At 41.5% G+C, this 121,896-nt stretch overlaps 1 protein-coding gene across 4 annotated transcripts; it reads left to right on the top strand.

The window, feature by feature from the left end:
* Positions 1-11,659: 11,659 nt before the first annotated feature.
* On the top strand, positions 11,660-73,389 carry ELAVL4 (ELAV like RNA binding protein 4). 4 transcript variants are annotated; one of them, XM_063407110.1, is made up of 7 exons: positions 11,660-12,135; positions 30,864-31,104; positions 53,485-53,588; positions 63,551-63,704; positions 64,085-64,310; positions 65,687-65,725; positions 69,938-73,389. In XM_063407110.1, the coding sequence occupies exons 1-7, from the start codon at positions 12,127-12,129 to the stop codon at positions 70,263-70,265; spliced, it is 1,101 nt and encodes a 366-aa protein (XP_063263180.1). In that variant the 5' UTR covers positions 11,660-12,126; the 3' UTR covers positions 70,266-73,389. The 4 variants fall into 4 exon arrangements, with proteins under 4 accessions (XP_063263180.1, XP_063263179.1, XP_063263181.1 ...); XM_063407109.1 differs by lacking the exon at positions 11,660-12,135 and adding an exon at positions 12,616-12,924; XM_063407111.1 differs by lacking the exon at positions 11,660-12,135 and adding an exon at positions 12,616-13,312.
* The last annotated feature ends 48,507 nt before the right edge of the window (positions 73,390-121,896 follow it).

Genomic DNA, 121,896 nt, shown 5'->3' with positions numbered 1-121,896 from the left:
CTACTGGAAACCTGTTTGAAATTATGCCAGGTTATGTTGCTTTTTGTAGTGTTGAACAACACATTTGGGATCTTCTTGCAGTATGGGAATGTCATTGGCTGATGTGCTTTTTTTCCCTCTGTCCTGTTCACCTGTCAGCTCTGATGCTCAGCAGTTGCCCTTTCACAGAATGGTGTGGCTGAGTTTGTGGGCAGGATAGGAAAATGCTGAGGAGCAAATTTGGTACACTGGAGCATCTGGCCTGTTCATCTTAATCTGAATCTTACAAGCAGTCTCTTGTGTAGAAATTGTGAGAATTTTTTTTCTGGATTCTTAAATAGATGAATCAAGTAAAGCTTCCATTAGGCTTGATTGCAGTGTTTTTAAAATCATTTCTATCTGGGTCTCGTGGAAGCATTTGGAGCAAGTTTTTACTGTATACACTTACATGTTGTTTTTTTCCCAACATTCATTTTTAGTATCTGGTCTTATTTTGGTTCGCATAGTTGATGTGACTGTATCTGTGAGATGTTTTTTTCCTTCATTCATTACTTAAAAGCTTATGAAATGTGCAATAGCATCTAGTTTTGACAGATTCTTTTAATAAATTACTGTTATGATCCTAATGATACAGAAGGAGAGGTTGGCTCTGCTTTCCACATGGAACAGCAAGTGATGAAATTTGAGGAGTTCATTACTGAAGGAAATTCTGCATCTGTCAGCAGCATGTGCAGAGCTGCAGTCCTTATCATGGAAGTGTTCATGCCTGGAGCTGTGGGCACAGGGCCTTTGCTTGGAAGGCTCTCTTATGGTGTGGTGTTGAACCTACTAAGGCCTGACTGATGCCAGTGGAAAGAGAAAAGAAAACCTTTGTGTGTGTCAAGTAATTCAGGTTGCTGAGGACAGCTATGTGCTAGTAGGAGCTTCCTAAGCATCAGTCTTTGTGCCCATGTGGCAGCTGAGAAGTGACAGTGGCACGAGGATAAAGCCCTGTCGTCATCCTCCAGCCTGGGATAGTCTCCCAACCAGCTGAATAGGGTGGCTTCCTGAACAGATGACAGCTCCTAAATAATTGGCCTCATTTTCTGTGTTGACAGTCTTCCAGTTAACACTGAGGTCAGTGGGAGTAATTGGTTAATAGCTTCATTGTGTCTTAAATGTAAGCAGCACCATTAACCTCAAAGGTCACGAGCTGAAATTTCCACTACCAAACCACAGAATTTTAGGGTGTGCACCTATACTGCCCTGCTACTTTGGCAGAAAGCACAAAATTATGGAAGTATTCTGGAAAAAGACACAACACGGATGTACTGGAGGGATTTTGCCATTTGTTGCCAGCAGGTGAAATTCTTTGTCAGATGTTCCACAGCATCACTGATATCTGGCTTTCCTTAACCCACAGAAGCAGGACCCTCTACCAGTTCAGAATAAAATCTTATCCTTTATTTGACACCTTTTAAAAAAGTAAATATGTTTTTTTTGCATGCTAGGTCTATGTTGGTTATCTTGAAACTTTAAGAGAATTTTTTTAGGCACTGGGGCTATGGAAAATGTTAAAATAGAGGACTGTTTTGTTTATTATGTGAGTTTAAAGTTCCTTCATTGTACGATGTCAGAAGAACAATTAAGTTTTATCTGAGCAGAGCAGGGTGTCCCTAGGTGCAGGTTACAATGCATCCAGTGATACTATTAAAAGAAAGATCATTTGTTGTTGCATTGGGGAATCCTTATAAAACATCAGGAAAACTGCCTGGAAGAATATAAATGTGTTCAGGCAATGGAGTGAAATATTCTTAAACTGCAGGGTGATGGCCTGTAGCTGGATAGGTTTTCAGAGCAGCTGTTTTGATGCGATTGTTGCTTTTCCCAACAGTCATAAATTGGACTAGAACACTTTTTTTTTTTTCTTGAGGCTTTGCTGTTTGGAGGTCCAGAATCAAAGCTTCTGTTGTGAAAGCAAGATTATGTAGCCTAGAGTTCATGAAACAAACCTAGCTTTTTTTTTCCTTTTGATAAGTTGTTTACATGCTTCCAAAGATGTTAGGCTTTTTCCATATACAGACTGATGTAGTCTTGCAGGATTTGCTTTGTGTAGGTGTTAAAGGTGCATTGAGTGTTGGCCTTGGGTGTGGGTCTGTGGTCTGGGTCTGTGCTAAACTTGCCTTGCTGGAATCACTACTCACTGAAGCAGTTATTTGTTCTTCTGAACAGCTGGGCTGAGTTGTAGCAAGGTTTGGACAGTGGTGTTAGAAACCCCGGTGTGGCCAGAGCTCATTTAGGTGAGGGTGAGCTGGAGCCCACCTGCCTTGGTCACCTGGTAGACCCAGGTGGGATTGGTCTGACCAAAGGTGGACTTTCTGCTGGAGCAAGGCCCCCTGATGAACACTGGAGACCTCCCTAGTGTGCAGCCAGTGAAGAAGAGCATGATTTATCTTCCTCTCAGAGGTTTGTGGAGCAGGACACATGAACTGTGCCTTGGAAGTGCCTATTTCTTAGAGCTTCTGTACAAAGGGCTGGAGACAGTCACTGCCCAGCAGCTCTCAGGGGAACTTTGGGTGAGGTAAATTCATCCACACTGTTCTCCAGGACTGGTAAAGCCCATCCTCTCACATACAGCTTTTCTCCACAGATGGGAGCAACCACAAGCAGCCTGGCTGCTGCCTCACCTTTTACCTGCCTGTTTAATGAAAAAATAAATCAGCTGTGGCTGTGGGAGAGGCAGTTCAGCACAGAAGTGAGCTCACTCTTGGGTGCCAACCTGCCAGCTTCTCCAGCTGGGCTGCACAAATTCCTTGAAGCCCAAGCACCAAATATCTATTGCTAGGTAATGGTAAAACAAAGTTATTTATTAGTAAGTTTAGCCTGCAGAACAACTTCTATACCTACTAGCATATTTATAATTTTTTTAAGGGCAGTATTAAAAATACCCATTGTTCATCTGCCCTACTTAAAAAGAAGCTAAAAATCATCAGCTAAGGTATGTCACACTTTGTAAAGAGAAGTTTAAAGAAAAACCTAGATCTGCATGAAATTCCGAGAACTGGGTAGGAAAACCGGAGTCATCCTGATCCCAAGGGATGAGCTCCAGGAACTCTAGAGAGCAAGAAGAGGAGCTGCAGATTATTTCTTACAGTTGTTTCTTTAGCTTCTCCCTGCTTTTGTGTCAGTATGGAAAGTTCAGTGTTGGCATTGCTCTTCTCTTAAATACTGCATCAGTTCTTAGTTTTTTATACCCACTACCTTCTCTGTATTTTCCCTTGTTTTCCTTATTATAGAATTGTCATTTTGTCACCTAAATTATACACTAAAGGCTTGTGTGAGCCATATTCATGAGGGAGATGTTTCTCCCTGAAATTTGGGTACCTTATTTAGGCAGCTTACTTAACCTTTATTTCTTAAGGGGTAAAATAAAACAGATGTACACAGGAAGCGTCTTGCAAGTCCTGGACTTGACCATACAGGTGTAAGCTTTGGAGCTTGAGGTAAGCTTGGTTTCTGTAGTAAAGCCATTTTAAGCTTTTTCTCCTTTCCAGCATCCTTGGTTTGGGGATAGGTTACATGAAAGGGTTTACCCGGAAATTACTGAGGATTTGTGGTTTTTTTAATGTATGAAATTGTAATGCTTATTTACCTTCTACCTGCTACTAGTAAAATACTCTATGTAAGTGCCAGCTGCTCTAAAGAGAAGTAATTTGGACAATTAATAGCTCTTGATGCTTTTTATTGTCTTCATTCTCTTTTGTACCTTCCCTGGTTCTGCATCCTTCCTGTGTAATTGCGAGTTGCAGGAGATCTAACCCTTCTGCATGCTGCTCACAGGTCTCCTTTGATTCCTCCTGTACCTCTGTTCTGATGCAGCCACCTCGCACTCTTCCCCAGATCTTTCTGATCACTGTCTCAAAGCTTGGAAACATCAGCACATTAATCCCCTTTCAGGTTTTTATCTTTGTTCTTGTTATTGATATTATTTGGCCTGTGTGCAAGGTGTATAGCACACTGTATTACAGATGGACTTAAAGCAAATCCATCAGCTGTTCTAAAATTAGGCAATCCTGGTTGAAAGACCCTGTTCACATTTTTTATGAAGGTTTTTGTGCTTATACATAGGCACATTAAAAATGGCTGAACTCATGTAAATCTCCCTGGTAAGTCTGGAGTTCTTCAGTGTCTAGGTCCTTTCATTATTTACAAGTAAATACATTTTAAAAATGCAGTCATAAATCTTTGAAAACATCTTCATTTGTGCTCAGCTGAAACTTTGCTAACCGTATTATACAAAATTGACAGCAATGTAGAAATGTTTTAACTCTCCCTGTAGGTAGGATTGAGTCCTGCTTGTAGTGATAGGAAAGCAAGCTGTAGGATTTAGGATGTCTGTCGCAGACAACTTTGAGTATCTCTGAATTTAAAAGGAGGAGAACAAAATCAGGGGACCGAAGGCATTAAAATCTCTATTCCTGAGCCAAAAGTAAAAGAATTGGAAAGGGGAGAAATAATTACTGGTACCTCACTGCTGTGTTAACATGTTTACCTGCAGTGGATGCTGCCTTTTGCTTTAAAATGTATTGAAAATTGGCCTGGCAGGACACACTGGGAGCAAGTGGATGCTCTGTGTTGCAGAGCAGCAGTTCAGAGCTGGGAGGAGAGTGTGGAGCCAAGGACATTGCTGGCCTTCAGACGTGCTGGGAAGGTGCTGAATCATCTTCTCCAAACCCATCCTGCACTGTGGCAGAGCTGCTGGCCCCCTTCCCTGGCTGGCCTGTGCCCTGACAGTCACAGGAATCCCTTGCTGAGGTTATTCACTGGCACACACGCACGCCTAAACCCGTGTGGCTGCCCAGCTTCCAGTTGTGGAATTGAGGATGATGTTCCTATCACTGCTAAGGCTTCTCTCACCATCAGAGCTATTTACATCTATTCATTTTGTTACCTCTGTGCTCTGCCGTGCCCTGGAGAGTTTTGTTCCAGTCTCCCAGTGTTCAAACATAAGTATCCACAGTGGGGTTTGCAAATACACACATCTTAGGAAAATTGGCATGTGATACTTAGAGCAGCTAGGCAGCATCCAAATTACACATCTCATAAGGCATGAAAAAGAAAGTGGGCAAGCAACATTAAATAGCATATTTGTGCAAAAGCAGCTGAAGTGTGATTTTTGTGGGAACTGTGACTACTTGCCTAAGCTTTGTGCATCTAAATTCCTCATTTAGGATTGTAAGTATTTAGGAAGGCTTTCTGTCTTGTTTTGCATCTAGTGTCTAGCTCTTTAAGGAGCTAGATCTGACTACTCCTGATTTTTCTTTGGGTTTTTTTTTTTCCTTCTCTTTTCTGGGTTCCAGTCCAAAAGGTGATAGTTTTTCCAGGTAGCTGTGTTGTATTTCATCTCCTCGGCATCAGGAGGAATTTCATTGCACCACTCAGAACATTGCATCAGCAGCAGAGCTTGCACAGCCTGTCGGTGGGTTCAACAGCAGGGGCAGGACAGGAGGCAGGGACAGGTTCCTGTGTTTGAGTGGATCATCAAATAAAAAAAACCTAAGAAAAACTCAAGACTAAGTCAGGCATCTTTTTCACCTACTGTTTTCTCAGAAATTGTATGGTGTTTCTTTTTTATATGGCTAGTGTTCAGTTATCACGACTTACATATTGTACAGTGAAACCTTAAAATTTCACTTTGTTTCATCAAATACATTGACTAACCTTTAAGAGCCTGAAAAACATTTTCAATGTTGTGCAAGGTTACTTTTAATCACCCACTCCTGCTTGATTTCCACAAGGCAGTTGGTAAGGTGTTTTATTTTGCTAGTTCTCTTTTAAATTACTTGATAGCTAAACAAATTAAGTTATTAATCTATACACTTAATTGTAAGCTATTCAAGTAACAGTGGAAAAAAACCCCTTTGTATAAGTAAATAACCTGTTGAGCCATTGTTTTTCCCTCTATACCCCAGTCCCTGCCAGCTCCTGCACTCTTGTACAGCAAAGGATAGTCAGCTTAATTGGGCTAATTTCCTTTTTTTTTTTCTGTTCTCTTTGCTGAAATCTGGATTTGGGTTAGATGCCATGAACAATTCAGCTCTAGCTTTCTCATCTGAGTTTGTGACTGTCAGCATCACATAAATTACATGTTTAGCTTTTCAGTTTCTTGTAATTTCATGGATGGATTTAAATTAGTTAATTTCTTCTCTCTGTGTGTATTTATAAGGGGTTTGCACACCTTCATGTTCCCGTTTTCTCCTAGTGCTCTTTTTTAGTTAGTCATGCAGTGCATTTGCATGGGGTTATAGGTGGTGGAGGATATTTTAAATTATTATGAGATCTTCTGATGAAAAGACTGCATGAGCTCAGTGTTGCTGAAGACAGTGTTGATGTGGTATCTTGAACTGGAGGCTGTTTCCGCAGAGGTTCTTGAATTACTGCCTAGGACAAACCTGGGTGCTTGCATTGTGTAATGTCCTTTCCCTGCCCGTTATCTTTATTAAATCATTTTGTACATGAAATCCATCTCTTGCTCACACGTGCTTCTCCTTGGTTCCTCATCCACCTGCACCCTCCCATCTGTCAAACAACAAAATAACTCTTTGATAAGAATCAAAAATTAATTGTATGAGAGGAATGTCTTGGAAAAGAGTGAAACTGTTCCAGAGATAAATGTTTAGCTCTCCAGAAGAGTAGAAAATGAGGTGATGGAAAATGCCAGGTTGTAGTTCACAGGCAGCAGCATTTAAATGGTTTGCTATAATCATATTAGGATAGAATTAAATTGAGTTCTTTATTTTGTGCTGCAGTGAAATAGGACTGTTACTGATCATTTTCTCCTCCCTCTTGCTTTGATGATTAGTGTGAAAACTCGAGCAGCAAAAATTACAGGAGTTCTGCAGCAGTGCCTGGAGACAGTGGTGTGAGGAGGTCTGACTTGGAGCGTTGTGTCCTTGCACATGAGAGCTCTGGTGCTTCCCTAATAGACTGAAAATGAGACCACTGCTGCTTTATAAGAGGTCTGTTCCAGCCACATTGCTCTACAGCTTGGCAGATGGTGGCATGTGAATGGTTTCATATTGATTGGATGGATTTGCCTCGGGGTAATAGGAGTGTGGGTCCTTAAAGATGTAATTCTAGATTTTATTTTTTTAATTTTTTAAGAGAAAAAAAAAATCCAACAAAAATAAAACATTCTCTTTACATGAGAGGAGTGTGTGGTAATCAAAGCACTGAAGTTACGTGGAAATAAAAAGTCCTTAAACAGATTATCACAAAGACCAAAAAGCCAAGAATACTTATTTACTAAGTGATTACGTTTTTTACATTAGAAGAAAGTGACACTTTTAATTAGTGTTCAAGGCATATGGTGAATGAGAAAATAAGCTTATTTCATGCAAACAGAAATCGATGCAAATAACCTTTCTCATATAAAAAGGGATGACTTGAAACTCAATACATATTCAAGAAGGTTAAGTCATTACTGCATCACTTTAATATTAGTTAAAGGCCAGCAAAGAAAATCACTACTCTGCATATACTTACTCAGCATGGATTGCTCTAAATGAACGAAATAGGTGATGGTGCTTTGTAGGTGGTAAATCTAAAGAAGACCTTGTCCATCTAATGCATTTATTCTTTAACCTCAGTAAATAACCTTTTGGGTTCTGCCTTAGCACAGGTAGTTGCCAGTGATGTTCCTCCAGCGATTCTTCCCAGCTGGTAAAGACATTTTGTGATGTCCTTTGTTTATTGTTCTTTCTCACACCTCTGCTTTGTGCTTTCAGTCTTGTAAATGTTGTTTTGTAAATCCTTCGGTATGAAATGACTTTTCAAATGTGTTTGTACAGCACCTTACACAAAGATCCCAATCTCATTCAAGCCTCTGGGTGTTGCTGTAGAGCGTTGAGTGAATTGGTATTTTTTTATAGTAATGGAAGTATTTCTTGAGGTATTTGACCTTAAATAAAGTGGAGGAAAATACTTAAATAGCTTGCAGACATGATGGAATAGGGACATTTTGATACCTTGGGAGACTTAGGTGCTATTGAACACTGGATCCCTTCCATGTATTTCAGTTTTGTGCTCTGATGCATGCAACAGTGGTTTCATAAATGAATTTAAGCCACTGTAAGTCATAGCAGTATCTTATCAAGTTGTCTTCAATTTGCTTGAAGGTATAGTTCATATTTTCTAGAATTATTTACATGCTGAGTTTTGTCTTTCCATGAAAGAACCCTCTCATGAACATAATGCTGATTTTTGTTCTTCTGTAGTACAAACCAGTTAGTTGGGTGTGCATTCCCTTTTAATTACACTTTGTTCTCAAAACTGATTGGATTTTACCACTTTTGCTGAATGAAAAGCTCCTGTATAAATTTTAAGATCCCTTTAAAAAAAAATCTGTTAAAAGCTAAGTGATTTTAGGGATTTGTTTGTGGGCTCACTGCTGGGAAGGAAAGGGCATAAAACAGTGACAATTTTTTTTCCTCCTGCTTGATAAGTGTAGGGGGGATTTACGTTGTACATCACAACCAGCAGCTATTCCAAGAAAAATCTTTAAGATGGTTACTTGGATCTGTGTACACTGCCCACCTGGTGGTTATGGAGTGAACTGTTACTTTAAAGAATAGTTTAAACAACAGCCATGTTTGGGGCAGGCTAATCTTGCAAAGAGAGCAGTACATATAACAGGAGTCTACAGTGTGATAAGGGGAAAATTCAGCTCACTGACTAGATGTTTTAATGTGCGAACTCTAGGGAAATAACATATTGACTATTCTGTTGTGCGCAAGAAAATTGAAGAACCCTTTGCAGACAGAGGGCTTGCAAAGGATTCTTTCTGTTTCTCTTAACCAAAATCTGTGGCAAGATGTTTGAAATCAGCAGGACGCTTAATGCTGCTTTGTTAAATAATGAGGTAATATTTTGTCACTTTTTCTGGGCAGCATCTGTTTTTTCTCCTTTTTCATATGTTGGTGAAGGATTCAGTTTAATCTTATGCAAGTAAGAGATTTTTTTTCAAAAAAATCATTCTTCAATTTATTATTTTTTTCCTTTTGATGCTTTTGGAGAATTGGGTTGTCTTTTATTTGCGGTTTCAATCGGCTGCTGTTGCCTAGGACATTATGCCACGTAAGGCTTCTAAACTGCACAGAGTAGGTAGTTATTAACGCTGAATTGGCTTCTGGTATAGTCCATCTGGGCTCTGTATGAGAGAGCTTGCTAGCGGCTACTGATGCTAAGATACCCGCAACCTTTGGGATGTATGCGTGGTGGAGAGGGGCTCAGTGATATGAGATCACTTCTTTTAAGGGAAACTGTCATTAATGAGTCAAGAAACTGCTCATTTATGGTAAGGAGAGGAAGGGAGGGAGGGGGGGGCTGGGAAACAACCCTGTGATTTCATTTTGATATTGGATTAGCTGTTTAAGACAAGTTTCTTTTTGTGGGGATGGAAGATTGCACTAAAAATATGCTTTGCTCAGGGGCTTGCTGGCTGATGCTGGAGAGACTGTATAGAGAATCTGATGCTTTACAAATGTCACCACCGTGATGCGGTGGTCAGTCCCTTTCCCTGAAAGATAAATGGTACTATTGGAAGCACGAGAATAAGGTTGACTTTTTCAACAATAGGATTCTGCCTTTGTCTTTGCAGAGAGAGGCCTCTGAGGATGTTTGAGCGTTTGTTTTAGTGTTTCTCGGAAAGGCTGCGTGTGTGGGGTGCTTTTTGGGAAAGTGGTCGGTGTGCAGAGTACCTGGATTTATAGACGGATAAGAGCAGCCAGTTTTTTAGAGGAGCAGCGTACGATTATTGTTTCAGAAAAATGGCTGAATCTTGATGTGCATAATGAATTTATAGTAACAAAGTAAGCTGAAGTTGAAAAGACTTAAAAATATTTCCTGAATGCCTTCTCCAGTGTTATTAACCCCTGAAGAGACCTTAAGTAAAAAATTTGCATTACAAATCTAACTTTAATTTTTGATGTATGCTTGCACAAGAATCTATGGTAATATACTAGCTGCTGTAGCATTTTGATGTCTGTGTGTTCAGCCTAATAGGTCACCTAAATCTGAGTTAGGAAATGTCTTACGGGCTAGTTTAATCTATGCTAGTTTTTACTAAGCTACAAATGTGCTCAGAAAGATGCGTGGTGAGAGAAATCCTCTGCTGCCTTTCATATTGTTCATATTTTAATTGAATTCAGTGCTCATCCCACAAATAGATTGCATGATGTCTTTTAAATGTGATTTTTCTCCTTGCTTGGTTTGTGTGTAGCTAGATTTTATGAGCTTTACTACATTTCAGATGTTTTATTGGTGTGTTTAGTCTGTGTGTGTGTTTGAGCGTGTCTATGGTTTAAAGAAATTTAAAATGTACTGAATGTCAATCCCCAGCTTAGCGGTGTGGAGGGAATATTTATACTTTTTAAAAAATGAAACTTGTAGAACAATGATGGTTTGATTTACATGTTTTGAAAATGGTTTTGGTGGTTTGTAGTCAGGTTTTCTTTCTCTAGGAAAGACCTAAGTGAGCTTATAATGTGGCCCATCCTAGCTTTCTCTGTTTTTAGCTCTTACATTTTAAAATGCTTGCAGTGATACTGATTTTTTTTTAAAAAACATAGTTGTTGAAATGAATCTGTGGATGATAAAACTAAATGATCCTATGTGTATTAATAGAGTAATATTTGGTTACTTTAGTTGAGATAAATGTAAATTCAAGGTTTGCTGTAATTACAAAGTGCCATGCCTTGTTAGTTTGGACAAAACATGCTTTAGGAGAATACCTCTCAAGTAAGAGAAAGAAATGAATGCTTCCTAACTTGTGAGAATTCTTAAAAAACTTGCCGTGGTTGGAAGGGGTAAAATATTGCTGTTTGGAAGTGAAGTTTTGTTAGTTTGTCAGTGGCAGCGAGTGGAGGATTAATGAGTGTGCATTGTTAAGTAAAGCACGTTTCTCTAAGGCTGGAAAAGAAAATTCTTTTAAATACCCAGAGTTCGCTGTCATTTTATTTCCTGTCGAGCTGAAGAATAATGAAACGAGGTGGCAAAATAATTCTGAAATACTACGGTCGTTCGGGGGGAGTGCCCGATAAAGAGGTGTCTGCTGTGCCTTAGACATTGTCAAGTGGCAGCAACATCAAATCCACTCCTTTAAAAATACGTATTTTAAAAAACCTCACCGGGCGGAAGGAAGGAGAGATGGGTTGATTATTAAAATCAATAGTACCTGAAAATAAATGCAGCTTTAAATGCACGTCAAAGTGCTTTTGTTGTGCCTTTAAGCCTAGAGGCACATCATTAAATATGCATTTCTCCGGAAAGCAACTGTCGAAAAAGATAAGGTGGTTAAAATACGCCGGACCTGGGAGCGCGCAGGAGGTAAGGAGATGTAGGCACTGGAGCATGGCCGAGGTACGGCACCGCCGGGCCCAGGGGTGGGAACCGGGGGAAACCAAAAAAAAAAAAAAATTAAAAAAAAAAAAATACAGGGCTGCGTGTTGTTTCTTCAACCGGGCCTTAATTACTAGACACAAGCAGCAGTTCAGAAATCTGGTCTCTGTTGTTGTAGAGGTCACCGCATCATTAACATTGTCAATCTGGCAGCGGCTAATTTCAATAGCACCTGATGTCGCAACGCCTCCCCCCCCACACGCACCACACACACCCTCCCTCCCCTCCTCCCCCCCCCCCGCCCCCCGCGCGCGCCGCGCGCTCGGCCAATCAGCGCGCGGCGCCGCTGACAGATGGTCCCATAAATGGCGGTAAAGGGGCGACGGCGGCCGCCAGTCGCAGCAGGGCCCGCGCCGCTCCGCGCGCTCCGCTCCGCGCGTCCCGCCCCGCGCCGCTCCGCGCTCCGCCCGCCGCCGGCGCCGCCGCCCTCCCGCCGCAGCACCACACTGAGACAACGAGATAATATTACTTAGCTATTCTTATTATTTATTATTATTATTATTATTGCTGCCGCTATTCTTATTATTATTATTATTATCGATAATAATTTATCGCTGCACAAACGTTCTAGCAGTGTGCTTTGTGGATCTTCCAAAAAAAAAAAAAAAGAAAGAGAGAAAAAATAATAATAATAAAATAATTCCCTGAAACCTTAGCAAAACCGTTAGAAGAGTTGAAGCCTTTCAAGACACCCAATATTTGCCATTAAGAATGGTTATGGTAGGTATTAGTAGATTTAAAATCTGATCGTAGCGGGTTTATATAGAGGTAGATATAGACGCTAACATACAGATTTTCCCCGAATCTGCATCATTCTCAGTCTGTGTTTTCCCATGAATTTAGTTTTCTGCTACTGATCTGTTTGTACATGATCTCTCCCTTTCCCCCCCTCCCTTTCTCTTTCCCCCTCTCTCTCGCTCTCTCTCTTTCATATTTAATGTCTGCGTATCCTTTAATAAAGGATGTACTTTGTCATTTTAAGGTAATTGCGATTTCTCTCAGAATAAAGAGAAAAGCTCATTTCTAATGCAAGGCTGGTATGTGGCTAACTGAAATGCAAAAGGAAGAAGAGGCTTTTTTTTTTAAGGGTGGGGGGAGAGTTAATTTCCACATTGACATTTTGGAGATACAAATGCAGAGCAAAATCCTTGGGGGGGGGGGGGGTGGGGGGGGGAAGTGTTTAAAAAAAAAAGCCTCGAGATTGGTAATTTTCTTTTTGGTGGACTGCGCAATAGGTATGGTAATTTTAAAAGAGGGTGATTTATATGAGCTTCAGTAAATGCTGCATATTGTATTTCAAAGAGTTTCCTGTCGTGACCTCATAAAAAGAGGAGGAGGCTTGTATGTGTTGCAGTGCCTAGTATATGTCGATTTTGTTGCATCGTTGGGCAGCAGCGCTGTAAGAAGGAATGTCAGCTTTTACATAACGCTCTTTTTGCTTTTGACTCTGTGAGGGGCTGTAAGGGTCCATCTTTGTGATCACAGATGGAGTGGAATGGCTTGAAAATGGTAAGTGAACGGGGAGAGCCTGCTCGTGGGGTTTTGTCTCGTTTCTCGTGTGCCTCGCGAATTTCTTTTGTTCAGGGCGGCGGATCGTGAGTCATAAAATAAAATTAGAGAGCCTTGTTTATTTTTTTTTTTTTTCGGTGGGATATGTCTGCCTGTGTGTGTGCATATGTATCTGTACATCCATTTACCGTCCCTAGCTGCGATGGCACTCCACAGCGTTTCCATTGAACGCTGCGTTTCAGTTGAGCGCGGATGGTCTCTGCTGACAGTCACGGTGTCATGGTACCGCGTGTGCCTGGCGGAGCGGGCGGCCGATGATGCCTTTTAATCTCCGTTCCGATTACACCAGCCTTAAATACAAACCTAATAATCGCCTCTGAAAATCCAGGTATCGCGTTTCCCATGGAGCCGGTGCTGTCGAGGATGGATGGGTGGATGGATTGGGTGGATGGATGGATGGAAGCAAGGGTGTGTTTTTTTGTGTCGGGGTGGGGGCTGGGGTTGGGGTGGGGGGGAGGGAGCCGTGTTGTTTTGTGCTTTTTTAAATGCCGGGAGAAGTCAAAGCCATTTATGTGAAAAATAGTATTTCTATTTTTAGCCCGTATTCTCCTGGCGGAGGAGCCCGGACGTGCTCATCTCGTCCCCTCTTTTGTGCTTTTCCTTACAGATTGTGCAAAATGGCATGATCAGACACACAACTGCGGGCACCGGGGCTGCGCCGAGCGGGGCGACCCGGGTGGGGGCTGGGGCCGCCCGCACAATACCCGGCCCTCCTGCCAGCCCCGGGATGGGGGGCGCCGGGGACCCCCCCTTTCCCCTTAATTTAACGTTTTGCAGACTTTTGCCGCGGATATTTATTATAACCGGGGAAACAAAGCGACGGTCTTTTCCCATTCTTACAGGATTGTCTTTGTCTAGCTGCTTGTTTTGATGGGTGTAAAACAAATAAGATTAGACTGAGCAGCCGAACTGAAAGCGATAGCTGGGAGGAAAAGCCAATGAAAGGTTGCCGGGGAAACGAGCATAGGGGAAGCTGAGTGGGGGAGCAGGTGGCAATCATGTGGGAATACTGCAAACAGTGTAAAAAAAATCTAAAAAAAAAAAAAGCAGGGGCTACCTCGATTATCTCTGCTGTTCTTTGTGGCAGTCACAACTTTAATTATTCTTTATAAATAGGTGTTAATTACATTTCTGGCTCAGGCTTACAGTGATTTCTAGAAATCTGGTTTTAAGCATCTGTTCTTTCTCCTTTGCAAAAGAGGGTTATCTTTTTTTTTTTTTTTCTTTCCCCCTCCCTGCTGTGAAATTGTACGTGCAAAAAATTGCAAGGAATCCTGTGAGGCAGGATAAAAAAAAATGTAAATTATATTGAATGAAGTTGACAGAGGTATAATAGTGAACTCCCACAGCTGATAGCTTCTGCAAATCATTTCTTAGAATTTTCCAGCAAATGTCCCTATGAGAACAGTAGGTAGAATGAATTTACCCTAAGCAGTGATTTTGTGTTAAGTGATATTGGTATTTTTACAAAATCAGATGGTTATATGGCAGAATAATCAGTTCAGGGAAGTTCACCATATTTTAAGGTTTAGGCACCAAGCGGAATTTACAAAAATACTGAAATTATTCTTCTCTTCGTCTCCGGCCCCACCTTTAGCCACAGTCTAGTGTGTATCTGCTGGAGAAATATCTACTTCCAATGTCGGGCTCCTTGTGGCAACTCTACTTTCTAAACCACGGCTGAATATTTTGTTAATTGCGATGGTCCCTTAATTGTAGTGGCAAACAATATTGGGAAATAGCTTCTGGTGCTAGAAGTGTTAAAAAAGCATAGTAGACTGGTAAGTGATAGACGGTAGCGTAAAAGATATAAAAATGTGATTGCCCAGAAGATGCTCATCTATCACACATCAGGAGGCATAAGAAGCAAAGCGAGCATATAGAACACGCCTTTCTTTCTGTCTTCGGATTTGCAGATATTTTTACTTTATTCCTTTCTCCGGTGCAGGGTTCCTTTGAATGCAAATTCAAGCAGGAATGGTAGTGCTTAGTTGAAATAGGAATAAAAAAATTAATACCCCTTTTAATTTGCTTTGTTTTAAGTATTGCTTCTGCTGCAGCCCTTTCTGTGAAAAAGTGATTGAATGGCCTTCTGAAAGCTGCACTGCTTTACAATGTAGAGGGGGAGAAAAAAATCTTGAGGGGGTGTGTGCGTGTGTAAAATTCCGTATTTTACAGTCTGTGCATGTGCAGAGATGCATTCTGACATGCATTGTAGTTGTACGTGAGAGTAAAATAATTTTTCTTCTGTCCAAAACAGAGATACTGTGTTCTAAATCTGTTAACTTAGTCATGACAATAAATAAGGGTGCCTTTTATTATACACAGCTGCATTGTTTGTTTTAAGAGTCATCAGCTCGTAGTTACATTTTCATTTTCTGTTCAATTTTGTGTTTCTGCAAAGATTTAAAAATAATGTAATCCTTGTTTTACGGTGCACGTGTTCCTGCCCTGATCTTCCTCTTTTCTTTGTTTTAGGATTATATTAATGAATACAGCCTGCATGTACATAGTGTCATTTTCTTTCTGCATGTAAAAGATTGCATTGTAAATCTTCCTATAGAAAAATAGCTATTAAGTTAGTGAAATAGAATTAAGATTGCTAGTAATATTAAAAGATCAAAATGTAAAACCTCCTTCTGTGAGACAAAAAGATACAGAAAATGTAGTTGTCCTTAGACATGACATTTTTCTTTTTTTAAAAACTGTTGTCTTGGTGTACGAGTCAGAAGGGAGGAAATCTTACAATAGGATATTGATGCAATGTGAATACCAGCCATCAGTTTAAAATCCTGTCCCCATGTACTCTGCTAATCAAGTTCCCATGTTAGATACAGGGAAGTCTCTCCACTGATGACTGGCTTGGTTGCCTCCTTTGCTTTCTTCCTCTTTATTAATTTTACCTTTTTGAGCTCTCTCAAAGTGAGCCCGAGCTGTTGTGACAAAGGATGGTTAAAATGAGCTGGAAGGGGTATACTTAAAAATCCCATTTGAATGGGTTTGAAATAGTCTTCATCATCTTTATTTGGTCCTGTTAAATATTGTGACTCTATTGAAAGAAAATCTAGTTGCATTATTCTTACATATATTTAATGGGTTTTTTTTTAATAGTATCTTCTAAGTAACAGGGATTTTTTTTTTTTCTTCAACCTTCCTACTTGGTATGCTGGGAGTGTACTAAATAAATGCAGGTTATTTTCTGTGAGTAATTGTCATACTGTTTGTACATAACCTAGAGCCACTCTGCACCCTGAGGTTTTTCAAAGGAAATAAGGTATGATTGTGTCCCGTATTCTGGCAGGGGAATTTGGTGTCTTCTTTGGGAACTTAGACTTTGAAAATAATTTCAGCGAACAGCCCGGGCAAGAAATGGACAGTGGCAGAGAATATTATGGTGAGAGGCAGAGAGATGCAGATAACTTGACAAATCCACTTGTCCGTTTTGGCAATCTGTGTCCTCTGGACACCTCATTTCCATGCCTGGACACATTAAAATGTACATTTGTTTGTCTGTGGGACAGCTAACTGAATACACTCCGATGCACTGGCAAATACTGCAATGCAGTATTTTTTCAATGTCATTGGGGTTTTGGGGGAGAAGTGGGCACAAACAGTTTTCTTGCAAGTGAAGTGATGTTTAAAAGCATGGTACCTCTGTAAGGGATAGGCCAGATATTGCAAAATTTGCTAATCTGTGATGGAAAGTCACCCCTCCCCCTTGCACTCCTCTCCTTCTCTTGCTCTTTTCCTTTCCGTGTAGGGTGGGGGAAGAGATAGGTACGTGTGTATTTTTGTGTGTGTTTGTGCATGTGTATTTTCCCTTCCCATTTGAATGGATGTTAAGGAAGACACTGGGATTTGGATGAGGAGGGAAAGGGCGTTTGTGTAATGTAGCACTTCCCAATCGTTTCTGTAAATGTCCAGTAACCAACAGTGGAGGACTTGGAGCAACTTTAAAAGAAGGCGCATTTTTAATTTTCCAAGGAACTTTGTGAAGAGGAGGGCAGTGTTGCAATTCAACAAGTATGACAGATTTAATCCTAATACAATATATTTAAAGGGTACCTGTACCTCGCCTTAGCCTTTGGTGTGCTTAACCATTTGAGATAATGTAAAGGGAAGATGTTGGAGAAACAGATACTTAGGGACTGCGTGCTTTTTCCCTTTACTTTTTAAAATACTGTAATATTTTAGGTGCAGGGGACTTTTGTAGGTCACTAGCTTTACAGCAAGAAGAAGCAAGGGGGAGAAAAGGTCTCAATGTGTCAGAGGCAGTAATTGTATAAAATTAGCCATCTAAAAAAGGCAGGAAAGGCTTGGAGGAAAGAGGAGGCACTAACATGTGAAACAGCACTGTGCTAGTCAGGGAGATAATGAGTGATAAATTTGAACTGGTGCAGTGGTGTGATGCCCATTAATTTCTCAGAACCTTGACTTTGCAGGTTTGTTACTCTGTTGTTCACACCTTTAATTATAACTAGTTTTGGATGATAGCTTGGGGCACTGAAGATGAGACCTTTTGTTTGTTGTTTACTCATTTAAATATTCAGAGTTTGCAATAGTGTTGGAACATCAGTGTTAGAAATTAAATACTCTCAGATGAGATTATAATAAGAATGCAGTTAATTCTTGGAACCGCCTAACATTGTCTCATTTGTAGCATTTACATTGCTTGCATGAATTCATTAAGAATTAGCTCAGCAATGTTAGGTTGAGCTTTATTTTCTGTAGTGAAAATCTGTGATCCCTAATGGAGCTCCTGATGCATTATTCCTTCTTCAGAGCCCCAAAAAGTAGGGAGGAAGCAGAGAGCCCATCTTGCGTATTGTTCTACCCTTCACAGTGTCTTACATGAGGACTTTCACCTCAATGGCTAAGAAAATCTATACAAGTTGGGAAATGCTGAGAACCAGTTAGGAATTGTTAATTAAATGGAGAGAAAAGACAGAATATTAAGAAAAATAATTAATTAAAACAAAGGATAGCTAAACCTTTGTGTGTCCTCTCTGGAAATGAGATATAGGTGCACAGTAAGATACAAACCTGGCTTTGACAATATTTAGAGGCATGATGTATATAAAATGCTGTAGTACGCCTTCGTTGCTAAGGCACGCGCGATTGCGTCAGCAATGCTGTTGTGATGGGAAATTATTTGTCCTTGAATTCTGGGGGGAAAATAAGCTTTCATTTATTTTATTCTTTTAAAATTTAACTTCCCTAATTGCCGTAAAATTCCGTATACGTTGCTGCTGGTGGTTTTCCTAGTCTGGAGATGCGCACCAGCATTTTTCGGAGTCAGGGCGGTGGCATTTGGTGGCTTTGGAGCGTTCGGAGCCCTTGGAGGTGAAGGCGGTGCGATAACGTGTGTTTGTTTCAAAGCAGACACCAGTGACTATGGGAGGTGGCTCTGGCTTGCAGTGCTTCGAGAAGGTTCCACACGTAACGCGGCTGTGCCCACGTAAGTGATGTTGGTGTTGGCAGAGGGCAGCAATGCCACTGGAGCCTTTCAAGTGGCGCCAGTCCTCCCGATCCAGCCGCTCCGCCGCGCGCTCGCCGAGCCGTGGAACGAAACCCAAACCGCTTCCCTGGGTTTTCGCTTCCTGAGAGGGTCCCACCTGATCTCCATGTGGAGACCCCAAAAGGTTGCTGCTGGAGCAGGTAACTGTGCCTCAGTCCTACCTGTTGGCCTGTAATTGCATGTACCCCCCTTTGGGAGAGGCTGAGTGGTTTCCTGAGCACTTCCAAGTGTTTTCTTCCAGGCTGAGTGCTGTTGAGAAGCCTTTGTAGGGACATGAGGGATGAAGGATGCATGTCCTTCTTGTTTTTCTTCCTTTTAAGAATATCTCGTGATTGCATTCTAGAAAACCAGCAAAGACAGCAGTTTACTCACAGTTTGTAATTGAAGGTGGAACTGCCTCATCTTGTGTTATTTCTAATTGACCAGCAAGGACATTGAATTTCAGGTCCTGACTCTGCTGGTCAGGACAGTTGCCCGAAGTCCAGGTTTCCCTACTGCTCTTAACAGCAAAACCGATATTTGTGAGTGTGAGAATTATTATTGCTAGACTGAGCTTCATTGGAAGGTTTGACATTGGGGATTTTTTTGTTTAATACATGGGTTAATTAAGACTCTTGATGTCTATGAAGTGCTTGATGTGTGTGGAAGTCAACCTGGTTCTAGCAGTTCTGGTTAGAGAGGGTCATAAAAAACTACATGGGCAAAATACAAACAAACCTTTTTAATGAGTTGAATGCTAATCTGGAGGGGAGGCCAGGCCTTTTTTCAGTTCCCTTCAGCTGGTACGTAGACGCCCATAGTCAGCAGCAGTTTAATGTTAGATAATGTGAAATTCATGACTCAACGGCATGAAATAACCCATATTTAAGTCACTACAGTGTGGTGGAGTGTTAACACATTCTGCTTTGGGGATCAGAGGTATTTGGGGTATTTGGCTTTTCTGCCTGCTTAAAGGGTTTGTCAATGTGACTGTTAATTGCAATACTTGTATTAATCTTCTGATGGTCCTTCTTGATCTTTGAATGGTGGTCAGTGACTTTCTGCTCTACTATGTGCAGGAGATCTTGTGAGCAGAGATGTTATTTCTGTAAAGCAGAAGGCACAGTCACGACTCCGTAGAAGTAATAATGTATGTAAATAAATGCTTCTTAAATAAAAATAGTTCTAATATATCTTTGTTCCAAATGAAGTTACTGGCAGTAGATGAGTAGGGGGAAGTTGATTTTTAGCAAAAAGCATGAATGCTGGAAATTCTTCCTAATATGCCTGTGCCAGCTATACTGTGACAATGTTGCTGTCGATTCCCTTCCTGTGAGAGCAGCTGTTCAGGGAATTAAACTCTTTGCTTGATGCGGAGGGTCCTGAAAAATTCAGCGTGCAGCTACGGTGGTGGCCGTGGCCATTTTTAGTGTGGCCGTTGATAGGAGCTAATGCTGTGATCCAGCACAGTAGCATATTGTTCTTCAGACTAACTGGGCCAGGACAAAATTATCATTCTGTATTTCGTGTGCTCTGTGAGAGATTCCGGAGAGCACTTCAGAATTTGACATTGTGTTTGATAATTTATAGAGCACAGTTTATATTTAACTGTAGACACACTAATCCAGGGAAAAAGAGTAGTATATTTTTAGAATCCTTTTTTTATTATCTGTGCTTGTCATCACCCAACTACCGAAAGATGTGCTTGCGAATGTAAATGCTCGGATAGAAATTGAGTTTAATTTCCATCATTAGTCTTTGCTAAGTGCAAAAGTGAATATTATTTGCGTGATGTTCTTTGTGGTGATCAAGGAGCTTTGCAGTACGTATCCAATGCGGCTGCTGGAGGAGCCACGTTCTCCTCCAGCATTTCAGCACCAGGCTGGACCAGGACACTTGGGCTGAGTGCCTCTGTGGCCAGGGTGCTTAGGTGGTGTAGTAGTTTTAATAATGACAGTGTCACACTTCTCACCAGCTTGTTTGAGGTGAAATGAATGAAGTGGATCCAGCTCCAGGTTGAAGGTGGCTGCTGTGCGTTGTTAGGAAAGCACAGAGGACAGTAACTTGGTTGGTTTGACTTTTTAATACTCGGGCATAGTTTGTGTGTTTAGGCTCTCAGGACATTTCTCCCTGCTGATCTTCAATAGTGGCTGTTGTATTTCCAGTTGCCTTTTGACATCTAAGTGAAATGTCATTTGTGGGGCTTGGAGTCAGGACAGCTGGGGTGGTCTGGGTTCCTCCTGTCCACAGGCACCTGAACAGGGACTGAGCTTGGCAGGCTCCTGTTGGGTGCTTGGGCAGAGCTGTGTTTTAACCATGGGATTGTTATCCATGAGGTCTGCTCACCTTTTTAAGAGGAGTTTTGGTATGTTTTTAATTTCTTACTATTCAGGGTATGATCGTTAATTTACATTTATTCAGGAAGGTGTTTGGTTTGGCCTGTGGCATGCTGTTCTTCTGTAGTACAGAGATTAATAGTTTGTCTAGGATAAAACATAAGGATTTGTTAGCCTGACCTGTGATAGATACATACTTGATATTTTCTCCTTTATTGATGAATAATATATTCCTAATCTATAATCATGTTTTGGTCTTAGCATAGATTGTTTGAATTTAAGCATTACTGAGATATTTATCCCATGCAGTACTTTAAAACTTACACTCATTTAAGCCATTTTGTAGGTAGTTATTTTGTGAGACCATCAGAGTAAACCGATGCCTCTGCTTACTCAAAGGTGTTTTCTGATTATTTTGTTCCCAGAAGCTTCTTAAGTTTACATTTTTATCTGCTCAGTAGCTTTAAGATGGTGATGGCATAATATTTTCAGTAATTCATTATAGCTTTGTCTACGATAGGTATGTTACAGAAATAAGAATGCTTATGTTTTATGAGATGGTTTTTTCCATAAGCAGTGTTAGTGTGGTACAAAGCTGTAGACTAACAGGTGAATTGTGGAAAAGATGTAAATTTATTTTTTTATTACTAATCTGGTTATGTTTTAAGAGAAATATTGGTAGCTTGCAGCAGGCAAGCATTTCTGATGGTGGAGATAGGACTTAGCTGAACATCATCGTTTCTATTTTGGGGTCTGTCTCGCTTAGACCTGCAAGCTGCAGTATCCATAGAGATGCTGTTGCCAGCAGTTGAGATGTACACATGTTGATTAGCGTTTCCTAATTGCATTTAGCAGTGTGTCTTCATTAAGGTCCTGTTGAGGACAGAGTCTTAAAACATCTTGGTTGGAGCATGTGTTTTGCTAAGCCATCCATTCCTGCCTAATATAAGCCTCTCTTTGAAAAATATATGGGCAGCATTTTCAGAAGAGCTTAGGAGCTGAAATCCTATTGCAGTGAACTTTAATGAATATTAAATCGCTTAAGGGCTTCTAAAAATTGTAGCTTTTTGTTTCTAGAACTTCAGTAGAAATAACAGCAGTGGGGGGTTGGATGTTCCTAGGCTTCACGGAGAGCCCGCGCTGTCCTTGCTTTGCTTTGCCTTCTGGTAAGTAGATGTTTTTAGGTTTCAGCATGGCTCATAACACAGGTTTCACTGTCTAAACTCCAGGGTTGCAAATGATTTTAGATTATTTTCTTAAAGGGGGAAAAAAACCCCATAAAGTGGAATTGTGACAGGTCTACAGCAGCTGAAGACTTGCAGCTGTCTGCTTCTTACATGAACATGTACGTCCCCGTGGGAATCTGTGCGTCAGTACACAGTGCTACATACATATTCTCCAGTCAGTAATAGAATTCAGTTACAGATTAGCAATATATAACTCAGTAACAGAGTCAGTAAACCAAACAAGTAAGTAGTGATTAGGAAACAAAATAGAGCTAAAAATAAAATTCAGAAAGTAACCAGAAATATAAAAAGACTCTCAATTTCCTTTGCTTTCATTTCGATGTATTTTTAGGCTGCATGTCCTTTAGACTGAGAATCTAAAATGTTGATCTCTACCAAGCTCTCATTGTCTAATGTGTAGGCTTTTGAGAGACCCTCTTCAGTCTTTCAGTTTTCCTCATGTACTTCATGTTTTTGGTGGTATGTCTTTTTTATCACCCTGTTAACACAGATTGCAAATATGGTTTGTTAGTCTCTTTTCCAAGAGGGGCAGTGCAGTCCCTGGGAGACCTCTTGCCTTTGTGGTATCTAATAAACTGCAGCCCGTGGAGAAAGAGGATGGTTTCATGTGTCAATCAAAGAAAGATCTCTTTTTGCTGAGACTTATTTTTTTGGGCTCCTTTAGCCTTCATATACGTCTTGAGAGAACAAGTAGTAGCCTCAGTGAAAAAACAGGAGGGAATTAGAAGCAATCCGAATGATCAAATTACTGAAATAAAGCCCTTGTAAAATTTTAGGCACAGGGTTGCCTGGTATGAATTTGGCAGAAGCAGAAGTGTGATTGAAGAAGAAATAGATGTTCCTTCAGAATTGAAAGCCTGACAGTGTTGTCTTTATTTCAGCTCAAAAATAGAGCAGACTTTTGCGCAGAGGCGGCGGGTGACCCCCAGAGACGCGGGTGGGCAGGAGCCACTGATGGCCGTGTCCCAGGACAGAAGTAGGACACCTCCCTGCCACCAGCCTCTGTTGCAGTCTGTGGTCTGTGGGATACAAGTGTCTATAAGGGTTTTTACCTGTGCTGGTTGGGTAACCCATCTAATAGACAGGACACATCTGTTTTCCTCTTCAGTGTTTTCGGTGCTGGCTTTCTCCAAAGCGGTGTTTGAATGTTGTGAAATCAAGGCAGTGTTTTCCCATCTCTTCATGTATGAATTACGTTTAATGATAGGAGTTACCATAAACTCTGGTGAAACCATTCTAAATAAAGTAGTGGACAACGGGCTGGCATTCCAAAAGTCAGTTTATCTTAACAAAAAGGACAACCCTGATCCAGGGACAGAATGAAACTTCTTTGCCCATCACCTATTACACCACTTTCTTCCTCACCATTTCCCAGTTGCTGTGGACTTTAGTAAGATATTGGGAGAGCACTGAAGAATAGAGCCAAAAAACTGAGGTTTTCAACAGGCTTCGTTTCTTCTTAATCTTTGCAAGAGGTAAAGAAAAAGCTGGAAATAGTTGGAAGTAAAGCTCAGTAGAAATTCATAAAGAATCTCATGTTTTGTGAGTTGAGGTAATAGACAACACAGAACCATAACTATATTCTGCTTCTGGACAAACATTCATGTCCTTACAAATGTGCCACACTTCCCAGAAACTGCTGTGCATGGAGTGCTTGTCTGTGCACCTGCTCCCCAGTCCTGTGTGTTTCCTCTGAGCTTTGCAGAGTGCTGAGCTGTATGAATGATAATTGTAGTTCTCCTCCTCCAATTTCTTAGCCCCAGAGTACCTGCAGGAAGAGTAAGAGATTATGCAAAGTGTGTGATATGGTGCCTTTGTTCCTATCTTTAGTGTAGTTATTGGATGTGTAGTTCCAAGAGTGTTTTCCCCTATTGCTCAACCACTAGCTATTGGTGTTGAAATAGTTGCAGCTTATTTTGGTGTCTGCTTTTTTCCCCCCTAATCATTCCCTTTTGTTCTTAAAATCAAATGCAAGACTGTAGAGTCCATACTTTGTGGGAACAGAAGACATTTATCTGAAACTCTCAAAAAACCTCAAGTTTGGTGCATCATTATTTTATACTGGTTTTCTTTTCGGTAAGGTTGTTGGAGTTGCACCTTATCAGTGGGCCAGGTTTGAGGATAGGGTGGTGCATTATGAGGCTGTCACACCTTTCTTTGTAACTTCAGCAGTTTGCCTAGATCCTTTCATCTGGTTTGACTTTATTTCACTTCTGTTCAATCTGGAATAAAAGCCTGGTTTTTCCTTTCTGGTTTTTGTCACTGTGTTGGTAGAGCAGCAGTCCCTGCCTTAGTGCCTGTTTGTACAGCAAAACTTGGTGCTGCCATGGGTTGTGTCCTTCAGGCACTGCTGTGATAACAAGTAATATTGCCAATAAGCCTTGCATTCATTTCACTGCAGATTGGGGACAGAATATTTTGGTTTAGCATATTCATGCAAAAGCCTATAATGGACGGGTTCAGGATAAATTTAGCTATTAAAGAAAATAATTTTCTCCTTTATTTGAACTGAGGCTTGAATCTTAAAATGAACGCGTTTGTTGTCTTCTCCATTTGGATCATTTGTGTGCTCTGTGCAATTATTGTGGCACCCATAAACGTGGATTTGCTGAAAATGTTTGAACGCCATTTCAACCTGAGTGCAGCACACTCTGAAAGCAAGTTAAGATGCCTTTATCTGTGCCATGAGAGCCAGAGATGGCTAGTTTTCTGAGCCAAGACTTTCAGCTATATCTATATTTAAAATATTAAATATGACTTTTACTCCAAGGAAGGTGAAGATGTAGCATGTAGAAGTGCATATGAGTGAGGAAGATGTCAAAATACATAGGGTTAGATAATGATTTGTTTCTGGGGTATTGGATTTGCCTCCAGGCAGATAGACTTAAAAAGCTTCATTTTCCTGCTTTATTTCATGTTCATGATGTATTTATTAGGTAAATAATAGCAAAGTCTAGTTGTGCAGTACATAAGCTTTAATGAAAATGTAATTGACAGTGAAACTTGACAGTTGTTACAGTTAAGAGAATCTGTAGTGGAGCTGCACACAGAGCATCATTTGCTGCTCCTGAGGTCACTTTAGAGAGAAGCCCACGTGTGGTTCAGGTGCACCTTCTTCTTGCTCTGGCTGTAGTTGAGGTTTTGAACCAAGCAAGGCTTAAAATGACTTTATGTTCTTTTCCTTTAACGCTCCTATGCGAAGGTGGCATGATGTGTCCTGAACATTTTGTGATCCGGTGTCTCACTCTGCAAAAATGTGCTAAATCCTCATGGAGCAAGTAGCAGTGGGTGCATTTTAAACTGGGAATGGGGTTCCTGGGCTGGAACGGGACTGAGGGACCTGGATGTGTTTGTGTGTTCTGCTCCATGCCCACGGACCAACCTCCTGCTTTTGGCATGGCTATTCATGGCCCAGCAGATGGCAAGGCTGTGGATGGATTGGTCAGGCAATGTAAATGGGGTTTTTCTCACCTGCAGAAAAGTTCTAGGGGAACAGAGGCTTGTACTGTGCTGACTTCCATTCAAAAGAGCAGATACGCAGGGAGTTAAAGCCTGGTGTTCATTGTATGAGGGAAACCTTTGTGAATCTACATTTATTTTCTTTGAGAGGTTTTGTTTGTTCTTTTGTCATCGTTTTTCATGAGATGGCTGTGGGACCTCTGCCATGGCACCATTTGTTTTCACTTGTAAAAGCAAACAACTTGCAATGCTAATTAAAGAGCTTTTTTTGATAAAGTAAGAGCTTTGCATTATTTATCTAAACTCTTTTTTATGGGAGAATGTTCCGAGTTTGTTCATTAATGAACACTTAGAAATAATATAAAATTAGACCTCATTAATTCTTCATGAGGTGTAATTTGCCATGATCATTTTTCTTGGCATTTAGGTGCTGTGAACAGTTCATTATTCATAGTGAACTTTTTTGACTTCTGAGTCCTCAAAATGGATTTATCTGCATGAATTAAAGGTTCAGAATTTTTTCAGATTTTAAATTTTAGGAAAACATTGTTTGTGGTATGTTTAAAAACATTTCTTTTTAGTGCCTATAAATAACACTTATTCTGAAGATTCTTAATTGGGACCTTTTTTGGTACATACCAAATCAGTTTCTGTTTCTAGTGGAATATGGTCAGTGGAGTACACATAATTCAGACAGCAAGAATAGGTGCTGATTGTTTGCTGAATACAAGCTCCTTTCAGTGTGCACATGTGAGTGTACAGCCTCAGTTCAACATGCAGGCCTTCTTTTAGACTGCTGAGAACAAATTTTGTAAATATAAAAGATGTTGTAAATATAAAAAATGTATATTTACATTTATCGAGCCATTGGCTATTGCTTATGCATGCAATAGGGAGATAAGGCTTAGTCTGTGGGTAGTTTTCCAAATGATTCATTAACTGTGCTTTGTAATGGTAGATGGATGTCACACATTTACTGTAATAAGTGAAGATTAGTGTCAGTTACTCCAGCTTGTAATAGTTTGTAATTGTAATAGTTGTGTTTATACATACAGGTATTTTCTGCGTTATTGTTGGAGCTAATATTTTAGCAGGAATAAATTGAAATTAATTGAAAAAACAATGAAGATGTGACAGAAGTATTTCTGAAACATTAGTAATGTAGGAATTGCTCTAATGGGTGTTTGTGGCAGATACTCTGTGGGAGTGGTTTATACCAAGCCTTTTGGTAAGCAGTGTTTTGTAAAATACTGGCAAAGCTTATGTTGTCTTCCCCAAAGCATTTATTGTGAAATCTGTCAAACTAAAATAATTCATACTTTGCTGATACATTACCATAGTGAGAAAAGTAGTACGCCAGGAAATCGCCATTTTTAAAAGCAGCAGTCTGATGAGATACATGCACAATTTTAAACATGTAACTTATAAATCAGTGTTGAAATTCTATCACAGATAGTATTTGTCAGTGTTAGAATATTCAGATTATTAGTGGCTGAATGATCAAAGGTCTGTTAGCAATAACTGCAGTTTATTCTTCTTCAAAGATGCTATTACCCTATATAGAGAGTATCATATTACAGCATTGGGAGTTTGGCAAGTTATTGCCCACAAAAAAATAAAATGCTTTTCTGTAGCCTGTGAATGTCATCACACATGGCATTTGCACTGTAATATTTCAGGACCGGTAGTAGCTGCCTAAATTGGGTCAGAGGAGGTCTACAAAAAGATGTTTCTTGGATCACAGATATTGCTAATTTTACTTGCTTATGGAGATTTAAGAATACATTCAGGGGTAACAGTCTATTTTGTTTTTTAAAAAATTAACATTGTGGTTAAGTCACTCTCGAATTTTCAGCATTTGTTATGCCTTTATCCAGATAAGCCCTCGATGAGTTAGGCAGACTTTAAGCCTTCTTTGGTATTTTGGTAGAATTCAATTGCAGCCCAATACTTCCCTGTATTTAAAAAAGTTATTGCCAGTAATTAAAACACAGTAAGTTAACTGTATGCCCTGGAAACTGGAATATTGATTTTAAGAATGTTCATATTGTGACACAGGCATTGAATTAAAAATTTAAATCTTACTGTTGTGGATAAAGAAAAAAAAATACAGCGACTGTCATGTTGAAATCTATTTGAATAAATAATGTTCCTCTTATGTAATGTGCTGACTGATGTGGAATCAACAGCTACTTAATATTAAAAACAGCACTTGACAATAAACATCCCAGTGCATGCACGCTGAACTCTGCCCGGGGTTTGAGCTTCAGGCATGTCAGGGACAGGGCTGAGTGTCTGGGAAGGAGAGCCAGGGCTTCCCTTGTTGTTACCATTGCTAATGTCTTTACTCATGGCACCAGTCAGCATGCACACCTAAAGTAAGTGTTATTCATTTGTGCATGTGAGAACTTCGAATGCAAGCTCTGCTAGAAAATTGCTTCTGCACAGAAGTCTGTAAATGGGGGCTTAAATTAGGCAGTAAAAAAAAAATCAGAAATCCTTTATCAGAAATGCTTTTAATAATTCTTCAACATTTCTCTCTATCCATTATCTCTTTTTAAAGATGTATATAGCAAATGGGTTTTCAGTAACCTATGACTTGGCAATAATTTGAAGGCCAAATAAGTGCCTTGGTTTTCCTTTCCACTATTTAAAAAATCAGGAAAACCTAATTGGAGTTGAGAGTAACTAGGAAGAAAACCTGGCACCTGGTGCAGAATTAGTTTATGCCAAGATACTTTGAAGTATATGAGGAAATGTACTTGTTCAGGAACAGATTTTTACTGAGCAGCTTACTCTTAATGTTCTGAATGTGTTAAAAGTCTTGGGTTGAATTCTGTTCCTTTCCTTGGTGGGGAAGGTATGTATGCTGAGAATTTAACTAAAAAGCGTTTGCAAAATGCCTAAGTAGGACACCAACCAGTTTGGAATTTTGTTTTCTTTCACAGATTTTAAAAGATCCGGGGTTATTGTCTACCGCGGGGAACTATAGATAGCTTTTGAGTCTGTTGCTAATAATAGCTGATGTACCTTCCTCGGTGTGTTGTGCTGAAAGTGAAACCAGGGGTCTGGTGTTCCTGCCAGCTCCAGAGGGGCAGGATCAGACCCTACAGCTGCAGCTTATCCTGCGGGGTTTTGTGTTTGCAAGAATATGGTCCGGTGATGTAAAGGCACACGGGAGGCTGCTGTTAACCATGTCAGCCGCTTCACTCATCCTCTGACACTGCGTTAGCGTCGGAACTGGGATTTTTCCCCCCATTTCAGTGGAGTGGATGTGGATGCAGGCTGTAGGAGCAGGCTGTGCTGAGCTGGAGCGCGGCCGCCTTGGGGTGCGAGCCCCGGCCCCGCAGCGGCTGCTGGCGGAGCCCGCGTCCGCCGAGGGGTCGCGGAGGTGCGGAGATCAAAGGATGATCTTCCAGCTGGAATCCCGAGCTAAACAGATTTAGCAGCATCTGAAGCGTTTAAGTAGTACGTGTGAGTAAATACATGGATGGAATTAGATTGGAGAGGGGAAGGAATTATGGCCGATGCCGGGTAGAAGGGGGAATCTTGAAGGAAGAGCGTGTGGGGCTGGCACAGCTTGGCCAAGGATGCCAGCAGTACTTGGTGCCACGTGGCTGGTAAAATTGGCAGGGGGATTCTGGTTTGGATGTGCCCATGTCTTTCAAGAAGTGACTATTTTTGTGCGGTTTATTTTCAAAATGATTCTGCTGTGTGGTTTTAAGGCATTTCTGTTAAGCACAATGTGGCAAGGCTTCTTCTTATTTAAAAGCTGTTAAACCAAGTAGCTATTCCTGGGCTTGATAATAAAAATAATGGTAATTCAAAACTTATTTCCATTGATAAAAAAGAGGGTTATTTCCTAAATGAGGCATTAAACTAACACTGAAGCATTTCAATTAAAAAAAAAAGACATGACCAGAATATAACCTATTTAGACTATGAGCCACCCTCACGCAGTTGATTTTAGAACAGACACCCATTTTTTGGGGGGGTGTGTGTGTGTCCCCATCCTCCTGAATTACAGACCTAAATTGTCACAACATGCACCTCCCTGAATTTAAAAAAGAAACCAAATTAAGCCTTGAGTAATTATAATAATTACAGGATCGGAAGAATACCGGGTTCAGAGTGTGTGGTGCCTTAGCCCTCTGCTCTCCCGTGTTTGTCCCTGGGCAGTGGAATCTCCTGCCTGGGGCACCAGTTTGCATCATTGACTCTCTGGTGGAGGGAGGCTGAGCCCATCCGAGGGGTGACCGAGTGAAGCTGCACATCAGGAGCTTCACAGCAGGCAGCAAAAGCCACCATTTGCCTTGCTTTAATTGATCCAGATTTGAGACTAAGATGATGCCCTTCCTGTGGCAGCAGTGGGGACAAATTATATGGGAAAAGCTTGAAGTAGCCAGGTTTTTCTGCTTCCTTTGTCTGCCTGTGCAGTTTTGGGATGCAAACTTGTGTTCTGCAGATAAACATGCAGGCAGTTTTTACTCATGTGATGGATGGCACTGGTGACAATGGGGCTGCTGTCCTGCAACACACTTCCCTAAGCTGGATTCTTATTTGTCATTGTTTAGAAAGGTCTTTTTCAGTCTCTTCTGTGAAAACTGGAGTTTTCAAAATAGATGTGGTTGTTATAATTCCAGCCTTCACCTGTGTCTGATAAGCCTTTCTTTGATTAAACCTTTTTGATTCTAGTAAATACCTGAAGACCTTTGTATCTGTGAAGATTGCAAATCCAGGGCTTTATTATTTAAAGGTGTCAGTTCATTAGTGAAAAAATACAGGTGGAGAATATAGGTCAGCACTGGAACCAGTAAATGGTATGTCTTGGGACAGCAAGTTTATTAATTGAAGGCAAGCTGAGTGACAACACGGTGCAGATTGACTGTGCCTGGTTAATGTTGTTGTCATTGCACTCTGTGATACAGTTATTAAATAGGTAAAATATTTTACCTTTTCATATAGAGCCATACACTTACTTCATCTGATTTAATGGAACTATAATTTTAATTATGATTATTACCTTAAATTATAATTAAATTTATGTGGTTTAAATTTACATTTGTGAAAATGGCTGCGTGATGAAAGCAGAAATCAGCTTTGCATTAACAAAAAAAGAAGGTTTTTTTAACTGCATCTTAGTATATGCTCACAGCCAAAGACTAGCATGACCTACTTTGCAACAATAACAGAGGAATCAAGCCGGGTTTTTTTGTTGAAGTATCTAAATTGGCCATGAATGCTACCTACTCATTCGTTTGTGAGTATCTTTAAAAATAGCTATTGTATCTATGAAACTTAAGGGTGGTTTTTTTTCCCCTTTCTCTTTTTTTGCTGTAGATAATTAGCACCATGGAGCCTCAGGTGTCGAATGGCCCTACTTCCAATACAACCAATGGACCCTCCAGCAACAGTAGAAACTGCCCTTCCCCCATGCAGACAGGGGCTGCTACAGATGACAGCAAAACCAACCTCATAGTCAACTATTTACCCCAGAACATGACCCAGGAGGAGTTCAGGAGTCTCTTCGGGAGCATTGGTGAAATCGAATCCTGCAAGCTCGTGAGAGACAAAATCACAGGTAAGCGCTTTGTGCTGTGGGTTTTGCCTGCGTTAGGGTCAGCTTCTGTTTGGGGTCAGCAGAAAACCTTGGTGCTTGTGTTGCAAGTGCTAGCACGGGAAATGCAGCAGATGCAGTGCTGAACTTGAGGGGCAGCCTTTAGTTTTCAGTGCTGCACAGTGGATCTAGAGCAGCTGAGATGCCCCTTGTCTCTGAGTCTGCAGATCTGGGGGAGAGGTCTGAACGTTGCCAGTCTGCGTGTGAGTTACACACTGCAGCTTCTTGCAGGAGAGCTTAGCCAGTGGCCTTGCTTTCCTGTTCATTCTCATTTTTATTTTTCATGGATTTGTCCAAATAGCTTGGGCCAGCTGACAGTTCATAATTCTGACTCTGCCTTTTGAGCTTTACCACACCCTCAGTAAATTTCTGCCTGTTTAAGGACACCATAAGGTGAGGTGGCTCTGCATGTCCACCACAGCTTACTGACCACGGTGTTCTGCAACAGCAGTGGGCTGTTGGTGAGACACGCTGCTCTGGATTTCATTCAGACACCTGTGGATAATAGTTAATTAACTCTGGTCCCCAAAAACATCTTAGTTTGCAGGGATCCTTTTTCGTATGAAGTTGCACCCGTTGGTAGATGCCATCAGAATAAAAGCCTCCCATGGCAGATGCTGCCTCAACGAGGAGAGGTGTCTGCACTGTCACTAGAGAAGGTGTGGATGGGTGCAGATGCACCTGGCCTGATCCACATCCTTGCTGCTGCAGCCAGGAACCCACTGGTGCACAAGATGGGATGAACCATCAGCTTTTATAGCTTGCTTTATAGGTTAGCTTTATAGGTTGTGTGTCTACTCGCACCGTAGGTGGGAGCAGCTGAAATTGCACTGCTGTTCAGTGCATCACCAGTGCTGTTATGTTTAGCACAGAGAGCAGCAGCCTTGGGAGGGAAAGGGCTCCAGAAAAGGAGTCAGCTCCCCTCAGAGGCTCTCCTGGCAGCTTGGGTGTGTGCTCTGTGGGAAGAGGCACCATGGGAAGATGAGGAATTAAAATGCAAATCTTCATACCTGCTTCCATAACATCCTGGCAGCCATTATCCTGGCAGCATTAGGATGATCTGCTTAGTGCTCTTCAACATGCAATGCTTCTTTTTTTATTTACTCCCTGACACACAGCAATGCTCTGGTTGAACACAAGGCACATAACAAATGGCAGTAGCTGCAGGGCAGCTTGAGTCCTCACAAGTGTAGTCCAGCAGAGCTTTCTTTAGCACGTTGACCATGATGTATCTATTGCAATAAATCTTCTGATTTGGACACAGCTTCGGGTGTTCTAAGAAGAAGATTGAGAAATGGAATTTAATTCTGTTTACTTTTTTTGTACAGACCTTTGTTTTTCTTCTAGTGTGAAAATAATCTGAAAAATTTAACTGCAGGTTAGTTCAGTTATTTCAGGCAGAAGTGAAACCCTCATCTACAGGAGTCTAGGGTGCATAGCTTGAATTTTGATCTTGTTTCATGAGCTTTTACATCTTACTCTATCCCTCAAATTCATAGTGATGTTCTTACAATATATTTTCAAGACTTTAGATATTTGGTGTTGTTTTCATAGGGGATGGATTGCCTTTGGAGAAAGAGCCATTACTTCATCAGCTAGGAGCAGTACTTTTTGTTTCATTCCATCTCCAGGCTTTTGTCTTTCTGTTTGAAGCTGTGAAAAATTTGCTGTATGATCTGCTGACATATTCTTGGGTAGTTTTTTGCCTATGCTTTTTCTTTCCATACAAAGTGCATAAATCTTTGATCACTAAAATACTTTAAAGGAACCATTCTTTTAAAAAAACTTACACAGATGTCTTGAAGACATCACCCCTACATGTTTTTTAAGTGGCAATACAAGCAAAAAAGAGCCAAATTTGTGAAGAAAAATAAAAATTGTTCTCCGAATTCTGTGCTGTTTTTGAAAACAGAATTTCATCTGCCAAGGTTCTCAGGCCTGTTATCAAGGCATTGTGCAACATTGCTGAATTTGGGGATGCCTGCTCATTCCTCACATTAAATTCAGAGTTAGTAAATCAAATGCAGTCCTCTGCCAGAAGCAGTTCATGTTTTTAAGGTTGTTAGAACATGGAGAATAACAAAATGGAAATGCACTGAGGTCATACCCAGGTCATCTTTCTGGATCCTCATGTGAGTGTTCCCTTCATTAGGCCCCTGGGCTGGTTTTTTGGGAGGGGTGGAAGTATGCCAGTAGGCTGCCAGAGGAATGACTGACTTTTCAGGGGTTCTTTGCTTTTTCCTTATTAAAAATCAATAGAAGTATTTTTTCTGACAGTGAAAGCTGTATTGCAAACAAACCCCAGTGGCTTCTTAAGCTATTGCTGAAGCAGTGAAGATGTGAAACAGTTTAGATTTTGTCTGCTTTTGGATTTTTCACTGTTTCTGTTGAAAATTTTGTGGCTTTAATAAATCTAAGCTAAGCATGCTCTGTTTTGTTATGCCTTTAAACAAATGTGCTCTTTCTGTTAAAAGTCTAGTTTGTCTTCATATATTGTAAGTTTGCTTCCTTCTTGCTGGGCTGAATTGTCAGGCAAATCAAAAAAAGTCAGAATAAGAAGCTGTACAGAGAGCTTGCTTCAAGACAAATAGAAAAGGTCATAAACGAAATAATGATTAAGTAGTTATCCTGGCCAAACCATAGTAGAAAATCTCAAATGTATTTCTGAAGCTAGGTAGCATTGAATTGGCTCATATAAAAGATTCTGTTTCCCCTGTCAAGGAGTTCCAAAGTTGCCTTTTTTTTTTTTTTTCTTGAATAATGTTGAGTCTTCTGAAATGTTTTTTTCAAGGAGTTAAAAGGTATAGAAAGCCTGTTTAAACGTACTGGATCTCTCCAATAAAATTCACGACCTGAATTCTTTTATTAATTTTAAATTTGGTTAAACAATGTGTGACAGGAATAGTCATCTGCTCAAAGTCTTTTTGCATTCTTAGAACAGTAGTAGGAGTTTTATTAAAAATTGGTTTGTGAAGTTGCCCCCTCGCTTTGGAAAGGCACATGTTAAAACAAGCATATTCCTTTACTAAAAAACTATGCTAATTTGGTAGTACACCACACTGAGTTGAATAGGAATGACAGCTTCTAAGACAGCCTTTAATTTGGTATTCAAAACCAAAATCGTAAACTTGGGTTTTGTTTGGTAGCTTCTCAGAACAGGCAGGATATACAGTAGCATTTTTTGAAGATGCTAATGACTTGAGAGAGGAGATGGAAGTCAGGCATACATTTTAATTATGGGGGAGGGGTTGCAATAGCAAAAATGGTTTGGGGTTTTTTTTTTCACTGCAGAGATTTTAAGGGAATGAGACAAGGAAAAACAGACTGAAGATAGTTGCCTTCATTTGGCAGGGGTGTTTAATAAAAGCAGAACTTGTGGTTGTAAAGTGTGCTTATTAAATTCTTCATTTACACTACCTAATTAATTCTAGCATTTTAAATTAACAGTGAAACTGGTCCCTGCTGTACCGTTTCATAGCTACAGCATATTTCGTCCAACAACCCAGTTGTTCAGGTTTAATCAGCTGCGCTCAAAAAATGAGAAGGAACTTGGGTTAAAAAAAAAACCAGCTAAGTGGCATAAACATTTTAGAGCAGCATTAGATGAGAGGAGGTGACTTCAGGGAGGAAACCTATGGCTTCAGATGGCTGTGAGGGAGGCTCAGCACTAACCAGAGATGCTAAGCTAGAGAGTGTTGCAGATTTTTATTTCTTTTTTTATCTGAAGAAAACCAGTGACAAATATCTTCATCGCTTGAGGGAGAGGGCTTGAATTGATGAGAATTTTCAGAGAAGAAATGCTGAACTTGTTTTGTCCTGTGTTTGCAAACAAAAGATGCAGTCAGTGTGGTGTCTGTCAGCCACTGTAAGTGCTGCTGGCCCACTGAGTTGTCCTTGTTGACATCGTTTGTGTGTGGGAGAAGGGGTTGTTTGTTATTAATTTTTTAATTCATTTGGTGGCTTTTAAGATTCCTTTTTTTTTTTTTGTTTCTCTGTTACTTACCCAGGCCATCATACATCTTTGAATCTTCAGATGATTGGTATCCAAAAAATCTTTGGCTTGCGAATCTTTTGCATCTTCAAATGATCCAGGAACACTGTAAAGCAGAATATTTATTGATACAAGATTTCTGTGCATCCCTTAAGTTTATGGCAGGGTTTGTATAGTTCTGCTGTGTGGTACGATTTGATGTTCTTTGCATGTATAATCAGGAACTTTATTGTTCCTCTGCCCAGAATTTAACTCTTTTGGTTTTATTTAAGTGTTCATTTTCGAATTTGCAGTTCCTTTAAGATTATGTACAAAGTCTTTCACTTTAGTTTCAGATATTTATGAAGGCATTGATGCAGGCTTATATTGAAATTGCAGTTCAGAAATAATCATGGCATTGTAAGTATAATTTAAATATCAACGAGTGAAAAGGAGAGGAAAAAATACTCACTGCTTTACCTGTAGTCTTCTCTAGAAGTTATGGATTGTCCACTCCTTACTCCTGGATGTTCAAGCATAGAATCCAAGAACCAGCACCTACGAAAATGGAAATCAGAAAATCAGGAATCATGCGGCACTGAGAGTACAGGACTGGATATTTCACATGAGAAGTGTGCAGTGCTCATTCCTCTGTGGAAAGCAGTAAATTGTTGACCTGGGAAGCCTGTTCTGCTGCTTCAATCCAGAAGTTTGGCCACACTGGGTTAAGTTGGTATCATGTGCCCTCTAGAAAATAAATATTTTTTTTCCATCTTTCCTGTAAATTGAGAAGCCTGTACTGAAAAGGTGCTGCTGTAACAAAAGCAAAGACACAGATTTTATTTAACCAAATGTGTTCAGCAAGTGATGGGGGAACTAGTGTGTTTCTATCTAGAATATGCTGTTCAAAGCTGCATGTTTGCAGTTTGCTCAAATTTGGGGCTTAATTTAGCAGCCTTAATTTCAGCATCTGGATTTGGTGACTGCTTTGAAAGCAAGGGATGGTGGAGGTCTGTATCCTCAGGAGCAGAAGCTGTTAATGCACACTGGTGATGCCCAGGGAGGCAGGAATGGTCACGTTCTCCAGGAGGGAAGCTCGGGGGTCTGATGGCAGATGTGCAGTACAGGGAAACACTCCCTGAGCTTTCCCTGGCGAGCAGACATACCTGGTATTGGCCCCGTGTTTTACCAAGTTTTACCTATTTTAATTGGAGGTTTTGAGGTGTGATGGAGTAGATAACCAGGAGGTCTGTCGGGTTGGAGTCAAAGGAGGACTCTGGAATCTCATCATGATGTTAAGACACAAAGCAAAAGTGGGACTAATGGCAAAATTTAATTATAGGGAATGGGCCTTTGGTAATGCAATTCATGATAGTAGGTAATCATTGCATGGTTACATCTGCAGGTGAAACACTTGGGCTGGAAATTGCAGAGGTATTAGTAAAATTGTGCTGCTTTGTCAAGGGGAGAAAAGGTTTATTTTTATTTAAGGGGAATAATTCACAGCTATTTAGGCTTAGAAGCTGCAGATAGAACATGTGTTCTCTGAAAAATTCACATACAAAGGGTGATGATGTTTCATCTGTCTTTTCTTTACAAATTTTGTAAAATGGTGTGCTAGAAGTGTCCTGTGGAAAGAAAACAAAAGATCCATATGCAAATAAATGTAACTTACAGTGAAATCCAGCATTTAGGGTACCTGATCTGAGATGGCTCAAAGTCTGATCTGAGCATAAACTACTTCTGCGTTTGATGTCCAGTTCGCTGATTGTGCTTTGGAAGTGCCTTCCATTTTGAGATACCACTGGTTCCAGCAGTTTTCCCCACTTAAAATACATTAAACAGATAGGATTATAGAATGCAGGGATTATGTTAGATAAGACTTATAAACTCTTTAGAAAGTATGTAAACACTCATGCCTCATGGCATAAGCCCACCTAATAACAGGGTTTAGGAGAAAAATACCTTGTAGAGGTAGTTCATTCCCTTGTTGACTTGGAAGGGGTTTTTAGTAATTCTCTGTAAAGCAGTGGTAACTAGTCACTGATCTCTGGTCATTTATTTGGCACAGATTTTGTTGCCCTGAACGCAGTGTTAGCAGCAATTTCATTGCTCTGGTAGAAGAGGAGAATTAATACAATCCTTCAGAACAGGGGAAAAAAGCTTTTGTACTGTGGTGTTCACCATAAATTGAATATATATTTCTGGCATTTGACTTGATTGCATTTAAAGGCCATATTTAGCACTGCCCCTCAAATTGATTGCATAGAGAATCTCTGTAAGAAGCAGTGGAGTTGCTGCATTTGACTTCCTTGAAAGCAAAAGACTTGGTATTTGCTGAAATAGGAAAAGTATTTATACAGCAGAGTACTCAGCTAGGGTTCTTTTGTCTGAAAAAATAATACCAAATTAAGTGAATTGCCTTAGGTTTTTCAGGAAGTGACTGTACGTTGGCCTCACTGTATTTATTAGGTAAAGGAGACTTGTATAGAAGTTACTTCTTTGTGTTGCATGCATACACAAATGCAGTGAGGAAAGAGTGGTTAGAGCAGCTGAAAGTCAAGTGCACAGAGAAGCAGAAGTCTAAGATAATGTCATTGAGAACTGAAAAGAAAAAATTCTGCTAATCAGATGGAATACAGACTATGCTTTATTTTTTCATTTTATGCAGAGAATGAAATATTAAAAGAAATAGAAAACCAGACATGTTTCAGAGTCTTTTAAATTTGAAATCTAGAATTATTTTTAAAGGACTAAATATATGGCTCTGAATGTTATTAAAGACCTTTGATAAATTGATCTTAATTTCATAGCCTGGTTATTTTTATAGCTTATTTCCTGAAGTATATTCTGTTCTGGAGCAGAGATACACGCAATTTCCATGTTGCATATCCTATTTTAAGGCCTGCAGATTCAAGACAATCCCCAAATATTGATTATTTTAATGAACATTTGCATTAAGTATCTGAACTTAGCACTATCGGGGAAAAGAGACAGAAATGGTAGTGAGTTTCTCAGTGCTGGATCTCTAAAATGTTTTTTTTTGTGGTTTGATGTCTGTGCTGAACGCTGAGGAAAATGGTCAAATTAGCATCCATCATTTTCTTTATCACTTCTCTGCAGTCGCCTGGTGCAGACTCTGTGCCGGCGAACAAAAGAATTTTGATTTCTTGATTATTGGAAAAAAGCAATTGAAATGAGTGTTGGGGCAAATAGGCAAAAAGCAAGCAGGCATGACCCTTGTGCTGCAAGGGAGCTTTCTAATTAACTTCACCAGTTTCAATCCTGAGCTGTTTCTGAAGTGTGTTAAATGCCTCTGATGCATATTTAGAGTGTTCTTCAGTTTTTGCTGCCTGGTTTTGGTAAATACCATCACCTTCCCACCAGGCCCAGTGTGGAAGAATTACCAGTGTGATTTTCCTCAACAGCACAAGCTGGCCTACACCTCTGAATCACGACTTCCTGGTACAAGGTTACTTATGAGGCTTTCCAGTGTGTCTGCTGACCTGATCTGAGCCTTTTTTCCATCCCTCCTGTCACTTGTGTGGAAATTAGCTCTCTACCAGGGAGCAGCCAGTGACATGGCTCTGGTGCAACCCTTTGTTGATGGCACTCCACCCGTCACTTTTAGTGTCCTCTCTCCTTTTTGGATCATTCTGCCCTTTCCTCAAGAAGCCCAGAACCTGTGCTTTCAGCACTTGTGCACAGCTGCTTCGCTTTGTAACTTTATTTTCTTTCCTTTTAGCCCAAGGAGGAAGGGGAGGAAAGGACTGTGAGTGCCAGGAGAGCTGTGGGAGACCCCTAGTGAGGCCCTCCCATCCAGCTGAGGCAGGGTCCTGTGGGGCAGCAGCAGACAGCACAGCCAGGTACCTGTCAGGGCTCCAAGGCTGACTTCCCCAGCATTTCTCCACTCCCTGCTGCTCAAGGAGTTCTGTCCTTCAGCCACACACATGAGCAGCACAGCTGGACTGTGGCTGTCACCTCTGCCTGCCTCTGTCCCCGTGCTCTTGCTACACAGCTTGTCCAGAAACAGGAGTGACCTGTGTGAAACCAGTTCAAGTGCTTTGGAAAGTGATCTGCTCCTGGTCTCCCTTTTCACAAGGCTAATTTTCACCGCCGCTGCATTTGGAGTTTGTTCTTGACTTTCAGATGGTGTTCAGTAAACTCGTGACCAGGGTTACTTGACCTGCCTGTGGTGGCTGATTCTCTGAATCAGTGAGCCAGGGAGTCCTTGCCCCTTCTGTCTTGCAGAGCTGATCCATCATCATTTGACTTCCCCCTAGCAAGCAGTTTGTTTTCTGTACAGCCAAAAGAGTTCTGCCAAGGTGATCTTCACCTTGGCTTCTGGGAATGGTCAGCGTGAGACCTTCAGACCGGTGTTGGGATCTGCCGCTCCTAGGAGCGTGAATGTCCTCAGCATTCCTCCTCTCCTTTTTCTCTGCTACCTCAGTTTGTGTGCAGTCCCTAAACTGATCAAAGTCATCATTCAGGTTCCATCCCCTCAGCGTACATCCTTCACAGTTTTGTTTTTGGAGTTACTCTTAACTGTGACGTGAGGAAAGACTTATTTACCTGATCAAGCCAACCTCTTTTCTATTTGTTGAGTGAGATGCCATTTTTAGAGGGCAAAGTTCCTTTTGGGATATCTACTGCATGGAGGTCTTGTCTGGCCTTAAATCCTTTTTTTTTTTCTCTCTCTCCTTTGCTTCCAGAAAACTTCAGACATTCACTGCTTGAAGACTTAGGCCATCATTTTAAGTTGAATTACAGTTAAAACTTCTTGAATTCTAATTTTGCTGTTACACACAAGGATATATGGAGAGGGTGTTTTCTACACTCTTAACACTGCTCAGCAAATCTTTTCTCCTGCTTAAAGCATGGTTTCTCTTGCTGCCTGAACATGGAGTCCAGCAGCCTTGGTGTGCAGCTCTCTGGCAGTGCTGTGCTCAGAGTCAGCACAGATAACCATCTCGGGAATCTGGGCTATTGGAAGTTGCTCTGCTGCAGTCTTTGCCAACAAATCTCTGGATTTCATCAGCATTCTCTTCATGTTCTGTGCTCCATTCCTGGAACAGTCATTGATAGGCTACTGCAGCCTCTGACTTTTCAAATCATTTGCGATACAGCCTGAGTTTTGTTCGGGCTGTTCTGCATCTCTTCACATCTGTTAGGACAGGATTTGCTCAGGTGCCATGTTTCCCATTTCTGTGATGCCACAATCTTGTCACTCTCCACTCTCATTCCTGTGAAATTCTAATTGTATGAAAAGAGGGAAACCAAGCATTGTGGCCAGTCCATTTATTTGGTTTTGCTCACTGGTTCTGCTTTGGCTGACTCACTGCACATTGTTGGATGTAGCTGCTGTTCTCTGTTGTTCCTGAGCAGGATCCATCACTGACCTTGCAGATGTTGCTGCTTGTCCCTGCTATGAATTTCAGTGCAGGTTACTGACTTGCAGGTGCTGCTGGAGACAGGATATTGGAGCAGGCAGACCTCTGCTCTGACACAGTACTGCTGTTCTTACTCTCTCAACATCTGTTTAATCAGTGGAATATATCAGCTTGAGGGGGAAAGACTGAAAACTTACTATTTTTATTCACAAGAGCCCAAACTGCCTTTTTTTTTTTTCCAGTTAGATGGTTTTCAAGGCGTGTTGCAAAAGCAGATGGACAAAAAGCTGCGTCATACTCACCTGCAAGCAAACAAATGGCAGCATTGCCAGTGTGATTAATTGTTGCTGTTCTAGAGGGGCTGCTGTCCCTGCAGTACAAGCTCTAATCTCCCTGCTGCCCTAGTCAGATAATTGTGCTCACGCACATTTGGAAGCACCTTAAGTTAGGTATCAACAGGCTTCCTTCCTCTTGCTGCAGAATTCCAGGACCCAAAAAATGAGGCTGCCTCCTCCTCCTTCCCTGGGAAGCTGTTGGCTGGATGGAGGGGGTGTATTGACTTTGCTTGCTGTGAGGATGGTAGGTAGGGCATGAGAAGATAGGACATGTAACAAGAAGTATTCTCCAGCAGTTCCTTTTTTAGACTCCTCTGTTCTCCTACTTGCTGTATCTGTGTCATTTCTATTTACCAGTGCATGTCTTTGCCCAGTTCTCTATTTCTTTAAACATTTTCCTGCTCTGGAAGCCATTTAGTCTTAACCAAAAAAATAAAACCAAAAACCCAGCCTCAAACATGAACAGCTTGGGAGTTTGACTGGTAACATATTTTCCCCTTATGCTTTCTGCTGCATTGGAATAGCTGCTCTGGCACCTTCATTTTGGTTGTTGGTAGTATTGTGGTACTCACTCGCTCCAGGTTAGGTATTTTACCAAACTGGAAACAAAAGGAACAAGTTTGTTTACCACCTACCTGTTTAATATTGTGAAAAGCCTTTTGTAAGAGTTGTGTATCACAGAAATTGCACTGGTTTTGGTGGTGGCCAGCCAGCAATGGCATCAGTCAAAGGCACATCCATACATGTAGACAATGTCATAAGGGAAGGTGTTAGCTGATACAGATGGAATCTGCCACCTTGAAAAGAACAGGATTTTTATGCTGGAGAAAATTTACTGAGGAGCATATTCATGCTAATATTCTTCTCAAAAAAATTACCAAGATCAAGTGATAAAACTTAAGTGCTGTGTTCACACAAAGTCATAATATTTTGTCCTTGAAGTAGTTTTCATTACTTTTGTTGCCTGCAGGTACCTAGAAGGAATATTATAAACATTTGAAACCATACTTAAATTCCTCTTCTTGCTTTAAAATTCTTGGAAGTTCTGTCTTAAAGCTGAAACAAATTTGTGGTGAGGCTCCCTGCAGTCTATATATCAGAGCATAGCAAAATTTTTATAGGTAGCATGTTTTGGAATATGATAAAGTAGCTTTACCTTTCTCAGCATCTTTCCAGATGCTGTGTAAAGTAATCTACGTAAATCTAACTATTACAGATTAACCTTCTTAGCTGTCAGGTTGCAGCTTTTATTTATGTTTCTGCTGATCAGATTAAAAATGCTGCAGTCACAAGTTGTGGTTTTAATATTAGATTTTGTATTCTGGTCTGTAATAAATTACTTTCCTCTGTGCATTGGAAAAAGTGGTTAGTAGAGCTCAGAGTTTAATTATTAGTCAGTTGATGATACAGAACAGGTATTGAGAGTCATTGTTCCAAATTACTGTGAAATTTGTTAGTATTGTTGTGGCTTTTCTTTTTTTTTCTGTTTCACAAAGGTTGAGGTACAAAACCTTAAATGTTGCTGAATTAAATCATTTAATGACAAAATTACCAGGGCTTTTTGAATTAGCGGTTAAACAGGTTTCAGATGTTGATGCTGCAGTATAATATTATGTCCTATTTAATATTCTTGTTTTGCAAAACATACTCTTGTTTTTCTCCAGTTTTATGTTCCTCTGCCATTTCCTTTAGACTGGAAAGGTTTTACTGCCACCATTTCTGCTTGAAAGGATTCCAAGTTTGATGTGCTGGGTCTTTCACATCGTAGCTGTGTCTTTCCTATGTTCTCTGCTTGCTTCCTTCTTACTGACAGAGTATATTCTTGGCCTTTTAATAAAAATATCAATGAACCAAGACTTTTGTTGAGCCAGGGCTCTTTCCACTCTGCAATTCTCTGACACTTCATGGGAGTAGGAACCTTGGTCTGTGTGCAGGCTCTGTCCTGGTTCTGTCCTTCTGCCTTTCTTCTACCACTCACTGCCATCATTTTCTGGAGCTTCTCATAAGCTCTGACTCTGGGTCTCTGCCATTGCCCTTTCTCATACACGTTTGGTACTTTTGCACCAATGCTGTGTTTGTGGTACAGTATGGGCTCACTGCAGTCTGAGCTTACTGTGCCTTGTGATTTTAGCACTGGACATTCTAAGCTTGTATCTTAAGTCACTCTTGAGCCTTAAGTCTTATTTGAAAAATGTGGTGACTGCAGAAATTTGCCTTCAGTTTGCCTTCCTTTTCTCTGGTACTTACATTCCTTGTTGGAGTTGTGTGGTCTTTCCCATTTTTTCTGCACTGCTTGTGCAGTGATGCTGTGTCCTTTCTCCCCAGTGTGACATCCCTTGTTTGGGATGGGAATTGCTTCCCACAACATAGTGCATGCTTAATATAATGCGGTGACTTTAATTCCTTTTGCAGATTTTTTTCCACACTGCTGATAACCATTTTTATGTGCTGTTACGTCTTTTAGAGCGTTTTTTCTTCTGGTTCTATTTGTTTTCACTTTTTCTCACTGAATCTTGTTTTCACTTAGCCTGTTTGTTTCTAATGTCTGCATTCTTGTGTTTAAATTGTCTCTTCAGCATTGAATTTACTGTTGAGGATAGACAAGTCATGGCTGTTTCTTGTCCATTCATGCCTGTCCCCAGAACACTGGATTTTTATAGTACAGTCCCTGTTCTGTTCTGGGACAAAGCGGGGAGGAGTGCAGCCTTGCTCTTCTCGGAACAGCTGCTAATTCAGAGCCTGTGTGCTCCTTGAAGGAAAGGGGGAGGAGAAGATGAAAAGAAGGGAAGCAAGAGATGTCAACTGAGGGAAGCAAAATCCAAATATTTGTTCAGAAATGGAACTCACTTGTCTTGTGTATGTCAGGAGCAGTAGCTTTTCAAAGCCTACTTAATCAGTTGCTTGCAGTAGTACGAACACACCCATGCTGAAAATCCAGTTTTGCATTTAAAGAAACTTGATAAAAGCAAGCAAACAAAAAAGAAAAGGGAGGATAATATATTCTACAGAGCATGAAATGTGTGTGTTGTTTACAAGATATCTCTAGCCCAGCACAACTCTCAATGGGACAATGATAAGGTTCCTGTCTTAGAGTGGGGAAGCTGCAGTTTTAGCTCCCTGTTTTAGTGGCTGTGTTACTCTGTCCAAGTTCACCCTGGAAATTGTGATGGCTTTCAGTTTCTCTTACCTATAACAGGGATTAAAGTGCTTTCCTCAGTGGTGTTTGTGAGGAAAGGTGCATTTCAAAGGTAAAATGCTTCTGTTCTATGGCAGTGGGAACCACAGAAGACTCCAGCCAAGTCAGCAGCATCTGTCTCAAACTGCCACTTAAGCTTTGCATGCAGATTTGTCCAAGTCCTCAAGCACAGCTGTGGCACAGCTGGCTTGGTTGGACTCTGTAGTCTGCAGGTAAGAGCAAAGCCTTGTTTCAGGTGAGATGCAGAATATCTGAAATGGTAGAAGCCTTCAGGACACTGGAAAGCACGATTTTCAAGAGCAGGTGTGTCTTACCTTGCTGGTGTGGTCAAGTATAAAGTGAGGTAGTTGCATGGTTTTAGAAGCTCTCTTGAAGTTTCTGTGGAGGTAGGATTTTTGGAAGGATCTGGTGATGCTGGGCAGCAGCAGGCTGTCCAAGCATGCTCCATCCTGTTCTGTGTTCTGAGTTGGATATATGGGACCATTCCAAAGGGAAAGTAATTACTGTATCTAATGTTGAGAAATGGCAGTTACTGTCCATTGGTATTTAATTTATGCAGGTACTGCTACTGCTTCAGCATCTAAGAAAATAAAGACATTAAATTACACCATTTTGCATTAAGAGATTTGTCAGAACTATAGAAGAGGACAAAACATGTGTAATCTCCTCTGGCACTGCCTGGCAAAATCAAGCTTTCTACCTTAAGGTGCTGGATGAATGATATTTCTTTCTGTTTCAGATGGACTGGGGAGTCTTGCTTTGATTTTGAGATCACTGTGTCCATGTCTTTGTGGTTCCCTTCCAATGACATGTGAAGGTCCTGGGCTTGCAGTTACCTCACCAGCAGTAATAATTTGCTTTAGCTACATTTACAGGATTTGTTTTACATTTTGGGCAACGCTTCTTTTTATTCCCCTTTTATTTTTCGAGGCTTGTTGTCATGGTATCTGGCACTTCCCATTCAGATATTAAAATTGAGTGAGTGGTGTCTGTATGTCTGGTTCATTTTCCCTCTCATCCTCTCCCCGAGGGAGAGTTTTACGTGGGATGTAGCACACTGTTTGCAAGGGCTTCCTTTGGGGGATTTTTTAATCACGTAGCAGCGTCTCTGTTGGGGAAAGGCCTGGTGTGAAGAAGCCCCTTCCACTTGGGTTGGAGTTGATTAAATCCTGCGTGCATAAGGCTCCCGTGGGACCTCATTGTGCAACTCATGTCTCCCCTCGAGCTCCCCAAAAAAGGCCTCACTGCTGCGTGAATGAGCTTTTATCTGAGTCTCTCTGGCATTAAGGCAGTGATAGGGGTTTTTTCTGTGCAGATACCTGATGGGGAGGGCCATTGCTCTTTGGGTATCAGGGCTCCAGTGCTTGGGAGCAGAGTTTGCTTGAGGGATCTTGTCCCATCTGAGGATCTTTGGTGTCACTTGTGTAGCCTTTGCAGGTGCTCTAGCTGTGGAACATAAAGGATTTTTCCCAGAGATTTGGGAAAATCTTCACTTTTTTTAATTTCTTTGTGAAACTATAGACGTGTTTCTTTAGGAGGGGATCTGTTGAACTGCATTTCATTGTTAGTCTATAACCTAGCTTTTCTCTCCAGTAGTATTTTAAGAAGGATCTACTAAACTCACACAGTGCTGATGGCCATTTTTAACTCAGGACAAGTTGTGCTTTTTAATTGTAGGTACACTGTAGCATCACATCATATCTGGGGCTCTAGATTGGATTGCATTTAAATACAGCTGACCTTTCCTAATGAAGAAGTGGGATCTTCTCAAAAGAGCTAAGGATAATCCAAGTATAATAATTTGATTCTGAGGTTCTAAAACAAAGCTTGTACCCAGACATCTTCCTGCAAAAGGCAAAAAACAAGTTATTTATCAATCATGCTTATCTGGTTTTTGCTTTGAGGAAGATTGTGCATTTTTTCCTAAATTCTTGTAGAAGTGAGAGTTAATAGGGGGAGCATGCTTTCTTATTGTTCATGGACAACATGTATTAAATACATCTTAGTTTGTACAAACATAAGGCAGTCTGTATTGTAAATGAGCTATAGACTAAATGGGTGCTGTGACAGAGCTGCACTAAGCACAGAACAAGTTACCCTTCATAGATGGGTTTGCAGTGAATTGTGACAGTGACAGCCTTGGCTTAATTGTTTGGTCCTAGGAGCACTGTGTGCAGAAGGTGCTTCCCTCCTGGTTTGCTTCTCCTGAGACTGCAGTGTGCGTTGCTGGGGTGACAGCAGGTGATTCTCCTTGGTGAAGAGGTGGAGGGTAAATGAGACTGACACTACTGGTATAAAAAAGCATCAGACAGGGAGCAGGTTTTGAACTGGTCTCATGATCAGATCTCATTTTCCCTTGATCTGAATTTTCTCTGTATAGCTTACCTCCTTTTTTAGGTGAACAGCTCTACTTGTGGTGCCTGTTGTGGAAACAACAACAAGAAAAAAAAATGAAAGTCGTTTCACTTGACCCTCTTTGTGCATTATGAATATATCATCTCAAGGGTATTTATGTAACCTTCTCCAAAAGCCTCTACTTCATATGGCTTTTCATGTGAGTTGCAGTCATTCCTTTTCATCCCAGGAATGTGTTTAAAACACTTCTGAATTGGTTTGAAGGCTCACAGGGTGATGTTCTGAAACGGACGTGCCAGCTGGAGCAGGGATTGCCTTGAATGTCAGAATTCTCTTCAGTTACTCTTGCTCAAGAGACAGAAAGTGATCTCCCTGCCAGCCATCCATAGGCATTATTTATTGCAAACATCTCCATCTTGAGAAGCACTGGGAAAAGTGGAAGGGTGTGTGCAGGTTTGCTTGGAAGAGCCACAGGTGGACAGCAAGTTGCGCTGAGCTTTTGCGATGGAGAGAAACTCACCCCGTGACCAGTTCGTTCTCTGAATTTCACCGAGGATTGAACAGGCAGAAATGGATCTGGGGAGATGTGGAGAATTCGTGGTGAGCATTATTTATCTTTGGGTCCCAAAGCCAGAGTGACTGAGGGCTGTTGCTGTCAGACGGCTCCTGCGTGGCTGATTCGAGCTGAGCTGTCAGACGTGCCCTACTTCTAAAGGCAGGGATTGTGTCAGGGAAGCATCGGCGCTCCGGCTGTCGGGGGCAGCTTTAATTAGGTTTTACATTTGGGCAGGGGACAACAAAACCACAATTTAGGGCAGTTCGGATCGCTGCTGGCCCATTCTGTGCTTGTTCTCATGGGTGACTGCTTGTAGTGCAGACCACAGTCCTTCAATGTGACCTTGCATTCTGTAGTAATTTACTGCCAAATATAAAGGATGTTTCTGACCATTTCTTTAATTTACCTGGTCACAGGTGGGCAATTAAAAGTTATACTCATCTCTAAGTTGCTATTAGAAGAGTGTCCTGCCATAGGGAGGCTTCAGACTCTCTGAGAAAGTAGTTTGCTTCTGCTTTGCTTGTGGCAATGATTGTTCTTCATAGAACCAGTAGGAGCAGTGTATTTGTAGAGCTTCAGAGTAGAAGAGATTATAGAACACTTAACACATCTCACCAAAACGTTCCCTGGATTAATTTCTGCTTGAGCTAGAGCATAGCTTTCAGAAAAAAAAAAATCAAGCCTTCATAATTTCCAGTGGTAGAACTGACAAAATGGTTGGTAGGTACTTAAATTCGTGTTACCTTCAATGTCAAAAACACAGAACAAATGGCTTCCACAGGAAAACGGCATTTGCTGTATTGTTTCTAGCCTGGTTTCACTTGCCAAGCAATGGGACTTGGGATACATAACTCCACAGGCAGACATTAGTAAGAAAAAAAAATAAATTTGTACTTCAGGTGAGTACTGGCGTAGTAGTGTTCAGGTTCAGCTTCATTCAAATTACTGTCACAAGTTTTTTGATCAGGTAGGCAGATGAAACTCCCTTATCTCAACTGAGGGAGTTCTTGTGCTGTAGTCAATTCTCATGGCCCCATCACCAAGGCATCAGTGTCTTGCTTGGAGCTCGTGCACCAGGACTGGGCTCTTCCTCAGTAAAGCACAGGCGGATCAGAAGCAGCAATTTTTCTTTCCCTTTCTGATTGTGTGACTTTTATGGCAAGAATAGTTTTAATTCTTGTGTCAGTGTTGCAGGCTTGATGTAGCCTGTGTCAGTTTTTGATTTCAGCATTCCTAAAGCATGCCACAGTTAACTTGGTTTGTCAGGATGTAATCTTTGTGCTGTGTAAATGTGTGTATTTGTGGTTTCCTGAGGAACTTAAATTGCTTTGTACCTTCCCTCTGTCCTCTTTATACTTATCCTCTCCTCCTCCTGTCTTTCTGCAGTCAATTTTCTCAGGCGAGCAGTTTGGGTTTTTTCCACTTGCTGGTGGAAATAAACAATTTAGGGCCAAGATCTGTTTCCTGAGATAAACCTGTAGGACAGCATCTTTCTCGTGATTTCCTGTTCACAGCTCCCAGTAAGAGATCTGTTGGCTTTTTTAATCCATTTAATGTGTGCTATGTTAATTTGGTTTTAGTCAATTAATAAGCAGTACCAAATCAACTCCTTTAGAGAAGACCAAGTACATCAATGTTGATTTAATGGCATTCTTAAAATTTATGGGTCAGACTTGTAATCTCATCAAGAAGGTTGTCAGTTTAGTTTGACAGCATCTATTTTGCATAGACTTGAATTGATTGACAGTGATTTCATTACCCCTCACTAATTCCTTAATAATAAAAGTCCAGTATGGAATATTCTGTAATTTTACCTTGCTTGGCATTAGACTTCTGGATCTGTAAGTACTTGGGCCATCCAGTCCTCCCTCTTTGAATTTCAGTGCAAACATTTTTCCTCCAGGCTCCTGGAATTTGTTGATCACAAAAGAGAGCCATTAGCCCCTTTTTTCCTGGAGTCTGTTCTCTATAAGTGATCCAGATAATTTCATTTAAACATATATAATTTTAGGAGCTGCTGTTTAGCATTCACCTGGGTTGCTAGTTATTTCTTCACATACTTCTTCAGGTGTACATAATGCCTAATGTCTCTGTACTGTTACTATTAGTATCTCCTGGTGAGTCAGGATGAGTGTTAAGAGATTTTTTCTGTAACCTAAAAAAAATTTATTTTGTTATTCCAACTTTTACTAGCCCGAGGGGTTTTATGCCTTCTTATCTGTTTTCTATGACATTTCTGTTATAACTTATGGGGTTTTTTCTATGTGTTTTCTCTACCTCTTAATATAAATATGGAATTGGCTGAAGCAGACTGGCTTACAGAAGAAGTAAAGGAAGGTGCAGGTCTTTGACACTGCCTCTTTCACAGTTGCAGGTTTTTGGATGTATGGATAAGTGATACAGGGCAAAATGATTTTTTTTTCTCTATCTTCTTTCTCATTACTTGTTTTAAGCGTAATTTTTCAGCTCTAAATTGGAACTTTCTCAAATGTAAATCATGTACATTACCAGCTTGGCTTGACTTTGCTAGTTTTGATTTTGGTGGGGTTTTTTTAAAGACTTTCAAATCCTTGATTCTGACCCTGTTACTGCTCATTTTTAGACCTATTCCTTACCAGATTCTGGGAGGTCCACTATACATTTTCTGCTGCTAGAGAAAACATTTAGAAAGAGCAGTGGGAATAGCAAGATAACAAGGTGTTGTTTTAGGATCATCTAGAAATATCTCTTGCCTGACCTACTGAATCACAGCATGTGATGAACTATTGGATTCCAAATCACAGAAAATATTTACTATTTACGGTGCTGTTCCTGGGAAGTGTAGCATGGGAATGAACTACAGTGTCTGTGTGGGATCCCACTGAGAGGTCCAGCTGCTTGCTTTGTGCTGCCAGATTGTGTCCAAAGAAGTGTTACCCTTTTGGAGTACATGCAGTAAGAGCACATGATGAAGAAAACAGGGAAGTTCATACTGTTTACTGTATTCTGGAACAAATCCTTTCCTTTCTTCACCTGTAACAGTTTTTAGGTCTTTCATATCTAGAATCTGTTTTGTCTGATATACAGTACATTGCTCTTGAGAGGCATTTGAAACTTATGTTTTTAGCTGCATGTATAAATTTTTTTGGCTTCTTAACTGTAAATGTTTAGCACTGTAAAACTTTATGATGTTTGCCACAGTCATTATAAAGCTTTTCACAGACAAAATCTAATCTGAGTTTTTCTTTTCAGTTTTTTGAGACTGGAGTGTTTGTGTCAATCTTCAAACACATAATATTATTTGGGAAAGACGGTTGAAAATACAAAGTAACCAAATAAAATACACCCCTGAGGTGGAAAGCTCTTAATGGGAAGATTTTCTCCCCTCAGCTTCACTGGTACAGTGAGGTCTGTGGCAGAAAGCAGGAGAAGGAATTTGCTGATGGAAACAACTGCACCAAGATTTCAATGGGCTGTGAAGGGTGTGGAGTTCGAGAGTTTTTAAGATAAAAGGGGTATTCATTGAATTTACAGAAATTCAGTGCTCAAAATTCTGAGCATTCACCCTTTTTTTGTGAGAGTACAGTACAGCTAATATAGCAATTAGTGGGATATGAATTCATAACCAAATGCTTCTGAGTAACAGGCCTGCAATCCTGTTTAAAATTTTGTATATTTCTTGATGTTCAGGAGTATATTCACTAACAAGAAAAAATCATGTTTCTGTTAGAATCATGTTCTGTTCTGCAGACCTGTTATTTGAAAGAAAAATGGTATGGCAGTGTAATAGTTTTCATGAAGCCAGGTTCTGCAGTCCTGCACATAGACAAGACCAGCTTTATTCATTTTGGTATTTGTTACCCTTCACTTTGGAGAAAATATATTTATCCATTGCCAGTTGGTAGTGAAAATGAGAGATGATGGTAACTAAATAACTTGAAGGTTACTGGGGGACTAGGAAAAAGGATTCTGTGTAATTGTGAGCTCATTCTTTTCTTGTATTGCCATTTATTTCCCTTGCCTACTGCTAGTGCTGTGTGTGAGTTTGCTGTCCATGGTCTCTATTGTGCATATACTTACAGAAGTGAGAATGTTTCTTTGGGAGATTGTTGAAAAAGTGTATACATTGTAGAGGTTGGTTTAGTGCATGTGCCTTGAGAATAGCAGTGGCTGGACATGGAAGCCCAGGATCAGATATTGGACATAAATCCCAATCTCACAGCAGCTGCTCCTGTTCTCTGTGTACCTGAGAAGATTGACAGGAAAAGGATGCAAACACAGGTTATCCAAGCTCTGATCACTGAGTCTCCTTCGACCCATAAAAAGATGTTTGTTTCCTAGAGAATGGCTTTCCTCTCCCTAGGATTGTTTAGGATTAAATGTATTAAAGATTTGATATGTTCAGAGGAAACAGGGGTCGGGGCTCTATAAAACACCCGAGGAAGGCATGGAAAGGGAAAATATCTTTACAGTATTTCTGCTCCGGGCTTTGTGCTCAGCCAGGCTTCAGGTCATTCTTGGTTAATGTCATGTAACTTGGGTAAGAATATTTTTGTTGAGATTAGTTCAGCTCTCTGGGAAGACCGAGTATGTTTTTATACTTTTTTCTGAAGTTAAATTGATGGGATGGAATTGCTCCCTGGCTGTATTGTATGTTAAAACAGCCATTTCTTATCCTTACGCCTGCATGTGGGCATTTCAGGCATGAACTGCAGTGTTTCCATGGATTTTTAAAGTCTTCCATTGCATAGTTAGCAGCTTTTAGGGCTTTGATCTGATTTTGTAAGACAGAAGCACTCCCTGTATTTGTGTTACAGCAAACGCTGTATTTTTGGTGGCGTCTGACTTTGAGAAACACACAGATGCTTTTTTGTAGTCCAGGAGACAAAGAAACAAAGCTTTGTGCTGGGAGGCAGGATCTGTGCCTCCAGGGGACGTCAAGGCACTTGGTGTGCAGCTGCCTTCCCAACCTCCCCGTCCTCCTGGTGAGCAGGAGCTGGGTTGCTGCTTGCTGCTCCCGTGGCTAGAAACCTCCACAAATGCTGCTCCTCTCCTCGGGAGGGATTTTCACATGTTTCCTTTCTCACTGCCTGGGAGCAGGAGCATTTTGATCCCCTGCACATCAGCGCTGAGAGACAGGTGGATTTCTGGCTTGCTGTGCTCCGGATCCACAGAAGGGTGTGTGAGAGGGAGCGTGGTTGGAATACAGGAACATTCACCTGGGCCTGCTTGGGCTCCCTCATTCTTGAAATGTGATTATCTGTGTGTGCTTCTAAGTTCATGGGAAAAAACCCCAAAAAATCAGTGTTTTCCACACATGCAAAATAAGTTTGGTATGAAGCTGGAAGGAAGGGTCTGGAACCGGCTGCCTGTCACATTGCATTAATAGAATTGGTGCTGCAAAGCTGCTACTTGGGAATTGGGAAGAGATCCCTGTGGAGGGGCTCTCCCAGCCCTGTGTGTGTCCATGATTTGAGATCCCTGTGGAGGGGCTCTCCCAGCCCTGTTGGGTTTCCATGATCCCTGTGAAGGGCTCTCCCAGCCCTGTGGGTGTCCATGATCCCTGTGGAGGGGGCTCTCCCAGCCCTGTTGGGTGTCCATGATCCCTGTGGAGGGGGCTCTCCCAGCCCTGTTGGGTGTCCATGATCCCTGTGGAGGGGGCTCTCCCAGCCCTGTGTGTCCATGATCCCTGTGAGGGGCTCTGCCAGCCCTGTGTGTGTCCATGATCCCTGTGAGGGGCTCTCCCAGCCCTGTGTGTGCCCTCGATCCTGCAGTGCTGACAGCCCGGCCTCTCCAGCCCTGTCACTGACCCCAGCTATGAACCGGGTGTGTTTCTGTTGCAAACACTCGCACGGGTCTGGCTGCTGGAGCAGAAGCTGTTGAAAAGCTTTTGGCTGCTGAAGTGGGCTCCTGCCATCCCGTGCACAGCAGCAGTTGTTGCACTGTTTGGGTTTGCTGTCATCTCAAATACTCAGAGGGGAGCTTTAACACGGTCCCGAGCCCGGCTGCAATTTGGGCTGTCCCTTCTCCTGTTTACTGGCTGCTCACTGAGCAGTAAAACGAGATGTAAAGGTGGTTTTCTGTTTCTCAGCTCCTTCAAGGTTAGTGTAAAAATGTGGTCTCCTGATTTTGCGGTTTAAGTACTTCAAGACTTGTTTATAAACAGCAGCAAAATTACATGTGTGTGTTTGTTTAATTTTAAGAGGTGGCCTCGTTACTAGCAGGTCAGCCAGTTATATTTGTTAGGAACTCAGCACAAAGCTATTACACAATTCTGTTGCTGTCAAGGCTCATATATGCTTTTCAGTAAACTCCTGGGGAAGGCAGGGTGAGGGGTTGCTGCTTCTTGTTCTTACAGAAGGATCTTCAGAGCAGCAATTTAAAGTTATGATGGCTCCCCCTGTATTAAGGAGATAAAGAAATGGAGAAAAACAGCATAGAGACGGTAAAGGAAGGCAGGGATGAAACAAGCAGTGTAAGAAAATCGTGCTCCCACTTCTGCAAGTTGTTCCTGTGCTGAAAATTACTGAGTCCTTTTTTCTTTATTTCTTGTGTTTCAACAGGGCAGAGTTTAGGGTATGGATTCGTTAACTACATTGATCCAAAGGATGCAGAGAAAGCCATTAACACTTTAAATGGACTCAGACTCCAGACCAAAACCATAAAGGTAAGACAATATAAAATGCCTTTTGCTCAATTCACGAAGGGGAGAAAGGAGTTGGAACCGTTTCTGGCAATTTCACCACTATTTTATTCTCCATTGTACGGGGGTTAACGAGCTCCTCCTTGGAACAATGAGCAGACATGCAGAAGATGAAATCTCTCTTCTCCGAAATTGCTGCTATTGTTAAAGAGAGGGGAAAGTAGCTGGAAGCTCTTTAAAGCATGACAGTGAGGCTTAAATGTAGAATAAAACAGCCAGAGTGATACCATTATCCATAAACAGGTGAAGTACATGATGGTGTATTAACAAGTTATATTTCCTTATGTTTTGATGGGAAATACTTTGTCACAGAGTTCTTTTGGTGACACTCCTGTTGTTACCAGGTGTTGAAAGCATGTTTCTCACAAGTTAAAATATGTCATACTCAAAAAAATTTTTTTTCTCAGTTTCCACATCCTTAATTTGATTTATTCTTTTAAAAAGCTGGAGGCTTCCCACTGAAGTCTCTTATTTCATTGTTTGTAATAGACCATTAGTTATTCAATGACCTTCTTTAGTGGTCTCACAAGAAAAGCAAGCTTCTACACTGTCACAGTTTTTGCTGCATGACTGATAAAGCTGTTCTGAAACAGCTTACCACAGAAGATTTCCACATCCTAAATTCTGACAAATAATGCAGCTTAAGGGATATGAATCAAAAAATTGAAGGGGAACAAACAGGAGATCAGATTCAAATTATCTGAAACTGCTTTGATCATTTTTCCGAATGCTGGCTTTTGATTTGCACCATTTTCTTAATTTTTCCTCTGTAGTTAATTTGTATTTCAAAGCTAAAAATGGTAATATAAAAATAGAATTTCTACTGTATTGAATATTGGTACAAGTAATGTCAGTGATGTATCTTGCAAAAAAGATACAACCTAATGTGGTCAATACTGTAGGTTTTGGCATTCTGGCTAAAGACTGGTTTGGAAAAAATGATATTCCCTGAAGCAAAAATATTTCTTGGATGCTGGTGTATTTCTGAGGATTGTTTCGAGCAAGTTTTTCCCCCTGATCTGTTTGATCAGTGAAGAGCAGAAGTGCTGAGCTGAGGCTTATGAAAGTGGTGGAGCAGCTGCAGAGATTTCATAGAAGAGGCTGCTTCCAAACTTCCCTCAGACCATCCAGATTCCATCCCACAGATAGGCATGTGGGCCATACATCAAAATGCTCACAGCATGGTTTTGTAGAGTTAATGGAAACACTTACAGGAATATGTAAGGCAAGGCAGCAAAATCTACCATCTTATCAAACTGCTGCAGGTGGAAATGCAGGCTTGGACTCAGCGGTTTCCACTTACAGAGAAAAGTTGCTGTCCAAATTGCTTTTAAAGGCACATTATTGGGGAAAAATATTTTGAAAATACTTATTAAAAACTCAGGAGAACTTGAAAAATCTAGATCAGTTTTTCATGCAGCACATGTATATTTTGAACATTATTCAGCCTTAGGAAAGAACTGCATTTCTTGTCCCTAAGTACCTCTGTTGCTTTGCCTGTGTTTTTCTTTCTTGTGAACCAGAGCAGTGCTGTTGCATTTATAATATTTCAAGGTTACAAGAAACTCATGCTGTAAAAGGCCTCCAGAAACTGGAGCCCATACCAATTATTATTACACATTTCTCACATGCAAAATTAAACCATTATGTCTTTCTTTATCACCTATAGTAAGATTTCTGTTATCTGGGAACTTCTTATGCAAAATCTTTTTCATGTTTTTTTTTTTTAAGTTCAGTATAAATTTTAGAAATTCAGTCCTTTGTTTGGGGGTTTTCATGTTTCTTGAAAGCTCATAGAGTGGCATATAATAAAGAACCTTTGGGGGGGAGCTCTTGAAAGCTGTTAAAATTTAATAAGCAAAGAGATTGATCTAATCTACATGCACAGGAGCTGCATAAGTTCTTCTATGACTGGGAGAAAGCATAGGGTTTGGGGTGTTTTTAAATAAAATAGGGTTTATGCAGTTGCCTAAAACCAACCCAAGGGAGCTTTCTATCCCAACAGCCAAAGTTTTGGCCACAGAGACATCTAATCAGCAGTTTCCAACCCAATTTTTCATTGCAGAGTCACATGCCATTACCTTGCCTTTACCCTCTTGGGGTTTTTGTATTTTAATTAGGCATTACTTCTGGAAATCCTGATAAATTTGGTCTGCTTTCCCTAGTACTGTGCAGCGGGGATGGAGGTTTCCCAGTGTTTGCACTGTAGGGTAAATCAGGTGTGTTTAGTGCTGCCAGTGGCATTTTTGTTGCTGAGTTGAGATCTCTGGTTTCCAAAGGATTTTAAGGTGATGAGGAATGGTGCTCGGCACTGCTGAACCTTTTCACTTGCCTGTTACCCCCACGTGCTGCTTTCCAGCATCTCACTGTCATTCTTTGTACAGCTGAAGTATTTAAACTTGTGGAAATACCATATTTAATTATCAGACCCAATTACTGTAGCTACAGATGCCCTTTACAGTTACTAAAAATGCGCTGTTGGTGCGTTAAAAAAATCCCTCTCAAGAGAACATCTCGAAAGGAATTTGGTGGCATATAGTCTTGTAGGCTAAAGAATATTTAGTAGAATAACATTGAGCCAGGGAAGTACTGAACCATTACTTTGTTCTGCTTTCTTCATGAATGTGGCTGGGTTTTTTGCCCCAGAATGAATCTGTAAATATCTTTCTGATGGATGGGCTGAACCTTGGCCCCTGTCCATGTATGTTGGGTAGCTGCAGTCCTGCAGGTAGAAATTCTCTGGCTGCCTTTTGGAAGCTGTTTTGGTGGAAAGAAAGCTGAAATGAGTAATCAGTGAAAGCCCTTTTACAGTGGCAATTTACTTCTGTTTGCCAAGGTCACTGTGGTCCTGCTGGCTGTGTCCCATCTGTGTTGTGGGCTCTGCTGTTCCTTGCACCTAGACTGAACATGAGGTGGCTCTGGGGAGTTGTGCTTGCACTCATTTTTTGACCCCACAAGGCTTAATTCCGGTTTAAAAATAATATTTATATTTTATGCATGTGGCCCCAAATGCTGTCCTTTTTACTTCTGTAACATTTTTGTGGCAGCTTAATGTTCCCTCTCTCCTGATGCCTTGCAAAACAGCCATGCAGTCACAGGAGGAGCTGGCTTAATAGCAGGATCAGCAAAACAGCCAGGCACAGTCAGCTCTGATGTGTGGACTAAAATAACTGAAGAAATGTTCTTTTTATTCTGTCATTGTTATGATAAATAATCCCTTTTCACTCTAGCAGCTAAAATATTTATGTGCATTTTATTTAAGTCAATGATGCCCTTTCAAGTCAAAGTTGAGAGGTGACGATTTACAGAATATCTGTTTGGGAAAAGCATTGGAGAGTGTTGTGTTTGGTGGTAATAGGTTATACACATTTTGTTCCTCCTCAACTGATCATAGTGCATATTTTATTTACGCCATTTCATAGCAGTATCTTCTTGTGAGGGAGAAAAGCTTCACTTTATTTTTACAGCTAAAGCTTGACATAATTCTGCAAAACAGTTTAGAATGAGGAGAGAGACAGTATGTGTTGAAATAAATATATATTCCAGAAATTGAATCTATTTTTAGAAATTAAATTTGCCCATCCATAAAAGCATCTGAAAGGTCACTGCTGCAGTTGAAGATTGCCTGGCAATTCAGTTGCATCAAATATCAGAAGGAAAATAAGATGTGTGATGCATGGGGTACAGATTGTTTAAACTGCTGCGTTGCCCTGAAAAAAGGACAGCGCCTGAAAGGATGCGAAGGAAGTGTTTTACAATTTACTTGGGATTCAGGTGACCTGGCTTCACTGGAACAAGGGCAGAACAGTTTTGAAAAGAAGTTTGAAATCTAAAAAGAGCCAGTGACCCCCTGAAGTGCAGTCTTGTGCACCCCTCTCTTCCTTTTTCTCTGTTGCCTGAGAAATAGGTTTGCTTCTTCCTTCCCTCACAGGAGCAGGTACATGCTGTGACACTGCTGGAGCCAAGGGAGATGTCCCCAGAGAGGGGAGAAGGAATCTGGGTTCTCTGAGCCCTTGTTAACCTCCAGTTTTTAAATCCATTATATCTATCCGATGGTAAAATACCAAACGGATACGATGGTTTCTCTGTGCTCAAAGGCTTTTTCTAGTTATTTTAATTTTCAGTTAAATTGAATAAATAGCATGGATTTCTGTATTTCTGCTTTACTCTCCTGTTTTGATCAATAGGTCTGGATGGTCCAAGTTTAGAATAGAGCAAATGAGGCTGTGGGAGAAAGTAATCCTGCCTTTTCTAAAATAAAGTAGCAACATTACTGCTGAAAGATCTTACCATTTATCTTGGTTTCTGTGGCATTTTTCAAAATGCCAGCTATTTCCACAAAACTCAGGCTCTAAATCTGTCCATGTTAATTCTTGTAATTGTCCACAAAACTACACACCATCCTGTCACTGTAGGGTAACCAAATAACAGCAGCCTCAGACTTTTCTGTCCTACAAAGTCATTTGTCAAAAGGATTGCCTTCCAGCCGTGCTCGGCGCAGGAGGCGGCGCGGGAAGCGCGGGGCAGGAGGAGGAATTGCAGCAGGGAGTGCTGGGGAGGAGACCTGCATCTCCTGCAGCCCGTCCTGGACTCCTTGGGAGGTGTGTGGGGAGCTCAGCACGGTTTGGGTGGCAGCCAGAAGGCGCTGGGTTGCTGGCAGTGATGGCAGCAGAGCCCTGGTGTTGGGTGCCCTTGGTGCGGTGCTCGGCCAGAACCTGGCGTTTTCCAGCCTTGTTCTTCCATAGCCTCCCCAGGGCCACCGAGCCTGCTGGACACTGCCTGCACCTCCTGGCCCACTGAAGAAATGGGATGTTGGGTAAGGATTAGCACAGGAGGAGCTTGGATACTCTGCAAGGAGGAAGTGGAAGATGCTGGGCATAGCTGAGTATGTTGGACTGCATCAAGGAGGGATTTGCATTTTTTGAGTGTCCTGTGTGCAGTTGTATTGGACCTCCTTTTTCCTCTTTCCTGAATATTCACATTACAGACGCAAGCTGCAGATTTGAGAGGTAGCTATTTTATAGCTCCTTCTAAAATTGAGGTAACTGCTTTTTCTCATTTATGGTAGCTCACAATCAAAGAAGGGTTGTCTGCTATGGCTGCTGCTCCCCAAGACAAAGTCTTGGACAAGAAATTTTAAAAATGCTGCAGACCTGGAAAGCTTCAATGAAGTTTATTCCTGTTTTGTTCTTTAGGACCCTCTGTCAGTGTAACCCTTTGGACTTGGTAGTGCTTGTTAACAAACCCTCCTCCACCCTTTGTGCCTGCAGTGATACTGGTGCTCAGAGGACCTTTCAGTGCTGCATTTGAAGGTTCAGTTTTGGTTCTGCTGCTTTCAGCAGGCACCAGAGTCTCTGCCTCTTAATTTCATCCATCTTTTTCTAATGGTGATTTCTCTTTTTACTGCCTCAGTTTTGCCAATGAGTCGCTTTCATTCCACAGAGCCAGAGCAATTATTTCTCTTAGCCTTGCTCTTGATACAGCCAAGAGTGTTTCTAGGTTATTATCTATGGATGTCTTTCCTGAAGTGATGGGATAGACCATTGTACCTGCAATTACAATTAATCTCTGTAAAATGGCATTGAATTGCTCAACAGTAAAGTGCATCGTCATTCCCCCCCATCCCCCAGCCAAGGGCTTAGGGAAGAGAAAGGACAGAGCAGTGCAAGCATCAGATGTGAAAGCATTCCAGATCCTGGTCTTCAGCCTCTGGACCAGAGGCCTTTTGTGTTTGCTTGTTCCAACAAAGCACAGAGCTTTCACAGGAGGGTGTCTCAAATCTGGTTTTGCACAAAATTAGGACGCAGTTGAGGGTCTGGAAGTGGCTGGGGGAAATGTCTCTTTCTGCTGTAGCCCGTTCACTGGTGCTAAGCAGATTTTACTCCTAGCTCTGGATGTGCATTAAACAAGAGAGAGTGGGCTTTATTTACGTGTGTGAGGCTTTTGAGCAGTTGTGTTAAAGCACTTCCAGTCTGTACCAATGGGATAAGGGGCAGTCAGAGGGAAGGGTTGTCCCCATTTTAAACTGGGCTTCAGGCAGAAAAAAGCCAGGTGACTCACCCCAAAAATCATACAAGAAATGCTTTATCTCAAGTGAGAATGTCACAAAAGGACAAAGCAGAGTCTCTGTATTAAGGTCACCAAGAAGTCTGGTATTTTTGAACGTTACACAAACTTTTTGAAAGCTGCCCAGGGAGTCACTTAACACTGACTGCACCTCAGCTGCTTTTGTGGCTGGAGAGGTGTCCCAGGGACTGCGGGTGGCTTGGTGGTCCTTGGGTGCCTGTGCTGCACCCTGATTCAAGGCTCCTGCATAGTTTCCCATTCTCCAGGTGAGGAAGGGTAGATGCAGAGCAAGACACATCTCAGAGAAATTTGGGATCTGCAACACGAGCTGCTTGGTTGCTGCTCAGTTGTGTGCAGGGCAGGGTGGCTCTGCTGGCAGAGCATATCATTCCAGGAAAAGGTGATGCAGTTCCTCTTCAGAGCAGACCAGAGTTAAATTTTACAAGGAGGCTTCTGGAAATGGATTTTGATGTTTGAGAAGTCCAGGATTAGCACAGGAGCTGAAGCTTCTCTTACAGGGAGCAGCAGCAAAGTGGTTAAGAGTCAGTGTTCAAATGGCTGCTGTTGCTTGTTCATAAGACAAATGGGATGCGTTCATGCCTCTGGGTGCCTTTGCTGTGGGCTCTGGCTTGGAAAGGCCAGACCACTTCAATTTATGTTCTGAAGAGACTCGAGGTTAGTAATTCTTCAAAAAGTTTTCTATATTGGAAAACAGGTAGGAAATCAATAGGGAACATAATTACCTGAACTTGGAGATATTTTCTGTGCATCTGAACAAAAATGTGTTTTGCCATGAAAGATATGAAATGCTGGACCTTCTGATGCTGCAGTGGTGTTGGGAGACAGTGGTGCAGCCTCTGGAGATGGCTGTTTGTTACGAAGAGAAGCCTTTACACAGGCTAATACTCAATGTCAGATGAGAAATGTCCTATTAAATGTTTTTTGTAGTTATTATATATGTATTTATAGAAACTAACATCTGAGGCCAGCAAGCCACAAAATGAATTGTACAATACTTGATTATCTTCCTTGCAAATTTGACCACAGAGCTCCTAAATGATCTTATGCAGTGAAATCCAACACCATGGTTCGACCTTCAAGCATTGTAAGAGAGGACAAACATTTTAATGCTGAGAAATGCCTGGGTCAAACAGCAGTTTGGTGTTCTCCAGCTCATTATTTGAATTCTTTGTGTTGGCTAGGATTCCATACTCCTTTCTTTTTCAACGCTCTGTTTCAGCACAGGGTGCTAACACTGCCGTGAGCAAAGGAAGGGGGGGAAAAATCATTTTTAAGTGTGAATATAAAGAATTAATGCAGCGTCCTCACCCAGCGCTTTGCAGTTTGCAGTGATAAAATGGGAGCTGGTTTTTGCTCCCATTTTAACTCGCACAGCATAAGGAGCTTCTGGTGCGATGGAGGGTCAGGGTGGGCGATTTCTTCCTTTGATAGCTCACACACGGGAAGACATCCCGTCCTCAGCACTAACTGAATAATAGCTTGAAAGCAGGATGGCACACTCCAACCGATCGATTTGTCATTGGCTGACCTCAGAGGGAAGATGAAAAAGATTCAAAAGCAGATAAATAATTGACATTACTAGCCTTGAGTCCATTCAGCTCCGCAACCTTTTCTCCTTGATACTAAAGACGGCTGAGTTGCTTTTGGCAGCTCCTTTCTTTGGCTCAGGCTCCCCTGCAGCCTGAATGTTTGATTGCGGGTGGAAATAAAAACTAGACCTCAGCAGCCATAGGTGTTCACATGTGCTCTGAGGGGAGGCTTGGGAGTGTCAGCAGCCTCTCCTGCCTCTGCCTGCCTGCAAGGCCCACGAGAGCAGAGAGCCTTCTGTAAGTAGAAGTATGTGTGTGTATATATATATAAAATGTCAGGCACTTATTGCTCTGGGAAGTAGTGTTTTTTGCATATCCCGATACTTTTCATCCTCCCTGTAACGTGGCATTTGGTTAATGAATGTGCCAGAGTGAGAAACCCAAAGGAAAACCCCTGGCTGTTTTCCCAGGAACTTTATTCATTTTGCTGTTCTCGGGTTTGAGGAATAGGAAAGATCCCTACCCTCACTCCAGAGTGGCTCTTAAATGGTTTTTAAACTGTTATTTCTAAAGTAGGTTAAACTGTAGGTGCCTGGACTCTTACAGTACCCTCTCAAGGTGAGGCATTTGCAGAGAGGGGAGGGAGAGTCTGCTTTTCCAAATGCCCCGGCACCAAACCAAGCTGTAGGTGAAAGCACCATGTGATTATTCCTTGTGTTCCCTAGGGCCTGGGTTGAGCTTTGTTACATAAAAGCCAAGTGGTGCCATCCATGTGTGTTCTGGTCCTGCATCCATCAGAGGGGTGTTCAGCACCAGCAGGGAGGTGATGGAAGTGCTGCACCCCATCAGGAGCTCATGGGCTGTGACACAAAGTCATTTCTACCCCAATATCCTTCTTCCTTTCAGCACCTGAAGGTTTCTGTGCTCCTCATGTCTGCTTGAGCCTTTGTGCTGTGTGCCCAAGCTTGTCTCCATTGATGCAAATGTTTTATCTAACCTCTACTTCATATTTCTTACCCTGAATTTTCCATTTCCTCTCTCCAGCCTTCTCTGTAAATGTTAGATTTAAAAGGTTATGGACAAACATGTAAGTTATAAAGAAATTGCCAAAAACCTTAAAATACAGAATCTTTAGAGTTTGTCTGCTATTATGCAGAGAAGATTGTGGAAGCAAATATTAGTCATTAACATAATTTTCTGTGTTGAGTCAACATCTATTTTTAGGTGTGTAGCGCAGAAAGACAATTCTTTGACACATAAAACACACAGACATGCATTTGACATCATCTGTGTTCAGGCTGAGGCTTGGGAAGAGGGAAAGACAATTGCTGAATGTATTGTATTTGTGATGGGAACCCCCCCACTTCCTTTCTAGACACATTTTAAGACATAATGCAGGAGAGTACTGATCTGTTTATATTGAAATAAATCAAAATGAAGTGCAGAATATTCAGCTTGGGTTCCAGTGCTTTTTCAGATGTGCTGCAAAGTAATTCATGATCTGTGCTGAATATTTGCCATTAGGCTTTATCCAAGAAGTGTTTTTATGATGTTAAATGTGTTTATTCTAAATGTATATATTATTTTGAAAGTGCAGAAGGCTTTTTATGCACCTATTATAATTATAAATCTGATTCATAGGTAGAAGAGCAGTTAAGAGGCTTGAATTAGTAATTTTCCAACAGCACACATGCAGTGCCACAGCTAGATTTTCTTGTTTGCTTGGCCATAATATTTTATGGCCTGGTTCTGGGCTTTATAATGCGAGGGAACTTCTTGTGATAAATTGCAGATCCGACAATGAGTGTCAGTCTACAGCTCCCTGAGCAGATGTTCATTTAGTCTAATTTCACCAGTACTTTACTGTTCATCCAGAACAGATCTTGCCAGCTCAGGATGCAAACACAAAGAGAGAGAGCACAAAAGATCACTCTACAAATAACCTGATCGGTTTCAGACACTCAGAGGGGAAAAAGAAAAACATGCAGGAACTTCAGCGTGCGAGGTTGGCTACGGCAAATCATCCACACACCCACACCCGGGGGGGCAAATTCACAAAGCCACGCGTGGGATGTTGCACATTAATCCACCTCTGAACAACAGTGATTTTTATCACTGCGCTTCAAGAACCCTCGTGTTGGTTTTAAGGTCTTCCTTTGTTCCTCCGGGCTTTCCTGGCTCTGCTGCTTTTGCAGAACAGGTCCTGTCTGAACCGCAGGGTTATGTCCTGTGAAAGAACAGAACATGATCTGTCCAAAATGCCAGGGGTGGCTGCAGCTCACTGACACTGCTCTCCTTTTCTCTCCGTAGGTGTCGTATGCCCGTCCGAGTTCAGCGTCCATCCGGGATGCCAACTTGTATGTCAGCGGCCTTCCCAAAACCATGACCCAGAAGGAGTTAGAGCAGTTATTCTCACAATATGGGCGCATCATCACCTCACGGATTCTGGTTGATCAAGTCACAGGTTAAAAGAAAACTTTTCTTGATTACCTGCATGTTTTTCTGGAAGTGGCAAAATTGTAAATGTCTGCAGCTGCGATTTTTGACTTTTAGTGTAAAATGCAACACCTGTTTCCTTACAAACATAACTGGAGATGTAGCTACTGCCTGTTTAATGAGGGACTATCAAAATACAGAATATTGTTTACTTAAAATCATTCTTAAATACAGTAGGGGCTGATGTTGGAGATTACAGGTTGGGAAGAGGATTTTTCTTTACAGTACTTTTCTTAATTTGCAAACCACCCATTGTGTGAAGTTGAACCCAGGCTTCAGTTTATGTTCATTACACAGATGAGGCTGTTCCTACAAATATTCATCTCTTCACATGTTTTTACTTCCCAGGGGTTTCTCGAGGTGTGGGATTTATCCGTTTTGATAAGAGAATAGAGGCAGAAGAAGCCATAAAGGGACTAAATGGCCAGAAGCCTAGTGGTGCTACAGAACCAATTACTGTGAAGTTTGCCAATAACCCCAGCCAGAAAACAAGCCAGGCACTCCTTTCACAGCTGTATCAGTCTCCCAACAGACGCTACCCTGGACCACTTCACCACCAGGCTCAGAGATTCAGGTAATTACCTGGAAAAGAACCGAAGTTCCACCAGCAACAACAATGTGGGGCAGGTGCTGTGCAGGAAAATAAGCTTTAGTTGCGTAGGCTGACCTGATTTTCTTTGTAAAATTAAATATTCTTTCCTGGAGAATGAGGAGGAAAATCTGCTGACAGCAGTAGTCATGTTGTATTTACTAAAACAGCTGAAGTACTGTACAATCAGATCTCATGAAGGCTCATGGAAAAAGGGAGGACAGGATAGAGTTACACTGGTAATCAAATGAGCAGTGGCTGTCCTGTTCTTTCTCTCTTTTTGGGTAATGCTTTTATTTTCTGCTATATTACTACAGTTTTGATGCAGCTTAGACTTTGATGTTAATGGCAGTGGATTGGTAGCAGGAAAAAAGCTGAGTCTGTCCCAGTCAGCAGGAGTATCATTAAATTTATTAGCCTGAGATATCTGCTCTCAGTATAAAGAGCCCTTGTGTTAGTCTTTAGTGTGAGCCTTCAGATGCTTTTGGGGATGTTTTATGCTTTGCATTTTGAATATACTGTTTCCATCTGATGCATAAGGCAGAGTTAGCAATATGTGATGTTCTATTACTTTTATACTTAATAGTTCTCAGGCAACCCAGCTTTCAAATAAAAAAAAATCTGCCTTCAAGAAAGAAAACTTGGACATATTTGCATAACTGAGTTGCACACTGGCTTTAGAGAATTATTCAGAAGTAATTTTAGTTTGTCAGTGATGAAAAGTGCTAATGAATTAAAGATCATAAAAAGTCAGTCATTGGATACATTAAATTTACACTTGTTTTTGTGTCTTTGGCACGCAGCTGTGTCCATTGAGGTTACCACTGAATCATTCCATGGACAGAAGGACTTTATTGTGCTGCCATGGAAAGCAGATGATTATATTCTGCAAAATTTGGTGGTCAGTTTAGATTGACGTGTCATGAAGGATTAATACTAAATATATATAATGAAATGAGGAGAATGTATTATATTAAAGCAGATTATCAAGAATTTTTCCAGCTCCAGCAGTTTTGGACTTGACATTTTATTTCTAAGTTAACTGTAAATATAAGGTGAGCAGTTAAATTACCAAAAAAAAGACAAATCCTAAGTGAATTTTTTAAAATCAAGCTCTGAAGGTTAAGCTTTTCTCTAAGACTGTAGACAAGTTTTTAAAAAAGGCTTTTAAATGCTCTGGTGGAAATTTAAGCACAACCTCAGACTTAACAAAGCAGGCTGGGAGTTGTTAGGCTCCTTAGATGTGTGGGAAACTTGTTGAACGTTTCTTCTTTGAAAATGGAACACTATTAATAATAGTTCCATTGAGCGATCTTGCCATCTGTGAGACATTAACCCAAAGACCCTCCTTCTCTTTTCAGGCTGGACAATTTGCTTAATATGGCCTATGGCGTAAAGAGGTAATTAGAATTCCACAGATTGCCAGATGTCCGTGTTGGCACAGATTGGTGCTACAATTTATTTTTTTTTAATTCACTAACTTTATTTTTTTTATCCCTTCTTTTCTTCCCACCAGCATGTCAAATTCTTTTTAAGTTTGGACTTCAGTTGGTTTTGTTACTTTAAAGGCCTCACGTGCAAGTTCTGTGGGGTTTTTCAACCTTTTTTGATTTACAGGTGGGCTTCTCAAATGGTTTAGGTGCCACAGCTACCAGCATTGAAATTGCAGTTGCTCTAAGTAGTGCTTTTTCCAGAATCAAAACTATTAACTTGATTTTTTAACAAATCTCTGATCTGATAATGGAAAATTTAAGTCAAATATCAGAATTAGACTGCTCTTGTCTCAGTTAAGACCATTTTTCTCCCACATCTGGCATCATAAGTTTGACTTGAAAATACAGCTGTGTGCACCTCAATCAGCCCGAAGTTTCTTTTGTTACAGGTTTAATACTTTGAAATTTTTTTTCAGTCCTTGAAATTTATTTTTTTGTTTGTTTAAAATAGCTGTGTGTTTGTATGTGCACGCATGTGTGAAAGCTCAGCTGATTTGTCCACATTTCTGCTATTCCATGAGTATGTTTGGTAGCTAAAATGAGGTGATGTGGTGTTAGTGTTTCTTTTAATGGCAACATCAGCGTGAGTTACCCTTGCAGCAAAACAAAGGTGTAGTCTTATTCCTGATGTTACCCTAAGATGTCCAGATTAAGATGAGAAAGTACTGCTCTAATCTTCTGAAATGGTCTACTCACCACACTTGAAAATTACTCGAGCTTTTTTTTGAAGCTCATCCTCTAAAAAGGTATGGTAAGTATATCTTTACACTAGCTACTTGCAAGACAGTAGGATGGGGTTTAACTCCTCAGTAAATCAGATCTGAAATCCTGAGTATTCACAAGATGAAAGTCAAAACAGATCTTCTCCCCAGAAGCACCAGCGCTGGTGTTCATGGGCACGTTGGTTGTGTCAGGATATCCTCAGTGGTGATGGGGATGTGGTGAGTCAGACCCCCCTGCCTGATTTTATCACACATCCCTTTCTCCTGTGTTCTCCCACCTTATTTGTTCCTTGATATCTTGTCAGGAACATGGAAGAACTCCCAGTTGAGTGTCTGTCCTGGTGCAAGTCAGTGTCAGAGGGATGGGTTTGTTCTGGGAGGTTTCCCTGGGTTTTTGCTGCTGCTGCTCCTTCCCTGGAATCGGGCTGGCGTGTGGTGCAGGATAGGCTTAGTCTGAAGCCAGCAAAAGAGCAATTACCTGCTTTTATAGGTTATACATCTGCTTTCTCAACATTGTCTGCAGTGTTACTCTAAAAACACAGCAGTGTTTAAAGTCAGTTTGCAGGCATCTTAAATTAGTGCTTATCTCCTCTCAGCAAACCTTGGCAATTGTACCTGCGCTAGCAAAACCCGAATTTATAGGTGTGGGCTCACAAAAAACACCGCACTGATAATTTCTGAAGCTGCTTCAGAAACAGGAGATTGGCTCTCCCTGTGTGATGGAAAATGAGGCATGCTGATGTGGAAAAAAGCTTTTATTGAGGCTAATTTCAGATCACTTGCTAGTAGCAAAGCTCCTTATGCGATAGGTGATCTTGTATTTGTGTCAATACACTTGCACCAGATTCGTGCATGTTTTGTTGGATTTAGAGCAGCTGCTGTGCTCATGGCACATAAATAGTTGAAAGCTGCATAGCTCCTAAAGGTTTCCAGGGAAAAGCTGCTCTCCAGTGAACTGTAGGAAACTTTAACCCTTTACATCAATGCAGCATTTCTTTAAAATGCAAAGCCTTATAATGCATTGTGACATGCACGGCTGTGCGTTGTACAGGTTTTACGTCATCCGTACTCAGAGCGTGGTGTATCCCTTAGTGTTGTGTTTCACATTAAATTTAAACATCCCAGAAAAGCAGTGTTTGCTGGATTATGTATATTACTGGCACAGTTAGCACTTGCCAGCAGTGGGCTTGAAGTCCCATCTTCCAGATTTCAAAATGAGCTGTAGCTGTTGGCTTCTACAAGCCCTGGCTGTGCCTTATTTCCCATCCTTATTTCCACCCGCGGTGGAAGGAGCAGTAGAAATTGGCCCTGTCCAGCCTTTCTGTGCTGAACTGTTGTGATAATGTCACTGGTTTCACTGTGCGGGAGAGAAACTAAAATGTGTCGAGATGGGGATTTGTAAAAGTGAAGTTGAGTTGGAAAATTGCCATGTATTTTTAATAAACTGTCTGCAAACCTTCCTGAGGATCTGATGCTGTGAGCATTTGTGAACTGCTCATTTACAGCGTAGCTACACCCCAGTGATGATCCTCAGCTTAAGATGTATATTCCAAGTGTCTTCTTTTTCCCTGAATATACATGAAAAGCGCCGTCAGGCGTCAACAGAACAGTGAGCAACCATCAAGTGTGTAGTTTTCTTTATGGTTATTTAATATACACTGCATAATACTGTGCGGATTGCTAAAAGTGTATGAGAATTATTACGAGTGTAAAAAGTTCTGGAGAGCACAGGAGCTCGCTCAGCAACAGAGTCCCTCCCTCTGTGCTCCCTCAATCATCACTCAGAAAATCCTGAGGAATTATTATTCCGTTCTGGTATTAAAACTCATCATGTTGAAGGTACACGTGAAACTGGGTTTTTAAGACGTTTCCACTGTGCAGTTGTTATTTTAAAACATATCCCAAAGTGTAGCTTCAGAAAGCATGTCAATTTTTTTTTCCACACTGATGAAAGGAAAATTACGTTGATCCTGAGGGCTGATACTGCTTAACATCTTCATTAATAACCTGAGTCATGGGCTGTGCTGCGCCCTCCTCGCATTAGCGGGTGACACTGAGCTGGTGAGGAGCAGGGGCTGTCACTGCTGCTGGCCATGGCTGCCACTGGGGAGACCTTGGAAAAGCTGCAGGAACACGCTGAAATTCGGGAAAGGCAAATGGAGAGTTTAGCCCCTGACTGCTGCCTTCAGCTGCCTACAAGGGGCTTTAGAAAGAAGGTGAAGCCGAGCTTTTTGCAGAGGTCAAACGAAGGAGGACAAGAGTCAGCAGTGACAGGCTGCAGCAGGGGAAATTCCACTTGAGGATAAGGGAAACTCGCTGGCAGTGAGGATGGAGTCCTGCTGCAGGGGCTGCAGGAGCAGAGTTCATGTCCTTGGAGATTTCCTAAGCTTCCCTCTGCAGGGCCATGAGCAGCAGATCTCATTTGAGAAGTTGGCCTTGCTTGGAGCAGGAGGCTGATAGATGATCTCCATAGATCCTGCCCAGCCTTTGTTATCCCGTGCTGGATCTGTGTTCATAAACACCTGGCTTTATCCACTCTCTTTGGATATTCGAGTTAAAGTCCCAAAGGACAAGGAGGGAGAGAGACAGTAGGGTGCTCTATTGAATTCTGGGAGTTAGTCCCTGCATTGACTTCTTGAAGAACCTTAAGCCTGTCATGGAAATGAAACCTCACAGTATAAAGGTATCACTTGATGTGCTCATTAATTGTATTTATGTTCAACTTATTCTACAATTGCTGCATAAACCTTCTTTGATATGTGGCTGGCTTTAGGACTTTTTAGTACCTGGATTTTTTTCCCCGGTGTATGTCAATTAAGGACCATGTTAGGAGGAGAAATAAAATCTTCCACTTAGAGACATCTCTCTAATAGTATTTTTAGCAGAAGAAGCTACCGTTACAGCTGAATCCTGACAAAGGCATTTCTTATTAATCTTTAAAATAGGTCTTGAAGTTTGCTTGGGTTTTTTCACTGCAGACTAGTAGGAGATAAAGCATTAGATCTCGTTGTCCTGAAACTTGCATCAGTGCTGGGAATAAGTGGCAAATTTCTACAGGCCCTTTTTACACGAGCTGTTGTTTATCACAGCGTGTGCAGGCCCTCTCTGACTCAGATTGTCCTCAAGCATTTCTTTTCTGAGGTCTTTGTACACATACATCTAAGCAGGGCTTATCCTCGGAGGGAGATGCATTTATGCCCAGATTTGGCAATTTTATTTAGTTCAGCTCCCCTCCGCTTCAGCAGGAGTTAGAGAGCAAGGGTGGCTCTGTGGTCATCTTCCGGGGACACGATCCAGAACCTCCAGCACCACTGGCTTTATTTACTTTGAACTCTTGGAGCCCTGCAGCTCATGCCAAGAGATATATTTAGAATAGACCCCTCTTTTTGCTCGGTAGGTTTTCTCCGATCACAATTGATGGCATGACGAGCCTTGTGGGGATGAATATCCCAGGCCACACCGGGACTGGATGGTGCATCTTCGTCTACAACCTGTCTCCCGACTCGGATGAGAGCGTGCTGTGGCAGTTGTTCGGTCCCTTCGGAGCGGTCAATAATGTCAAGGTGATCCGTGATTTCAACACCAACAAGTGCAAGGGATTTGGCTTTGTCACCATGACCAACTACGACGAAGCTGCCATGGCCATTGCCAGCCTTAATGGATACCGTTTAGGAGACAGAGTATTGCAAGTTTCCTTTAAAACCAATAAAACCCACAAATCCTGAATTTCATATCCTTACTTACTAAAATATATATATATAAATATATATACGAACAAAACAAAACAAAAAAAAAAAACTCTTCAAGGCTTATATTCAACCATGGACTTTATAAGCCAGTGTTGCCTAAGTATTAAAACATTGGATATCCTGTGAGGAACAGGAAAGGATTTTATAATGCTTAGAAAAAAAAAAAAACCTTTGATGCATTGAATGTTCTTTCATAGCTGTCGTTGTTGAATATAATATACATAGATAACAATGTGCAGGGATTTTTACCCGGCCAGCTAGTTTTACTACCTTCCTTGAAGGTGGGTCTTTTTAAGATGACCATTCACTCATTTGAAAAAATAATAAAACAAAAAACAATTTTTACGAACTAATGGGATTAAAAGCGAGAAAAAAAAAAGATTTTTGTTTTCTTTTCTGTTTTTTCAAAACATTGATTGAATCAGATTGGTAAACCCCCCACACAAATTAAAGAGGAACAATAAAAATTGCAAAAAGAAGAACATAATTTTGCAACTTTTTTTATTTTTCCTTTTTTCTTTTGTATCATGTGAACTAAACAGTCTTCTGTTAGGGAATGGGGTAACGGGGGATACCTGATGACATAACAATTTAAATAACATTAACAATGTTGCCAAAGAGGTGGTCTCTTTGCTGAAAATGGGTTTCAAGAAAAATCTATTTTTATAAAATATAAAGAATTTTTACAAGAGAATCTGGATTTGAGAAAAAATATTTTGACTGGCTAATTTAGGGGAAATTGACAACTTTGTCATGTTCATACTGCACTGGTAACTTTTTAGAGATCAAGATGTGTGTTTTAAACTGGATTAGTAGATTGTTTTTTGAAGGATGGGCTACAAACAGATGATCTTCGTATCTTTTCATAGCATGTAATAAAAATATTAAATACAGTACGGGAGAGTGTTCTTCCCAGGCACGCAGTTACCCACAGTCAAAACCCAAAAGCAAGGAGATGAGTTGCAAGACGGTTTTTCTTTAAGTCATCAGTATGGGATATCAGCAGAACAAAAGTTAAAAAAATTAATTTTTGATCAAAAACTTCCTTGGTTTGAGCAGTAGGTGCTACAAAATTATTTACATATCTTAGTATCATAGTTAAATGTAATGTGTTTAGAAAAAAATACATTTGCTTTAAATTTGTTAAGAATTTTCAAATTCACTTTATAGCCCAAGCTAATATAATTGGGCTGTGTTGGCACATTTGGAACACTGTTTATGTTGCTTGAAACACTTATTTATTTAATTGCCGATGTGATGCATATGGCCAAAATCAAATATAGCTAGTTTGGCTAGTCTACTTATTTGTTTACTTAAACTATGGGAAGAAGCATATTATTGTGTCATTTTGTTGTGTGTGTATGTGTATATATAATATAAATATATATATATATAAAGTTATTTTTTCTTTTGGTTAATTTATTATAAGTTGTAACACTTTGCTAGTTTTGTTTGTATATGTCTTAAAATGTTTTCTTATGATACTTAAGTGACAGAGGTATCAAGGTAACTTGTGTAGAAATATTGTTTGATATATTGTCATGTTTGTTGTGAATATTTTTTCTTACTGCACAGTAGAAAAGAAAACAACTGGGTCTTTATTTTAATGTAATTCAGATTGGGGAAAACAGAGCTAAGGGAACAAAATGACTGAGGGGGTGCTCTCCCATGTCCAGTGCACTGATCATTTTAGTATGTTTGTGCTTTGTACGGTTATATATTTAAAACAAAAAAGGGTCATGCTCTTCCCTGAGTACTAGAAACAGTTACTCGCTATGCATAATCTAGTTGATAGTTAAATTTGCTATTGCTTTTCTTGTCTTGTTATATAAAATCTTTTCAATACAAGTTTAGTCTTAATGGTAATAAAACGTTATGGTTATTTATAACTTGTGCTTATTTTGTGCATTTTTTCCATGCTATACCCACTAACTGCATGTAGACTAAGTATTGTTTTTTCACACTGAAGAGGCAAACTTTTGTAGTAGACAAATAACTAAAAAGCAAAGGCTGCATCATAATTTTATCAGTTTTTTACTTTAACAATGTTAGATTTTAGTTTAAAGGAACACTCATTCAATGTTCAGGGAAACCTTTATACATCATCTGCTATGAATGAGCGCAGTTTGCTGGGAAAGTTTTGATGCATTTGCTAAGCATTAGTGGGGAAGGCATGTCAGAATCTTTTCTCTACGATGTGTTTTACTATCTGAATAATAATAATAATTTAAAAAATCTTTCTTAGGACCAGGCAGTTGTATACTTTAGTTATAATGAATGACTTCATGTTAACCTTGCTAGTTTAGATCATTTCTGAGGGAAAGTATTGTAAATGTTTTTTTCATAACCTTGTTGTGTTTGAATTATTTGTACTTTAATTGTCCAGACAATAAATGAAAGTGTGTAGAATGGCTATGGACTTTCCACCTTTTTAAGTGTGTTCAGATGTTTTAGTATTCCCAGCCACACCTCAGCCGAGGTAGAGGTTTAGTCTCTGGTTCCAGAAGCAAGGTCTTCAAGAGAGAAACGTTCTAGTCCAACCAGATTGAGCATATTCATGATTTGTTTTTCCTTCCGAAGGCCAGAAAGAATCGGCCGTTTAATTTCAGCTGTTTGAACACCAAATACCAAACTGTAACTTTCGTTTATTTGAATGTGGAAGATGCTGAAGGGTTTCTACTATATACAGTATTTTTACACAATGAAAATATTAACTCAGTCAATATCAACACTTTAAACATAGTGAGCAAATTTCAGTGATAATAACAGTTTTTAAGCCATCATTTAGTTTGACTTTTCTATGAATATGCTATGAATGTCATGCAATATGAAACAGTGTACATATTGTCTGATGTACAACAGTATATATGATCACATTCCAAATTTGATTCTTTTCACCATGTGTTATAACTAGAGTTGCTACTTCTTTCAGTTGACTTGTTTGAATCTCATTAATACAAATATTCACTTCATGTTTATGTTCTGTAACATTCACTAACTGAGAATATGTACCTTGTAAAACTGCAGCATTGAATTTCGTAACTGAGATTAGGAAACTCTATCAGAGGGCTGGATGGACTGTGTGGTTCTTCAGCTCCTTCACCTATTAATAAACTCGTGTTTTTGTGAGATTAAGTTACCATGTGGTTATAATAATTAATTTCAAGCCACACAATGAGTTTGTTCTTAAATTTACAGCTTGCTTAATTCATCCTTAAATCCACCTCACCATGCCATAGTAAAAAGCAGAAGTGGTTCATTTGGTCTGTTTAAGGACTTGGCTCTGAAAAACATCATCCTTCCATCTACCTGTATATGTATATACACATATTTTGATTATATACATATATACACACTTTACAACATGCACCAGCCCATTTTTTTAAAAAAAACCTTGCACTTTCCATTTAGAAAGTGATGTTTTATAACCAGCGCTATTTACTATGGTTCTGTCTGCTTTATAGCATTTGTTAGGGTTGTCACCTAATTTTTCTGCAGTCCTTTCTTCAGAAAATGCTGAGACCAAAATCACTGCATGGTCTGGATGCTCTTAAGACAGAACACAACGGGCATTTGGAGTCACTTTTGATTCAGATTCTCCCCACTTCCACTTAAACACGGGCTCCTTGTCCTTACATCTCTTAAGGTACCTGTTTCTCCGTTCAGGACTTGGTGAGCTCCTGTGAGCTGAAACACACCAGGAACGTGAGAGAAAGGACTCTGCCAGCTTTAGGGGTCTGGGATGCAAAGTTCAGTCCCCCTTTTTGAGAGTATCACAAACAAGAACAGGATAAAACAGTCTCACACGGGTTCTCTGTGCTGATCATATGGGAGTGTTTTCAGAAAGTTATCCTGAAACACAGAGTCTGCCCAGCTGGGATCAGAACCCCATTTCACTAACACACATTCAAAGTAATCAAGGTTTATATTTCCTTCTTGAAAGGGTAATCACTCTTTCTGCAATTAGTGAGCCTGCTGCATAAATGGAAAATCACCTGGGGGAGGGTGTTTCAAGTGCATTCACTTTGTGTTCCACTTCAGCTTACCTTAGACACGGAGCTGGGCTTGGAATGCACTGAGAAGGGAATGAGTGTTGGGGAATGATGGCTGACAGCTCCAAGGGAGCAATGAAAACCCTTAAATTCATAGTGGGGCCTTTCTGCTGTCCTGGTGCCCCTGAACTTGCAGCAGCCAAACACACAAGTACCTGGAGCCCTCTGGTGCTCCTTTCCAGGGGGGAGGGGGGTCTGGATGCCCTGCATCAGGCACAGGCGGCTGCCTGGGCATTGGGGTCATCCTCAGGGTAACTGAGGGGAGAGGCAAGCCCAGAGCTGGTCCAGCGAAGCCTTTCTCGATCACCAGGAGCCAGGCAAGGCTGTTACCTAGCACATCTCACTCACATGGCTACAGAGAGATGAGGTAAAGCCAGGTCAGAGTGTGGTGACAGTAAAGATTTGCTCCCTGCCCTGGAGAGCTTTCAGACTGAGCTCCCTGCACAGAAGTAATTCATTGTGTATACAGAGCAAAATGAAAGGAGATCAAATCCAGCATGACTTCACGAAAGCTCTGACATCTCAGACTAATACAGTATCTCTTCTAAAAATATCTGACTTCCTAAACCCAGGAGGTGGGATGGAGCCAATCCAGTCGAGCCTCAGTAGCTCACAAGGGGGGACATCACCTGGGCACAAACAGGGACTGCTGCAGGAGGGAAACACGGGGCACCAACCACACACAAACACAATTCCTGGGACATGCTGCATGGGGCATTGCTGCAGGGCAGCCCCTGTCCCCATGCTCAGGGCAGGGCTGTCATCCCAGGTGCTTTGGGGGTACCTTCAGCACCCAGGGAAGTGCTGGTGCTGGTGCAAGAGGCTCTTCTGAGGCCTCCGAGAAACACAGTGTGCCACTGGTGTGCTCCAGAAATTCCAGTGGGATCATGAGCACTACAGCACCAGGGTGATCAGGAGAGCAGAAGCTCTGAAGAGTCACCAAGCTTGAATTGTTTCTACCTCTCATTACACAAAACCTGTCTTTTAAAAAGCCTGTTCCTGTAAATGTTTCACAGCTGAGCATTAGAAAGGGCTGTAGGAAGGAAAGTGCCCAAAAGGAGGGGTCATACAAAGGCACCCTGATTTCACTCACCCGCAGTTAAAGACAAGAAATCAGACTGCTTCTTCCAGATTTGGAATTTTCTGAAATACTCTTGGGAAGATGGATACACACACACATGCAACAGCTGCTTTTCAGACCCATTTGGAAGTTTTGCTTGCCACACTCCAAAGGGATCACTGATGATTTTTATCATTTTTAAATGCCAGTCCAGCATATTTTAAAATATTTCATCTTAAATTTCATTGAGATTTTAAGTGTTATAGAGCTGCAAGTCTTCTCTTACGCAATACCAAAAAATAAAATCCTAAACCCTCTATTCTATTCATTCCACGATAAACCTCGTCTCACATCATTGGGGTTTGGAGCTGCCAGCAAGCAAGACCCAGCTACTGCTGCTTACAGGCAAACACAATCTGAAGCAGGTTCATATTCCCTGTCCCACAGAACAAACAAACCCATGTGCTAAGTGGAGCATTGCTCTGCCAACAAGTCCAGAAGCTTGTTTTTATCACCAGAAACATGTCATGTCCCCAAGCCCACCAGCCAAGCCACCAGCTGAGATACCTGAGCCTTGTCAGGTGTGACCTCCTCCTCCTGCCCCACTGGGTGATCCCTGGGGTGAGCCCAGCCTTGCTGTGGTGTCTGAAGGACAAATGGGAAGGGTTTCCTTCTCTGTCAGTCCACCCCGTGGCAGGGTCCCTGGCACTGGGGACTCTCCCTGCAGGCTGTTCTCTTGCCTGGCCCTCAGCACCCACTGCATCAATCCCTCACTTAAAATAACCAAATTTCCTAAATTCCATTTCTGACAAGCCAGCCACAGTGGCCCAGTAGTCATCACTCAGGAGGAGGGGCAGATGAACAACCACGTCCGGCCTTGTGTCTATCCTGAACACTTGCCTAACACCACAACCATTCAGGCCCTGGGTTCCCCCTTTCCAAGGCCTCCAGTGTGACCCTGTCCTAGACAAAGCCACATTTTCGGTGCCACCCAAGGCTGTCCAAGCAGGGCTGGTGAGTCTTGCAGTGCCTGACCTCCACTGAAATGCTCCCAAGGTTTTTCTCCTCCAAGACCCAGGCAGGAGCCCGAGATGCTCCATGGCCAAAGCACAGGTATCAGAATGACACAAGAGTTTATCCAAATGGAGGACTAACAAAAATCCCCTAAAATCTGAAAATTAACATAAAAGAGCAATCATCTACAAATGAATCCCTGCTAAGGAAAAAAGCCCTGCCAAAGGAAAAGGGGTTCAGTTTGCAGGCCTTGGCTGTGCTGGGGGATCACTGTGTGTGTCACTGAGCGTGGCTGAGCTGCCCCAGAAACCTTCTCAAGCAGCAGCGAGGCAGCCTGGCAGTCCCAAAATACTAAATGTTATTTAGTGACTTTTAAACACACACAGTCATTACCTCCTCAGTCTGAACATCAGGACTGACTAGAGCTGCCACTGTCAATTTGTTTTAAAGCAGCACTTAGACTTTTCTTCCCTTGCATTTTGTTAGAATTGCACAGGTCCCAACAAAATGATATGCAAGAATTAGCTTTTTACGAACAATACAATTCTGATTTTAAATCAGCACACAAGACAATTAATTTTGTAAGATAAGGAATCTGTTGCAAATATACAGCAGTACACCCACACATCACCATCTGCTGTGGAGAATTAAATGTACAACTCACAAATTAAATCCTGCAAAGTTGGTGCAAAAAGGTCCTTGCTTGAATTTAAACAAGGCTGTGGAAACCTGCAAACACATTGCAAAAGATCATGAAAACAATAACAAATTTGTCCATCTGTGAGTCAGTTCTAGCAGGGTTGGGGTTTTGTTTTGTTTTTTTATATTGGTGCATTTGCAATAAATGTTGCAGCTCACAATGCAAGTTGTGTAAATTACATTTGAGCTCTCCTGGCCAGGAAAAGTCACTCTTGGAGGTGCTCCTTACAGGTTCCTTAACTTTTTCCCAGGTCTTCTAGTCTTATAGGGAGAAAAAACAAAACAAAACAGAAAACAAATTTCCTTTTTTTTCATACTCAGTTTATTGAAGAAAAAAAATTTGGCAAATCTGGCAATTGTTGTGGATGTTTTATTATTAGATTTATTAACAAACACTGTTCCACTGAAGTGAGGAAAAATAAATATCAACAATTACTGCTGCCATGAAAAAACTCTGACAAGCACAAATATCTGCATCCCTTTGACTCCTTTGGAGCCCAGTCTTCATCCTCTGATTTTGACTCCCATGTCCTTCTAACACACTGCTCTTAATTTTTTTTTTACACCTGGTAGAACCACCTGGGACTAAGTCACATTTCCTGATCTGCTGCACCGAGGAAGTGGCAATGAAACCTTGATAGCCAAGAAAGGCAGTGAAGCCTCTGGACCTGGGCACACCAGTAAAACACAGGGTTCGCTGTGAGGAGGAGGCTGGAGCAGCCTGGAAGCCAAACTCCTTGCACCTCTGCCTTTTCTGTGTTTGGCTTTGACCCCCAGGTCTGCTGGACACTCACTGGCGGCCGTGGGCTGTAAATGAGGCTGGGACCTGCTCCTCTCACTGCCACCAGCTGCGCACCTCAAAAAAGTCATCATTAGGATGACCAAAGCTGTGCCAGTGATCTCTGAAATGCAGGTGCCTTTCTCTTTTCTTTTTTAATGGGATGCTGGGAAAACGTACTGGCATTTTCCCTGGTTACTGCTTGCCTGTATCAATAAAAGAGCTGTAAACACACTGTCTCAAAGCACACACTCGTGCCACCAAGCCCATCAGCATCTGGGGTTCCACCTGCACATCCCCAAACCATGGGCTAGGAAATTTAAGATACAGCATTCCCCTGCCACAGACAAAAAGCGCTCTGGGTTGGTGTTCTCAGGGATTTTAGCAGGGTGAGTTTTTTTGAAAATGGAATTATTTCCTAAACCTTTTCTGAGATGCGTGTACTGCTTTAGCACGCACTTATCCTCTCGCACACCTGGGAAGTGCTCTCAGTACACACACCCCGAGTATAATTTATGCTGAGGGGCCTGCTACATGTTTAACTCAGATAAAGTGTATCCTTAATTAAGAAATGCAGCATCAGAGGTACAACGTGCATGGAAATTTGCGGAGAGGATCCTATCAACGGAACGAATGCTGCTGAAGACTGTTTAAAACCACAACCTAATCAGAATACTACGCCTCTCTATATATTTATATCAATATCACCAACCCTTTGACATCCCCAGCACTGCTAACACTCTGCCTGGAAGCTGACTTATCGCAGCTGCCTTGGGCACACTCGCATGCATAAAAAATCAAGTGACTTGATTAATCAGTGGAAGTTGCTGAATCATGGGCTTGCAGCCGTGCCTGCATAGCCCTGGCTATCGATGGGAAACCGGCAGCCTGGGATTGAGATTAATCCCTATCAGCTGGTCCACAGACCTGTGTGGCCCTCTGCCAGCATTTTTATGAGAAATAGAATCTTAAAAATTTCAGACCTGAAAAATAGCCGTGTCAAAGGGGTGGCAGTGTGTGTGTGAGAAGAGGCTCCAACTGCAAGTCTCAGACGGGGAGTGGAGCTCAGGAGAAGAGGAAAACTGTGAGCAAAAAAATCCTGACTCCACCTGGAAGCTGCCTCGAACAAGCAGAGCCAGAGGCAGCAGCTGCAGGTGTATCCCAGCCTGAGCAAACCCTGTGTGAAATTCCACAGCCCCACCAAGGGAAGAGCAGGAAGAAAGGAGGGAGGTGTGATATGGGTGGGGATGGAAAGCAAAAGCAGCCAAGCTGTAGCACCAATGCAACCACACCGGGAGAACGGGAGCACTTCCCGGTCCCCTGGGCATGAGCTGCCTTGCCTTGGGCTTTCAGAAGTCAGAGAGGCTGGGAAAAAATATTTTTCCCTAACACATAAAGAGCAAAAGTAAAAAGATAAATGTCTGGGGGATGTGTTTTATTTGACACTCCTTGTGGAGGCTCCTTGCAAGGCTTACCCTGCCCAGTGTCTAGCAAGCTTCACCTGCTCTCAGGACGGCTGGTGGCTTTGGGAGAAGGAGCTTCCTTTCTGTGCCAGCCTGTGTCTGGAAAAAAAAAACAAAAAAAAACCCTTGGAAACAATTCACTGAGCCCTGCAGGGACCATGTGCAGCAGCCCTGCTGTCTGGCCACGTGCCCCAGATGAGAATGGTGCTTTTTGTTGTGGAGTTCAAACCCTCCTATCCAAAGACATTATCCTTTGGTTGGATCTTCAGGTGAGACAAATAGGCGCTGCTCCTCTGAAGGACCCTGCTCCAGCTGCTTTCTGCTAGGAAATCAAGAAACTTTTTGTTTAAAGAAACACATTTGCCAAATCTTTACTGCCAGGCAGCTGGTCAAGGTTTTTGCTTTGCTTTTTCAGAGGGTAAGTTAAGTGTCCTTGAATGAGTGTCTGGAATAAAAGGAAAAGGAAGGCAAGCACCCTTTGTGCCAAACCTCTTATGCTTCCTCCAGTGTGACTCTGCTGCACTTGTGAATAATCATATTAACATATATTAGAGGGGTTGTGTGCCAGTAATGGAAGAGATTGTGAAACCACAGTAGCTTATCTATTAAAATAGCCAGAGCAATAATATCATGTCAGCTAAATTAAAAAGCAGAGAAGACACCAATCAGATTGATCACTGCCTAAATCCTACGTGTCTTTGGCTATACACTTATATATTTCAATATGAACTGACTCTGTGTGTATTTTCAACATTAGGAGATAAAATACTGTTCTTTGCCATGTTATAAACTAAGTTTGTGCAATGGAACAGATTTTTAAAGCTAAGTTAAAACCTCTTGAGACTAAGGGGTTTATAATGGAAATGCTGACAGACTCTTAACTGGAGCACTGGGATCTCTCTTGCTATTATGACCAGATAAACCAACAAGGTAATTCAATGTAGTGTTCCAGCTCCAAGACACTAACACAGTCCTTGTGGTCCCAGGTGCTGAGGGGAAGTTAAATATAAAACTTAATGAAACTGCTGTGACTGACTACAGGGCTGGCTGGTTGCCCCTGCACCAGGAAAAGGTGAATTTCCCTCCTGGGAAGGTGTCTGAAAGGCAGGCAGTGACCGCCTGGTTCAAGTGCAAGCTCTGCCTGGAGCCTTCTAAACTTCACAGAAGTCAAATGCCTTTCTTAAGTCTAATGGGTGGCTAAAGCTGGAAAGCTGTGAGACTCAAACCCAGTCTCTGCACACACAGCAGACCAAGAATTCACTAGAAAAGCAGAGCAGGTCCAACACTCCCACCACACACCACACAGCGATGCTGGGGGCAGATCTCTGCTCACAGGGGCTGGGACACACAGACTGCCCTCCCTCCCTGCAAAAGTGCCTTTAGTCTGGCAACTCCCAGGGAATCCAGCTCAGCTCTCAAAGCAACAGCTCCAGGGAAGCTGAGGCGTGGATGGGTGCCACCCCTGGCCCCAGAGGCAGGAGATAGCAGCGGGGTTGTGCTAAGCCAGCACAGCAGTTCTCCAGCTTCTGTCCAAGTAGACAGCAAAGCTGCCAGCATCAGGAATGCCGTTCATGCCATGCTTTGACACCCAGAAAGCTTTGCTCCTCCTTTTTGTGCCACTTACAATATTACCCAGACTACTAGGAGGTGCACACGCTGCCTCTACCTACACATGAAATCCTGAGCAAACTTCCCGTGCTTGGTGGGCTGGTAGCACTGCCTACTGTCAAGACCGTCTGACATTTCCAATTACAAGACTCTATTTTCAGCTGCTTATAACTGTCATATTTTGACCAGTAACTTGTCATTTTTCCATCCTGGGCATCTGCCGCAGGCTGAATTTTTTTGGAAAGCTTCAGCCAAAACAATATAGCTATTCCCAAGGGCAAGGCCAGGGAACAATGCACTGTTTTGTAATGGTAAAAGAGAAAAAGAACTGACATCCTCTTCTTTAAGATGCACCACGACTCCTCACAGTTTGGATAGGGGAGTAGAAATTTAGTCGATCTGTGACCTTTGTATTAAAGATGTGCCTTTTTGTTACTGACATGAAAATCTATGCAAGTGTGGCCAAGTGAAAGCATTTGGAAAAATTCCAACCTGACTTCTTCAGCAAACACTTTTTGTGCACTGAGAATCCTGAGAGCTCTGAGGATCTTCTGCTGGACTCATCTTGCCCTCCAGCTTGTGCAGAAGGGAGTAGCCCCATCCCAAAGGCAAAGAGATGGGGAGGGAAAAGGCAGAACTGGAAAAAGGAGGAGATGGAGGGCAACAGGCAAAGTGATTTGCACCCACCAGAGTTGCTGGCTTTGCAGGGCTGGGAAAGGGATCCAGGTTCCTGAGTCTCACCATCAGGAGGCTGCCAGGAAGTGCTGTGAGTTCCCGCTGTGCCCGGTCAGAAGATGCAGGTTTTACAGCTCCGAGCTCGGCGTGGCTTTTCCTGGGTTCACAGCCCACCAGCAGGAACTGCAGCTGGAGCTGCTCCACACTCTGGAAATCAGGTGCCAAAATGAGCAGCAAACATTTAGCAACCCCATGCAGAATGCTGGGTTAAACGCCCTTCCCAGGCCCACAGAGCTTTTGGCAGGACCATCCAGGCGGCTGAGCTGGGACAGCCTCCCGTGCCCAGCTGCGTTCCCAGAGCCCTCTGAGCCTCACAGCAAACAGAGCAGGCACCTGTGGGGAAAGCATCCCTGACCCCCTGTGCCCCCAAACCCATCCTGAGCACCCAGGGTGGCAGAGGGAACCTGTGACACCAAAACCACAGCGTGGTTTGCACACCCGGGTGGTGCAGGCGGCTTCTGTCAGTGGATTCCCTAAATTTTGATCACAGGAATACAATCCTTCATTATGCCCTTTGATTATGGGAATCCAGGAGAGAGAAAATGGAGGGTGCTTTCTTTCTTGAGAGTTGTCTTTGACTGGCACTTCCTTTACAGAAAGCTGATGTTTACTACTGCAATACATTTATTTTGAAACTCAGTTCATCTGCTGTAAGAAATTACTCAGACCATTAATTTTGGAAGCCAATGCTGAGAGATCACGAATGTTAAGAATTCTAATTATGTTGGGTCTGGAAAATTTAATGAATAAAAGAGACTTTTCATAAGCATCTCAGGCCATAATATTTTAATGCTATTGGCATTAATTAAAATATCTGGAATTTTTAAAGGAGCCCTCTCCTTCTCCCTTTAAATATTTTACTTCTACCATTAGAGCAGAAACAGAATTTTGCTAAAGCCACGAAAAAAGTGTTCTCTGTGGCTGATCATCTCATTTATAATCGTGTCATGGCGGGAACAACCTTTTGCTGAAATTTTGTTTATGCTTCAAAAATTTTCTCCTAATAACTTCTTCCCCACCCCCCTTCCCAAGCACTAGCCAAGCTGGATTTATCTTCTGTGCAGGGCTAGGAAGACAAAAGTCCAGATGATTTGGCATCCTCCAAGGGACTGAACTCTCAGTGCCTGATTAATGATACTATCCACCTCAGAAGGAAGTGAATCCCTCCTTTAGAGCTTAGGGGCAAAAAATAGCCTAACCTTTGAATTCATACTTCATCATCTTCCTCTGGCATTTGTGGCTTTCTGCAGGACACCAGGCTCAGTGCTGCCCTGCTAGCCACACCAACCAGCTCAGCAAACATCCTGGGAAAGAGGGGGGCCCCTGCTCCTCTGCTTCTGCTTTGCAGGCACCCTGAGTTCCCTTCAATTTGGTGCTGTTTCCTGGGTGCCTGGCAAAACCAAATTTAGAGGGGACCCTTGCACTGCAGGGTGGGCAGATTGTGACTGCCAAGGTCTCTGCTGCTTGTGCTGTGACCAGTGGCAGCAATGCTGAATGCAGAGTTAAGACACAGCTCTGGCTCTGAGGTCTTGGGAAGTGGGCTCATTCCCTGACTTGGGAGCTCAAATGAGCTCAGAAAGATAAAAGGGGATTTTTTTGTCTCTGATCTTTAAGCTCACGGGTTTTTACTTGGATTTTTCTTAGTATCTAAATATACAGTCAATTGCTAGTTAGTAATAGTGGGACCTCACCTTGTTTGATGGTGTTCTCGGTTTTTAGAGTGTCTAATTAAAGGAGGAACACAGGAACTGTCAGTGCTCAGCCATTGAGAAAATGGAGCCAGCAGGTTTTCCAGGCACTGAACATGCCAGGAGCTGCCTCAGATAGGACCAGCACTGTGCCACTGCCTGGGCAGGGCAGGGGCTGGTGAATGGAGCATTAGAGGCAGCGAAGAAAGTGCCATGTCCTCAGACACATTTAAAAAGGCATTTTCTCTTGCAAAGGCCACAGCTGTAGTTATGAAATTTGAAACGTGAAAACAGCAAAACAGCGTTTTGAAGTGGATCAGGGGAAGCATTTCCACAAGAACAACAGATAACAGAAGGAGGAGGTTGAGCTTTATTTCTACCAAAGTGGGCACGGCCTCCTTAGTCTCAGAGGTGCTTGGCACACAGCAAGGCTGCTCCTGTTGGGACGCTGCACATCCTCATTGCAGAGAGGCAGGTCACCCCTTCCTGGCAGTGCTCTCTGCTCCAGCACACCCATGCGGATTCAGCAGGCTGCCAAGCCTGCCTGTGCTGATTTCTGTGCTGGGCACAGCCAGGTGTCACACAGGTGAGGTTGCACATAGACATACAGGAGGCCCAGAGGGCTTTTATCTATTTTCTCCATGTGGCTGAGAGAGCACTCAAAGACACCTGCTGGTTTTGTATGTTTGGTGCTACAGAGAGGAAAATCGATGTGGGAACTACAGATGGCTTGAGTGGTACAGGGTATTCCAGCCTGCTTTCTGATGGAAACAGAACTGATTTACTCTTAGTGCCTTAACTTCACTGACCATTATATTTTGTTTCATTATTCAAAGGCAAACACTGAAGAAACATGTTGTGAACATGCCCGGTTCTTTCAGGTGGAAGGAGGTGAGAACCATTTGTGTAGCATTTCAGAGACTTGTTTTAGTGACTTCACATGGTTTCAGGAAGCTTTTCTTCTAATACTGAGCTGCCTTTAGCAGGTCTTTTTTTTTCCTACACCTTGGGATCCAGTATCATTTCCTTGTTTTTTCTGCACTCCAGTGCTATCAGCAATCCTCAAGTGTTTGTCTCATCACTTTCAAGACTGCACCCCTACCCAGGAAAACAGTGAGGGAAAAACTTTCTGCTCTCTGCAGGCTTTTCTCCCAATAAGCCGGAAAATAATGTTTGTTTGGCTCATGTGCTTAGCTAGCTGCGGACTCCCCACTGATACCCCCTGCCCTGTCAATTGCTAACTAATCGTGCCTGCAGTAAAAGTAATCCAAACTGGGGAGTTATTCGGCAGCAGCAGAAGGATCCATTAAAACAGATTATGCTCTGTGCTCCATTTCTGTCTCATCCTCCGGGATCGCCCTGCCCAGGATCTGCCCCAGGGCACCCACGCTCTGCAAAGCCACCCTGAGGTGTCCCCTCAAAGGCTCATCTCAGAGGGACAGGCAAAATCCAGGCCAGGGGGTCTGTCCCTGAGGGACCTGGCTGCAAGGTGATGTTACCAGGCAGGCTGTCCAGGAATGCTCACGGGCAGGAAGCTCCCCAGGAAGCTCCTGAGATGGTTTTTAGCTTTCTTATCCTTGACACACAGGCAGCAAAGCAGCTCTGGATTTGGTTTCACAGAGGCTTCAAGGGGAGCAAACCCTGAGAGTGTTCAGGCCCTAGGGAGGCAAAAAAAAAAGCACAGTAGTGATGTCCTAGAGCTAAATCAGCCTTGAAACTCAGTGGCTGCTTGGCATCAGGAGAGACCCTGGCCTGGAGTGAGGAGCACGGTTTCTGAAGGCCTTTGGAACAAGCCTGTGGTATTTCACAAAATCATAAACTCACAGAATGGTTTGTGTTGGAAGGGTCCTTAAAAACCACCTTGTTCCAACCCTGTGCCACGGGCAGGGACACCTTCCCCTGTCCCAGGCTGCTCAGAGCTGCACCCAGCCTGGCCTTGGGCACTGCCAGGGATCCAGGGACAGCCACCCTGTGCCAGGGCCTGCCCACCCTCACAGGGGACAATTCCTCCCTAATAGCTGATCTATGCCTGCTTTCTATCAGTTTAAAGCCGTTCCTCCTTGTAAAAAGCCTCAATCCATATTTGCATCTCTTCCCCTCACAGTGAATTGGTTGTTTACAAGGTCTTTGTCTGTCCTGTGGGTTTCATTGGCCTGTGAGGAGCCATCCCAGGCTCAGCCCCTTGCTCCCAGCATTGGCTTTCTGGAGATCCTGCTGTACAGAATAACAAATACAGCGCTGTTACACCCATGAGCTCAATTCAGCCACCTCCAGCTGGGACATGACCACTGCCAGCAGCACACGAGGTGCCTGTGGCCTCAGGAGGCCCTGGAGCTGGATGAGGAGGGACACTGGTGCAGTGGAGTTACCTCAGCTGGCCACGGAATCAGCCACCACTGCTGCTCCAGAGAGCACAAGAGGATATTTTGAGTTTATGTCCAATGGGAGAAAAAGGAAAATCATCTGCTTGTTGTGTGTCTAGGCCTGCGTTCCCATGCCTTTCTCTCTGTGCACACCTGGAGCCACATGGCTGGGCCTGGCGGAGCTTCCTCTCCCCACTTTGTTTAATTGTGTGACATTAAAGCTACCCCTGAGCCAGTAGGACAGGCAGTATGCAGAATGTACCTATTTACCTTGCAGGTCTTTAAATTCAAATGGGTTATGTAAAGCAGCACAGTCTACACAATTTAAATTGGCCTGAGTTCTGAAAGCTGCAGGTTCCAGGACCTGAAAGCAAGCCTGCAGCTAGGCTGAGTATCCAAGGGAGGTCCTCTTGGCATACAAAGATCAAGCACAATCTGAAATTCAAACATACCTTTACGCTCAGTTTTTATCTTATTGCAGTTCACGCAAAATAATGCTGCCCTAGAAATGAAATTTCCCCATATGTCTGGCACGGCTCTACAATGGCCATTTAGTGGAGCAGTAAAGCAAAGCACCAGGTACTTGACAGCTCTTTTTGTGTCACTCGCAACATGCCTTCTAATTCTAGAGAGCTACTGCCATGTACTCCAACAGGGTTTCTTTGCTTTCCTGAGAAGTAACATGACTTAAGAGTTCGGTCATCTTTTCTGCTAATATGAATTAAGGAATTGTACATAGGAAGAGCACACAGGTAGAAAGCCGTGCATATTAAAATCAAGATTTCTCAGGACATCACTAATATGATCCACACAGCTCTGCAAGATGAATTTTTATTATTTTCCCATCTTAACACGCTAGCATTAATATTTCATCACTATATCTCACTATGATTTTGGTCCTGTTACTGTCTCAAGCAATTTCTTGCTTGAGAAGGTTATTTTTAATCTTCAGCAGTAACTGAGAATATACCCTCAGAAAACCTTTCCCAATGTGGAATTTCTTTGCTGTTTCATTTTAATTGAGGTAATGCTGTATCCAAAAGCTCTTTATGAGAACAAAATATATTTTAAGAGAGGAGGGAGGTTTATCAGTTTCTAGCTAAAAGTCTGTATTGCCCACTTGTCTTAATTTGTAATTATAGAATTGCAGACATCAGGAATGAGGAGAATGAGGTAAAAAGATGTGATTTGATACAGAAAGGCTGGGTTTAGCACTGAGCACTCAGGAAGGTGGCTTCTGCATGCTACAGCACTGGTGCTCCAGCAGTTCCCTTTGAAAAATGAAGGTGTTTATTTGGGTTCTGATTCAAATAAGGTGGAGGGTGTAAAAGCACAGGCAGTGTTAGGCCAGGTTTGTTTCTCTCTGGGTTTGTCATTTAGGGCCATGTCTCAGTTCTGGCAGCCAGAGAACGAGAAAGGGCCAAAGACTGCACAGAGAGCCTGGTCTCGCCCCTGCCTCCTGCCAGCCTCAAGGCACCAGAACAGGGTTTAGCACAGGCTGTGCACTAACTGTAAGAGGAAGAAAACAGGTCTCAAAAAAAGGTGTCTCAAAATCTGCTTCAGAGTTACAAAATGTTTCTCAGTGTCAAACACAAGCAATTAGTGTTATTTATTCCTCCCTTTAAAACATCTCACTCCCCAGTTCCAATTCCCTCCTGCCAGGTACTGCCAGTGATATTGCACCTCCCCTTAATCCCAGCCTGATGGATTTAGGACAGGATGTGCCATTTTGGTCCCTTATCCTACCCTGGGGAGTCTGCTCTCTTTGCTTTGTGGACAACTTCTTTGTCCTAAGTGCAGAGTTATTTTCCCAGCTGTTGTGGGGATGGGGCAGGGATGCAGGCAGCTCTCTACCAACCACTGGCATAAGGAATAACTGATCCTTCACCAGCCAGGAAATTCAGACTGTTCCCAAAGGTACACAGAAAGGCACGGGGATGCTGGCCTAGACACACAACAAGCAGATGATTTTCCTTTTTATCCCCTTGGACATAAACTCAAAATATCCCCTTGTATGTTGTCACATCTCCTAAGAGACTCTTCCTTCCTCAGCTGCACAAATCCTCCCCTAAATTCAACCTGGGGTAACACCACCCTCCACATGTACCCAAACACTGGTGCAGGGGTTCCCCTGGGCTGCCCTGTACCCCTCCAGAGTACATCTCCAGTAGTTCATTCCAAAGGAAAACATGGATCTGTGCCTGTCTGTGCAGCCTGGAACAGCATTAACCTTCCTAGGCACCAGAAAGGATCACTTAGGTACAAATCTCCACACCAGCCCCATGTCCCAGTGCAGTCTGTTTAATGGTAGAGGCACACGTCAGCAGCTCTCCAGCAGACCTCAGGTACCTGCATTCTGAGGGGTTTTACTGCTCAAGTGCTTATTCTAAAACCTCTTCTAGGGTAATCATAGCATAATCATCTAATTTGGGGAACTTAAAACCAATTCAGAGGAGAGCCAAAGGACACAAATTTTTCACTCTGACTTTTTACGGTTCTCAAACCTCTGCCAGCCTGCTGGTGAGTGGCCCAAATAGAGGAGATTGAAAGAGTTCATCAGTACTTGGGCAACTATGTTTTGGGGAGAAAGCAGGAGGTGGGCTCATACTTATCCCTTTAACAGACTCCAGGAATGAGTAATCCAAATCAAATGGTCTGTCTTTGACACAGCATCAAACAACTCATAAAAGCCTTCCTGGATTCTAAATATTGGGTACATTCTTCACAGGGAAGATGAGCAGCAGAGCAGATTTTCCATTGAAAATGGTTTCTTCTGTAATTTTTCCTGATCTGAGAATTGTAACGAGTGCATGGAAATTGCAAGCTGCTATAAAAATTACAGAGACTAAAACTACAATTTTATCCTGCATTAGAACAATTTTAACATTGTTAGAGGAATATATCTCTGCAATTTTAAAATTATTTGAGTCATGACAGAAAGACTCACAACTGCAATATTTATCTTTCAGATTCATCTTAGGATGTTCCTGAAGACTTGAGAGATGTCACATTATATAGCATTTTGTGGGGACTGGAGAAAGTCGCTTTGACAAGCAACACATGTAAATGGGAGCCATTGATTATGGGGAATTTAATTTTATCTGTTCTGTATTCATGGTACAATAAATAAAAAGACTTCAGTGGTCACTGTAGGACTGCAACAACTTCTACAGAAATGCAATTTATAGTTGCATATTTTTAACAGCGAGCTTCAGCGTACATTTGATTAAATTCTGCTTTCCAGTGCACTTAATGAGAATTCTAATTCTCTAGAGATTTCTGTAGGCATGCCAGGTAAAGAGGAGTCTATCAAGTCAGAGCTGTGGTTGTTAGTAGAAGGAGCTGGTTCCTTTGAAGAGAAATAAAATTCATAAGCATGCATGCATATATTTTAATATTGCCAAGATACATATTGGCAGAGCAATAAATAGTAAGATTTATTACCCACTCTATTTCCCAATGTATACAAATGCAAGTGATATTTGTGAGGTATAAGATCTTTCAGGCATGTGTTTGAACTGTTGAGTGGCTGGAGCAAAGCTTATTTCTTTTGGGTTCTCAGAAAATTTGAGGTTGATTCAGCCTCTAAATTTCTTCAAATTATCCTATTGATTTCCCTGCCTGCCTGGCAAGGAAGGTGAAGGACTTCCTCTAGGGGATGCAATGTCAAGTCCTGACAGAGGGCCATCCACTTCTCTAAATAAACAGGGTCAAAAAATAAAAGAACCCTTTTCTTACCTGCTCCCATTTGGTATCTCTCTGCTCCAGCTCTCAGATAATGATATTTTTATAAGGACTGTCTCACTACCACAGTCATCTTCTTATAGCAACTTGGAAAATAAGTTTATCCTTCCTGGTAGGAATATTGAGAATGTCCAGACAGAACAGCTCCTCCCTATATCAATCTGTAACCACAGCATCACCTCAGGTAAATTCTACAAGAGATAGTTTCTTTGGGCAAGTGTTTTTTTCTCGGCTGCAGAGCTGGGAGAAAACAAACCCCTCTGAACACAGGGGCAAGTTTGCCTTGTTCCAGTCTGCCTTATTTAAGCCTGGGTGTTGGAAAGTGTGAGTGAAACCCTGGACACATTCACCTCAGTGGCAAAAGCCCTTTCATGGGAATGGGAGCAGAATTTCTTCCGTGCAGGGATAGCTGCATCTGCCAGGTCTGTAAAAATTATGATGGCTCTCCAAACTTGTCCTGGTTTCATTGCAGAGTTTATTGATTACTGGAAGGCTAAGTCATTTTTTGGTGTGCATGTATGAACAAGATTATCTAGTCTTATATCACTTTTAATATGCATATCTCAAATTAACTGAGGAGTTCAGTAAATTTGCACCCACCTTTCTGATGGGGCCCCAGTGAGAGTTGTTATTTGGGAGAGCGGAAGGGGAACATTGGCAAGACAGGGAGAGAGCAGAGAGCGTGAAGCTGTGCCCCACACTGCAGTAATCAAGTCACAGTGTTATTCTTCAGGTAACTTTTCTTGCTGTCACTACTATTAGTCCTGGAATTAAACTAAAATCAGTCTCCCCTAAAAAATATAAAAGAATATAATAAGCCTTACTTGTTGTCCTCTCAGCTGTTACACCCTGAATCAGTGGGTTATTGTAATACTGACTGACATTCAATTTCTAATTCTTACACTGGAATTTTAAAAAAAAAACACATTATGAGGAAAAAAAAAAAGTCAAAAAACAACTGAACCCAAAGCACAAGAAAAGAACAAATTAAATATAGCTTGTGCTTATGCTGATTTTCAGAAATAGGTTAATAAACATTGCTTAGATGAAAGGAGCCTCAAGCGTTAAAGAAAGAAATCAGAAGGTCTCACTTAAGTGATTTTTTGGCAGGAATTGAATTAACGAATATAATATAGTTTGCTGACAAGGTGCTTGATCATTCTTAGCAGTGAGGAAATTTTTTTATGTATATATTATATTTATTTATATAGATATATATATGCATGAGTTTGTGTTTGAGTTGATTCCGTTAACACTTCATTTGATAATGATAAATAGCATTTTTATTGAAGAAGAAAATATCATGAAGTCCTGATTTGCAAGAGCAAGTTAGAATGTATGACATTATTATATCCTACTTCATTTTCTTCTTTAAAAAACACAAGCCTTCAATGCTAGTACAAAAGAATGCAAACATTTTATTTAGTCCATAGACAATTTTCCTCTAATTCAATCTGCAAATAACAAAAAGCACTTTTTGTAAGAAGGGTGGAGGATATAATAGTAAGGGAGACATAAAAGAGACTTAATTAGATCATGGAACACTTTCTTAAGCAGTTCAGCATCTTAATTTCTGTTAAATCCAAGCACCGTCCATCCGGGGGGCGGTTCTGTCAGTCCGGATCTGTGTCTGTCTGCCTCCATCCGTCTCCCCGCATCCCCAGCCCCGCACGCTGCGAGCGGCAGGATCCGGCCCCTCTGACAATGATCGGGGCTGACAATGACGAGCACTTACACCCCTCGCTCGGGCTCTTTTTGTTTGGCCTTAGATGTACGCGTGTCGTCTGGCCAAAGTTAAAAATAAAACATTTAGGGCTAGGCTGTGGTCAGTTCTCCGCAGTGCGAGGGGGAGGAAGGGGAGGCGGCGGCTCCGCGTTCTGCACCACTCGCATCAAGGTCAGCCAGAACTGCTGCGAGAGCAGGGACCGAGGCACCCGCAGCACGTGGTGTGCTGGAAAAGAGCTTTTCCTCCGAGAACTGATCACCTGAAGCTCCGGAGGGGCTCAGGGATGCTCAGGCATCGCCCCCACTGATTCAGGCAGCGGATTTAGCTGGCCACACCCCGATGCGAGCAGCTCCTGAGCCTCAGGGCTCTTGGAAAAATTTTCCATCAAAACTTTCCGGGGAAGTATCTGATTTCCTTGAAAATGTCAGCATGTTTTTATTTCATTCTGCTAGGCAAATTAAATATGGAAAATGGAAAAGATATTAGCAGAAGCCCAGAAACCCTAATGGCAAGGGAAGGGGACTCATTTTGTCAAATGAGCAGCTGATATTTCCAGCTGAATATTTTGGACTAAAATAGTGATGGCCTGACTAGGCAAAATAATAGCTGGACAAACCCACCTCTTATTTATGAGGTGCTCTGTTTCAGATATTTATGCAGTAAAGTTGACTCCTTCCCACTCCCCAACCCCCACATTTCTCACTGCCAAAGAGGTGGATGCAGGCAGAACATTTTCCCTTCCCCAGTTTCCTCAGACTGTAGGATCTCCTTGCTGCCCCCTGCCAAAACTGCAGAACTCCTGTGACCCTGCTCTGGATCAGGTGTGCTGGGGGCTCATCTGAAGGGACTTCAGGGGAAAAAGCTGAGTTACATTTATGTGAATATGGGACCAGAGTGAATGAGAACAGGAGGATGGGGCAGAGTCCAGTGGTCACAGAGCCCGGGGTGCTGCTCCAGCAGACAGACATCTGCTGCATCCCTCAGACACGAACCCATCTCCCTCACAGAAACACTGACAGGGTTCTCCCCACTGCTGCCCTGGAAGACTCTTCCAGAAACTCCCATCTCTCGTTAGAAACCTTCTTCTAAAATGCAGGGTCACTTATTGATGACAAGCTTACAGTTTTTTATTGTCTAATCTTAAAACAACCCCCTTCATTCCTGTCATGTTTATGGATGATTCTCTGCAGGCTTTAGCCTGCAAGGTACAATTCCTCTTCTCCCACTGAACTATTCACCATTCTCTGCTCCTGCTCTAGGCTGAGTTTCTTTCTTTCCAATGTGGGTGGCTACAACTGGTCACTACATTCCTGAAAAAGTCTTACTATGGCCTTCTAAGGAATATTCATTTTTTCCCAGCTTGACTGGAAATGCTTCTTTTGATATAGTACCAAATATATGCCCTATCCTTCTGTATCTGTCCAACAACCAAGCCTCACCTTATATTAGAAATTGTCATTAGTTCCCAGCTACCTGACCATGCTACTTGAACTGTTCAGTGTAATCTCATTTATATCTTCCTGGTCCCTGAGGATATTCTGGTTTTCTGTATGCTGCCAGCCTCCTTGCTATTGACAAAGCCTCCCACCTCCAGCCATCAGCACATTTCTCTAGCAGGTTCTTTTTGTGCCTAGTTGATTAATGAAAATATTAAATGATCTTGGTCCCCAGACTGTGCCTTCAGAAACTCCACTTTTAGCTCTCTCCAGCCTGATATTTCCTCTTTCAGCATCATCTGTTATTATCTCCTTTAGCCAGTTTCTATTTATTTTTCAATCCTGGGCCTAATCTTCATCATTTCCAATCAAACAATTCTCCATGTAGCTCTGTGTCAGATGTTTCTCTCACAGTGCATACACATCACATCTAATGGCATTTTCTTTGTCTAAAAAGATCAGGATAATCTAAAGATTATCAAGTTAATCTCGTAAATCTGCTTTCGGTAAACCTATTCTGTGTGTTATCCTACTTCTTCCATTTGCTATGCTCTCTATTCCTCTGCTTTCCAAAAGCACTCTAATGCCTTGTGTACTACTGAGGTCATGTTAATATGCCTACATTTAACTAGAACACAGTTTTTTCCTATTTTGAATACAGGAATCATATTTGAATTTTCTCTTGCCACTCCTACTTTAACACAGTTCTAAATACCCTTCAAGCAGAAGTGCAGTTGTGAATGCCAATTCCTTCAGACAGCTGGGACACAGATGCTTGGAAACTGCTCCTTGAATTTTACTTCTACCTCAAAGGCATCATTTCCACCCTTCCAAACTCACTCCCATAAAGCCAGTTTTCTCCCATCCAAGCTCAGAGCCATTGTCCAAAATGAACACTGAGCCACAAAATCATCTCAGTTTTGGAAAGCAGCTATGCCAATCTTAAACCCATCCTCCCACAAGCCAACCTCACTGTTACTTTCCTAACTGTCATCTGATTTTGATGGCTGAAAACCCCACTGTTTGTTGTTTGGGGTTTTTTATTTATTTCTTTTGCTACTTTTGAGCTGACTTCAATTCCCATTTTACCTCTGTGATTCTGGATCTTGTGCTTCCTGTTGATCACTGTTTCCATTCCTGGGAGACTTTACCATTTTGAAATTTCCTGATTTCCTGAATACCTGCAATGGAACAATATGAGAAGAATGTTATATTCTAAGGCATTGCCAAAATTTGTTTTCATCCTTTTTACAGTATAACACCATTTTTTTATATTTATTGATTTCAATAATGTCTTGTATTTGAAAGCATTGCTCCACACACTCAGAACAGCAGATTCACTGAAGCTGAACAAGCAGATCTGATTGGAAAGCAAAGTTCTGATGCTGTGAGCAGTTGGACCAGGGTTCTGTATGGCCCATCCACCAAGCATCTTGATTCAGCTAAAACCACCCATGCAAAGTGTCACTGCAGCAGGAAATATCCCCCCACCAAAACAAAGCTCCTGGATTTAATCTTTCTCTGACTCTGTGTTAAGTTTGCAAGTCAAAAGAGGGTTTCTCTAATGTCACCTTTGAAATCTCACCTTCAGGTCCGCAGTCAAACCCTGCCTTTATTTCCTCCTCCCTAATCACCAGCAGCAGGCTGCATGATTAGCAAATGAATGACAGTCCAGGACCCACTGCAAAGGCCAAAGTGTGAGATCATTTGATGATCAGGCCCTTTAATTGGAACTGCAGAAAGGGATGTGGCAATCCAGCCACTTCTCCACAGTAGTTTTGACTTTGTAGGGCTTTGAGCTTAAAGCTGTATTGTGGAGTCTAATGGAGACTGTGTTGACAGAGGGAAAAACAACTCTCTGGAATATGCACTTGTCCGAGTTCCAGGTTAAACACAAGGCTCCACATTTGCAGAGCCCTTTCTCTGGACATAGGCAGCCCTGGCAAGGTGCACAGTTCTGGAGGTTTGCAGTTTTGGGGAGTGGAAATGTCTCTGCAATGCACAAAGAACCACGCTGTTGTTCCCACCATGTAGTTTAGTCTCCAAAGCAATCCCATGAATCCATAGCTTATTCCTATCAAATCAAAAGCTAGAATAAAATGTTTTGAGTGCTCTTGGTCACAGCTGTGATCTTGTTTCATATAGAAGCAGACATATTTCAAATCAGTCCATTCCTAATATTTATATTAGATATGCTTAGGAATGCTTGATTGTAACTGTTAGTACCTGATGGAAGGTTTCATGTATAGGAATGGAAACACACAGATTCAGTGATTTAGCTAAAGACAGTACTGAGACATAGCTGCCAAGTCAAAGCTGAATTCACCATTTCAGCCTCCTGCACATGGTCAGTTCACTTTAATGTGAGATATGTCTGTTTCTCATTTCAAAACTAACTGAAATCCTACCCTGCTTCATAAATCAGATTATAGTTTCTCTGTGAAGTAGGAATTAATTATTAAACATGGCTCCAATCTTAATTTTAAGTATCTCCTATTAGTACACAGTTATATCCTGGACTTGGTACCACTGAAGAGGCTATTCTTGTCTTAACATCTAGAAAAGATAATTAATGTCCTATACCTCTGGTCCTGTGGTATTGATTTGCTGCCCCACTTAACAGGAATATGCTAAGGTAAGTGACTTATTTCTATCCCTTTCTTTATTGAATTGTCCTCTAAGTGAAGAAAGCTGGCTTCCCATACTGAAAATATCTTGTTTCCATTAACAAGATGGCAAAAATAATATATTATTTCATGCTTCAACATTTCAAGTAAACCTTTCCATTTTGTTCACTGGCACAGAAAGAAGAATATTTATTCAGATAACCACAAGGCCATATATAATAAATGGATAATGTGACTTTTAGCAGTAACTTTTTTCTATCATGAATTTTGCTTTGATACTTGTCTTCTGTTTCATTTAGAAATCCCAGACCTTCATTATTAAATTATAGCCTACAAACTATTAAAATTTACCAATTAGAACTGACAGATACTTTTTTCAAAGTGAAGATTTAAGTGTTGATTTATTGCAAAAAAATTTCACGTCCTTCATGCCCAAGCAGCATTTGCCCAGCTTGCTCACAGCAGCTGCTGCATTTACCAGCCCAGGCTCCCCCATGGTTGCAGGTACTGTGAGGTGTCAGTGCAATGCACTTGTCAAAAAGACAAATGCAGCTGTAGGATGCATCCAGGAAGGTTTTTCCAACTGCAAAGGACTGACACCACTGCACAAGGAACTTGTATCATCACCTCCTTTGAAACCTTTCCCTTCCTTTGAAACCATTCCCCTTCCTCAGAATCGAGAATAAAAACTCAACCAGGTGCAAAGAAAGACAGCTGAGACAAGAGGAATGAGAGGTAAAGGCAAGAGAAAGAGGGATGAACAGTTTAACATGGAAAAAAGCCTTGGAGGGAAAAAAATCTCTGCTACAGGTGGTTGTTAGCACTAAAGCAAAAAGTATAAATGGGGTAACTTAAGGAGAAGATTTCTAATCATGAGTGAAGTTCTAGAAGAGCCTTCCATAAGTGTAGTGCAACAAAAGAAAGTCCAACTACCCGCAAGATGGAACTCAACATAAATATACAGGACTGTGTGATTTGAGCACCAGTAACCACTGGGAATTTGACTTCCTGCTGGTTTCCATTGTGAATTAACAATGCGACAATCAGACTTTTACTTGAACTGTATTATCAATAACAATGTGTAATTTTATGGTTTGTGTATTGCTAGAGCTCAGGTCGTCTTCCAAACTCCCCAAAGGAAATGCAGTGAGTGCAAAAGCAGCTAACAAGTTTATGCATTTGAAAATGTGGTTGAAGTGGAATGTGTTAAAAAGGAATGAGGTGGAAAGTGACTGGATCACAGCTTAGTCCAGGTCCAGGTCCAAACTTGTCTGGAAAAGCAAAGGTGGCAAACCACAGCAAAGCAAAATCTGAGATGGCTCCTAATGTAAAGAGAGCAAAGAAAACCATCCTCACACATAACCAAGAAGGGAGACAGAGACCCTGCAGGGGACTATCCCAGAACCAGGCTGAGAAGGAGGGAGGTCCTTGGTCACAGAACACTCATCTGCAGGTGAAGCCCACGAGTGGAATCAGGTACTTGAGAAGGAGAACATGAGATAAAGGAATTGTGAAATTTGGTTTGCTTCCACAAATTAGTATAGGTTTGCAGGCTGAGGGAGAATGGAAGCAGGAGTTTTAACATCTAGATCATTGCTGGTGGCTCTGTATCTTACTTATACTCTTATCTGAGTAACAGCACAGTCACCTAAACACGAATGGGGCTTTGAAGAATAAGCAAGTGATAACTCTGAAAAAGGGTCAGTACCTGTATTTACCGTCAAAATTTACAGCTGAATATTTTTAAATCCTGAAAGTGACCCATTAAGATCCTTCTAGTTCTAGCCCTATTTCTATGATAACATTATTTTGACATGTTCTGAAACCTAGAGGCAAGTGACTAAATCTATTTCCATACAGTTTAACATCTGGTTGCATTAATCTACATTCCCGCCTATAGTATACTTATTATTTTAAACAATACTTTTGAACACTTTTAAAAACATAATTTCTAAATGAAAGGTGACACAAATTAATATTCTTTTCAGTGTGACACAGAAGGCTGCAGCTACGAAAATCATGTTTGAAGCAGAGGTGATAAGACACTGCTTCTCTCATTATATAGGTATGGAAAATGAGGAAATTTCTCACTGAGATCATGTTGTATTTCAGCCACTGCAATGTGGTAGCAGGATAATTAGGAGGGGTGGATTGGTGTGACAGCCTCTTGGTAGTGGTCACTATCATTTGCTAAACACACCAAAAATTCAAAAGTGAATTGGAAAGCAGATACTTCTAGCTCTTTATTCCTGTGATCAAGTTTCATATCCATCCTGGTATCAAATGAAAGGAGTCAGTTTTTAGGTCTTTCACATATCCATAGCATTTTGTTTTCCCTAGAAAACCCTGTCTGATGTCAATCTCTGCATTTAGAGTAAATGAAAAGCCATTTTCTAGAGGAAGATCACTTCTGCAGACGTGTCCATGCAGGAATTAAAAGTTTCCTTTTGTTTCAGACAGTATTGCTGCCCTCCCAACAACTACAGTCAGAGCAACCTTCTGGGTCAGTCAAATCTTGGCAAAATTTCCAGCTATAAGCTTGTTGGTAATTAATTATTTTGAGGAAGTTTACTAGGAAAAATTAGAATCCATATATAAAACCATCTTATGCCAGGCGTGAATTTTGTAACTAAAAGTGACAATCCTCATACTCCACAAAATGTGCACAGAGGTAATAAATCCAGCATTAAATAATAATTTCACTATGCCTTTGGCTATACAGTGGTTTCAACTGCCTTTCTTTTCCACACTATAACCAGTCACTGATATGCATTCTTTAGATCCATAATGATGGCAAGGAATTAAATTTAGGAAATATAAGGAGTGGTTCTTCATGACACTTTTTTTGACCAGAATAACACCATAAGGAAACTTATCTTGCATTTCACTGTGAAAATGTTTTCCTATCATTTCACTCAAATTATCATTCGTGTACAGTATTTATTTTTAATTTAAAATTAAAATGCTGAATAATTAAGTACCATAGAGAATACTGATGTGTGGAACAAAGTGGGACAAATAGACTCTGTCTACAAGATTTCTATGATCCTCTCTCCATTAACATAAGCATGAGTTCTACTGGGTATTTACATATTAGATTTGGCAAGCAATAATACAATGAGAAGTAATTTCTGCATTAATATTTTTCTTTCAAATAAGACAAGTTCCTGAACTTGTCAAACATAAATGCAAAATTATGAAAAACAATCCTAACCAAAAACTCTTGTTATTAAAATGCATGGCAACTAATTATTGATCTGATGCTATTCTGCATAAAGGAGACATGCTTGACTGAACAGAAATATTTTAAAATCATTAATATACATGTGTTTATTTTACTGAGTCTAAATTGGAAGTGGTAGATTATTCTTATTGTCTAACGAATTAGGAAGTGTGACAATACTGCTGTACAGCACTGATGTATGATATCTTTCTCCTTAAACTTATTAATTTCTGTCAAATTAAAACTAAAACACTACTGCAAACCTTGAACAGCCGCAGTATGAAAATCAAATGTGAATTGCTATTAGAAAAGCCATCGTACCTTAGATTGCTCGAGGCAAACACACAGAGATACAATACTAAACACTGTCTTTGTATAAGAAAGGAAAGGAAAAAATCTCTTGTGGGACGTGCTGCCAGTTGAAGCTGAAGCCCTGTCAAAACTGCAGTTCTTCTGTGGGAACATGGTGAAATCGAAAATCTTTGTGCAGCTGGGGTTTCTCTTCCCTTCAGTTTTCCACTTAAAACAAAAACCTAAGTGAAATTCAGTTCACTGCAGATTTACCAATGCATCATTTCACTCTAAGGACAGATTAATAATTTCTGAACTTATTTCAACTGAATTTCATGGTCAAGATATCCTGTAATTTTACACCTCCCCACAATGACCTTTATACTGTACTTACTTTACAAAATATCACTGGTAACGTTTTTTCCATTCCAACAAGCTTCAGGATACATATATCTTGATATTACTTTGGAATTACTGTGGTGTGGAGTGCTCTGTAAATAATCAGTGACATGTAGCTCATTCTCTATAAAATTCTGAGGAGCATAGTACTGAGGACTGTTCATCTTTAATGCATTTTTACAAGTCAAAGTTAACCTTTATGGAAGGTACAAGCTCATTACGATGAATTCCTAAATCAGCCCTGCTAACCCAACTCTGGATAATCAGAAATGTATAATATAACAATAGAAACATACCTGCTGCACAGTGTGACTTCCCCACAGAAAATGCTGTGACAGAACAACACCTCTCCATAGCCTGAACACCCCAAAAGTTCTTTGATAATTTCTCTAAAAGCAGGTTCTAACACCCTTGGCATTTCCTTTCAGTTATTCATGGGGGCAAAGCAGCAAATGCTGCTGTCACAGCTGAAAGTTTTTCTGAGTTTATATCCCACTGCCAGAACACACAAAGCACCCAAATGGTACCTGATGCACCCAGAGGCATCAAGTAGTTAAACAAATCCCCCAGAGCCTTCTCTTCCAGAGAATATTAACACATTGATACACTGCCTGCATATAGATGTCCTATCTGAAAGTGCAGTGATTCATTTCTGGAAAAAGATCCCAACATTCAGACTCCTGTACATCCCTGATTTTAGGAAGAACTGGTTACCACCTGGGAGTAGTTGTTGCACAGCACTGCTGAGGACAATTAGGAAAGTTCTAGAAGGTGAAATGTACTCTAGGTTATTCCAGGGGCCAGCTGGGTGAAGGGCTGTCCACCTGTTCATGAGCCCTTGACTTCCAAGCCTTTCCTTTGCCAGGATAAGGTGCTGCCCTGGAGAACACCAGCAACGAGTACCCTACAGAAAACATACAGCTCATGTCATTCATTAACTGCTGGTTTAACAACTCTTTTGGCAAGGTATTAATTGCTCTAGGCCTGTCTCCTCTTTGCAATCATGCCTCTTACCCTGTGCCCTGTTCCTGCTCTGTGGGTGCTGGGTGTTGGACGTGGTGCTGCTGTGATCCACTGCTCCTCACCACGCTTCCTGTTGCCCAAGGCTCTCCTGGCAGGGGCAAATTGCTCTTGAATTGCTTCTGCTGTCCTTCTGCTGAGGTGTTTTATTGCTTTTGTAGATATTGATCTGCTTTTGGAAATGTTGGGATCAAACATCTCTTTCCATGAAAATGTCCAAGAGAAGAATTTCTTCAGGAATGATAAACTCCAAAACTATTCTCTGACAAACTCCCTGCAAGCCATTGTTTCCAGAAGCACAGGAATGATTCATATGGAACGGGCTACCAATAAAGACTGGAACAAGCCATATTTGCTCACTATAAGATGCTATGAAAAGGGATATTCAGAGTTCTAAACCAATATCTTCACAGCCTGGAGCCTCAAGGCTATCTCTGGGATGGGTATCTCCCATCTGCTCTCTGACAGGAGAGCTCTGTTAGAGTAGAGGTGTGACAGGCAGTACAGTGATTGTGTTATTTTGCCATGTCAAATGTAAAATCGGATTTCCCTGGAAACTGCTCACTAGATGTGAGCCCAATTTTCTAACTTTCAGTTTAACAGGATGCTCAATGCAACAGGAAACACCATTTTGAAAGGAATTGCTTCATTTCATTTACAAAACAAGACTATACTAAGATTTTCCTGCTGTTTACTCGGTGGAATGTACTTTTGATTTTGGCAAATACAGTTCCTTCAAACCACATCAAAACTCCATTACAAATACAAAGCAATCAACAAAAAAGGTCTGATGCAAACACATCACCACAGTACTGAGGATTTGGGTAAACAATTGTCCAAACCCTTTGCTTGCCTTCTCCCCTGTACAGTTATTCTTTCCCTTTTATTACCTGCCACTGCTAGATGAGAAAAGCAAGGGTTTTATTTGTGTTGTGGTGGCACAGAAGAGCTCATCTCATAAATGGACCCCACTGCTTTATGTTATATAAATCTCACAGTAACACATTATTTCTACAAATGAACAGTTAAAATTTTAACAATTGGTCTCGCATTGATCTTCTCCTTCATCTCAACCTTTCCCATCACCGAAAATTGACTAGGATATAAACATGCAAAAGCAGAAATAAAGATTTTTAATAGGTCAGATCTCTATGAACTGGAGTAGCTGGAGGAGGTCAATAGAGCTGTACTGATTTACAGCAGCTGAATATGCATCTGCCATGGCATACTGGCCCCATATGAATGTAGGGGAAGAAAAATTACTACAGAAAAAAAAAGGGGAAAAACACCAGCAATACTTTTATAATGTTTTACATGAATCCGTAATGCAAGCAGCTCAATAAATATTTTGAATCTCTACTATAAGAATATAATGAATAGTGAAATTTGTGATGTTCTTTTGATGCAGTAAGTTGAGAGCTCTTCGTGAATCAACTTTATAATGAATTCTTTCAGATAGTGATGAAAATGGTTTACTTACTAAGGAACTTAGCTTGATTTTGAAATTAATGTGGTAATTTAAAACTACTTTGGTAAAAAAGGTTTAATGAAACCTGAAAAGTATAAAAGATGGAGGTTCAATGAATGAAGCATTTGCTAGTTCTGCTTTCCAAGTTTAGCTGATGGCTAAACAAGTGCTGTTTTCCAGAGCTATTTGTTGTTATCCCATAACAAATTGGTCGAGTTCAGCTCCTCATATGGTGGAAAGAAAAACTACAGAAAAACCCCCAAATAAACTCTGGCTGTGATGAACGTGGTGGCAGAACTCCATTATTCCCCATGTTCTCTGCTTGCCTCCAATCTTCATAAACTCCCCATAATGGCAAAAACTGAGCAACAGAAATGGTGGTAAATCGTGGACTGCCAATTCTCTGTTATCTCATATCCTAGAGTCACATTAAACTCCACCATTCACTCTTGATGTCTAAAATTATCAGCAACAGGAACATGTTCCTGATACAATGTGAGAGATGAGGACAAGCAAAGGATTATTTTCAGAGGTTTGGATTTGGTCATCAGTGAAAAACTGTTCACATGACCACCAACAATCTAATCTTATTTTCTCAACACATGAGGAAATGATTCATTATCTAATCTTATTTACATCATGAGCATCCAAGTCATTCTCTTACTCTCTTTTTTAATCCCTAAATCCCAGCTAAATGGATTATGCCAGTACAATTTGTGTTTCGAAATCCTACCTCTGATTGCCTTCTGGGCAGAAATAAATACCATCATATGTATTCAGTCTAAACATTGGAGTCAAGTCCTCATGTGAGCTGAATTAGCAGAGCTTTGTCAGATTTATAGCAAGTTGCACCTACTTTATTTGTTTACAGCTATTGAAATATTGGCTGCTACTGTAGGCAGAGAGAAATTCAGGACTCCTCGGATATTTTCTTTGCCACTTGAATGTAGTTAAGCATCATATTTCAACTATTTGTCTATAACCATTAAATATCTATAACAATTAAAATTCTGTAACTACTAAATACATATTAAAAATAGCTCTCAATTGCACTCTGTTGGTACCCAGGTTGAAATAAAGGCAGAATATGAAATCTGAACAGCAGAAAGGAGTAGAGGAAGACTCTAGATAGTTGGTGAAAAACTTTACATGTCTATCTTCTCTATTTTTTAGGTGACCAAGTTATCCAAACAACCTGGAATGTTTCCAGTCAAAAGGCATACTTTTTCCTGAAAGTCTTCACAGCAGCTTTGTTCTCAGAGGACACAGAATATTTTTTCAGATTACAATGTCTAGTTACAATACAAATCTCCAGGGAATTCTGGCCCATGTTTTTAGCCTTTGCAAATCCTCTTCATACCTTCCTGGCTGCACTTGTTTGCAAGGATTCATGAGAAATGTGGAAGTCACTTTTTTTACCAGTAATAGCAGGAGGCAAACTGGTTCAATGACATGTGGCTGCTCCAGAAGTCACCTCTGTCCTTCCCTCCTGCTTATTTAAAGCCAGGCAGGACTCCTGGCCATGTCTCAGGATTTGGTCATCAGCAGCTTAAGTCTAATTGCTGCATGAAAGCATTGCCCTTGCTTCCGGTAAAATGGGATTAAAATGAGCTTGTCACAGGAGCCCTTTATTTTGTTATATGGTCTCTGTGGCCGTGGTATCCAGTGCACTCAGCATTTACAGGGAGCCTGTCACCAGTGAGAAACTGAGGCAAAGATAAATTACATGACTTGCCCTGAAACTGAACTCAATTGAACTCAGACTGAACTCAAATTTCCTAAGTCCCAGCCTGACAACTACTGGAATCATCTGTCACTAAAATAATAAGAAATTTAGAAGAAAATGGTATGCTCTACCCATGCTCCTCTCCACTTAGCTTGTATGGTGTTTGATTCTTTTTCTTTGCTCTGGATCAGAACCTTATAAATTTTTAAGAACAAAGTGTCTTGATTTATGATGAGGTTCATAATTCTGAATCTGTTTAAATACAAGGTTCCATGAAATCCTAGGAAGATTACATGACAAAAGGTTTGAGGAAAGAAAATCAGACCTGGATTTGCCCAGAAAATAGGATCATCCTTATTTACCTGGACAGAAACCTTGCCCACATTCCACATGAATTATGGGGGTGGGTGGGTGGTTGATGGTAATATTTTCTTTGGGTATTTTAGGAAAAATATGAGCTTGTACATCTGAGAAAATCAGACCAGCAATTTAGTCAGGATTTTTAACATTCCCTATGTCCTTACTCTGCTGTCCTCAGACTGCCCCTTTCGAGAATTTGCTCTATATTTATTAAATAATACAAATGATGTTAAAATAGGGCTGGTCATTGAAACTCTGAGAGATTTTTGTTTATAGAATAGCTTTAATAGCACTAATGTAAATGTGAAGGGCATAAAGAAAACATGAAATATAAAGCAGAAGAGAAGACAAGTTCCAGTGAAATCATCCAGGTTTTTGAGAAAAACTTTCACTGATTAGTTTCAATATCATCACTTCATATTGAAATGTCCTCTTCTCTTCAGAGAAAACTAGTGCATACACAGTGAAGAATGTTGGTGTTAACAAAGATGTACTAAACTACAAAAGGATGAGGTAGCAATGAAGTAGTTAACATGAAGAGGAAAAAGCCCTGGGTGTATTTGGCTGATCCAGCTCATGCTCTCCTTCTTCAGCAGTGAAGAAGGTTGGTAAGATGCTAGTACACATTAAAAAAGAGGTATATCTGTAACAAAGCCAATAAAATTACATTTTTACTACGTAAGACCCTGTGGTGGTAGACCAAATCTGGAATATAATGTCCAATTTTGGTCATGAGAGGGGAAGACAGATGTAAATAAAATGGAAAAAGTACAGCAAGAGGGCAACCAACATGATTAATGTACTGGAGAATGCTGGCAGAGTAGCTGAGAGAATGATGAAATGGGAATTATTTAGCCTCAAGGAAAGGTGATTAGGAGGTGAACTGCCTGAAATATTTAAACTACCTGTGGGTTATTATAAAATTAAGCTTGAAGGTGAATTTGAAATTTTTTGACAGACCAGAAATAAGGGAGGCAGGATTAAACACACATTAAATTAATGACCTCACAGGTCACTGGGGTACATGTGTTGGCTGCATGAGACGCCAACTCATGGAAGCTGCAGTACAGGCCTTGTGCTCCAGTGTGGGTACCCAGGGTCTGTGAACAGCCTGGCACTACTGGTAGGGGCTGCAGGCTCAGTCAGTGACAGAACCAGCAGCAAACTCCCTCCTGGGCAGTGAGATGGCTCAGTCCAGACCATGTCCATGAGGAGTGGGGCTGCCTGCTTCACTCCATACCTGCACAGTGGCTAAAAGCCTGGATCCCAAATGGACCTGTCAGCTCCTTGCCAACAGGGCTGGTTTATGGGGTACCTGTTCTGCATCACTGGAACCTGCTCTGAACCTGAGCAGGATGAATCCCACCCACCTTTGGCCACCCAAGGTGAGGCAAGGCACCAACTTCGAGCTGGTGCCCTGAGCTCCCACTGCAGGCACTGGAGAGAGGAGGAGGAACTGCCACTGCAGAGCTTCCTGCCTGTCCTAAGATAACATTAATTGCTCTCTGGAGGTGTCTTTCCTTCCCATTGTCCCTCCTGGCAGCCTCACACAAAACCAGGCTGGAATCCCAGTGCTGGGTAATTTTTTGGCAACCATTGCCATGATGCCTCTGAGCTGACATGAAGAGGAGACTCCATGAGCACACAGAAAAACAGAGACTGCTGAGAAGTGGGGGTCAGAATTTAGACCAGGTAGATGGCACTGAAAACAAGATTTAAGTCTCCAGGATGAAGTGAGGGAGATGATGAGGAGAGGTAAAGAGTTCAAGCTCACTTATAGTCATTCAGGAATCTGGGAGTTAAGCAAAAAATTTTGATGAACAAACAGTTCATTTTGTCACTGATGGATGAAGGCTCTGAATCTGCATTGAGGCAGTCCTGACATGGTACTTAAACAATGCAGACTAAGAAAAATAAACTGTACATGAACAAAGAAATGAAGAGGACACAGTGGCTATTAACAGTGAAATATGGTGGGTTTAATTAGAAAATGCTAATTGTAGGACTGGATATACAGTGGAATGGAAACATTGAATCTCAGGTGAAAGTAGGTGATAGCAAAATACTATTAATCTGAAAAGGTATAATGAGAAAAACAAAGTAAGAGAAAATGGAAAGGCTGATTGTTCCTTCCAGCAAGAAAATGTTATTATCAATAAAAAAAATTAAGTGAAACCTATTTTTTCTGTATCGGAACAAATTTTATACAGTATGTATAATGTTTGAATTATATTTTTTGCATTAAGAAGCCTAAAAATGGATAATATTAATTTCCAAAATAATATAGACCTGAGTAAATCATGGAAATCCAGTAATACAGAAAAAAAATCCTGTAGATTTCACAACAGTGATATAAGCAGGAGAAGGGGAACATAAGAAGGAAGAGCTAGAAAGAGAGCTATATGTATAAGTAAATCTTCAAAACAGAATATAAATGTGTAGATAGACTTAAAAATAACCAAAAAATTGTATCAAGCAGGATTACCAATGTTCACAATTTGAAAACCATGTTAGCAATAATTGGGGAAGGAAAAAACAGTAGCCATCCCATAATTTTTGATGGACTCTCTCTATTTCAGTCTGTTGGGTTTATACCCCACCTGCATGAGATGCAAGAGGATCATAACTGCCCTGGGCTTTGTTTCCAAAAATGAGCAAAGCTGAACAATAAAACACACAATTAAAATTCAGTGATCATACCATTAGACCTGAAATATTTGTAAGGAAAAGGCAGTGACATCATGTTATTACAGTCAGACTCTAAAAGAACATAGAACAAATTTTTAAAATGTCTTGAACAAAGTGTTGGACAGAAAAGAGATTATGGTGTACTGGTAAATATTTAAGAGCAGACAAAGATGATAAAATCAAAATTAATTCCATCAGAGCCCACCAGATTGCAGCTGAAGAGTTTGGAAGCTGCATACAGTTTTGCTGAAGCATAAAATCACAGATAAACAGGAGTAGTCACAAATACTGGGGAAAGACATTAACATTAGTGTCTGCACCATACCCAATCTATTGATTTTTTTTTTTAAGGTAACATAAAATGGTTTTATTTTACTGGGTGGGAACATAAACTGAATGTGAAGAGAAATTGCAGATATTGGGACTATTTACACTAAAAAAAGATTGAGAGGTTATGATAAAAGTCAAAAAAGCAGTTTAACAGCCCTGCTCAGTTCCTTGTGATTGTATTTGTCCTTCCAGAAGCACAAGGAAAACACAGTGAGACTGAACAGTTGCAAATTCAAAAACATTAACTTGATAACTCTGGTGCTGCTACCTCATCAAGCCTCTGAAGGTAAACTGCAGCAAATAGGCAGTATGCACAAGAAAATTCTTTTTTTTTTCCTTTTTTTAAATGGTTTTGATGCAATTTTCTTCAGGATCTGCACCATCCTTCACCTATTCAGGGCTGGTAGGGAAGGATGACAGGCCACAGTTATCCCATAACTGCACCTTTGCCTGCAGGAATTATCACAGATTGTTAAAGGATTGGACAATGCAAATCCTTGTGAGTCAAATTGGGCAGCCAAATCTTCTTTGTGTGTGTTTTCAGAAGGGAAGAAAGGACAGCTTAAAGAAGAATGAAAGAATCCATCCATTTTTCAAGTACTAAAATCACACATATGTGTGTGTTTGTACAATGTATGCACATTTAAGAAACACAGAGGTCTTGCTGTCGAAATATAATTATTAGGAACTTAAGAACATCTAGACAGAAAGATATGACTCCTGTCCTTACTTTCACCTTCCTATCAGAGAAGAAGGATGATGAACTGGCTGGTTTTAACAGCTCCAGAAAAATGGCAGCATGTTTCTGCTCACACACTGACAGGGAAGGACTTGACTGCTCAAAAAAATAGCGTTTGCCAGCTGTGCTCTGAGTAAAGCTGGGTTTGGTCTGATAAAACTGGCAGTCCAAGTGCAAGATAGGAAATGAAGCCTTGGCAAGGAGAGGCTGAAAATTGTTTCATATATTTAATCAAAACTGGACTCTGAATATAGTAGGTGTCTGCAAAGAGTGGAGGCTCATAACAGGGAGCTTCAAAAACACAGAGCCATGGCTGCATGGCCCCTGGGACAGCCTCTCTCTTTCATCTTTCACAGAACCAAATATGAACAAGGTGTTGATGTAGCAACAGGTTTTTTTTTCTTCAGCCCATTTGTTCTGTGCCTTCTGGAGGAGCAGGGAAGGGGATGTTGATGCTGGAGACAAGGCCTGAAATGCTGCTGTGACCTGCAAGGCTGTGCAGCTCATTCACACAGACAGTGATGCAGACAGGGATGGAGGCCCCTGGGTCCATGGGCTGAGTTTTGGAGATTCTCCACCCTCCTGTGCCATTAACCTACAGCTCGATGGGAAGGATGCCAGCTAAAGGCCGTGCCTCAGTTTCCCACTTACAAACAAGGACAGCAAAGCGTTTCTGCTGTGTAGTGTAGGACAACCCTCCTCATTACAGCCTAGAGCGTGTTCTGGTGTCTCAGGAAGGTAAACACAGACAGTTGCACAGCATTGTCTGTCTTAAAATGGCAAAGAAGAACTTAGGCTGTTACGGGGCCTTCACCTTTTTCTCCCACTTTGCTTTCCACTCAGAATGCCCCAAACACACAACGAGGAAATAACGCTGTGGTGGCAGCTGAGGAAGGGCCAGTGGGTACTGGAGTGTGGCTTTGTCAGTTTAATAAGCTGCTGCTCTTGCAAAAATGGCTGCAGTCTCTAAACTTAACCCCTGAGAACTTCAATTATTTTATCTACCAATCTTTTGGATTACTGACACCCTCTAAGGGAAAAGCTGTTGTCTTAGATTAGCCAAAGCAGCTACAATGCTGTCTTCCTTAGAGACGGAGGATGACTTAGTTGTCTTATCCTTGGAAAATCTATATAATCCGAAGATTAATCCAGAAGACCCTGATCTCTTTGCAGCAAAAGGCCATTCCTAACAAACTGCTTTCTCTCTAGCAAACCTAGCTCTTCACTTTCTCTTTCAGCCTAGAGTAAAAAGAGCTGTAATTGTCCTAATAAAAGCATTTTAGTGTCACGGATAGCAACTGTCATAACACAATTTCTTGCCTAGATAAAATTTATCCAGAGAATAAAATGGTTCCTACATTCCTCGCTATGAAAAAAAAAGAGAGTTAATTGCTATCAGTTAAATGAAAGCACAGAAGAAACTGAATGAACAGCTTTCCCTTGGATCTCCTACAGGTGTCTTAGGCTACAAAATACTTGGTACTGTATGTGTGTTGACTCTGAAATGATTGTGGGATACAAAATCATGCACATTGCCTCTCTGAGCTGCTTCATTAGCCTGATTTACCTCCAAGGTTCCTGTTGCAGGCAAGTCTGCTAGTCTTGCATACAAAAGGATCAGCCACAGAACTCTGCAGCGTGAGCCGAGCCTTTTGTCCTCCCAGTAAGAGGGAATAAAGTACAAAACAAAAACAAACCTTCCCTGCAAAAGTAGCCTGTCAAATTAGCAGGGCATTTCAAATACAAAGATCTTCAAATCCTCACTTCTGCTCTATTTTAGAGACAGAGGAGAAAAACCTTATTTAGCAACAAAGCACAGTCCTTGACACACGGCTTTTAAAATAACTAATCGATCAATCTCCCCCTCCCTCTGTCCGTCTTTTACCAGAGAAGATTGAATGTAGTTTGAAAAGAAATGTCCAAGAAAGCTCATCTGTGTGACAAAGCAAGAGCCAGACCAAAAGCAAACGGTAAAAGCTGAAAATATCCCTGTCCCTCTGGAAAATGCAGGAAAAGAGGCAGAGTCCTGGGGCAGGGTGTGGGCTGAGGAGGTGCACTGCAAATGGAGCCACACAAAGTGTCTCACCTGCCCCTACCAGTGACTGTGGGACATTTCGGAGTGTGACCTTTCAAAATGTACATAAAATACCGTAGATCGCCTCCTCTCCTGAGGGCATCTGTAGCATGAAACTGAAGGTGGCCTCACAGTTGGCAGAAAGTGTGCGGGGCTTTCTGTTTGCATTTATTTGTGTACAGACACCGGCTTGTTTGCTGCTTTTTCTAAATTACTGCCCTCTGCATTTCCTTCATTTTACATGCACTGCTGTTAAATCACTTTTTCTGATAAATATGGAAACTTGATGAGTTGAAAAAAAAATCCTTCCATGTCAATTCTGCAGTTCATATTCATGCTGAGATTGTATCTAATTTTGAAAATCTTCACACTTGTGCCCTGCCATCATGTGTAATCTTTTATGCATGGCTACCTCCACTGCTGCTGAAGCAGTTGCTATGCGACAGATGAACCTGCTCCGTGGGGCCCTGACATTAGTAAAAGCAAATTGACCACAGGAGCACTAATCTAGCATGAAAAGCAGTTGGTGCCGTGCATTTCCTAGAGAAGGATTATCTAATCAACAAGCAAAACCTCCTTTTAAACGTGAGCTGAATTACCTGGGTCTGGATTTCCCTGTTTCGCACCTTTTTGCTGCACCAAGCCCTCCTGAAGAGCGAAGCCTGCGAAGGTGCATTACTCAAGAGGAGCAGGGACTCGGATCAGATTCTGCAGCTCTCACCCTGGCCTGCTGGCAAATTTGTCACCTGGGCTGATAGTTGCTGTAACTTCTTTCTCCAAGGTTACCAAAAACTGGTAATGAAGACAAATAAAGACAAAAGATGGTCAGACTACAGTGAATGTCACCCTCTTATCACCTCACTGATAAACCAGGTGAACTTTAAGTGTCAGGAAAGGGTTAGATGAGAAAGTGGTCACCTAATCCACCTGGAACCCAGGGTATAATGCCTGCTCAAAAACCACCACAGCACACTGCTGCCTTTTTTGGAGGAAGTGATCTCAGGGGAATTATACTTCACCAGCCAGATCACTACTAACATCATTATTAGTGATTTAACCCTGCAAGTACTGGGCAATTTTCTTTGAATCCATCACCAAACATATGATTATATTAGAGAAAATGAGTCCTGACTCACATAAAGGTTCGGCTGACCTCTATCTGGATGTTTCTGAGGAGGATAAGGCTGATAATCTACTGTTTTCTCCTAGAGGTAGAAAGACTTTTTAACCCTTATCTTGCCACAGGACAACAGAGATGTTGGAAAAGGTGACTTCAAAAGCTACTTTTGAAGAGGCAAAGGTTTTATCGAATGAAACATTTTCAGAACAATTACAGGCACTCCTGGAGGATCCTCCAGATTCAGGGGATCCAAATCTGCCCAGCTGAGGTGTCTGCAACTTCATTACATCCCAGTGAGTTATGATTTTTTTGCATAAAAGAGCTTCCCCCTGCCCTCTTGTGTTGAAGGAGTTTTGTTTAGAGCCACCACAAACGAATCACGATCATGTGTAGGACTGGTGAGAGCCTGGGAGGCAGGAGCTCGGTTCACATTCATGCAGGAGTTGTTTAGTTCATACCAAACCACTGCTCTAGCACAGATCTCAGGGCATCAGCAGGCATCAACCAGCGGCAGCATCATGCACTGGGTAAGTCCCACAAAGAATTTCACCCTGTAATTTTTGCCATATACATTGACAGTGAAGCAACATCTGTACCACAGAACCTGGTGACCAGAACCTGGTCTCCACTCTGTAGTTTTAGGCAAAGTTCACTTCCCACATCCAGACTTTGCTGAGACTATCATGTTCTGTAAATCTGTTGCCACCAGAGTTCTCATCCACAAGGGGCTGAACAACTTCAGCTGGCAATGCTGTGGTGTCCTTTAACTTGCTAGTGAAGGCGACAAACATCTCCTATGAACCAGGTTCAATATTCCTAATGAAAACCCACTGCAAAACTGCTCCTCTGCCAGTTGCAGTTCCTACTCTTTTCATGACCAGTCTAAGTACATCTTTTCCTGACTCAGGTTTAACTAGTTCTTCTTTTCCTCCTCCACTCACTCTTCCCGCAGTAAGCATGCACACAATTCAGTGTCTATCCTTATGAAGAGAAAAATTACACTCATCTGGTCTAGACTTGAGTAGGCTCAGCAAGATTTTAGGCTGGGTGTTTTGGCCCAAGAAGAGCTGTGCAAGCCAACTCCAGCTCTAGAAAGTTGTAAAGGTGCTTCAACACCTCATTCCACCTGAGCAAAGTATTTATGCATTGCAGGGTGCTTCAGTGGAGGTTTAGGGCTACACTGAGGCTGCTATTTCCAGATTTGAGTGCACCATCTGGATGTAGGAGCTTGGGCAGGTGCTAGCTCAAGGCTTTCTTTGTACTTCAATACACAGAATAGGCACATCCCCACTTGTCAGGCAGGCTCTCCAGTTTCCCCTTGTCACCCCACCGTCCTTTCCACCACCTGTTTCAGCTTGATTTTGTTTTCCTTGAAGGAAAATTATGAGAATTATAAGGGTGAGATTGTTCTGAACTCGCCAGTGTTTTGTACAATGGTCCTAATACTTCCCTTTTTCTCCTGGAAATACCTGTCTTAATGGAGCCTGTGACCACATATGGGGCTTCTGCCCATTCATGTTAATTTAATCTCTCCCATTGTTCATCAGAGCTTTTTTCTGCCCTAACAGCCACTTCTTTTTTTGGAGCAATGACACAAATTATCATTAAGCAGGGCAATGCTCAAGCCCTCAAGGGCTACAATTAGGTTTCAGGGTTTCGTGTGGGAGGACTGCACCAGAATACTACAATCCTTTCTTTATTCTTTAATGATCATTACAGTCTCTATGTATTAATAAAATTAACTTCCTATCCTTCTGGATATGCAAGACAAAAGTAATTAAAACAAAAATTAAGAAGCTCTTGTTGTATGTAATAACAACAAGGGTCCAAATGCAGTTTTCAGTAAAGCTCCGACAGCTCAATTCTGTGCCCAAAAATGTCATTAGAAAATCCCACAGAATCACAGAATGGTTTGGGTTGGAAGGGACCTCAGTGACCATTTGGTTCCAAACCTCTGCCTCAGGAAGGGACACTTTCCATTGTCCCAGGTTGCTGCAAGCCCTATCCTATCTGGCAGTGGGCATTTCCAGGGATGGGATGTGCACAGCTCCTCTGGACAGCCTGTGCCAGGGCCTCACCACCCTCACAGGGAAGAATTTCTTCCCAAAATCTAATGTAAGTCTACCATTTCCAATTTAAAGCCATTGTCACTTGTCTTGCCTCTCCAGACCTTTGTCCAAAGTCCCTCTCCAGGTCTCTTGAAGCCACTTTAGGCACAGGAAGGTGCTCTAAGGTCTCCCTGGAGCATTGTCTCTCCAGACTGAGCAATCCCCAGTCAGCCTGCCTCCACAGGAGAGGTGCTCCAGCCCTCTGATCATCTCTGTGGCCTCCTCTGGACTCACTCCAGCAGGTCCACGTCCTTCTGTGACCTTCCCTCATATTTTGGTGCCTCTGAGAGTTAAGTTTCTGTCCCTTTCCATACAGCTCACCGAGGGCTGGGAACGAGGCTGGAAACAAAAATACATGAACTTCAAAGTCAAAGATGGGAGGAGTGTCCTAAAAAATTTGCAGCCTGAACTTATATGTTTCCTGTGATGAAAACTAATTATAAAATCAGAATGCATTACCATAATTGTTTATATCTGTGTTTTAAGGAATTTGCTGTCTTCTGAATCTAATAAACGAAGGAACTGATGCTTGACTGCTACAACAGTTCTTAATCTGTTTGGAAATTAATCCAAACAATGAAGAAATGCTTTCCAGTACTACAAGAAAACATTACAGTAAGGAAAGAAAATGGAAGGGAAAGAGAAACCTTTAAAGAAAGAAAGAAAAAAAGAAGTAACAAAACACTTATTTATTATCTGGGTATAATTAGGGGCAGAGTGTACCTGCTTCTCCTGGAGTGGAGGTTGGGAAAGAAGGGCAAAGGAAGCATTGCCTTTGGCTCTCTGACCCCACTCATCCCTGGCTCATGCCATGCATTGTTCCACAAGGAATCAGGGAGCCAGGGGCCCTTGTGCCTGGCCAGGAGGGGTTGGCAGGTTTCAGATGGGGTATGGTGATCCCACCCCTCATAAAGGCTTGTGAGCTCCCTAAGGTTCAGCTGCAAATGAGTATGGTACACTCCAAGCTACAGCTAAATGTGAAATGTCTGTCAAATATCACCATCCCTGTGTTCTCAGCCCTCTCAGCAAGGCAGTCTTCAAGCACCTGCTCATACCTCTGCAGCTGAGGCAGATTAATTCAAAGGATAAAACATCAGATAGAGAATAATTGCTTAAGAGCAGCCAAAGCAGACAGAGGTTTAGTCTAACTATGTTTAGAATTAGCACAGATCCTTCATCCTATTCTTAGCCATAAAAGAGAAATTAGTCTCTTTCCCATATCTCTCACTTCTACAGCTGTTCACCTCATCACGTTGTGCACAGAGTTGTTAGAGCTGCCGAAGATTAAGCAAGTTTTTGGCAAAGATTGCAAGGTAGGCAGTTTTCTGTCAGATGGGGAGGACTGTGTAGGAGGTTAATAATATCAGGCACACCCAATGAGAGCAGTAATGGCACAGAGGCCAATAAAAGCCCTAAAATCAACAGCACTTTTGAAATTCATCTCAACCCAATTTTTCACAGACATGGTCAGGAGGCTTTCGTTTGCTTCCTCATGAGAACCTGTTCGTAGCACCTGAGCTCAGCTAATTTCTGTAGTTAAGGGTCAGCAAAGTCTCCAAGATCTGAATGAGCAAAGAGAGTAAATAAATTGTGGTTTTATCCTATTCATGACCTTCCAGGTGCACCCACAAACGCAGCAGTGGAGAGAGGCAGGCCAGTTTTTAGTGTTGTTACCTCTGTTACATCTGCTACAGGGCATCAAAACCCAGCTTTGCTCCCAATCTTTCCAAGCATGCACAGCTTCCAGCAGGAGCAAGGCTGCTAATTTCATGGTGCATCTCCTCTGCCTCAAGCTGAGTGCCACTGATCCCATGCACGGATGCTGTGGCTCTCAATCCAACATTAACACCCACTTAATTATCAGCCAAGAACATTAAACTCGGTAACTCCACACTGTAATATCTCAGGGAGTGCTCCAGAAACTCTCCGAACAAAAGTTCTATCTCTGACTCAGAAACAAATCCTCTGACATTTTGTCTGCAGAAGGCAGCTAAAAATACCCCTTTAATCATGATTTGGCCAAAATAATCTTCAGCAAGGGTGAAAAACAGTGAGTGTCCAAGCCTTGCTGCAGAATGGATGTGTCAAAAGTCCAGCTGGGAGCCCAGCTGAGGCAGCAGTGGGTGCTGCAGGCAGAGGTGGGCTGGTTATCCCAAGGGAAGGGACAGTGGGGCGAATTTCTCACACTTTCTCAGCCAATGTAAAGTTCTCTCCCTCTTTTCTTCTGGAGGATGAAAGTAACATTTGTAGCTTGCTGATGAAAAAAAAAAAAAAAAAAGGGAAAGAAAGAAAATGAAGCTTGCTAGAGGACAGTCTGTTTCTAATCCAGCTTGTGTGCATCTCCCACATGTTCCTGAAATTTCTGCGGCAATAGGTGTTTGTTACACTCGTGTATGGAATCTCAAATAGCTTTATAACAGCCTCTCCTCAGATGTCTCATTACTCCTAAAAACAATGTTGTGTTAGAAGTGTTTGCTTTCTTTCCTTTTTGTTTCAAGATTTTAAAAGGCAGCTGCTAGAGATCGATTTTCAGTTTTTAAAATACTCCACTCCTAAATAATACAGCATCATGTGCCTCTCAGATGGAGATCACAGTTTGGCTGTCTGCTTAACCGAGCTGCTTTCCTTGGGAAAACATCACAGCTGCTTCCAGACTTTGATTTCATTCCTGCAAGAAAGCAGTCCACCACAGCTTGTTAGCCCTTTGAGCAGGATTTACGAATTACTCACTCAGGCCAAGCACAGTGTTAGCCCTCAATAATAATAATGAGTTGTGAAAGGAGTTCATAACTGGATGTGTGAGATAAAGAATATTTGAAGAGCAAAGGTTGACAATATTCTCAGGGATAATGGCATTATTTCCGGGGAATCTCTCTAAGCAGCCTGTCTGAGAGGAATTTGTCCCCGACAGACCACAGTGCCAGCCTGCACCTACTTTAGTTTCCCAGCCATTATCCAAACAGAATTTCTTCTTCAAACCTTTTGGAGCCACAGACTCCCAGGAGGAGTTTAGCACACCAAATAAAATAAAGTAAATGAATATAATTAAATAAAATATGAAGGTAACAAAGCCAGAGCCTGATTAGCGATACCTATGCAAACCTTGCTGTTTGAAAAGTGCTACAGATTTTGTTGTACATTCTTCCTGCTAGGACAAGTACTTTGTAAGCAATCACAATTTTGCTGCCTCAGAGAACGTGATTTCAGCTGCTTCCTGCTCAATATAGGGAACATCCAAATCACAGTGGAAAAAAAATTTCAATCAGAAATCTCTCAATTTTCACAAATTCCTTCCAGGTGCTCTGCATAGCTGCTCACGCGGTGCATTCTGCATTCTTTAATGAAGTGTTTGTTGTTGCTACAACAGGAAGCACTGGTGTGAGGATGTGAACTCCCTGGCAATACCTCGTGCATGGGAAGCAGTGCCCTTTTGACCTCTTTCAGCCTCTCCATTTTTGTGTTCTCATCAAGAGATTTGTACACTGAAGTCAATGTGCACAAACTCAACGGTTTTGCATTTGAATCGCGCGCAGACATCAGCTTTCTTTCCTCCCCCCCATTTTCTTTTGTATATCTTCCTGTGCCTGTAAATGCCCAGAAAAAGCTGTAGAGTATATCCTTTTGGGTCCCAATTAAGATTCTGAACTGCTGTTCTCTGTATGATAACAACCTGAAGTGCTGACAACACGCTACCTGTCAACAGGCAAATGAAGGCCAACCATCTGTTCTACTATAAATTGTCTCCATTACTCTCAACTTGAAAATCTGCTTTAAAGACTCCCCAATTATCTAGTAACCTGAGCCAAATGATGCAGTGTTATTTTAACTAAAATCGTCATTGTATACAAGAAAAATAAACATTAAAAGCTCTGAACAAAGAAAGATTTTTGAAAAGTTGGTTTATATCTGATTTTGTGTGTACAGCTCTGATGTTTGTGCTGGAGCAGCTCAGAATTGCAGAAGCAAAGAGTATCAGGTTGCTGCTGGTTGAAATCCTGAATTTCAATGGATAGGGAGATGGCTATAGCCTCCTGCTCAGAAGCTTTTTTCACAAACAGGTTTGATTTTATTTTAGTTAAATTGGGCTTGCATCTAGTCCCAAAATCTTCATGTCTGAAAGTAAGATCAGCAAAACCAAGCACTAAAGCAAGGGTTCAGCTTCTGCCTGCTTGCCTGTGCCTAGAACATTCCCTGTTCTTCGGGCTGTCTTCAAGCCCTTGTATTGTTAGCTGGCTTCTTTCTTTGGGGCATTCCCTGCTTGTTACAACCCTGAAACCTCTTTAAATTCTATGAGGAGTTTAAAATGGGACCCAGTACAGAATTTGTATTGTTATAAATGAACACAGGCTGATAATCTAACCCAGATTATTAACAAATTTGCATCAGCAGTTGAACTGCATGTAACAGCACTCAGATTTTGAACGCAGGGCTCATTACACCTCCATTTTATTTGCAGAGCCAGAAAGCTCAGTAGGCTTCCTACGTACAAAGAAAATATGTTTTAAAACTATCCATAGTTTTTAATGTCTAGAGATTACAGATAGCAAAGATACCATTGACTCAGTGAAAAATGATAGAAAAGTACTTGGGCTTAGTTTGCAGATGCAGGAATTGGGATATGGGATTCCACTGGAAAACCTGCAGGCATCTTCAGAACCGTCTTAGGGTGCAGGTGGTAAATAGAAGATTCAAAGAGCATCCAAACCAGGGAGACATAGGCACGTAAATGTTTTTGTCACTGTGGTGACTTTTACAAGGCCATTCACCTGGATAAGGCCCTATTGACAAGACAATGCCTGCAATTCGCACTACTTAAATGACACAGAAACACTCCAAAACACTTAGCAACGAAACAACAGTACTTGATCCCATGCTATGGATTCGGCAACATGAAATAACTGATTTTTATACAGCCTTGTATAAAATGGAATAACATTTTGTGCTCCATGGTATTTACTGGGGAAGTTAAACACAAGGAAGAATAAGATGACACAGTTGCCTTCTTTATGAATGGCATTTTGAAGGTTCATATTTCTTCTTTCATACAAAAGCAAAGCAGGAATTTATAGACTGTACTAGATATTTCCAAGAAATTCAGAAAATGAGGCAAAGGTAAAAATCTGATTTAATGACTCAGAGTCATGTCAGTATAACCATTGTAACACGTAAATGAATCAGATCACTGCCCTTCAACACAAGGTACAGTCCTCAACAGTGGTACAAATCTGTGTTCGTGTCATGACCCTTGAGATATTGCCTTCCATTTATGGATTTTATTTTTCCTCCTACAGATTTCTGTGTAAAGGAAAGTCTAACTCCTATTTTGATATACTAAATTATTTGGGGTTTTCTGGCTGGCTGACCTGATGGGAGTTTTGGTTTTCAGTCAGATTTGTCATTCTCCTTTGTGAAATCTGTAGCCAAGGTTTTGATCTGGTGCAGTTGTGTTTGTCTTTGCACCAGCACCATCAGTCTGCACTTGCTGCTGGCATTTACAACTTTCCTCTGGTGCAAGTAGTCCCAGGAATTAACACACCCAAGTATTTCCAAAGAGTAAAACACAGAACTGTTTGCATTTCTACACGCTTCCTGTGGTATATAATCTGAAAATATGCAGATTGCTCAGATTTAGTTACCTGCTCTGGTAGCTGTACCCAGTAGATATTCCATGAGTTTTATATTACCCAGTGCAATGGAGGATCTATGCACACACACTTCAGCCTCTGACCACCTCCCTGTAATCTGGAAATCCTCAGTGAATGGTCAGTTAGTACAAATTCATTATGTAGGTGACTCATCAAAAAGCTGATCTACCTCCAAATAAATGTTACCAACCTGAGCCAAATTGGAACAATGTCACATTATCTTAAATTTAGAATTACATCTGAAACACATCTGGAGATAATATAGGAAATCTATCTTATTAAATTTGTACCAAAGTCCCAAACCTAGGGCTATTTCACATTATCAGTGTGAAATATCTCAAACCAAAATAAGGCTAAACCAGGCACCAAATGTAGCCCAGGTTAGATCTGACAGGCAGACACCCAGACCTCTGTGCTGTTTCACACTGGCATTCAGTACTCACATCTCTAGTCATCAACTATTTGGAGATTTGGGACAGGAGGAGGATCTCCAAGGAGTCTAAACAAATAAAGCCAAGAACTTGTTTGCATCACATAATTACTTAATCTGTGAACTGCAACTACTTCATTTCTTGTTGCTTCAGTCAGGAACAGTTCATAAAGGACCTGGATATCACCTTCTAAACAAATATGTCAAAACAGCAACCCAGCAAAAAGTGAAATGCGTGATTTATAAATACCTATTAACTGATGTAATGTACAGTAAGGGAAGGAGGAAATGTATATTCAACTATGTGACAGGTATTTCAAAGCACTACATAATTAGCTTTGTTTTGTTATTTTAATTTTGTTTTTAATGGCAAGATGCAGCACTAAAAAATCTACTAATTAGATAGGAAGTTCCCCTAAAGACATCTATCAACGGTTTCTATTAATACAGGCAACTGTGAGTAAGTAGGTAGGATGGAAAAACATTCAAAACCAACTTTTAGTTAATTAAATTGAGGTCTGGATGCAAAATACTTTTCCCCCATCAACAAATGTTCAGACACATTTCTTAGAAAATTGGAGTGAAAAATAATCCTAAATCTGAGGAACTTGTCAGAAGTTTGATTTCCATCTACTTTATTTCTCAGAGTTTCAACAGTAACACCAAGTATATTATCTCTACGGCTTGCTGAGCTCCACAGAGAAATCCACTGTCACCAGCAGTAAGGGCTGTGCATTCACTGTTACAAATGTGTGGGATGGTAGGACTTTTTAACACTTGCACTCCTTGGCCTTACACAGTTCCAGATCAATAGTAATGGAAGTGCCACCAACTGCTGAGTCTGGCTTCTCCCAGACAGAAAACTCTGATCTTTTCTTTTTTCTTCCCCTGACTAAAAACATTTATACAGACTTTTTGTGGTACTCAGGCTGGCCAGCCAGCAATTGGCCATGTTGCCATCTGAGGGCTGCTGGTCAGCTGAGGTTCCACGGGGCAGGGATGCATCAGCAGCCTCCAAGGAAAGATTTGGTTTGATGGGTTTCAGTAATACATGGCCATAACTTGAAGACAGTGTACTCGGGTTCTAACAATGCCACAGAGCAGCAGGGATGGAAGCAGGGCAGTAGCAGATGATTTAGTACACATTGATTGAACATTTGGAGTCTGTGCTGTTCTGCCTGGACAGAAAAAGCCACATCCTCTTCACTGTGCAGGCTGGAGCAATCCTCAGTGGGCCCTTTGTGTGGAGCCTGTGTGGACACCTGGCATGGCATTAACACCCCAGTTAGAGTGCACACTGCAATTTCATCCCCACTGAGCTCACCTGGATCTTTGCCTGTGTGTGCTGGGTGCGGGAACCTGCTGGGTCTGGAGAGAGCAGACAGCGTGGGCATCACCTGGCAAGAGCAGAGGCACCTAAAACCAGGGGTGGCCGTGGATCCCAGGAGTCCCTCCAGCCTTGTGACCAGGCTCTGGGTGAGCAGGCAGCCCAGCGTGGAGTCTGGATCCATGTGGGAATCTGGGGGAGTGTCCCCTGCACACGCGGAGTGGGGACGCCTGCGAGCCAGGCGGAGCCCAGATGGGGAAGGATGCACTTAGAGGAGATTGACACGGCAAGGTCTGCTGAAGGACACTCAAACAGAGCCTGTTCTCCCTACAGATCTGGTGCTGAGAGGGGCAGGTGAACGTCCAAGATAAGAAAGAAACGCTGTTTTAATTCCTGCTGTACACATACATAATGCAGGTAAGCAGGAAAGGAACAGCTGAGGAGTGAATTTGCTGAACAGATAGAGCACACAGTGCTATGTGTAGCACTTCTCCTCACATTTACAAAATAACTGGATCTCATGCTTATTTTGCTCCCCTTCTCTATATCTAAATTCATATTCTTTACCACCTGCGTGTGCAGAATGGAATAAATAATGATTACCACTGTGATAGAGAACTACTGCTAAAATCCCAGTAAGTCATCAAATGGTTGTTACGTACAAAGATAATGCAGTCAATAGTGAGGCTTTTTCAGCAGGGTTAGGCAGCAACACTATATGTGCATGTTTTATTAGTTACAAAAATGGGTATTTCAGTATAAGCACCACATGTAGATCAAACTGACAGACTCCTTTGGGATTAAGCCCCATCGCCTTCTGAATGCAAGACAAGCATAAAACCACTGCAGCAATGGGGGAAAAAAATCAGCTTGAAAATAATTAAACAGCAAGGCAGCCACCCATAATGATATTCAGCAGAACACATTAGGGACAGTTTGCTGGGAATGCACAAGAGCACTCCAGTTGTTTAATTAACATTGAAACGGCGGTTCCACAAGAACTAAAAATCCTGTTAATTTATGTGTCTCTTAATGATGCTCATTTAAATACTGTCAACTTTTCTCCAGTTTAATATTCATGATTTTTAGTCATTAAAACACCACTCTCAGCTTGTGGATTCGCCGAGAAACACAAATTGTTTGATGATGATGTCAGTTCTTAAAAAAGTTTTTTCCCCCTTAAAGTGTAAATCTCTCAATGCTCATCACGAGGGTCATTGTAGTCTGGTCTATAAATACCATTTTTATCATTCATATAATATAATAAACCACAATGTTCTCTCTCACCTTCAAAGACGAGCCCTGCTTGCACAGTCAGGAGTTATTTATGTAAAGGTAGTTATCTTTTTATGACAGAGCATCTCAGCTAGTTAATGTAATGGCTTTATATATTGGGATACTGGGCTCAAGTCCCATTTTAGATTATAAAAACTATTTTCATCCCGGGTAGGAAACATTACATTAAAGATAATTTTAGTGCTGGAAAGATGCTTGCAGCTGGATATTAAAAAGATACTGCCAATGTAGGCAGAAGTCAAATTTTGACCTCCCCAGAATCAGTATATCCATGGTCTGAATGAACACTTGATTCCATGGAACCTTTGTCTGCCCTGTCCTTTCCCTGTGTCGGCAGGTTCAGTCTCCCCTGCTGCCTCTTTGGCAGAAA

Source organism: Prinia subflava, chromosome 10 (assembly GCF_021018805.1).
Source record: "Prinia subflava isolate CZ2003 ecotype Zambia chromosome 10, Cam_Psub_1.2, whole genome shotgun sequence".
NCBI lineage: Eukaryota > Metazoa > Chordata > Aves > Passeriformes > Cisticolidae > Prinia > Prinia subflava.
This window is presented reverse-complemented; position numbering and strand designations above follow the sequence as displayed.

What these genes read in the sequence shown, in the direction of transcription:
- ELAVL4 (XM_063407109.1), top strand. Translation starts at nt 12,901, where the DNA reads ATGGAGTGGAATGGCTTGAAAATG. An exon ending in CGTGAGAGACAAAATCACAG is followed by an intron (nt 31,105 to 53,484) that starts GTAAGCGCTTTG and finishes GTGTTTCAACAG; the next exon opens with GGCAGAGTTTAGGGTATGGA. An exon ending in TCTGGTTGATCAAGTCACAG is followed by an intron (nt 63,705 to 64,084) that starts GTTAAAAGAAAA and finishes TTTACTTCCCAG; the next exon opens with GGGTTTCTCGAGGTGTGGGA.